This window comes from Juglans regia, chromosome 3 (genome assembly GCF_001411555.2).
Source record: "Juglans regia cultivar Chandler chromosome 3, Walnut 2.0, whole genome shotgun sequence".
Taxonomy (NCBI): domain Eukaryota; kingdom Viridiplantae; phylum Streptophyta; class Magnoliopsida; order Fagales; family Juglandaceae; genus Juglans; species Juglans regia.
In genome coordinates this window covers 10,835,272-10,944,767 of record NC_049903.1, presented here as the reverse complement: position 1 = coordinate 10,944,767, position 109,496 = coordinate 10,835,272, and the positions used below count along the sequence as shown (strand labels likewise).

At 35.5% G+C, this 109,496-nt stretch overlaps 4 protein-coding genes and 1 long non-coding RNA gene across 7 annotated transcripts; 3 read left to right on the top strand and 2 right to left on the bottom strand.

Moving 5' to 3' along the window:
- Positions 1–817: 817 nt before the first annotated feature.
- LOC108996527 (ABC transporter C family member 2-like) lies at positions 818–46,320 on the bottom strand. The gene is made up of 29 exons (XM_035688680.1): positions 46,131–46,320; positions 45,018–45,486; positions 44,390–44,568; positions 43,939–43,978; positions 37,514–37,670; positions 36,906–37,020; positions 36,743–36,823; positions 35,438–35,462; positions 35,225–35,281; positions 32,879–32,944; positions 31,774–31,848; positions 24,189–24,296; positions 23,658–23,792; positions 22,676–22,782; positions 22,486–22,579; positions 16,344–16,511; positions 14,769–14,909; positions 14,026–14,226; positions 13,663–13,761; positions 13,398–13,550; positions 7,254–7,642; positions 6,154–6,334; positions 5,614–5,937; positions 3,966–4,722; positions 2,832–2,953; positions 2,259–2,504; positions 1,622–2,046; positions 1,563–1,567; positions 818–933 (listed from the first exon to the last, which is right to left on the bottom strand). The coding sequence occupies exons 2-29, from the start codon at positions 45,348–45,350 to the stop codon at positions 818–820; spliced, it is 4,899 nt and encodes a 1,632-aa protein (XP_035544573.1). The 5' UTR covers positions 45,351–45,486; positions 46,131–46,320.
- Positions 30,659–31,080, bottom strand: LOC118347934. Its single transcript, XR_004801119.1, has 2 exons — positions 30,877–31,080; positions 30,659–30,711 (listed from the first exon to the last, which is right to left on the bottom strand). It is a non-coding gene; the product is annotated as an uncharacterized LOC118347934 (long non-coding RNA).
- A 24,371-nt stretch (positions 46,321–70,691) lies between the features above and the next one.
- LOC108996538 (BTB/POZ domain-containing protein At1g30440) lies at positions 70,692–75,725 on the top strand. Of its 2 annotated transcripts, XM_018972478.2 has the most exons (5): positions 70,692–71,380; positions 71,498–71,685; positions 72,368–72,437; positions 73,078–74,304; positions 74,995–75,725. In XM_018972478.2, the coding sequence occupies exons 2-5, from the start codon at positions 71,627–71,629 to the stop codon at positions 75,544–75,546; spliced, it is 1,908 nt and encodes a 635-aa protein (XP_018828023.1). In that variant the 5' UTR covers positions 70,692–71,380; positions 71,498–71,626; the 3' UTR covers positions 75,547–75,725. The 2 variants fall into 2 exon arrangements, with proteins under 2 accessions (XP_018828023.1, XP_018828022.1); XM_018972477.2 differs by having other exon boundaries at positions 70,692–71,685.
- A 2,820-nt stretch (positions 75,726–78,545) lies between these two features.
- LOC108996537 (cation-chloride cotransporter 1-like) lies at positions 78,546–95,742 on the top strand. Its single transcript, XM_018972475.2, has 13 exons — positions 78,546–78,946; positions 79,855–80,004; positions 80,092–80,170; positions 80,783–80,874; positions 84,218–84,332; positions 86,590–86,690; positions 86,860–86,921; positions 87,626–87,850; positions 89,955–90,069; positions 90,728–90,922; positions 92,908–93,308; positions 94,006–94,167; positions 94,356–95,742. Exons 1-13 carry the CDS (start codon positions 78,762–78,764, stop codon positions 95,444–95,446), a joined length of 2,973 nt encoding a protein of 990 aa, XP_018828020.1. The 5' UTR covers positions 78,546–78,761; the 3' UTR covers positions 95,447–95,742.
- Positions 95,743–101,693: 5,951 nt separating this feature from the next.
- LOC108996561 (cationic amino acid transporter 1-like) lies at positions 101,694–107,931 on the top strand. 2 transcript variants are annotated; one of them, XM_018972515.2, is made up of 3 exons: positions 101,694–101,856; positions 102,049–102,539; positions 106,283–107,931. In XM_018972515.2, exons 2-3 carry the CDS (start codon positions 102,143–102,145, stop codon positions 107,638–107,640), a joined length of 1,755 nt encoding a protein of 584 aa, XP_018828060.2. In that variant the 5' UTR covers positions 101,694–101,856; positions 102,049–102,142; the 3' UTR covers positions 107,641–107,931. The 2 variants fall into 2 exon arrangements, with proteins under 2 accessions (XP_018828060.2, XP_018828061.2); XM_018972516.2 differs by having other exon boundaries at positions 101,702–101,856; positions 102,138–102,539.
- The last annotated feature ends 1,565 nt before the right edge of the window (positions 107,932–109,496 follow it).

Here is a 109,496-nt window from a genome sequence, read left to right as displayed (position 1 = left end):
TGATAAAGATTCCGGAATTAGCAAATTGCTATTGCAAAGACATGCATGTGGACCTCGCTCGATATTCTTTTGAATTTACAACGCTTAAAGACGTAACAGAGAAATTGCTATTTGAGTATTGAATTTGAACCTTTCAGTCGATGCTTTCTTTCCATCAGGATTGTCCTTTCTCGTTGCTGAGATTTCGGCCTCAAAAACAAGTTAAGATATAAATTAAAAATTGAGATAAAATATTATTTTAGTTTTAGAATTTGAAAAAATTAAATTGTTTATTTTATTTTGTGTAAAAATTTAAGCAAATTATAATGATAAGATGAGATAATGTAAAAGTGAACGAGACGGTCCCATCACTCTTTCCGATTTATTTATTCATTTTTTGCTTTTTTTTTTTTTTCCCAGAAGCGAGAGGAACAATATATGTAGAAATTTACAAGCAAATGTATTAGCTGATAATATCCATATAGAAATTAATTAAGACAAATGATGGTGGACGTTGCGTGATGGCGGAAGGCCGACTGAGCGTTCGGGCGCGGCGGCGGAGACTGGTACCTGGCGTTCGGGCGAAGCTTTGAGGTTGACGTGACATTGCAGAGACAGGGCGTTTGGACGGTTTTGGGTTATTCATAGCAAGTACTGATATAATACATATTCATAAAGTCAACTTCGTTCAAAACAAAACTTACCTAAAGCAGCGTGTCTTATAATGCCAATCCTCACTGTTTGCCGTTAGAAAAGACAAGAATAATCACAAAAATAGTAAACTCAGTTTGTCGCGTGTACCCATCGTCGGTTTCTGTGACTCGCGAAAACCTGTTAGCTAAAACGTCATACCACATTTGAATGCTGGGTCCCAGATCCAGCCAGATCTGTCATCCCAGAAACTCATGCTCTGAATGTTGAGATCTGTTCGAGCTAGCTTACCACTCATCACAGCTTGGGGTCACGATAGAGGGTATATTAGATGGTGTTGAAATAAAGTAAAACATATTAACTGTGTAGACTGGGGGGGTGCGGGTAATCTGTTTTTTAAAACAAATCATATTCTAGATTAACACAATCCTTTAGTACAATATAAACAAAGTTTAAAGGATCCACATGTGACTTGTACCATTTATTTTATCACTATTACTAAGTAGCAATGGCATTGGCCAGATAAAGAAAAGTAAAGAAAGCGAGAAAAGGCGACAATTAAAAATGGGCAAAAATGGGAGTAAGCCTTGTAAGGAAGAACCTCAAGTCCATGGGCTGTAATGATTGTATTGTTGGTATAGGGGGTGGTTTCTAAGAAATTCTGATTTTTTCCCTTCTGGATGAGACTTGAGAAATTATAATTTCAGGTATTATTGGCCCCCCAGTTATGTAACCAACAGATTTTGCCTAGAAGTTTTAGATTTTTAAAAAAAAAAAAAAAAAAAACACCCAGTTAATATGCCATTCGTGCAGTACTCATGCCCTCCGACAAACAAAAAAAACGCCTAGAAACAAAAGGTGAAAAAGATAAGGATAATATCCAACTGTACAAAATTCACGGTTATTCAAAATTCATGCATGAATCCATCCACCAAGTTAGATGTGTGTAGCTCGTGTAAATTGATAATACAACCAGGGACTTTCAATTGTACCTTCAACCATCCTGTAAAGAGCTGACCACCATCCATCTCTTGAGATCTGGTATTGATCAAGCGACTCTTCAATTACTTTGTCATGATTTCCTTCCAAAACCCTCTGTAGAGTTATCACTGCGTCCTTTGTTTTCTTGAGGATACTGTTTTCATCTTCTATTTCCAGACGTTGAAGATCATTATGTGATGAGGTAAGGCTAACAGCAACTGCAAACTTGGTAGCAGCAGCCCATCGGGAAGAGGCAAGCCATCTCCTCTGTCTATCAACCTGGTTGTTCTCTCTTGCCAACTTGTTTTCTTCTTCTACCCTAAGTACCAAGCCGCGTAAGTATTGAGCATTTGCTGCCCCTGTACTTCGTACCATATTAGAGAAAGCACTTTCTTCATTTGACAGCAGTTTCTCTGGGGTATCATATTCTAAAACCTGAAAAACGCATGAATTTTATATCAACAAAGAAACTAGATGAAGCTAAAGACTGAAGGTCAAACAAAATCAGCTTAAAAAATGTCATGGATTCTCAAATTCGACTCATTCAAACTTTCAGCATTTCTCATCATCAAACACGGTTATTACAGCAGCAAAAAAAAACAATAACAAGAAGAAAGAAATGAGCTGGAAAAGCTCACAACACATACCTGACCAGCATCAAGCAGAAGGATCCGGTCACAGTCGATGATGGTATTCAGTCGATGAGCAATAATAAGCATTGTACATGATTTAAATTCCTCTCGAATAGTTTTCTGAATAAGGGCATCAGTTCTAACATCAACCGCTGCAGTAGCCTCATCAAGAACCAGTATCTTTGATCTCCGCAACAATGCCCGAGCAAGACTTAATAGTTGCCTCTGTCCAACACTGAAATTTTCCCCTGCTTCTGAAACCTTCACAGGATATACAACGTCACTCTCAGTTAACAGTTACATTTTTCTTTTAAATTTTAAAAATCACAAGGATATAAGCTACTTCTGGTGAAAATTATAAAAATGCCTCTTGACAGATTTAAGGCTAAAAATAAAGTGAAACCCTAAAGACAATCTATAGTTGAAGAGTAAGGAAGAAGGTAAATTAATCGAACAACAAAGTCATCCAGAATGGGTGAGGAGAAGGTCTATTCATCAAACAACAAAATCCTCCAGAATGGGTGACTTATGAGTTAGCGTTTTACATCCACAACCCAAATCATCTAGTTAAAAAGAATAAGCATTTACCTCAGCATCCAGACCAAAAGAATTCCTCCTGATTACGTCCTTCAAATGTGCCCTCTCTAATGCCTCCCAAAGGTCAGCATCATTGTGCTCATTGAAAGGATCAAGATTAAATCTCACAGATCCTGGGAAGTTATAAGGTCAATATTAGAATAAAAAAGGCTACTTCATTCATGTCTTTTAATTAATTAAAACAGTCAACTTGAAAAGCAAAGGCTCTCATCAGAAAAATAAAAATATAGCCTCCCATAATATTAGGGCCGTGTCATACATGTCCTAAACATGACATAGCTGAAAGTTGGATGAATCCATGACACAATGAGCAAACATTCATTAACACAAGTGAAACATAGTTGTACTGTACACTGAACAACCCAATAAGTATACTGATCGATAAGTTGGACATGAACCCATTAATGCCACATCTATAGAATTAGACTGGTTTTATATGAAGCTTCCATTTTTTAAGTCTAAGCCCAAAAAAAAAAAAAAAAACCAAGAAAGAAGTCCTTTCAGTCCAAGAATAAGCGATTGTCAGTAATAATTTTTCTTTTTTTGGTTTGCCAAGAATTATGAGTGTTTTTGTAATTCCTCAATTCCTGGTTGTGGGCCATTTTATGGGTTAATTTTACCAATAGCTTAGTTTTATTTAGAGAAAAGCCATTAGTAGAACATGGAATATTCACCCTGATTTGCAATTCAAAGTTGCATTTACCCCTTCCCTTCAGTTTTAGCGAATATATGCCTTCTGTAAGTACACAAATAATAATAGAAACAAGCAACCAGACACCTTTTTTGGACATTAAAAGTCATGACAGCGCACATATTGACCATTATTAGGTCATGGATCTGGACACTAGGGCATTCTTTAAAAACTGGGCCTCAAGTGCAACCGTTCTCAATGTTAATCTGGATAAAATGGTTCAGAATGGAAAAGAAAAAAAAAAAAATAAAATAAGGTCACTTTATGGGAGTAGTCATAGAACTGCAGTTTAAGAAAGTGGAGTAAATCTCTTGAATCCAATGAAACATTTCCATCAAGGAAAAGAAAAAACCAGGTTGAAGTCAAATAAACAAGGAGGAGCCAAGCGCACTCAGCTGTCATATGGATTTAAAGAGAGATTGTGGTCAGTGTACCTGAAAAGAGAACTGGGGACTGTGGTATGATTCCAAGAACTTTACGTAGATCTTCCAGTCCAAACTTAGCAACATCATAATCATCAATTAATATTCTTCCCCTTTCCAGTTCTACAATACGAAATAAAGCATTGAGCATGCTAGATTTCCCAGCCCCAGTCCTTCCAACAATTCCCACTTTGTCAGTTGGAGAAATTGTGAAAGACAATCCATGCAGGACAGGAGGAAGTTCAGGCCTATAACGTAGGACAACATCCTCAAACTTAATGGATCCTGAAGAAGGCCATCCAGGAGGGGGCCGGTTGCTCTCAATAATAAGAGGAGCCTCTGGAGGCAAATCTATATATGTGCCAACCCGCTCAACTGCATTTAGACTATTCTCAGCCAAACTTGCAAGTCTGAGTACACCAGTCAGCAAACCCGTAATGTTTAAAGCATAGCTAAGAAGAAGGCCCATGGTGGATGCAAATGCCTGCTGGTTTTCTGCTCTCCCATTCTGCATGACAGCAAAAGTAGCTGTAAACCAAATCATGAGGCCTCCCAATGTTTCCAAACGAATTGCTAGCCAGCGGTTTCCACTCATGTTCACAAGGGTAAATCTAATATTGTTGTCCACAGACTTCCCATTGATATCCGCCATCCGATCATAAGCTTTGTATGCACGAATAGTTGATAGACCATTCAGTGCTTCTCCAAATTGTGCATAAACAGGAGATCTGCTGATGGAGTCCAAGCGCTTTACTTCCCGTGCTGTGCTCTAAAGAAATAAAATGATGATCACATTAAATATCAACTACACTTCTTGAAAATAAAATGCTCACCGGTGGAAGTGTGTATGAACAGTAAAGGACTAAAAAAATTTATTTATTTATTGATAAGTGAAGGACTAAAAAATTTAATCCAGTTTATTGTGATCTGCGAGGGACTCCAAGTTACCACTAGCCTTTCTAGTCAAGTGGTACCTCTGCCCCAATATGAGGGGAAGGGGAGCAAGGAAAAGGAAGAATTATGCACTTTAAAAAGGAAGGATGGGGATATGGACAGCGGGATTGCTGCCCCATATTCTGCAGCCCACTCTCACAGTTTCATCAGGGAGAAGAGAGAGAGAGAGAGAGAGACTTTAACTTAGTATAACCTTTGGAAAGTTACAAAATCACAAAAATAACCGCCCATACCAACCGTGCATAGAAATCAAGAAGACAACATGAACACCAGATGAGATGGGTCAGTCATCCGCTACAGAGTGTCATTAGCTGGCGCCACCAAAACAAAGTGATTGCTACATGTTGGAGAACTTCAAAGACACGAGGAAGCTTGAAAAAGTTACAGGAGGGTAGAAGAAAATAAATATTGATTTGGAGATTTACTGGGCAGCACGTGAGAAAAGGATAAACTAAAGCCAAACATATTTGAGCAATAAGATGGTTGACTTCATCGGAATGTTTGCTTTCTGTTTAGATAACATCAAGGAAGCATCTGTGTTACCATTATATCTGCTGCCAATGAACTTGAACTTCTTCTGGACTCGTGCAACATTTACTTATATGCAACATGAATCTGATTTCACTCAATATATTGATAGAGTATAACTTATGAGTCCCATAAATGCAAAGAGCATGAAGAACTGAAATATAAGATTTTTCCATACCTGATAGTATAGGTAGGCCGCATAAAACAAAACCAAAAGTGGCATTATGGCCCATAAAGACATCGTGCTCACAATTCCTATCAAGATGAAAGTAGAAAGGAGCTGCGATACTTGGCCAAGAAACATGTTCATAAATGTAGCAACACTTCGATCTATGTCCCCTAAATCCTTTGCAAATCTATTGATGATCCGTCCAAGTGGATTGGTTTGAAAAAAGACCATCGGAGCTCTTAGTATGGATCCAAGCATGGCATCATGCAACCGTCTGGCAGCATAGAGACTTGATATAATCAACCAATAAGAGTTCGCCAATGTCACCAAAACCTGAACCAGAAAGTGTATGGGATACAAATACATTTAAAAGCCCAGATATTTCCAGCTGAAACCAGACATAAGTAAATGTAACCAGACATAAACACCCAACTTCTCAAAATAGCAGCAAATACTGAACTTAAGCCATACAAAAGAAGGGGGGCAGCATGTGTTCCAAGGAGTTTACTATAAAAATTTAAGCCAATTATCATTTAACTGTAATCATACCTGGCCAAATGATAAAGATGCATATATCAGATTGTAGAAACCAGGATTGTATCCCACAGAAGTGCCTTGATCAGTCCAATGGCTTAACCATGTGCTACTTGAAACTCGAAGAACTTCAGTAAAGACATAGCATGCAAATAGTATCATAACCACCCATAGGCCCCCTAATGCATCCTTATACCTGTACCCAAAAATTGGATCAACTCCTTCAAAATAAGGAAAAAGAAGCCATTACAAACAGGTTAACTGATAGGTCATCATATTTTAACTTGGGATTGAATAAACTGCTAATGTCTGAACAGCAAATCATTAAGCACAGACTTTATGGTATATGATCCCATATCAAGCATTCCGTGGAGATATCGTATCTTTCCATTCTCCCATCACCCCTATTTTTCTTCTATCATTCTTCTTCTGCTTTAATTTCTCTCTCTCCTACATTTTGCATATCTTTATACTCTCACTCTTTATTGTTCCAAAATCTTCTCTGTCTCTATCTCAATCATCTATGGCTTCCAATCCATGTTCAATTTACCTCACACGTGAATCTACAATCCCTTAAAAATTATGAGCTCTTCTTGAGGATTGCATTTTGAATTTATGGTTCTTGAAACACTGCTTCATAATCTATTGGATACTTTAGCATGGTAGTTGTTGAATGGTTTCATTTTAGGATTTGGAGTTTGATTCAATGTGGATGATGGAAGGAATATCCATATTGGAAAAGGAAATATGTGTGTTGTTCATATTTAGAAGGTTAAGGAATAAAGAAACACAATGCAACCAGTTTTTAGCATGAGACAAGCATCAAGGCCCCTGTTTGAATAAGAATCCCACTCTATAACCATTAAGAAATAATAAAATTTGATTTGCCAAAGTTTTTCAAGGTTTCAAGGGTGATGAAGAATAAAATCAAATATTTTTCTATAGCAATGCTTGAGGTCTAGAAGAACTGCATATCCTATTCAAAATGCAAAAATTTTGACCACTTATTTTTTAATCAATCATCGGTACTAATTTGAATTCTCATTTTCAATAAACTAAAAAATACAATTTCTACTTACAGAATTGCCACATAAATTAAGGTGCCATTTTGTTACCTTCTCAAGACATTCAAACTGACAACACCCGTTTCCCGCTCTTCCTTCTTGATAAGAACAGACTTGCCTTCCTTCGCTTTATTTGTAGGGTTTGCATTCTTTGAAAAATCGTTCACCGATCCATTTGCAACAGGTGTCAAAGAGGTCTTAGGATCAATGGTATCAACCTCTTCCTTTTCTTCCTCATATTCTTCCACCTTTCCCGCATTTTCCATTAGCTTTTGGAACAGTATGCCTGTATTAGAAAGCTCCTCAAATGTTCCCTCCTCTTTCACCACACCTTCATGGACCAGAATGATTCTATCGACCTGTGAGAGAAAATGTAGCTGATTTGTGACCAGGACTCTGGTCTTTCCTCTTAGTTCTCCCTTAATGCATTTATCAAAAACCTGAAGATCATTAGCAACACAAGTTAGAACACTAGAAGATAATCTTAAACAACAGTTCTATCAAAACTTTCAGAATTCTAATATGGTTGTATTATTAATTTTGCAAAAAAATAAATGGAAAAAATACATTTAAGAACACACAGCATAGTCAGAAATGTGCAAAGATATGTATACGCAAACAATTTTTTTATTGGCATTGGGTGTTCGAGAACAAAGTCCCAATCAATCCTGGGGGTGCATAGGCCCCTCAATAAGGAGTTCCCCTAGAAATTCGACCAGTCCGATGGCCCCTAAAAATTATTTTCTCCCAAGAAGATTTGAACCTTAGACCTGGAGGGACACACCATCAAGACCAAGGCCCATACCACTTGAGCCAACCTCTAGGGGCAAGATTTTAAAAGATACAAATACTTAGTTCATCCACTCGATTCAAACTTTATATTATTTTTTTTATCGATAAACAAAATTTTATTGAGCATAAAATAGACAAAGGCCCGAGTATACGGGACATATACAAGAGCATCGCCTATGCATGCTAGTTTAGCAATACAAGGAAGTCATGAAAATACATGCCATTAAAATCAATTACAATCGACCAATGGAGTAAAGTATTGAAAAATAAACTTTTAAGCTCATCCGTTGATCGCTCTCAATCTTCAAAGCTTCTTGCATTTCTCTCACTCCAAATACACCACCATAGGCAAATTGGGACCATCTTCCACACTGTTGCAATCTGAGGGTTGCCCTGGATACTTCACCAAGAAGCTAGGAGGTCAATTACCCTTTTCGGCATCTCCCAAGCTAATCCTATCCGAGCAAAGAAGTCATTCCACATGGTCGTAGCAATCTCACAATGTAGTAACCGATGATTTATGGATTCTCCACTCTTTTTACACATACAACACCAATCCATGACTATGATGTGGCATTTCCGTAGGTTGTCTATCTTTAGTATCTTCCCCAATGAGGTTGTCCATACAAAAAAAAATCCTTCAAAAGTGCTTTAGTCTTCCAAATACTCTTCCATGGAAATGAATTTATATTATGCGTGGTCATGACATGATAGTAGGAGCGGACTGTGAACTTCCCTTTCTTAGAAGGGCACCAAATGATCTTATCTTCAGCTCACCTCATTATACAGGTGGAGTACACTAGATCATAGAACTCAAAAAAGTGTCAACTTTCCAATCTTGTGCATCTCTAAAGAATGTAACATTTCATTGGGCAATACCATTAGATAGGATTAAGAGGTCCGCAATTGAGGCTTATTTCCTTCTTGCTATGCCATAGAATTCGGAATAAGCTTCCATGAGTGTCCTTTCACCACACCATACATCATGCCAAAATTTTATTTTGGATCCATCACCCACCTCAAAACGGATATTTCTTGAATATGCATCCCATCCTCTTCTTATGTGTTTCCATAGTCTCATCCCATATGGCCCACTTACCTCATTCGAACACCATCCTCCCCATGGTTCACCAAACTCCATAGCCATTTGCCAAGCAAAACTTTGTTAAAAGATTGCAAGTTGCGAATACCCAATCCTCCTTTTGAGATAGGGGAACACACTGTATCCCATTTTACCAAATGGAATTTAAACTCATCGTTCATCCCCAAAAAAAAAAAAAGAAAAGAAAAAGAAATCCCTTTGAAGTTTCTCCATGCAATGAGCCACCTTGGTGGGAAGCGGAAATAGTGATAGAAAGTAGTTTGGCAAGTTGGATAGGGTACTTTTGATTAAACACCTCTAGATGGGTATATCTTCTTCCAACTAGCCAGTTTCCGCTCCATTTTTTCTATTACATCCCAAATAGATTTCGATTTGAACGAGGCACCCAAAGGAAGACCCAAATATTTCATCGGCAGTTGGGATATCTTGCTTTCCAAAATGTGGGCCATGCTCTCCACATACGGAACATTCCCCACTGAGACTACTAATTTAGCCAAGTTCACCTTCAACCCCAAAATAGCTTTAAAGCATAAAAGGAGTGCCCTCAGAGCTCGAATTTGATCACGACTAGTGCCACAAAAGACTAGGGTATCATCAAAAAATAATAGGTGAGATATGTGAAGTGAGCTAGTATTTGCCTCCCCCACTATGAATTCGGATAAGAACCCGCCCTCCATGACCTCTAAAATCATCTTGCTAACAACGTCCATTACAAAAACGAAAAGTAGCAGAGATAGAGGGTCACATTGTCTCAAGCCTCGTGCGCTTTTAAAAAAGCCCTTTGGTGTGCCATTCACCAAGACAGAAAAACAAACAGTAGATACACTGGTTGATCCAAGAACACCATTTCAAGCCAAAGCCACATCTCTTGAGCATATAGAGCAAAAATCTCCAATTGATTCTGTAATAGGGCTTCTCCATATTAAGCTTACACAAGAGCCCCTACACTCCCGACTTGAGCCTACAAACCAAGATTTGAATAATCTAACAAATCTACAATAGAAAGAACCATAATACCCTAAATTGAGTATAAGAGGTGGCAAATGGGATCTCGCATTTCTTGGAAGAAAGTTATTGCCCAATGATTCCAAGGGACTCCAATTGTAACATTGACTAGTTTTTTTGTAGTAGAAGTCCATTTTTTTATACAAGTATAAGTCTAATTATGGGTTGAGCTTTCCTTAGGTCATTACAAAAGGTATCAAAGTCAATCCCAATTAGAAATGTGAAACTTGAACCGTGTTACCTACAACAAAATGACCCGACGAAAATGACAAGAATTCAAGGGAGAAGATTATAATACCTAAGATCGAGAAGATTGAGAGGAGGTTAGCAGGTTGGAAAAAGTTATATTTGCCTTAAGGGGTAAGAATTACTTTGATTAAGAGTACCTTGTCTAATCTTCCTACTTATTTCCTTTCTCTTTTCCCTATGCTGGCAGGGATGGCAAATAGAATTGAGAGGATTTTTCAGAATTTCTTGTGGGGAGGTAAAGGGAGGAAAGAAAGTTTCATTTGGTAAGTTGGAATAAGGTGTGTCAACCGATTTCGTGTGGAGGTTTGGAGGTGCGAAATTTGAGGCTCTTTAACAAAGCTCTTCGTGGGAAATGGCTATGGAAATATCATATTGAGAGGGATGCATTATGGAAAAATGTTGTTGATGTTAAATATGGGAGAATGTGGGGGAGTTGGTGTTCTAATGAAGTAAGAGGAGCATATGGGGTGGTGGAAGTCCATTCAGATGGGCTGGGGGGAGTTTGACAATCGTTTTAAATTTAAGGTGGGAGATGGGACTAGGATACATTTTTGTCATGATATTTGGTGTGGGGATTCAGCCCTCAAGAATGTTTTCCCTCCCCTTTTTAGAATTGTTAGAGACCAAGATGCTGCAGTGGCTGATTCCTTCTATTTTGAATAATAATCTTCAATGGAATGTTGAATTTGAGAGAGATGTGCATGATTGGGAAGTGAATGTAGTCTCAGATTTTTTTGGAAGATTATTTGATTTGAAGATTGTGCAGGGAAGGGAGGATAGCTTGTTGTGGGTTCATGCAGGAAATTCCAGATTGGAATGGGAGGTGTTTTGAAGACAGAGAACGCTTGATGGGAGAACTTAGGGGGTTTTTCTTTAATAATTGGAGTGTGTGGGCTAAGGCTTTTGTATTGAATGGAGATGATTTTCTTGACTTTCTTTAGTCTTTTTCAGTTTTTAGAGTGTATGTAGGTATTTCCTCTTGTATACTTCCTGTGTACTAGAGCTATGCCTATTCTTGGTAATAAAATCTCTTATTAAATATAAAAAAATAAAATAAAATAAAAATGTATAGGAAGTGGTAAATGGAATGCAAAATTTCATGGGAGGGTGAAGTTATTGCCCTTTATAATGATTTCAAAAGACTATAATTGTAACATTGACAAGCCCTTTCCAAGTACAAGTCCATATGTGACTTGACCTTTTTTTGGATTGCTCAAAAAATAGTTCCATAAGCACTAAATCACTCACATAAAAATCATAAGAACAAAATTTAAGCTCAAAAATAGACAGCTCACATTCTCATTCTAAATCATTCACACAAATCACAAACGGGCTGCATCCTAAATGAGATTGATCCAATGTCGTCCAAACAATCTTTTCCAAATCAAGTGCACATTAATCACCTTTTGAGGTATGATCCATTCAACCCCAAACACATAAAAATAGAAGTCCTAAACATCCTTTTACCACAAAAAAATGAACCAACAAATGGTCAACACACAACGCTGAATTTTCCCATAGCACTAGTCTAGGAAGAGTATTTCTTTTGACAAGATCATCTTGAATCAGAGCAATGTAATGAATAACAATATTTGAACTCTAAAATTGATTCAATGAGAATTAAATAGTATAACATAGGAAGATCTTTTATCAAACTGAATTCAAACTTAAATTTCAGATCCGATCAATAATTTATCTACTTTCTTTATCATTCTTTTCCATTCTTTCTTTTCTACAACCTATGCCCCCTTTGTGCAATCATCTGATGAAATATCATATCACCGTTATACTTGCTTACATCGGTTGTAAAGATAATTTCTTTCGAAACAAATATCCACAGTTGAAATGGCAAGAGAAAAGATTTTCTAGGGGCTTGGGTAAGCCATATACCCCTCTAAAGGAATTGGAAGTCACCTAAATCCTCTTTAAAGCCTCATAATAAGAAGAAATATTATGGTTATGACTGCAGTTCAACTTCCACTTCAATCCTTAGGGTGAGCTCTATTGGCATCTTAGAATAAAAGAGCCAAGCAAATCAACAAATTCTAATTTCTTTTTTATGGCAAGAAACCTCGGAGATTGATCAGACTTGTGACCGTGGCCTCTAGGGTCAAAGTGGTAGTGTAATACCCCATACTGACTAATAAGGGTAGGTGGTATATAGGATCCCACATTACTTGAGAAAGAGAAGTCATTTTAGAGTATAGGCCCAGATGTGGCTTGGGCCTCCCTGGGGATGTTACAGGTGGCCACACAATCACAGAGACCACGACTTGACCGTGAGTCTCTAGTCATGGATGAGGCCCACCGTCTTAGAGCCAAAGTCTCTAGAAGCCATCCTCCCAATATGAGACGCATGTTTATCTTCTACTAACCTGAATAAATCTGGAAACATGTCATTAATCGGAATGTACCCCCAAAATGCATCATGCCAAAAACAAAATGGACTATACTACCTCCTAGCATTAAGTTTATAAAGCTGAGAATCCTTACCCGACCTACTCCAACACTTCTCTGAAGACTAGATCCCCAAGTCCTCAACAACTCAGAAGTCCACTAACTAGACTACCCAATATTTAACTCCAATAACAGATCTCCAAAAATAACCCCATTCACACAATAGTGCTTGGTTATTACTGCTCAAGTCTGCATGACTGGAGAAGAAATATAACCTTACAAGTAAAATGGACCGCTGATAATTTTTACAGGCTTCTTAAAATAATTGAAAAAAATGCGCATAAATTAAATAACTGATTACATTTAATTGTACACTTGTGAGCGTGCTTATTCACTCTTATATTGCATGGCATGTTGAAATAGTCCAGTTCATTTTAAAATATAACCCAGCAGACTTTTTTTTACTAACCCAATCTATAACGATAGATTGAGACGAAACTGGCCTAAACCTTGGGAGAAGAAATTACTGGAGCCACACCTTTGTAACACAACCACAGATTATATAATCTATATACAGCTTGAAATAGAATGTAGAAGCAGCAAAGGCAAAATAAAAAGTGAATGAGTATTGTCTAACATGAAACGGTTACCTGTCGAGCCACATGGGCATCCAAAGCGCTTAAGGGATCATCAAAAATGTACACATCAGAATTAGAGTATACGGCTCTGGCCATAGAAACTCTTTGCTTTTGGCCGCCACTAATATTGACTCCTCTCTCACCAATCTCAGTAAGATCACCTCCCTAATTATTAAGCATGCAAGACATGTTAAATTGAGGCCTACAATAGTTGAATAATATGTTACTTCACGAAAAACATCCTTAACTTCATTACAAGACGTTGTGAAATACTTACAGGTAGTACGTCAAGGTCATGTCGCAATGCAGTCACATCAATTGCCATCTCGTATCTTGCTGATTGAAAAGCGGATCCAAATAAAATGTTATCACGCACCTGCAAAGTAAAAAGAAAATATGTAAATAAAAACCAAAGGTCACTAAATTCACATAATTAACAAAAAATGACCACTAGAGCTAGATTGATTTATTGAAGCTACCCTAACCATTTTTTTTGTTAAGTGACAAGCAGAATTGTCACTTAATCTGCATGTGTACAATAGCAAAGTTTGTAAGATTGTTGCAAAACAAATTAATTTTTTTAAATGATACATTTTTGTTTTAGACAATATACATAAGTACAAAATATAAGCTTTCTTACAGTAGCATTGAAGATCCATGAAACTTGTGGAACATAGGCAACTGTTCCTCTCATAACAACACTGGCATCTGAGATTGAAGGAAGTTCCCCTAGCATTGCAGAAATAAGTGATGTCTTCCCTTCTCCAGTACTGCCAACGATTGCAACTAAGCTACCGACAGATATATCCAAATTGATATTTGACAGTGTGGGCCTCTCTGCCTGGAAAGAAAAATTAAATTCAGGAACTGCTAGTTTCCCGACAAAGGATAAGCAAAACCTAGAAAGTTTACAGTATTCATAATGTCACCAAGTACAAGAGAACGCTCAAGCAATTTCTTTAAAAAGGAGAGCCCGTAAGATAAGGCTTTTCAGCCGTGGAGCTGTAATACAAGAAACTACCATGAGAACAGATGATATTAGAGAATAATGACATTACTCAGGATTCGCCTCAGTACCATAGTGCCATCAGAAAACATGATTTTTACCCAAATAAATTTACGTCATTATGTACTCTACTTGGGAATATATATTGTAACAACATAAAATAACTAAATATAATAATGAAAACAATATCAAGATTATTACATGCATTCATTGTAGAAGAATGAATTATTTCAAAAGTTATTTAAAATGAACAATTAACAACTGTAAGCAAGAAACAGGAATCAAGCCTAAAATAGTAATATGTCATGATAATACAAAAATGAATGTGATAATGTATGTACACATGTAACACAAAAGAATCTACATTAAAAATAGACCTTAGAGTCCCAAGAAAAGCATCCATTCTTGACTGAGATAGCTGGCTGTCGTGGATCAAGGGGTGGGTTTGGTAGAAGAATTCTCTCTTCAGCTAAGAGTAGTTCCTCCAGGCGTTTTAAGGATACATTTGCATTAACCGCCTGCCAAATTAAGGCAGCATTAGAAGGAAAGAAACAACAGTTTTTCACAAAACAAGGAAGCATCAAAGGCCAAGAAACAGACAACTAGTTTAAGTCGATGAAGAAGTAATTCACATTATCACTATTAAAAAAAATGTTCTGTTACATACAAGCCTGCATGTAAAAACACAACTTACTAAGGGACCCATTACTGTTTTAAAAAAGTCGAAAAACCAATAATTTTGGTAGCTAATGTGGAAGACTTCCAATCGACGGTATTTTGGGTGTGTCAATAAGGAGGCTCGCCAATAGATTTTTTATTTAAAAAGCAAGTTTTTGATCGAAAGTTTTACAAGCACCCAATGAGTGTCACCAGCAACCGTGCTTTCCACATTTCTAAGAGCGAGAAGAGGTGCCATTTGAGCTGGACCCACTTTGCCCAAGATTTTTCACTTGAAAATTGACATCAAGATAAGTTGGATGGAGTTTCTCATATAGAAGAACGTTGCTGGGTTTGTCAGACATTTCAAGATATTGAAAATTTTAATTTTATGCAGCATCTCTTTTCTTTTCCTTTCTTTATCTCTGAGTAATTACAGTAGTTTTAGTGACATTATATCTCTTTTCCTAAATATAATTACCTTTTGGCAGAAAAGACAAACAACCAAAAAGGAGTTAAAACCTTATGTGCAAAAAGTGAGCAGCCTAACAACAGAGATTCAAAAGATTTTAGGCCATTAAACCAGATAGCATACACAGAAACCTTATATGAGGAAGGCCAAGGACCTACAGGAGAGGGGCGAGAGAGAGAGAGGACAATGAATTAGATTTTCAAAAGCATGAGAAATGATATAAGGGAAGATGGTATGACATTTGTGTACACCTGATTACATAACACAATAGAGCGAATTTTCTGTAAATACGCAATTGCTTAAAAGAATGGTGATCATTTTAATCAAGTATACTGTTACCTTCTAATTCTCTTAGAAAAGAAATGGACCCATTTGAACTAACCACTCCCGCAAACCAAGCCACTAATTCAAGATGACATTTATATTATCCAGAGAAGATACTCAAAGTCTAAATATGCAGAGAAATTTCATAATCCAATAGACAATATGTTTTTTTTTTATATAAGTTAGACAATAAGTTTTTTTATTAGTTCATATTCCAATAGAAAATAAGTATAAGCATTTCTTTAGATTTATATTATTAGCATGATTAAGAAACACAACATAAGAACAGTCTTATACAGTTACATTTAATAATTTCCTAAGGATCAGCAATTTCAATGTCCCTGAGCGATACACTACTACTCAGATTAAGTAACATAGAGCAGAATAAGTAAGCAGTCAAACCACTAACATAATTATCTATCCTGTCTACATGCAAAAGCATTGCACAGATTAATCCAGCAGTAAATGAGATTTTTTATGAAGGTAAAGAAGAAAAAACCTGAGTTATTATATTGGGAAGCATGAACAGGGGAAAGCGAAGCACTGCAAACAGAGAAAGGGAAGTAAATGCTCTTGCAGGTGTCAGATCCCCACCGAGCAAAGTGAACATTCCAAATGAAATCACAGTCACCACAACCGGAATGCTATTTAGTAGAAACCCATTCAACTGCAAAACAAGGTGGAGAGTCAAGAAGAAGAAGATGGCATTTGCATGGTCCCCATGCTTAACATCTATTCTCATGGAGAAGGTAGAACCCTATAATTAATAGCTCATGTCAAAATATAACCTGCAAATCACATGCCCAAATATCATGGTGTAAGTTGTAACATCCCGACCCAAATTTTGTTCGGCTCTATTATTTGAGGATCTAGTATTGAGGAGATAGGATTGGATATGAAATTATGAACCTAGATTCAAAATGGAGTAGGTTCAGCCCATTAGGCCAATATATAAATGGATAAGCCCAAATATTTTCTAGCTAAAGCTCATTTGATTTTTGGCTGTTAAATTCATGATAATTGGAAACCAGTCCCATTTATGACTCCTAAATGGATCCAAAGAATAGCAACATGTTTACCCTAGAACTACTAGCCATTAGGATTCCTAGAGGCCCTTTTCAAAACAAACTGCAAAAAAATCATGCAGCCCTATTATTAGGTTTTTCAGGTCTCATTAAAAGGATTGTATGGCCTGAAAACTAGAAAAAGCAGAGGCTGTTGTGAGTCTTGAAAGTTTTTATAGCAATCCCATGTGTTGTTCTTCAAGAAAACCAATCCCTAACCCTAGATAACAGTTGCAATTTTAGGAGATTGAAAAAAGAACCAGCCTCACCCTATCAAGTCCAACCCTTTTACAACAACTTCAAGTAGGTGATTATTGACGCATTTGCTGTCGATAGAAGCAAAAAGGTAAGCAGCATAGTCATACCCTTAAATGTATGGTTAGGGGTGTAAATCAGACTCGAAATTTTCGGTCCATCATTTTCCCATACCGGACCCTGTCCAGTCGGGCCCAATTATTTTGTTTCATCTTTTTTTTTCAAATAAATTAATAAAAAAATTATTTAAATTACTAAAATTAAAATTAAGTGAATTATTAATGTGGATTATGTAACTAATTCATTAAAAAAATATTTAACTATAATTATATTTAGAGTAATCTTATACACCACATTCGTCCTACTTTCATCTTACTAAGTAAGATTTGGTACATTCATCACCATTAAATGATAAATAAGCATCCAATAAATGATCATTCAATGATGATAACTATGTCACATCTTACTTAGTGAGATGGTAGTATAGTGTATAGAATTTTCTTTATATTTATGATGTTGATAATTACTACTTATTAACTTAGACTTTACTCCATAGTATGCATAATTATTAATAATTTCATACATTTTATATATAGTTAATGAATATCAAATAATTTCATTGTACATAGATTATTCATGCTTGCTTGCAACTTAGGTATTTAAAATAAAAATTATCTAATTAATTTAATAAGTGTAAATAGTAGAGTATGTATGATGTATTAACTATTTATATATATAATGACATAAATTATCACATGATTTATGATTATTATTAATTGATAGCATATATTATTTTATATGGTCAATAATAATAAATTAGATGAAAATTACATCATTAACTTATATAATTACTATATATATAAACTTGAGATTACAGCAGCGAGATTTAATTTTCCTCTCCGTACGAAGCCGTAACCCATGTGTGAACAGTGAGTTGAGAGAAACCCTAACCCTACTTCCCACCGCCACCCCCACCCACCATCGATCGGAGAGGGACACCGCAGTCACAGACGAGGCCGACGTGCCCCGGCGTCCTCGCTGAGGGCCGTCGGCGTCGGTTCCTCGCCGGCGAACTCTTTCTTTGTTCTTCTTTGACGGCGTCGGCTGCCGAGCACTTTGATTCCATCACAGATCTGATCGACTGACCCAGACGACTCCGTTGTGGGTCTCCGACGTCGGTCCTTCTCCGGCGACTGGGATTTTTCTGCTACTCTTTCGTTACCTCCTCCGACAAACTGTGATTTGAGCCTTTCCACTAGCCACCGATACAGACTGCTTCGACGGACTCAGGCGACCATTTTGTGTGCCTTCGACGTTGGTCATCCTATGGTGACTGGTAGTTTTCTCCGTTAACTCAGGGATTTTTGGCAAAAAATCCGTTAACTCAGGGCCTCCTTCGGATCTGTGTTTTTTTACCTTAAGAGGATGAAGCGAGAACAATAGGGAGAAGTGGGAACAGATTTGCAGTGGGTTTGACAATGACGACGAAGCACAATGCGGTTTCGTCCCAATTGGAAGGAGAGAGGTGGTTGAAAGTTGAATAAAAAACTTTCGTTTTTATGAAAGAGGGAGGTAATATTTTTCGTATTTCTGAATGTAGCAAAATTATAGCTAAGTTCATGAATCTAGGGGGGACGACAGCTTCGTGGGTGGCTAAGGGGATTGAGGATTGTTTAGAACTTAACTACCATGAAGGTTTCTTCAGAGAGTTAAGGATGGGTAATAGAGTTTTTAGCATTCAACGTCATGTTAATGGAAGGGGCAGTTTTCTACAGCTCTCTGAATTCCGAAATGAAAGGAGGAAAGGTTTGTTGGTGATTCCGAAGGGCGCAAATGGCATTGGATGGAAAGGCTTTTTGCAATCCATTCTAAGTGTCACTGAATCCAAAGTCACTACTACAAGTGGGGAGTTTGTTGATGGAAAAACAGTGGGAAGGCCTTCTCAATCAAAGGTGCTTCGTACGTAGCGGTGTTGAGGTCAATGGCGGGTAGTCAGGCCGAGATCAGCTCAGCAGTAGAAGGAAAGGGCAATGCTCTTGTAGGAGACAAAAGATCTCAGGTGACATTAGGAGAGTTGGAGGGAGTCTTGTGGGATGTCAAATCCCAATTGAAGGGAGTTATGGATTATGCAAGAGATCTAATGATTAAAGTGGATAAGGGACTGGACCTAGTTGTGGGTACAAGTGTGCTACCAAGTGTGCAGGCAAAGGGCGTGTCGACGATAGGGTCATTGGACGCTGGCATCTTTGTTCATGCCAGTGTCACTATGCCTTCTGAGGGAGCTGTAGGGTCTCAGGCACCAGTTGCAAATGAAGTTGGTCCTTCTGTCCAGGGTTCATTTGTAGTTGAAGACAAGGGTCCCTCCAAGGGCTCGAGTAATTTGGAAGATACAATTGAGCCACTTTTAGAAGATGCAAAAGGGGCAACAAAAGGTAATGCTTCCCCTCTTGAGGAAGCAGCACAGCAAGGATCGTCAAGGGGTGGAGCAAATACACACAATGTTGATGGAGGAGAGGAATCTGCAAGGGTAACAAATGGAGGGGACAACAACCATATAGATGTCGAGCAACCGTTGGGCGGGAAGGATTTGTCATTGGTGCCTCGTGTGGGGGAAGGTTTAGAATTGGCGTTGGTGCCCCGTGTGGGGGAAGGTTTAGAGTCGGGAGCGCAGCCGGGTACTGTGGCTGGGGATAATGTCGTTCCCCTGGTTTCTCTTCCTCCGATCAACGATATATCGGGTTCAACATCGGATTGGATTCTGAATAAAGATAACGGGTTTCTACAAACCTTGGGACTTTCATATGGAGAACAGGGAGAATATAAAGACCAATTTAAAACACTACTCACTGCAATCAAGGCGAGCCACTTGAAACAAAATCTAAGTTTAAGAAAAGCAGGGAGTTGAAGAATCTTTCATGGGCAATCAACTACGATACTAAGGGAGGTAACTCAAGTCGAGGGAAGGGTAGAGGGAGGGCTTTGTGATGCTCGGGTTGAAGATTAGTTTTAAGGAATCTAGGGGATGGGGTCGGGGAGGTGTAATGATAGTTTTCCAATTCGGGTTTGGTGTATTTTGGGTAGGTTTTCATGGGCTTTTGGGTCATTATGGGCTTTCTTGTATGGGCTAGGTGTTTTTCTTGTATACGTCTAGTGTACTTGGTTACTCCTATTGATATATATATATAATATTATTACTTATCAAAAAAAATAATTACTATACAAAAAATAATATATTAAATTATTAAAAATATTTTTAAAATATATATATAGGGGTTCGGTCCGGTCCGGTCCAAAATTTATAGACCCCGGGACCAGCCTGAATTTCTTCAGTCCACAATTTGTGGGACCGAGACCGGGTCCGGTCAGTTTTTCCAATCTAGACCGAACTCCTTACACCCCTATGTATGGTAAACAATGTTTTTAAAGTATTATGTGTGTATGGCCCTTTATTGAAATTTGATTTTTACATAACAATTTATTATATGATAAAAGTGAGTTTCAATGTCATGTTATCATATGTTTTACATGCGTCATGATATGTTTTCATTTATAATTACAATCAGCTATGTCATTATGTGTTCTACATGCATCATGGTAAGAAAGATAAAAGAATGTTATGAAAGAAGCTTTAAGAATGGCCATAAGAGATGCATGCTACCAAGGCAATTATTAGAGGATGTGCAAGTCACAGACTTAAGCGTGGCCCATCATAGTAGGTTATGATAAGTTAAACGGTTCCCCTTGTGGGCATAAGTAGTGGAACCGGTGCACAACCCTGCACACGGAGGTTAAGGTGTGCTGTCCATTATGGAAAGCAAAAGACAAGTTTAATAAGCTATGCATAGTACATGTTACATGTTTATGTTACATGTTTATGTTAGTATAAGTATTAAATATGCACGCTTTAAAGAAAATCCTATGTTTATTATATTTACTTATTCGACTCATTTTAGTTATTTATTTGTTTTTTTATATTTTTAAAATGTCCAAGTAAAGAAGATAGTGTTGACGAGCTGATGGCCAGGCATAAATCATGTGTCTTGGGATTTTCAGACTTAGTTAATATGTGTCTTTCCTTTTCATTAAAAGATCATTTTTAAATTTTCTTGCTATGAGACTATATTTTTGTTATTCTTTTTGGGAATTTCTTTTCGATAAATTAGGTATTTTTATCATGCTGTTACCAGGAACAATTATGAAAGTACGTAACACTCCTAACCTATGGGAAGGAGATGTTACACATGGGTATATATTACATGGACCATCCTCGTTGAACATAACTAAATATTTATATCTCTGGAAAGACATGGCAAATCCAAAAAAAAGGCTACATCTAGTAACTAGATATTCTTAGAAATGTAAGCACTACACAATATTATTAACTCTGGCTAGAAACAAGGATGACCCAGTAGATTAATTTTCGTTTTCTTTTCCAGCCATACAAACAGTCACAAATGCATGATAAGACTCCATTTTTATCGCCAATACATGCCAACTTATTAGTCTGATTTCAAGCTTATATTTGAAGCCCATCATATTGATGTCAAATGCTGACCTCTGTGTATCTCCATCCACGTTATAGTTTGATGCAGGACAGGGTGTGGAAAATAGTCAAAATAATACTATTTTTTCCCACAGGATTTGGAAAATGATAAATTTTTATTGGGAAAAAATAGTATTATTTTGACTATTTTCCACACCCTGTTCTGCATCAAGCTATAATGTGGATGGAGATACGCAAGCTGTCAGTGTTTGATATCAACATGATGGACATCAAATCTGACTAATACTATTCATATCATCATTAATACTGTGAACATTGCCACTCCTACACTAATGCTAACACATAACGGCCCAGAGAAAGCTAAAGCCACATCTGGATTTGTTCTCCAACATAACTGATTTTTTTATAAGTTCGCCAAAATAACTAGTTAGTGTTATAATTAAAGCTCCTTAGAACCAATGCACCTTTATCATACTCATTCATGTCTATCACACTACTCCCACCCAATGTGGAACTTACTGGGGCATTACATAACGCCTATGACGAGTACTGTTTTTCTTTTTTCAAATCTTGTCCGGAACTAAAATTGCTGGAGAAGAAATCCAGGGGACCATGAAATCATGAATGTGTTTTTTTTTCCTCTTTTTTGGGCTGGTTAGCATGCACGTAACTTTATATGCAACAAAAAATATGACTTTAAGTAATACAACTACATAACATGTATTGAAATAACACTGGAGAGCAGAACATAATAGTAATTTTCAAATTCTTCTAATATTAAGAAACAAAAAGTAATTTTTGAATGTGACATGACATACCGCTCCTAGTCGTGATGCTTTACGGAACCAAGACAGTTCTTCCGTCCGTACACTTTCTACTTTAGATTGGAAACTACTCTCCCATGCATAACATCTGTGAATCATATTAAGCATATACAGCCAACTCACCATTATGCACATATATCTCACAAAAAACCAAAAATATAACTGTATGCAAAATAAACCATACTTCACAGTGTCCATGGCCGCCAAAATTTCATTCATGAGACCGATTCTCTTGTCTGTACATTGTAACCCCTCCTTAGACAATTTCTGCATTCTGCTTATCAGAAACGCCTGGTCCCACAATATTTTACAAAGATTAGAAACAATCTATTTCAACAAATAATTAAGGTAATATGCACAGATGAAAGACAAAATAGAGCCATAATAAGATCTAACCAACTTGCAAAAACAAACAAAAACAAATTTGATTCACTGAGTACACGGTCAGATCGATCGACTTCAGGTTACCTATAAACAAAATTCATTGATCCAAAAAGCAACATAATTAACCTCAAATTTTTTGGCAAGTAACAATTAACATTATTGAATCGTAAAGTTAAAGTTTCACGAATACCATGATTAGATATCATAGAAGTTGTAAAATGCAGAAATATGTGAGATACTGCATTGTTTTTCATCTTGTTCCCATAAAAGCCATGTCAAACTCACACACAGGCATTTACTTCAAATTTTAATTTTCACATCTTGTTCAGATATCTTTGACAACATATTGATACAGTTCAAGTCAAGCTTGAAAACATATAGCTTGAATGTGACCTACAAAGTGCAAATCATGAAAAATGTCCTCATTTCCTGAAAGTCTTTGTTCCTATTATATCACAGTGGTAGTGCTATGTACCAAAATCGGAAATTACTCCACTTCATACAGCATTTCAATTTTCCCTACCACAAGAGTAAGCCAAGTTAAACAAACACAAAGCCACGCTACACATGAAAACAAACCACATAGAATATGATTCATTTCTCACTCGTAAGTAATACACACATCCAGCAAGTTTGAAACCCACAACTCAAACTCCATCTTATTCTCACAAGGAGAGGAAGTGTCATTTTAGCTAAAACTCATTTGCTAAATCCCAGTCAATATGGTACTGATACTTTACTTAAAAAAATAATGACAAAGTGAAGTGAGGTAACTCTTGAACCTGTATAGGGAACAAAAGAACAAGCAGTGATGCACCAAGAAGTGAAGCAACACCCAATTGCTGGTAAAGAAGAACCATAGAAATGATGATGCGAAATGGAGCTGACCATAAGGTATGAAGTGCTTGACATATTTGCTGTACAAGGAAAACAACAAATTAGTCACACAATCAAACAAGTTAGTTTTTACAAACAGAAAAAACAATAAGAATATTTTTAATAGTACTCCTAAATGATCTGTAATATGGCGTTTTCTACTTTGTTGTAACTGGATTGAATCTACTTGAAGTAGATTGTTAACATGCACAATTATATTTACATTACATGAAGATTTATGTACACTAACAGTTTTTCTGTATCTAAGTATTTTTAAAGAGTATTATTTATGTGAATATCCACTAATAAAAGACATTAATTGGACATCCAAAATGGCTACAAAAATAGAGTGATTTCACAAATATAAATAACCTGGATTTTCTAAAGCATCAGCTATGAAGTAAACTACATATACAAATTGAGAATAGAAAGCAAACCTGAAGCGCCTCAGCATCAGTTGTCATCAAGTTGGTTATTTTCCCAGAGGCAAATTTCTTGCGAGCTTCATGAGTTAGCCTTAAATATTTACGAAATACAGCGGCAATCTACAAAAAGTAATAAACATAAATATATATATATAGAATCTTGAGAATGAGAAGATTTTCTAAGTGGGAATATTATTCAAATATTTTTTCTCCGTACATTCAAATATTTCTCTCCATACATTCATCATTCGATGAGGATTGTTGGGTGTTCTGAGGTAGATTAGAACGTGTAGGATATTATTTGTTGATCATGGGGGGGTCCGATAAGATTAGTCATTGAATCAAAAGCCTTTGTTCTCATGAAGGAGGGAGGCTTGGTGCTCATCACAGAGAGGAGTTGGAGGGTGATGAAGGAGCTAAGACTTGGGAAAGCTGTGGTGCAATGGTTCATCAGAACCTTGGAGGAAATCCTGAGGAATGGGATGAAGGATCTGTATAAAAGGGAGGGTGACAGAAGCTTTATAGCACAGAAGTGCTCAAATGCTCGAGGAAGATTTATGGCATTGATGTAATATGGTGGAGATCGAAGACGTAATTTCATCTTCATCCCTAAAGATGTGGAGGGGAGGAGTCGGAGGAAAATGGCTGCTGCGCTGGGAGAGATTTCCCGGGAAGAAAAAACTGTGATTTACAGGGGAGGAGGATGCTTGCAGAGGCTACTAGAGGTGAGGTCTAGTGCAGCTATAGGGAGGCGCTGGTGCAATTGAAGGTGCCGGCACAGCCTAGGGAACAAATCAGAGGTGGAGCTACAGGCAATAGGACAGTTAGTAGCAATGGCCAGAAAACAAACGCAGTGCCTCAGCTTGCTGGTACAGCACGTATGCAGAGGGAAGGAGGTGGTGGTAGGTCCTTAATTGGCTTGTCACAGTTTGGCATGCATAGAACCTTACAAGAAATGCAAGACAGTTGAAGGTACTGCAAGAGCCCAAGTGCTATTTTGAGAGGCAGAAAGTGATGGGGGGGAAGATGTGAGGTCTTCTCGGCTGCTAGTTGTCGCAAATGACCCCCTCAGAGGGGGATGGAAGCTTTATTTGCCCTGTGGAAGATCTTGCTATGTCAAAGATGAGATGGACTTGGGGGGGATCCGATACCACTAAAATACCTGCTGCCAGACCAGGCTAATGTCTCTGATTGGGTGCTACATAAAGTAAAGGAGGTACAGCACTGTGTTGGAATCGAGTGTAAGGGTTTTGAGGAACAATTCATGGCTTTACTAACAGCCATTGAAGTTGGACATGGTCAGTCGAAGAAGTCAGATTCTAAAAAACAAAGGGAGCTAAAGAGGCTAACATGGTCTCTAAACGCCTTCGGGTGAAAAACATGCTTTGTGAGTGGAAGGCGGACATAGTGTGTTTACAGGAAACTAAGGTGAAATTTATTCCCATGAGAGTTGTCAAGAGTTTATGGAGTTGTACTTAGGTGGATTTGGTTTATCTTGCTTCTGATGAGGCCTCAAGAGGTGTTTTGGTGATGTGGGATAGAAGAGTGGTGGAAAAAATGGAGGAATTTATTGGGGAGTATATTGTGGCATGTTCCTTTAGGAATGTTGATGATAATTATTTATGGGCTTTTGCTGGAATTTACGGGCCGAATATGGACAGCAGTAGAAGGATGTTACAGGAAGAACTTGCTGGAATTCATAGCTGGTGGAATTTATCATGGTGCATAGGTGGTGAATTTAATGTTACAGGATTTCCTAGTGAACGTTCCGGTGACAGCAGATTACAACCAGCGATGACGGAATTTTCAGTGTATTTTCGACTTGGGTTTGATAATTATTCCTCTCATGGGTGGTGCTTATACCTGGTCCAATAATCATACATGGTCTAGATTGGACAGATTTTTACTATCATCGGAGTGGGAACTCATTATCTAGAGCTTTGTCGAAAGAGGTTACCTCGTCTATGATCGAATCATTTCCCCTTATTACTTTTTTATTTTTATTTTTTATAAGTAAGAATATATTTTATTGATACAAGGATAGGCATGGTCCAAGTAAACAGAAGGTATACATGTGATTACACCTATTTAGGAACTAGAAACTGTTACAAGGAAATCATGGAAGCTAAGACCATTTAAATCTATAGCAATGGCCCATATAAATAAAGTCTTCCAGAAAAAGCTCTTAAACTCTTCCAATGAGCGTTCACGATCCTCAAAATGTCTATCATTTCTTTCGCTCCAGATGCACCTAAATATACAAATGGGAGCCATCTTCCACACAGCTGCAATCTATGGTATCCCTATGATCCCTCTCCAACTTGCTAATAGTTCAACACCCTCCCCGATATTGCCCATTCTAATCCCACATTGCTCAAAAAGTAATTCCATATGGCCCGAGAAAACTCACAATGTAGGAAAAAAAGATCCACTATTTCACCACTATTTCTGCACATACAACACCAATCTATGATTATAAGCCCACGTTTTCTTAGATTATCAATGGTAATAATTTCCCCTTATTACTAGATTGTGGAGGTATTCAAGGTGGGCATCGGTATTTTAAGTTTGAAAATATGTGGCTAAAAACTGAAAGTTCTGTGGAAAGGGTTAGGCAATGGTAGGATTCTTATCAAATTAATGGCACTCCTAGCTTCATTTTTGCAGGTAAATTGAAAGCCTTCAAAATGATTTAAAGCTATGGAATATTCAATCTATTGGTGATGTAGGTGATCGTAAAAAGGTTATGCCAAAGGAGCTTCAAGAGGTAAAGAGGACACAAGAGGGGCAGGTCCTTTCTATGGAGGAAGCATCTCGGAAGGCTGAGTTAAAGGCAAAATTAGAAATGGCGGTGTTGTTGGAAGAGATCTCTTGGCGTCAAAAATCAAGAGCTTTACGGTTGAAAGAAAAAGACCGCAGCACAAAGTTCTTTCACAGCGTGGCCAACTCTCATAGGAGAACTAATACCATTGATATGCTGAAAATAGATGGAGTGGAATGTATGGAGGTTCTTGTGATTAGGGAGCATGTTGTGGAATTTTTTGAACACTTACTTTCTGAACAGGTGGGATGGCAACCAAAACTCGATGGACTAGCCTTTGAGTTCATTGATCCACAGCAGGTTTTGTGGTTGGAGCAGCCTTTTGAGGAGTTAGAGGTCCACACCGTGATAAGGAGAATGGTCAAAGATAAAGCGTCTGGCCTCGACGACTTTTCCATGGGATTTTTTAAACTTGTTGGGATGTGTGAGGGGGGATTTAATGAAAGTGATCCAAGAATTCTTTTTAGTCGGAAAATTTGAGAAAAGCCTCAACGCCACATTTATAACACTCATTCCGAAGAAGATTGGGTTTTCGAAGGTGAAGGATTACCAACCCATCAGCCTTGTGAATGGGATATATAAGATTATTTCTAAGGTGCTTGCCAATCGTCTAGGAGAGGTTTTGGGGAGGATCATTACAAAACCCCAAAATGCTTTTGTTAAAGATAGGCAAATTCTGAATTCAGTCCTCATTGCTAATGAATGCCTAAACAATAGGCTAAAATCTGGCTAGCTGGGAATCCTATGCAAGTTAGATATGAAGAAGGCGTATGATCATGTTAACTGGGAGTTCTTACTACATGTGCTTGGGAGGTGCGATTTTGGGGAGAAATGGTGCTCGTGGATTAGATGCTGTATTTCAATGGTGAGGTTTTCAGTATTAGTGAATGGCAGCCCAAATGGCTTCTTTAATAGCTCTCGGGGCCTGTCCCCACTCATATTTGTTCTTGTCATGAAGGCACTTAGCAAAATGATTCTAGCCTTGGTGAACAGTGGCTTTATTGAGGGATTCTCGATGGGTGATCTTAATAGAGGCACTATTAACCTATCTCATTTATTGTTTGTGAGGCAAAACAAAACCAAGTTCGAACATTGAGGGCATTATTACTTTGTTTTAAAGCGGCATCCGGCTTGAAAGTGAACTTTGATAAATCAGAATTAGTGCCAGTGGGCAATGTTCGTAACATCAGGCAACTAGTTAGCATCCTTGGATGTAAGGTTTCCTCTCTTACCATGAACTACCTTGGTCGTCCTTTCGGGGCAGTTGCAAAATCTATATCGATTTGGGATACAATGGTGGAGAAGATTGAACGCAGATTGGCAGGTTGGAAGACATTATATCTCTCAAATGGTGGTAGGATCACCCTCTTATCAAAAGTACTATTTCTAATCTACCAACGTATTTTTTATTTGTATTCCCAATTCCAGCAAGTGTGGCGAACTGTATTGAGAAGTTGTATCGTGATTTTATTTGGAGTGGGATAGGAGAAGGAGTGGGATAGGAGAAGAATTCAAGTATCATCTAATCAAATGGGATAAGGTATGTTCTCCAGTCTCTTCGGGTGGGTTGGGCATTAGAAATTTGAGGATCTTCAATCGAGCCTTGCTTGGGAAGTGGTTGTGGAGATATAATATGGAACCAGAAGCCCTGTGGAAGTCAGTGATCGATTGCAAATATGGGGGGATGGTGCACTAGGGAGGTTCATGAGGTTTATGGAGTGGGTGTTTGGAAACAGATTCAAAGAGGGTGGAGGATCTTTAATCGGCATACTAGACTGGTGTTGGGTGATGGATCTAGAATAAAATTATAGACTGGCCTATGGTGTGGAGACCAAGCCTTAATTCATTCCCATCAGTCTTTAGGATTGCAGGTGAGAAAGATGCATCAATGGCTAATTGCATGGAGTTATCTAGGGATCTCGTCCAGTGGAACGTGAATTTCACTAGAGTTGCCCAAGATTGGGAAATTGGCAGCATTGAGGAATTGTTTGGTCTTCTATACACCATGATGCCAAGAATCCAAGGAGCATACAAGATGTGGTGGATTCCCATTGGTAAAAGTACATTCTTGGTCCGCTCTTTCTATAAGTCTCTTACACAACTACAAAATACGAAATTCCCATGGAGAAAGATATGGAGAAACAAGGCACCTCCCAAAGCGGCATTTTTGTATGGACAGCAGCATTAGGTAAGATCTTGACGACGGATAATCTATGGAGACGTAAGATAATCATAGTAGATTGGTGTTGCGTGTAGAAAAAATGGTGAAACTATGGATCATTTACTGTTGCATTGTGAGGTGGCTGGATCGTTATGGAATGAAGTGTTTAATAGAATGGACTTGGCTTGGGTTCTGTCTACCACAGTGACAGAGCTCATGGCCAGCTGGATAAAACTACGAGGTCTCTGACAAATCTCAATGGTGTGGAAAATGGACCCGACTTGTATCATGTGGTGCCTATGGAATGAACGAAATGACCGGAAATTTGAAGACAATGAGCGCTCACTAGAAGAACTTAGATTTTTTTTGTTAGCACTCTTTTTCTTTGGGCCACAACTATATATTTTCGTAGCCTCGATTTTCATGATTTTCTTGTTTCTATTGCTTCTCTCTAAATAGGTGTGGCCTTCACACACAATTCTTGTCTTTAAGAAGTTAAACCCCATAACCATACTTTAAATTCACAAAAACAATTACCAATCATGACCCAGCCCAAACCAACAAAATCTGTTGCCAAATTTAGGCATAGCTAAGCACAAGAACTAACCCAAACACTTTGTTTCAGCTCAAGAAATTATAAAGGGAATGATATTTGACAACAACAGATGATTGTTAAAAGAAATGCTGAGACAAAGAATGAGTATGTTTTCATCGATGGAAAAAAATGCAGGCTCTAATAATGTCAAATCCAATATTCACAAATGCCGAAGTACCAAGAAAGACATATTTGAAAAAATCATACATAATAAATATCTGTGCATTTTCTCAAAAAATTGAAAATAATTTCACAAATTGACAAATCCAGACAATAGAGATTCAAAGTGCAAAGTTGTAGATAGCATGCAATCATCCAATAATCAGATTGGCTGGTGAAATTGATTTATACTACCTATTCCAAGAAAAAACAATACTCAGTATTTATAAATGTTCATTTGCATCTTTTTTGGTTTAATTGAATCTATTGACATGGGAAGTACTATATGACAAGAATCCGGTTACTCGACAGTATCTATCATTGGATAGTTTGATATGCAGTCTGTGGAAACATCTGTTGCACCCAATAAAGAGAGCAATCATAAGACACTGTGAGATAAACATTTTAAAAGCTCCGGCAGGTTTGGGGGGTGGGATGAGATACAAAATCTTCATCTCATCTCATCTCATCATTACACTTTTTTCAAATCCCCATACAAAATATAATAAACAATTCAACTTTTTCAAATCTCAATTCTACTTTTTCAAATCCTAAAACAATAATAATATTAAACCATAATATTTTAAACTTTCAAACAAAACACAAAATTCTCATCTCATCCCCCAAACCACTGAACTCTCAACAGAATATAAAAGAGGCTTTTATTCATGTGTAGACACCTTAATGAACTCATGTGGACACTCCTCAGCCTGTGGAAACTCTCTCAAATACACATTAAGATGCTGACCCGTTTTTCTTTTCTTTGTTGATTCCTCTCAATTAAATTTGCCATGTTGCACTAAGGTCTCGTTTGTATTCACAGTCCATCTCAATTCATCTCAACTCATCTCACTACTATTCACTACTATTCAGCAACTTTAACTCACAAATCTCACTACTATTCACAACTCATCTCACTACTATTCACAACCCATCTCAACTCATCTTCGAATCCAAACGACACCTAAGTTACTTACAGATGTATACATGCAGTATGGGGACACTTTGGGGTGAAGATCCATCCGAACAAGTAGGTCAATAGTACAGCATTTAGGCTGTAACATTTTGCAACAAAAAAGTCTTTAACCCAACAAGTGCTCTCCGAACCAAGCTAGATGGTCTCCTATCACTAGGTTCACCAACCAAGCTGGATTTTGATTCTTATTATTCCTACTAGATATCAAAACCATAAGAATTTTTTCCAGCCATGCATTCCCATATCGTTCCCATATGACATAAGAACTCTTGGGTGGGCTAGGCCATTCCATCAAATCTTAAAGAAGGTGCCCCATCTCGTATTTCATGGTCGGCATGGTGATAGGCTTCACTTCTACAGCTGCCTATGCCACCAAGCCCATGCTATAAATCTCCAATTTGCCAGCCAAATCCAAAAGCAGAATTTCAAGTTTTATACAACATCATCAACTGTAACATCTCAAGGATGGCACAAGCCACATCTGGGCCCATAGCCCAAAAGGATTAATCAAAGTTATAATTTGAGCTCTTTAAAATCATTACAAAAGGCAAAAACTTCTCTATCCCAACAATTTAGCATCTCATTCACCTCCTTTCTACACTCAATCTACTATACAAGGTATTACATCAACTACTCCCTCTTCCCAACGCCCAACTCTATCCCACGATTCCCCCATATACCCTTTCTCACCTGGTAGAAAGGTGAAGAAGCTACAGCCTCATAAAGTAGTGTTTGCCACTAGTTGTTAACATCATGGGACTAATGCAATAGAATAATCTTGAAAGGCATTCCAAAAGATAGGCAAATCAACATAAGAAATATCTAAATAAGCACCAAAAGCATTTCAGGAATCAGGGTAAGAAAAAAACAAGGTTAAAAAAATACCAAGGTTGATTTCAGTCGAAAACCAACACGCATCACATTCTGAAAATACTGAGCTTCAAATAAGACACCAAAAGCCTGGAACAAATTATATAATTCAGAAATTGTATGAGCTTCTTGATGAGTCAAATTTCAGCTTAATAACAACGATGCAGGCAGAAAGAGGAGGGTTTCAATAGGATTAAAATGTAAATTAATCTCCTTCAAAATAAAATAAATGATTAGTAATCATAAGGTGAAAGTATAAGATTTAATTGATGACTCAACATATTAGTCATAAGGAAGGTAACATTAAAATAAGAGAAAAAGGAACATAAGACGAGCACTCTATAGGCACTTCTTCCAAGACAACTGTAGGAGATGCCAAAAATATTCTCCAAACAATTACAAGGATGAAAAGTATCACAAGAGCCTACACAATCTCCAAAACCCATAACATATAGCCTCAATAAATTGAAAGCCCAAAATCGCAAAATACAGATTCCATAAAGCTAAGGATAGCATAGTCAAATGGAGTTGGATAGACCCCATGGAGAGGCCCAGAGGGTAAAGGAGTAGCTAAAGATTGATTTGCAACTTCAGTTTCTATCAGCAGAATTGAAAGTTCAAACAAGTATTTCCATAGATGAAAGACATCAACAAAATAGCTCTCTGAAAAACATAAAAGTGACCTCAAAAGTCAAAAGGCAGTACGAAGCTGACTATTTTAGTTTACCATAGTCCAAAGTTACGAGAAGAACCAATTCTAAGCTTCAACATCTACATGTTCAAATTCTTTAAAGTGAGTTCAATGGTAACTGGATGCAGTGAACTACAAAGAAGTTGAATTTTGGTCCATCAAGTTTTAATCCATATCAAACTGCCTTGGAAGCTTTTGATTTAGTTTGTTATCACATGTTAACATGTCACTGCAAGAATGAGAAAAGGAAAGCTAGAAACAAAATCATTACAATGGCTCGTGTCAATATACAAGGAATGGGATCCGCACCGCACATATATTGATTAAAGCATTAATACTTTCATGAGCATGCATCATAGCTAAAGGCAGGCATACATAGATAATCCAGAAAATTAAAATTTAAAAAAATAGGGAAGATTAATGCCATACCACTCCAGCAAATATTGAGAAGGCATAGATGTAACCGATCCATGCCGGATCCCCCCGTTGCATTGACTGCAGAAAATTCATCATGTAAATTAAGTTGCATACTTCGAGGATGACTAAGGTTTAAATGGTTATAGTGTTTCCTAAATCATTCAACAATGCTGTTGCATATAACTACATTTGTTTACTAATTTAAATTTATGAAGAAATTGTTTATCATTGTACCATTACTGCTGAAAAAGCATAGATCTGACCATCAAGTACCATCTTAAATGTAAACTTGATCAAATAACACCTTAAGCATAATAAGCCCTCTAATTTCCCTAATAGCAATGCTCATATTCACATTGCCATGGACTTGAGTGAGTGGGCAATGCCTAGGAGGGTGGTGGATCTCCTTGCTAGTTGGAGAGGCCTTCCCGATAATCCCCAAAATGCTGCAGTGTGGAATATGATTTGCTTATGTCTCAGAGTTTTGAAGATTGAGAGCGCTAGTTGGATGATCCTAGATTATTCTAGCTCTGTCATTGTTCTCAATGGGACTAGTTCCAATGATTTTCTTGTATCCATTTCTAGATCCTAACTCATAACTAGGTGTTCTCCATATACACTTCTTCAGTACTCGGGCTTTGCCTATTTACTTGATTAAGCAAAATCTTATTTTACCTATAAAAAAGACAATCCTCTAGCTTTTTCAAATTAAAAAAATAAAAAATAAAAAAACAACAACAACTAGGAATACCATGACCATAGATTAGATTTTCAATTGCAAAGTGAGATAACGGTTTTCTAAAATGAGAAAGAAAAAAACCTACATTTTCACCCTTATGACTTATTAGCCAACCATCTACGCTTAATCCTTCATTCCCTTTGACTTCTTTATACAGGGGCAAGTACAGGAATTGGTTTGGATTAGCATGTGCAATGTCCTAAAAGCTTCACACTTATGTGTATACAGAAGCTCAAATCTGTGTGCCTATAGTAAAAATTATATTCAACTGGAAATGATTTTAAACCAACAAGAAGTTGGAAGACCAGACAAGAGATAGACAACTTGCTGAAAACAGCACACAACATGGCAACTTTCCAAAATAGTAAAAAAAACATCAAATTAAGATGGGATACCAACTCAATGTAACTTACCCCCTAAACTACCATTGACTTTGAAAAAAATATAAAACAACAAAGCCACCCTTCATTTCATTGAAAGGCTTTATTTTAATATTAAGAGCGATTATGTCTTTATATGAATATTTCCATTAAAGTTTAGGACCAGTTTTCATACATGGCCAAGTTCTCCGCTTAAACCCAAAACATCAACTCCTAACTCCTATATAAATGGGTGAAAAAAGAGAATGGAATTAGGGTTGGAAAGGGCCCGAAAATCCCTAGGCAAAGCAGGTCAGCTTCCAGCTTGAGTCAAGTAGATTAAAGGCCAAGCAGTTGGTTTTGGGTATTGGAACGTTTCCAACTTAAACCCCCCCCCCCCCCGGGGAGATTGTCATCAATGTAAATAATTTTATTTTTTCAAGGGTTTGCAGATGCAAACCAGCTGCCTCCCACTCTTACAGTCTTCGTCTCCCTAGCTTTATCTCTCACTCCCCTAAACTTATCATCCAATTGCACCCTCATTTCCACCTCCAACACCATCTCTTTAAATCTGATTATGTTGCCCACAAGATTTCCCAGACCACAACTATTGCCATCCAAAGACCTTCCTCTCCCTCTCCAACTCTCTTCATAATGATAAGAGATTTTACGCCCTACATGAGCTCTCTGAAATATTCCTTGTTTTATTTTCTGATAAAAGTTCAAGTTGTATCCATCCAAACACATTTTTTATACCAAAAAAATAGAAAACAGATTTCTACTATGATTTTTGAAACCATGTTTCCAGGAATAGCTTTCAGAAAACCGATTCAAGCGGCCTAAAGAGGGTCATATTCCAAATAACATGAGTTAATCATAATATCAGCATCATCGATAATGATGAATGGTATTTAGTACTTAACCAATTTCAATGAAAATCTATCTATATTCATATACTCTATTGGACATATCATGTTGAGAATAGCAATTAAGTGCTTCCTAGGGTTTGATGTCAAATAGAGAACTTAAAAATGATTGATTTCTTTTATGGGTAAAGTTAAAATTTTAGTACTGAGAAGAAGGCATAGGACCAAGTACACAAAAAGTATACGAAGAATACACCTAACAACAACTAGGAACTAGAAATGGATACAGGTAAAATATGAAAACTAGACCCATTACAATCAGTGACAGATGCCCAAGACAATAGCCTACTGAAAAGGATTGATTTATCCATAGCATTGAACAAAACAAAATTACCTGTAAGAGACGATTTAAGATGAGAGGCCCCACAAATTGGGATGCATCATTGCCAACCTACAGAATTGATAAATATGTTTAAAGAAATGTATTTTAAATGGTGATAGATCATTTTGCATGTCCATGTACTGTTGTGCATGTCCATGTCAGACGTGTATGGGGATGTGTAGAAAATTGAAGAATAGAATTTTACAAAAAGCATAAGCTTGTTACCTTCCAAAACCCTCCAAACCAAAACCTACAGGAAGCAAAAAGAGGACACTCGTGAGATGCTCAGACATAATAATGATATAGGAAGCAGATCACCATACACAAAGTAAAGTTATGAAAGGTTTCTATCAGTTTTATGTGAAAAGTAAAAGGGAGAAGTGCAGTTTTGACCACAGCATTTTTCTTCCAGATTTCGTTACTTCTCAAAAAAGAAAATACGTATAGATTTCTTCCATGTTAGCACTCCAACTCCCACAATATCAATTTCTAGATTATTTGTACAGCCATTCTTCAATTTGACTAACACCATTAGAATTAGAACATGGAAAGGAAAACATTTACATGAGCATTTAAGACCAGCTATTGCAACGACCCAAGAAAACCCAAGTCACATATGGACTTATACTCCAAAAAGTCTAGTCAATCTTACAATTTGGTCCTTCGGAATCATTATAAACAACAAAAACTTCTCCCTCCTAAGCAATGTGGTATCCCATAATCCATTCACCACATCCCTATACTCAATCCAAGATATTACAATCTCTCCCCTAAAATAATAACAAAAAGGTAAGGTACTTAAAGTGTAAGTGATGGTAATTAGGAAAATGCAGAAGTGGCTTGATAAGAGTAAAGGAAATGATTCAATTATATAGGTAGTAGATGTTACAATGGGAGTCCCTTAGAATCATTATAAAAGATAAGAACTTTTCTCAACCAACGAATGTGAGATCTATTCATCACTGAAGACTCAATTCGAGGTATTATAGCTATGATTTATGATATTCAGAGTTGGCAAGCTTGATTGCATCCATGACATGTTTGAATAACTTGAGTAATTCAGGCCTCGTTTGTTTTTAGAGATGAGATGAGATGAGTTGAGTTGAGATTAAAGTTAAACAGTTGAATAAAATATTGTTAGAATATATTTTTTAATATTATTTTTGTTTTGGGATTTGAAAAAGTTAAATTGTTTATTTTATGTTATGTGGGAATTTGGGAAAGTTGTAATGATGAAATGAGAAGTTTTCAAAGTTTTAGGTTTTAGTCTTGAAAACAAACCAGGAACTCAAGCTTCAATTTATTAACCAATATTAGCAACGATGAAGAAAAAAATCACTTGGGTAATAAGAGATCCAATCAGCACTAATCTAGTTGGGTCTCATTAGGTCCAATTCAAATCTTCCAATAAAGTGCCAGTAACCATTCCTTGCCAAAGAAATAAGTAAAACGTTATCCAAGACAACAGCAAGTACCAGCTGCTCTTACTCCATTATAACCATATCATCAGTTGTATATCTTAGTATTTACCTTCCACCAAGGCTGCTATTTAAAGCTCTTAAAAGCCATGGCTTAGGCTTTTGAGATTCCTCAGCCCAACATCTCTGGAACCTACAAAGTTAAATAAAAAACCATAATAAACTAGACAAGAAGTCGTGAAGAAAGCCAAAATCAAAAGAAAAGAACCACATACTTATTGTTCAATGTTTCAGTCCGATCCCAAGTATCTAATTTCCACACATCTTTCTCTGTGATAGGTCTTTCATACCCTAGCTTCATTATAGGATTCATCCATGAAAAAAACATTTCTGACAGAAAAACAAGAAACCAGAATTAGTTTGCAAAGCAGCTCAACCATACCAAGATCAATTCACACCCAGACCAAATTCAAGAAAAATTGTGTGTCATCACACCATGATACACTAAGCATGCAGGGGAAAAAAACAAGGTAGGGAAAAGACAACTGGAAAGATCAAAATACTACACTCCAATATCTACCTTTTAAGAAAATTAGGTATGAAATTTTTTTTTTTTTTGGATCGGTAATTAAAGTATAAGTAACTAAAACAGGTTTTTTAGGTAATCATCAACTAAAACAATAAAAAAGCATTCAGTATGATGATTACTGTTAAATAGAATAGTCTAGTGAAGCAATTTGAACAGACAAAATGTGCTGGTTTGTGCCGGGTTCTAATTCTAAGAATAATGATTTCTGTATCCATTCAACGCTTCATAACATTTGAGATTTTCTAAACGAAAGTCATTCATGTCATATCAATTGACAATGTGACATATACATACTTGAAAATACACTGCAATGCCTCTCAGGACATTCGTACTCTCCTCCAGGTAGTTCAGAATATGCAGCATCATCAACTGATTCAGTCCGAATTGGTGTATAACCAGGATAGGGATCCAAATGAGGAACATATCCAAGTAAAAGTATTCCAAACAAAACCTGCATTAAAAATAATAATATTGGTTGGTACTCATTTTTAATTTGATAAGTGAATTTTATCCTGAAGAAAAGGAAATGCCAGAATCAAAGGACGCACAAAGTAGAGAGAAACAATAGACATATCAAAATGACTTGGAATGCTTTGTAATGTAACTGAGCATACATTATGCACGGAATACTACTTGTTCTTATTCTTTCCTAGGCCTTGTACTAAGGCCGTTTTTCACCATCTTTGAGTATATATGATACATAGACATTTAAATGTCAGTGTGTCATGCATGACATATAATGGTATAGTGGATTATATTTATTTGAATTAATTCCTATGTTATCTATGTATTTCGGGTATAGATATATTTGTACAGCTATATGGGATTTATATGATTTGTAAGTTGAATATTTAGATTAAGTAGATAAGTATGGGAAACATATCTTATCCAAGATTTGAATCCCTATAGGATAGGAAGTCAGATTTCGAATGGCTAATGGGGTGTAATCTATTTTGACTACTTAATGAATGAGAAGGGATAGGAGGAATTATTCAGTCAAAGAAAGAAATCTGTTATGGTATCGAGAGCAGGTTAATAATTTTTTTTTCTCTCTGTTTCTACGAATTTTGTTTCCTTTCTCGGGGGCTTCTTTGTGGGTTCTTCATTCTCAACACTGGCTGAGTTCGTGTTTGGCCTTCCGTGTGCTTCTCGGTGCCTTCATTGTTTGTTCTTGGCCTCTCGTGTGACTATCGGCGTTGTCTAAGTTGAAGGCTGGGGTTCCTTATGACTTTCGGCAACCTCTTGAGTGTTTCTTGTGCATTATCGGCGCTGTTTGAGTCGATTTTTGGCCTCTGTTTTGAAAAAAAAAAAATTTCATCTGTAGCGGTGATTATCGGCACTTTGTTTCAGAGAGTGTATTGTGGATTTCTGAGGTTGTCGGCATATTCTGTGAGTGCTTTTTGGGCTGCGATATGTTATTTTGCGTGTGGGTGATAACTTCTCAGACTATCGGCGTTATCTGGAGCAGTTTGGTGCTTCTCGGCGAGGTTTGTTGCAGATAGGGTTTCTTATCTATCATGTCTTCTGAAATTAGAGATTCTCTTCTGGTTCGATTCAATGGAAAGAATTATGCTGCGTGGTCTTTTCAGTTTCAACTTTTGGTGAAAGGAAATGAACTTTGGGGTCATATTGATAGGAGTAGTGTGGCACCAGAAGACAAAGATCAGCGGGCTTCTTGGGAAAGCAAGGCTGCCCGAGTCATGTCTTGGATTCTTAGATCTGTTGATCCCTATATTATCTTGAATTTACGCTCATTCAAGAATGCTCGTGATATGTGGAATCATCCCAAGCGGCTGTATACTCAGAATAATGAGCTAGGAGATTTCAACTCGAACTAGAGACATCGAATTTCTCTCAAGGAGCACTCTCTGTGGAGGAGTTTTATTCTGGTTTTTGTAACTTGTGGGCTGAGTATACAGATATTGTATACACTTCAATTCCAGCAACAAGTTTGGCCGATATTCAAGTTGTTCATGAAGCAAGTATGCGGGCACAGTTTCTTATGAAACTAAGGCCGGAATTTGAATTTATTCGTGCTAATCTGATGAACCGAGATCTTGTGCCTCCACTTGATATGTGTTTGGGAGAGATATTTCGAGAGGAGCAAAGATTGATGACTCAAACAGCCATGGAACAAGCTACTTCAGCTCCTGTGGCATATGCAGCTCAAGGAAAAACCAAAGGGAGGGATTTGAGCACTACTCAATGCTATAGTTGCAAAGGTATGTTCCAGCTTCCACTTCTTAAAATTCCACTCCTATTACACCAGAAATGGTTCAACAAATGATAATCTCAGCTCTTTCAGCTTTTGGTATTTCAGGTAAAACCAAATCTGCCTCTAAACCTTGGTATTTTGATTCCAGTGCCACCAATCATATGACAAGTACCTCTAACTCTCTTGTTAATGTCTCACAGTATGCTGGTCCACTTAAAATTCACATGGCAGATGGTAGTTCCCTACCTATCACTGTCGTAGGTGACATTTCCCTTCCTTAAATAATGTTTTGGTGTCTCCTTCATTAAATACCAATCTGATTTCTATTGGACAATTAGTTGACAGCAATTGCAGAGTGTCATTCACTTCTTCTGGTTGTCTTGTACAAGATCAGGTGACCGGGAAGATGATCGCGAAGGGTCCTAAAGAGGGTCGACTATTTCCTTTATGTTTAGATTCCAAATCTATTGAGTCAAAGTCTTTATCTTCGTTTTCTTGTAATGTTGGTACTTTGAGTGTGAAGGATTGGCATAGGCGGTTGGGCCATCCCAATTCTCACATACTTCATCAGTTGTCATCTCCTGGTTTAATAGGCAATAAAGATTTCTATTCTCTTGATCAATTAAATTTTGATTGTGATACATGCAAGTTAGCTAAAAGTAAAGTTTTGCCTTTTCCTTCAAAAAGATCTCATGCCACTCGTGCCTTTGATGTTATTCATAGTGATGTGTGGGGTATTGCCCCGATAGAATCTCATGATCGTTATAAATATTTTGTGACGTTTATTGATGATTATACTCGTTTTACGCGGATTTACTTTCTTTGCACTAAGAATGAAGTATTTCCGGTATTCAAGCGTTTCTTGGCTTATTTCACTAATCAATTCTCTACCTCTATTAAGGTTCTTCGCTCCGATTCAGGAGGAGAATATATATCTACTGAGTTTCAAATGTTCTTTCAAGATCAAAGAATTATTTCTCAACGTTCTTGTCCACATACTCCACAACAAAATGGAGTAGCTGAAAGAAAGAATCGTCATCTTCTTGATATGGTCCGGGCTCTCCTAATTGATTCGGGTGTGCCCTCTCATTTTTTGTGTGAAACTGTCTACTGCTGTGTATTTAATTAATAGATTACCTACTCCAGTATTAGACAATGTTTCTCCTTATTCTTTGCTATTTGAGCACTTCCCAAACTATTCTCAATTGCACTCATTTGGTTGTATTTGTTTTGTGCATCTTCCATCTCACGAAAGACACAAACTTTCTGCTCAATCAGTCAAATGTGCCTTTTTAGGGTATAATTCTTTTCAGAAGAGTTTTGTTTGTTATGATCCTCAGCCTAAAAGCATTCGAGTTTCTCGCAATGTGGTGTTCTTTAACAAACAACAATTTTTTCATACTCATCTAGACCCTATTCCTCCTAGTTTCTATGTTTTGCCAAATTTTTCAAATGAAGATACAACTTCTACACCAGCTTCCGCTCGGTTTAAGCCTGGTTGTGTTTACACAAGGCGTAAACCATCTCATCCAGAAGATCTGACTGCTCTTTCTGCCCCTCCTGAGCATCCGCCCGTGCCTCCTGATCAATCCTTTGACACATCTTATGATCCACCACCACGTTGGCATACTTCTAGAGTCTCCAAACCTCCGAATCGGTATGGTTTTTCATCTCATTCTTCTATGTCTGCTACACTTTCTTCTATTGTTATTCCCTCCTCTTATAAGCAGGCTATGGAACATGAGTGTTGGAGGGATGCCATGCAAGTAGAAATGGATGCACTAGCGGTCAATGACACTTGGGATATTGTGTCTTGTCCTTCTTCTGTGACACCTATTGGTAGTAAGTGGGTGTATTCTATCAAGCTTAGATCAGATGGGTCCCTTGAGAGATATAAAGCTTGTTTGGTAGCTTTGGGAAATAGACAAGAATATGGGATTGATTATGACAAGACGTTTGCTCCTGTTGCTATGATGACGATTGTTTGTCTCCTTCTTGCTATTGCCGCTTCTCAATCTTGGCAATTGCATCAGATGGATGTGAAGAATGCTTTTCTTCATGGTGATTTAAAAGACGATATTTACATGAAACTCCCTACTGGTATGCCCCTTTCCTCAGCTAATGATGTTTGTATGCTGAAAAGGTCATTGTATGGTCTAAAACAAGCTGCTAGAGCTTGGTTTGAGAAGTTCCGCAATACCTTATTTGAGTTTCAATTCACTCAGAGTGCGTATGATGCTTCTTTATTCCTTCATAAGAGTGATTCTGGTTTTGTTTTTCTGTTGGTCTATGTGGACGATATCATTATTACTGGATCCGATATTGAATTTATTCAAAGGGTTCAGATGCATCTTCATAGGGTCTTTCATATGAAAGATTTGGGACCATTGACTTATTTCTTAGGACTGGAAGTTCACAATCAGCCACATGGGTTATTTATTAATCAACATAAATACACCCAGGACCTTGTTCAGTTGGCTAGGTTGGGGGAGACTACTTCAATTGATACTCCTATGGAAGTCAATGTGAAGTATCGGAAGGATGAGGGTGATTTAATTTCTAATCCTACATTATATAGGAAGCTTGTTGGGAGTCTAATCTACCTCACTATCACACTTCCGAATATCTCATATGTTGTCCATATTGTCAATAAATTTATGGACACTCATAGGTACTTGCATTTAGTGGTTGTTCGTCGTATTATCAGATACTTGATTGGGACCTCTAACCGTGGGTTATTTTTTCCTGCTGGCACTTCTCTACAACTTATGGCTTATAGTGATGCCAATTGGGTTGGTTGCCTAGATTCTAGGTGTTCTACAACTTGGTGGTGCATTTTTCTTGGAGATTCACTCATCTCCTGGAAATGCAAGAAGCAAGAGTGTGTTTCTAAATCCTCTACTGAAGCTGAATATAGAGCTATGTTAGCAGCATGCTCTGAGGTGATGTGGTTGCGGGCATTCTTCAAGAGATTGGTTTTTCGCAAGACAAGCCAACTCCTCTTCATGGTGACAACACTAGTGCCATTCAAATTGCTGCCAATCCAGTATTTCACGAGCGTACCAAACATATTGAAGTAGATTGTCACTATATTCGTCAAGCCTATGAGGCTATGTCTATTATTCTTCCTCATATCTCTATGGATCTTCAAGTAGCTGATATATTCACAAAAGTGATGACAAGACAGTGGCATCAATTCCTAGTTAGCAAATTGATGCTAGTAGATACACCGGTATCAATTTGAGGGGGAATATTAGTAGATTATATTTATTTGAATTAATTCCTATGTTATCTATGTATTTCGGGTATAGACATATTTGTACAGTTGTATAGGATTTATATGATTTGTAAGTTGAATATTTAGATTAAGTAGATAAGTATGGGAAACATATCTTATCCAAGATTTGAATCCCTATAGGATAGGAAGTCAGATTTCGAATGGCTAATGGGGTGTAATCTATTTTGACTACTTAATGAATGAGAAGGGATAGGAGGAATTATTCAGTCAAAGAAAGAAATCTGTTAAATGGAAGATTACATGACAATCCTAGACCGTCAAGAATAACATAGGACTGATTTTTCTAATTGTATTTTCAGTTTTTATTATAACTATAATCCCAAATGGAGCTGATTTTGTTTTATTTTTTAATTTCATTTCTTATTCTAGTCATGGGTGTTTTGAATACTCTCTTTTCAGGCGTGGGTCTTTCAGTCATTTATTCATTAAGATTTACTTCTGATTTTCTATAAACTCATAATATTGTAGCCATCAGGGAGATTTGGAGTTTGAGCAAGAAATTTGAGATCATTTTTTTCTCTTCACCAATTCTTTAGCATTTTTCAGAATCAACAAAGATTTGATACTCTAGTTCCTAGAATTCTAGGTGAATCAACAACTTTGAAGAAGCTTCGATTCTACTGATTCATGTACAAATCTACAGGATTAAATGAGGTTGCTGCAAATTTTTTCTGGTATCTACCCTTCCCAACCCATGCTTGAAAATATATGTGACATTTGCCTTGAAGCGTGCTAGTGTGTCTGTGTGTGTCTGCTTCATATTTCATTGAACAAAACTAGCTTGACATTATTTAACTCCAAAAACTAACAAAGTGGTAGAGCTAATTACCAGACTCAGTCCAAATACTTTTTTGGAGATGAGGAACCAAGAGACCTTGCAAACACAATATGTCTTTTACCCAGTTAAGCCCCAGACCCATGTAGCGCACCCAAATCACGCGGATCAGGTAAACCATTGAGTTTTCACCAATGGGGCATGACCCCTATAAATGTTTTGCACTCAAGAGTTTGAACCTTAGAATTTGGGAAATCATACCTCCAAGGCCAAGGCCAAGGCCCTTACCACTTGAGCCAACCCCTAGGCCCTAGGGGTGGCTACAGACTCAATCCAAATACTTGCAACCTCTTTAACACAAGTAAGGTTTGAAAATTTAAAAAAAAAAAAAAATAGTGTAAAGGGTAGGTAAGAACTCAAGAGCAACCAACCTGGACTACAACCTCACTGATATATAAATACAGAATGGACCTGCACAGAGAACAAACACTTTCAATTGTCTTTCCACCACCAACCTTTGCAAAACATACTGAAGAAGATAATGCTTTGGTCTTCTTCAATCCAATGATTTAATCCAAGCGAACTACCATTGCACTAACACATTCATATGAACCCAGGCCAATTTTGAGTAACTCATACAGAATATTTTTTTAACAAGAATGAAAGTTAGAAACATAAGTAAGAACTCTTTTTTTTATATTTAAGTAGAAACATAAAAACGAACTCAAAGTCCATACTTCAATAAATACGGATATTTTCATGTGTGTTTATGCCAGAAAGAGAGAGAAGAGAAATGGAGAGAGAGAGAGAGAATATTAAAATGAAGTTGTATTATCACTGGCCAAGGAGGTATCCAATTCAAGTAACCAGAGAAACGCAAACCTATCATAAAACTCCTGTGCTGAAAGAACAAGATTGAGCATTACAGCATCCCCAACTAGAGCATAAATGACTCCAAATCTGACAAACCATCGAACCTCACGGATGTAGGCCTTAGTTTCTACACCAATCAAGACCAGCATAGAGCACCACGCAAGAGCCTCAATGAGTAGAGAAACAATCTGCGAACAAAGGATCAATATAAAGATTTTGAAGTAGACTAAAGAAATAATGGCAGAAGTTAAGAAACGCCAAATGTGCTTGAAATATCCCTAGTTTCTTGAACTAATCTAAGTTTCAATGTACAAAACATCCAAATTAAACTAATAAAGTAACCAAAATCAAATGTATTCAATATACGGTGAGCAATTGAGATAATGAAATTTTCAAAACAACAAAAAAACATCAGATATAATGATTTAAACTCCCACAAACAATTTGATTTGTCTTCTCTCGAAAACAAATTAGATTGAACACCACATGCATATGGTTAGGTCTATGCCTACACGTACCAAAATTTGAATTCCGTATGCTTTGTGTGCGCCAAATAGAAGAGGCAGGTGAAACCAGGAAAAAATTTTGCAAAAAAAAAAAAGCACAAGGCACTAAACAATCAAAAGAATGAGCTCACCTCGAATGGTGCAAGGCCAGTCTGCCCATCCAAATTTAAGACTGAAATTCCCATAATTAATCTAAACAAAGGCTCGGCAGTACCATAAGCAGCCAATAAACCCAAAACATAATTATAAAACTTCGACCTCAGACAGAACCTCTGGACTTTGAAATCCTTCTTGATCCTCCATACCCGGTAGCAGCACAGACCCAGAACAACCAAATGAGAAATGCAGACTACCAGAGAGTCAACTGCACACGGTGTGTACTGCCCAAATGCATTCTCCACAGCCCTTGCCCACACCCCATTTTTCACCGGCCGACAATACCAAACCAATGGCTCAAAAGCCATTTCTGAATTACTCCTCCACAAGAACAAGGTATTCGCTTACAAGTACATAATCAGAAATACTCTCCTTTTCTCCTGCCGAAATAGTCTTTCCCAACTGATATGAGTCCGATGCTTCTAAGTCTACACTGAGCTATTCCTGCAATAAGATTCAACCAAGTTCAGCCTCAAAGGAGAGACTAACAGCCAACGAGACCACTCCCAATCCCAGAGAAAAAAGTAAACGGGAGAAAAACAGACTTTTGACTCAAAACTGAACCTAGTACATGCGTTGGTTTAGTTGGACTGATTTACATGCTACGTTTCCTTAGCTCTGTCAAGAAGTTTTGACGGTTTGGAAAATTCCTAGTCCAGGAAAAGGGAGCAAGACTCTTGCGAAAGCAAACTATACTTTCCGTAAAATTTAAACAACCCTGAGTCTAATTCATGAGCGTCAGAATTTCAATTCGAACAAAATAAAACTATCCTAAATTCTATTGACGTAATAATCTGGAGAACTGCTTAGAAATAACAGAACTACCTCTTCCCTTGTATTAATCGTTTATAAAAGTCTCAAGTCAACAAAAAATTATCTTCCAGTTCCCAAGATGTAATTAATCTCATTTAAATCTACAATTGCTTTTCATTCATGCTCATTTTCTCAGTGACCGAATTAAGCATTAAACCAGCAGTTTGGGGTGAAAAGAAAAAGAAAAACAGAACAAAATATCATTTATGTTCGAGTGAATAAAACACGGAACAGAATTCAAACTAAAACAACACACAAAAATAAACCCGGCGTACCTCTCAACCCTTGCTTCGCGTTTACACTAAAACTGTGGCATAAATCAAACAAGAAAACAAAATCCCAGAACCCAAAAATAACAAAAAAGGAACTCTATACTTCGTCGCTGTCCACGATTTTCTCAGATCAAAAAAAAGAAAGAAAATAAGAAGCGTATGAACAAAAAGGTCTTTTCAGCGAAAAATTCCCGGAAAAAGGTTTGAGAAAAAGAATGGCGGACCTGTCGGCGCTGGAATCGAGGGAATGTGATACAGAGTGAGAGGCAGACAGACCGGGAACGGAATAGATTCGCAACCAACCAAATGCTAGTGGGTGGACTCGGACAGCTTGTAGGAGCCCAGCGTCGTCACCGCTTACGATAAAAAAACAAAATAAATAAATGGACTATTTTCTTTATTTATGAGTTTATTAAGATTAGATTCATCTCTATTTATTTTATTTAATTATTATAATGTTATTAAATATTTATATAATAAATAATTCAAATTTTTTTAATTAAAAATAAAAACATATTTTATTTAATTTTAAAATTTCGTCTCAAACTAAATCTTCAAACCGACCGAACAATAATTTATTTATGGGCCCTTGAATTTTGGGAGATTTTCAGATCTTTGAGTTTGTCACGCTGTAAATAATGTAAAAACTATGCTTGGCTTGTGCGGGGGAACGTGTGTGGTCAGGACTCATGCCATTGGCTGCTCAGATTGCTCAGAAAAGGTCGGGAATTCCAATGAACGTGTGGAATGGATCTTTCACTGCTGATATTGTTCAATCATTTGCTCCTATTCTTAATAGAGTAACAACGATATTCATAACACGTTAATTTGTTTATTTATTTTACCCACTCATTTTAATTATTTATATATATATTTTTTACTTTTTTATTAAATAATTAAAAAAGTAATTTTTAATTTATTGATGAATTTTTTTGTTTTTTTAAAAATATTAAAAAATATAAAAAAAATAAAAACACACGTTTAAACTATCAATCAAGTTGAACGGACTATTCTAATAGAATAACCCGAGTCTTCACAATACATGTGATAAAATAAAAGTATTTTAATAAAATGATATTATTTTTATAAGTTAATTTATAAAATTAACTTTTTTTTAAAATATTATTATATAAAATACTATAAAAAGTAATATGTGTTTATTATTTTTCTTCATAATATGACCTGAGAAATGTTGCAAATTCTCTCTTGCACTACACAATAATATATAATTTGTTATTTTTATTATTTTATTTAAATATATATATAAGATGATAAATAAAATTTTCATTCATTTCATTCAAACTATACGCATTATGTTATTGGTGAAAAAAAAAAGTAACTTCATTTATTACCGAATATTAAATAAAATGCGGAATTAAATTATTAAAATAGAAAGATGATAAAGTATTAAAAGATTATGTTAATATTTTAAATCATGAAAAGATGATACTTTATAAAAAATTTACAACCAATTAAAAATATCCAAATATAGAAACAAAAAGCTAATTAGATGTTAAATACTTTACCCATAATTAAATATAATTCTTTGAGGGATATGATAAAGATTCAAGACAATATTCATGAACATTGATTAAGCTTCTTTCTAAAGTTTTTAGACTTCTAGGAATAATCGAGTACGAGGACTTTGTATCAAAAAGTTAAATAAATTATATGTCTCCTTCTTTTGTTTTTTACAGTAATAAAGGGACTGGACAGTCGATTGAATGAGATTCCCACACATTTGGGCAACTTCATGTACTTTACGCACATACTAATTCTTAAAGCGACTTAGATATATATTCGATTGTCGACTCATTTTAAATTAATTATTAATAGAATTTATTAGTTTTTTTAATTTGTTATAAATAAATTAAACTTGTCTCAATTTAAAAAAGTTAAAATCATCCAATGAGATTCATAAAATATTATCATTCATTATTCAATTTAACTCATTTCAATATCTAAACACAGATTTAGATATAAGGCTATATACTTTCATGCACATATAATTGAGTACTACCTGAGTATGTGGACCACTCCTTGAGTTGCTGTATGTTTGTGTTCTAGTATAGAAAGCATACATATATATATATATATACAAGCTGTCCCTCCCATCCTCGTGCAAATCTGGAAATGCACACTTTTCATGGGGATGTCCTTTGCACTCTCCTAGCACTTAGGAAGTAAAATACAATTGCCATCAATGCTCAAATCATGTGGATGTTAGCCACTATTTGGTATCTTTGAACAACTTTTTTTTACCTCCCTTTTCTTATGAGTAATGTTAAAGAGAAGTCATTATAGTAGAGTACACTTTACATTCACTGCGTGGCTGCTTCTAGTTAATTGTTCTCAATACTTACTTGAAGAGATGTGTGATCTAGATGATGCCACATCATGTGTGCAAAATGAATACCTCCAATAATAACTTTTATCTATATTTATTCTTTTTTTATTAAACTTTCGACATTACCTCGAAAAATAAAGGGAGCAATTCATATATATAAATATATATATTATTTTTATTATTTTTTATTTATTGTTTTGTATAGTAAAGAAGTTCACTTTAAAAATTTATTTAAAAATAATGTCAGTCTTAGAATATATAAATTTTGCGTATTTTTTTTAAATAATTCATTATTAAAAAAATAAATTTTTTTATATTTATTTTAAATTTATTTACAGATAAGTGATGAAAAGTATTGAAAGATAAAGTCAGAATTGTTTTAGCTTTTTGACCAAGTCGCTGGGCTGCCGAATCCCACAACCACTACGGCACTACTACTACTAGAATATAATTTTCAGAGCATTATTCAATCTGTATTATTAGTCGAAATTTGGCGCAGAAGAAACAGCAATGAAGAATCGAGCGCAGTCGCTGTTCCTGAAAAAACAATAATATTGGAATTAAGTCCATTTGATCGGAGTGTCTTGTGGCACAAGTAATCGTTTCGCACGTGCCCAAATCTCAGGAAAATTATTTATTTAAAGGAATAAATTAAAAAAAAATACAAAAGTAAAAGAAAAATGTTGACTGTGAGTTGAAGGTTTGGTTAGACGGTTAGGAATGACCGTTAGGAAAGAGTTTCTCTCAACGGGCCTCAACAATTAAGTGCTTCAAAGTCTACTTTCTGATCTGAAAATGAACCGACAACAATAATAATAAACAAAGAAAATTGATTCAAAACTTTATAAATTTACATAAAATAAAAGATATTTTTGAAATTTTAAAATTTATTTTTAATGTAGTAGTATGATTGTATTGATTAATAAAAAATAAATTATAAATACATCATTATTATAAAAAGAAAAATAAAAGCAACAATAAACCCAATCAGACCCTACAACTCCTGCTTAGTTATTAAAAGGGAAATGCTTCGAGTTATTGATGGTGGGTTTCTTTTATTTAATGATTAAAAAAATATTTTTAAATTAATTTGTGAATTTATTTTTTTTTAAATGTTTACAAAATTTTAAAATACATAAAAAAAAATACACAAAATTAAAAAAAAAAAGCATTTTTCACTTATAAAAATTGTCAGAACCCCTCTCAATGGCCCCTTATTAAAAAGTATTATCAATTGCTTAGAAGTTTTCCTCAAATTACATCGTACAATCGTTTTTTAAAAAAAAAAAATCACTATTATTGAATGTGCATAAAATACAATCCTTATAGTTTAAGCTCCATTTAGGTGTTAAAAATATTTTAAATCATACTTAAATAATAATAATAAAATAATTTATCCCAAACAAAGCACAAATGTAAGAAATTTAACAATGTCTCATCTGCATAACTTATGATTTCCCTGTTTTTCATCGAACAATGATCGCGCAATCTTTTCAAAGCTACAACCCAATATTTTCGGATCCAAAGCCAGAGCTTAGGGTGTGTCTATTATATCATCAAGAGAGTGCTGCATATGCTTCAAAAAAAAAATAATAATAAAGAGTGCTAAATAGACGGGAAAGCATGGGATGCAAAAGAATCTCTTATTTTAAATTAAATAGATAATATATATAATTCGAGTGCATGTAAAAGTAGAATTAATAATTGCCGATATTAATATTGGTAGGCCACTCGAGATAATCTGTCCACGTACTTATGTTTCTAGGATTGGCTCGGCGGTATGAAAAAGAGTAGACGTCGAATTTGGGTTCATGAGCACTAAAAGGGATGTTTGCATCCTCTCTGATTGGGATGTAACATACCTCCCGAGCCGGGTTGACTTTATTAGCAATAGAGTTGTCCCGTGAATTGCGTAAGGAAGAAAAATCGTCTAAACCAATATTCGACAAGGGAAAAGCGGAACTCTAGGAGGGCAATCTTGTATATCGAACGAGAGCGAAAGTTTCACAAATTACTGCCCAAACGTAGCACTCTATGCGTGAACAAGAATTCTTTGGCAGTCAGGTATGGTTTACCTTCGTCAATGGATCCCAAGACCATGTGCCAAATGAGGCATCATGATAGCAAAATCCTTTACGCATTAAGGTGAAGTTGTAATGGAGCAAGGCAGAGAAAGTTCAAGATTTATTGAACCGGGCGATAGAAAGGAAGTCATAGTCCATTGGTGAACATCGAGGGGTACAATGCCACCTTTGTGGCAAAGCCCTTTAAGTCGATAGCCCCTTAGCAAGTCGTTGGAGCCTCAAAGTTGGTGGAGTCAGGTGCTCCAAAAGATGATCTGAACGACCTCAAGTCTGCAAAAGTGACAACTGAGGCCCAACAATACCCCTCGAAGAACTGAGACTCATCGCGGACCTTGGGGGATCTAGACTCCCATGAATCTTAGAAGGTCCCTCCGAATAGGTTGAATGAGAACCCCGGGAAGCAAAACGGAAGGTGTTCTTAGGCGTGTAACGCCCCAATGGAAGGCCCAAATCACATGGCATATACTCTAAAAGGACTAGTTAATGACACAATTGGAGTCTCACTGAAACCTTAAAAAAAGCAAAAACTTCTCCTAAAAGCAATGTGGGATCATATACATCACCTACCTTTATCCTTATCATAGGAGGTAGCTTTGATACCATTTGTAACCCCACAATGGAAGAACTAAATCACATGATCTATACCCCAAAATAACTAATCAATAATACAGCAATAACTTCTTCTTCCCAAGCAATGAAGGATTTCATACACAGCCTACATTTATCCTTATCATATGGGGTAGCTCTAATACTATTTGTAACGCACCAATGGAAGGCCCAATCCACAAGAGCTATACTCCAAAAGGACTAGTCAGTGATACAATTTGAGCCTTATCTGAAACCTTATAAAGAGCAAGAACTTTTCCTTCTCAAGCAATGTGGGATCCCATACATCATCTACCATTATCATTATCATATGGGGTATCACAATCTACCCCCCTTAAATTCCCGACGTCCTAGTCAAGCTAGTCCGTTGTAAGTGGCATAGCTAAAGACCCACATTTCTGGTTGGGATAAGTTCTGATACCATTTGCAACGCCTCAATGGAAGGCCCAAACCACATGGTCTATACTCCAAAAGGATTAGTCAATGATATAATTGGAGCCACATTGGGACTTATATAGACTAAGAACTTCTCATTCTCAATCAATGTGGGATCTCATACATCACCTACATTTATCCTTATCATCTAAGGTATCACACACATTAGAATCTTATAAAGAGTAAGAACTTCTCCTTACTAAACAATGTGAGATCTCATACACCACCTACCCTTATCCTTATTATATGGAGTATCACAGGGCACCATTGAAGGAAGAATGCGAGGGAGAAGGAAAGGATTTGAATGCGAATGAGAAGAAAGTGAATAGAGAAGAACTAAAACAAGAGGAAACAAATGCGGGACACAACAAGAGCGAGCGAATAAGAAAGCATAAAGGTAAAAGCAGTAGGGGCTTGGGTTTAAATAGGCAACTGCGGCGATCGAGCTGCCCAAGCAGGAGAGTGATATGTGTCATTAGGAACGAAACGACGGAGTGACAGGTCTCGTGATTTCTGCTACACGAGTGAGCATGGGATCAAGTTGTCAAACGCAACCCCCGACATAGCAAAACGGACAAATGTGCATGATAGGCAGCCCACACGTCAAATGTCATAATTTGTATAGCACAAAAAAATTTAAAAAAAAGGGGGGCAGAGGAAGTAAGAAAATAAGACAAAACTCTCAACCGTACACGTACAGTAGGAATTGACAGGATAACTGAAATGAATATTTGCATCCCCTATCGAGCTAGGCCTAACTAGGAGGGATATTTACATCCTTCCCGGGCCAGACTGAGTTTATCTTAAAGGTCCAGTGATCAACAGTACAGTTGGCCCATGAATTGCATAAGGAAGAAAAAGACCCAAGACTTGCACAGGAAACTGGTTGATGTGGAAAGATATGACGCCACCTACCCTAAAACTACACTGCAGATGCACAAAACCACGCCGCATTTAGGGATCATATATGTGACATAGAAAAAGATCCAACAAAACCTCTTGTCCCTGACAGAGAGCAAGAAAAGTAGTTATACCCACCCACCTGCCACTGAGCCGTGGCCTGGGGAGGCCATGCTACATTAAAGATGACAACATGGTATCCTATATGGGAGACAAAGGCCTCTGACATGGGGTACATAGCACCATCTCGAGAAACAGTCTAAAATCCATGCGCCATGCTTGAATTCAGGACTTATGCTCTCTTGCTTACTGGATTTCTCTTCAAAAAACACAAAACTAACTTAGGCATCGGATGTAACCCTTCAATCTTGAGCCTCTCATCTTCTTTGTGCTATAGGTAATTAAGCCTAGTACCCTGTGTGCGAAACACGTCAACAACATGCATTAATAAAGTTATTGATTTTATAATCTCTACATTTTTATATAACATAATTTGATTTAAAAAATAAATATTGAATTTCAAGTTTTATAAATTAAATCTTATTATTTAAATAATGTGGATAGTCTACGCAGCTATTTGAGAATAGAATAATTCAAATACATTACATCACATGTGCTCTTATTAATCAAATATAAAAATGTAAGATTTTTTTATTTATATATAAATATATTATATAACAACAACTGAACCACGATGACAAGTAGCATAACAAATGAAACTCCCAGAGCCTCGTTAAAAGACAGGAAAAGGGTTCATCAGTACTATAAAAACTTTATAAAAAGAATTATGGTCTAGGACTCTTTTCAAATATGGGTGTGGCTAATAGCCGGATTGGTGTAAAATGAAGTTTTACACCCACTAATAATACTAAGACACGTAGAAACTCAAGCAAGATGAAAAATAGATGTGCATGCAGTGTATCCGTCGGCCCCCTCCCCCCTTAAGAACCCTAATATTCACTGTGACATCGATCGTCGTCCCCACAACCCAACTCCACCTATCGTCGCCTCCCCCCCCAAAAAAAAAAAAAAACCAAAAAAAACAAATTTGTTCCCTCTCTCTCCTCCTCCCCACGGTCGATCTCACTAAATCTCTCTCTCTCTCTCTCTCTCTCTCTCTCTCTCTCTCTCTCTCTCTCTCTCTCTCCCCTTCAAACGTCTCACCACTCAATCGCTCTCCCGCAATCGTTTTCCAAATAATCTGTAAAGCTTGGTATCCAAATAATCTCTAAGGTCATTGTAAAACTATGATTTTGCATCCATTTGTGCAAGATGGACAACCATAGACCAACCAAAAAAAAAAATCAGATACAACCAAAACCAACTCACTCTCCATTGTCATACAAAAATATCATACTGCCAATTTCTCCCATTAATACCATAAGATTATTCAATACATACCAAGTTTTACATATATGCTAAATAATACAAACCCAGACAAAATATCATATCTACGAGTGGATTCAAGTTCGAGTGGTTCCAGAGATGGGATGGGTTCGACAGAAAGGGGAGACATTTTTGACAATGGGAAGAAGGGAGAGGAGAGAGAGGTTTTCGACGATACTGGATAGGAGAGACGGAGAAGATATTGGGTTTCAAAGAGAGAAGAGGGAGAATTTCGGGTTAGAAGAGTGAGAGCTTCGGGAGAGAAGAGCAAAGAGGGAAGAGAGGAAGAGATACTAGAGTAAGGTAAATGGGAGGCTGGACTCGCACCAACGGTAACTCCCATAAGACTATTACGTGTCGCAATTGAATTGGATGGCGTAAAAGGGGGAAGGACACCCGACCTGTTTGAAGCTTTTCCCTTTAAATATTTCTCTAAGTTATTTTGATTTATAAGATTTATAAAAAAAAATAGAAAATGATTTACACATAATTTTTTAAACAAGTCTATGTTAAATGATGAATATTTTAAAATAACTTATAAAAATAATATTATTCTACAGAAATACTTTCTATTTAAAATATAATAGTGTAAATAATTCTAAAATATTTGTACAATTATTTGATTTTTACGAGATTGAGAACAAAAATATGATATGAGTTGCATAAGAATTATAGTGTTTATTTACAGTATGCTAACATAGGCAAAGATTAAAGTCGAATTATCTGGAAACAATAATGAGTGAATCCTCGTAATAAGATTTATGAGAATCTAAGAAAAAATGTTCTAAATATATTATATGAAAGTAAATTAATAGAGTGACATGATTTAACGTAAGATATTAAGAAATAAGTTATTCATACTGAGAGTGGGTTCTATTTTTTTCTATTTAATAATTAAGAAAGTATTTTTTTAATGAGTTTATGATTTTTTTTAAATAATAAAAGTGACTAAAAATGCTTTAAAAAAAATACACAAAAAGAGTACAAAATGCACCTATCAGTGTAGGGACACCTCTTGGTGACCCTAGCAGTGCCCATTCTCCTAAAGGAAATGATATTCCCATCGAGACTCTTCACTAATTGACTTTTTTTTTTTCTTCCTTAATGGTTGATAAAATATTTTTTAATAAGTTTATGATTTTTTTAAAATGTTTAAGGAGTTTCCAAAAAATATTTAAAAAAAAATATTTGGCAATTCCGAGAAGAGTGACTAGCAAGTGTTACCGAACATTGCATTCCTTTTTTCTTTTTTAATATTTAAAAAAAAAATACACAAAAATGTCTTATCGTAACAATTGTCAATCACTCATATCAGTCATTATAATTTTTTTAAATTCTTAAATAAAATATAATAAATAATTCAATTTTTATTTTATTATTTATAAATAATCTCAACCCATCTCTAAATCTAAACGATTAATTTTATATTAAATTATAAAATTATTTTTACTATAACATAAATTTAATATATCAGACAAAGATATATTAGTTTAGAAATTTATTTTTATAAAAAAATAATAATAATAACACTTATCTAAGTAAAAACATGTCACTTTTACCTCTATATTACGGCATCATTTGAAGAGAGGTAAAAATAGAGAGACAAACACGCAGGACTTGTCTTGACAAAATTTATAAAGATGAGACAGAATAGTGATAGGTAATGATCTGTCACTTTTTCTCGATATCACTCCATCCATGATTTGCATATTTCTCCATCATAGTTTGCCAAAAAGGCAGGCTTCTCAGTTCTCAATTACCACTCCTTTTTTTGTATCCTTTATCCATGCAATTTCTAAACTTTGTAATCTGTGCAGCTCTTAATATTTCACACACTTTCTCTCTCTCTTAACATTTTTTGTGCCCTTTACCACTCAAGTTTTTTGGGTAAGGGAGAAGGCTTCTTATCCTTTTACTTTTTTCTTTTTTCCCATAGTCTTTTCCTCTCTTGCTATCCTCTCCTGCTATATTAAGAGAAAAGCTCAGAGCAGGTTGGGTGTAGTCTCCTTTTTTACACCAACCAATAACATCTCAACAAATGTGAGATTTATGTGATTTATAATATGTGATAGTGTATTGAATCAACCTTTTTAATTTTTCTCCCCTCTCCCCCGCGCACTCTCCCCAATCCTCATATAGATGATTGGAAAGTATTGATTCATGATAAAGTTTCGCAAAAAGAAGAAGCTTTTGAGCTTTTCTGCCTTTTGGCTTGAAAGGGTCATTGTCTATGGAGTGGTAGAGTATCAAGCCATTGGAGGAATCAACAATATAGTATCAAGCCGTTGGATGGGCTGTACGCTGTGCTTTCACATAGAAGGAATATAAGGAGGAAAGATTCTTGGTGTCATAATCTCGAATGAAATCATCTGAAGATATAATTTCAAGCAATTGTTTCGAGATAACCTTAATCTAAGTAAACAATTTTTGAACGTAAAACATAGCTCTCAACGATGGCCACAGATCTCTCAACAACCTTAAAGATATGATCTCTCGGCATCCACAGATATCTCGACAATGTCCTCCTTGAGGTTGAGGAGGGGCAACAATCGGATGAGAGGGATGAGGGGTTTCGAATGTGAGATTATTTTATGAGAGAGAGAGAGAGAGAGAGAGAGAGAGAGAGAGAGAGAGCATAAAGAAAAAAAATGTAATCACATACATGCGAGTGTAAAGTTTATTTTGCTGCATCTCTTATGTGGCAGTTTCTCATTTGCAGGTGTAAAAGAGAGCTACACACCCGATCAGCTAGGAGCATAACCCATCTTACAAATGTTCAATGTATCAGTTTCCGACTATCAGATTTATGCACACCCCACACCATCACAATCTCTAAATATTGATTTACAAGATAAAAGATCGTTGGCTGACCAACATACGTCATTCTATAAAAATAAATTTATATAATTTAATATGGTATATTAAATATATTTTATAATAAAAGAGTAATATTATATACATTCTTGAGTTGTGTAAGCATCGCACACTCTTAAGAGTATGATTCATTATTACAAAATTAATTTTTTATGTAAATTTTATATTTATTCATTTTTCTTAAATGAGTGCGCGACGCTTTGCATACTCTATAATTATAAATATAATTTATCATAATAAAAATATATAATTTTATAATCTAATATACTACGTTAAACTACGTTAAATATTTATAAATTTATTTTTATATAATCTCTTTATTGTTAAAGTATTTTGGATTTGATTGGTAGATATAACATTCAAAGTTCTAAAATGATTTTGTCGTTTTTATCGTACTGATGAGTGAACTTTTTCCTAGTGGAGCTGATTCATTAGAAGCTAGCTAGATTCCACTTGTTCGTTACAATGTTATTCACACCTTTCCAAGGGACAAACTTATCATCAATTCTCTCCTTTCGTTTTCACGGCGTGCATTTTGTCAGCAATGGAAGACAATTTGGTTTACGGACGTAATGAAAGTTTACATGCACGACGTACATTGCTACAAAATATACCGTACATGCATTTGTCCGCGGCATTGGAATTGTTATTTATGGTTTAAGTATCGGATGGAATATACGTACCGATTTGAAAGTTAACGTTTGGATAGTAAAGATGATATGAGGTGATCTGTAGATAGTATAAAATTATTTGAATTTTAATATGTTTTATGGAATTTTAGAAAAGTAAAATGAAAAATGTGAATAAAAATATTATTAGAATATAATTTTTGTTTCGAATTTAAAAAGTTTAATTATTTTTTATTTTTTATTTAAAAGTTTGAAAAAATTATAATGATTAAATAATAAATTTGAAATTAAAAAGAGTTGTCGACTTTAAAATCCCAATAAAAACTTTAAAAATATTCAATCCATCAATGATTTCTCCAATATTGCTTTTATAAATTTAAAAAAAAATACTCCTAATATTAAAAAATCTTGACATTACGTCTTTTTTCTTTCATTTGAATTTGGACAAGTAGGAGTTGAGGGAAAAACCCCCGGCTTGTTGATTAGACAATGGCACCATCTGCTCCGTCCAACAAGATAAGCCCACAACTGTGTCGCAAAATGGGCTCCAAATACTTCCCAAAAGGATTAAAAAAATATATTTAAAGCCCATATCAAAGTTAGAATATGTACATATGTACAATATTACACTTATTTCTACTACCGTTTACTTATGAGGGGTGGAGGTGTTATGTTGTCACTAAACCCAGCATCATTTTCTGTTGGACTAGGGCATCAGAGGATAATTAGATATCAAGATCTTAAAGATTGTGTTTGGATACCGAGATAATCTCAAATGATCTGAATTGATTTGTGAATGGTAATATACCCAACAAAAATAAAATATCCACGACTTTGTCATTTTATGGGCTTTTTTTATTTATTTTTTATTTAAAAAAGACGAGGAATGGTTTGTTGGAGTATAGCATCCAAGATAGAAAATATGAAATTAAAGTCAAAGTATGAAAAGGGCAAATTAGAGAATGAACAATGACAGTTATTAGTTCATTGACAGTTATTTATATTAATAAGTCTTTTCTGTTATTCACTTCTAATATCTGTATAAATACATGTAAAGAACTATGATCAACTTCACTTTTATTCTCTCAATCAATTCAGAAGTTTAATGCAATATTCAATAGTCTTCATTTTCTTTCCTCTGTTTCCCTAGCCTTTGTCAAGTTCTCAACATGGTATCAGATTATAACATTCCACAAATCTTTCTTTTCTGGAACTTGATTTTTCTATTTTCTGCACTACAATATTTTCTCAAAATCTTGTAGTGACTCTTGATACGATCTCCAATTTCTCTCAAGATTTGTTTTTCAAGATCTGCAAATCTGTGTATTCTTTATTATTCTTGAAATGGCCTCTGAAAATTCTACGAATTCTGTGATCATTAATCCATCAGATGACTCTTCCAGTCCTTACTATCTTCATCCTAGTGATAATCCAGGTGCTCTTCTAGTTTCTGAGATATTCAATGGAGACAATTATGTTGCTTGGAGTAGATCGATTGTTATAGCATTGACAGTCAAGAATAAAGTTGCATTTGTTGATGGTTCTATCAACCCACCTTCCACCACACAGATCATTGCACACACAGCCTGGTTGCGTGCAAACAATTTAGTGCTTTCTTGGTTGATCAATTCTATTTCCAAGGAAATTAGAAACAGTCTGTTGTATGTTGCTTTAGCCTTGGATCTTTGGAATGAATTAAAGACTCGGTATTTGAGAAGTGATGGACCAAGAGTATTTCATCTTGAAAAGTCTTTAAGTTGCATTGATCAAGGTTCTTCCTCGATCACAGAATATTTCAGTGCTTTCAAAACACTTTGGGATGAGCATGTGAGTTATCGTCCATTTCCTACCTGCACATGTGGAAAAATGTCATCTTGTACATGTGATCTTTTTACTTTCTTGATGCAAAGACAACAATCTGATTATGTTTTGAAGTTTCTTGTTGGCTTGAATGATTTGTATGCTTCTGTCAGAAGTCAATTACTTCTTATTGTTCCCTTACCAACTATGGCCAAAGTGTTTTCTCTATTAATTCAAGAAGAGTCTCAAAGACAACTTAGCAATTCAGTTTCTAGTGAAACTCATGCACTGATGGTAAAACAGTTGAACCCAGCAACTTCTTCATATTGATTCTCAAAAGAAAGATCCAAGAAAGCTTCACTTCATTGCACACATTGTGGATACAATGGACATACCATTGAAAAATGCTTTAAGCTTCATGGTTATCCCCCTGGGTGGACTGGACCAAAAGGGAAACGAAATTACTATGCTCATAATGCCATTTCAGCTGAGGTTTGCAATCAAACCAACAATGAGGAACCAAAGTTTTCTTTAACTGTTGAAGAAATTAATAAACTCATAGCTCTTGCCAACAATTCTCAGTCTTCTACAACTATTCAGCCTTCAACTTGCAATCTTGTTACATCCTCAAATTTCTCTGGTAATGTCTCTAAATGTCCTACTTCCTTGACTCAAAAATCCAATTACCATTGGATTCTAGACACTGGTGCAACAGATCATATGATCTGTTCACCACTTTTATATTGCTTTCCTCCCAAAGATATCAATACTTCAATAAATCTACCTAATGGCCAAACAGTTCCAGCCACTCATATTGGCACAATTTGCCTTTCCAATCAAAATTTCTTATCAAATGTACTATGTGTACCTTCATTTTCTGTTAATCTCTTATCTGTCTCAAAACTCACTAAATGTTCTAACCTTTGCTTATCTTTTGTTCATTCTCACTGCCTTTTACAGGACCAATCCATGAAGAAGATGATTGGGATTGCATTTGAAAAACAAGGGCTCTACATTTTACAACAAGATGATCCTAAGGCTTCTTCTTGCAACTCTCCTAAGTCTAACTCAGCCTCTTTTGCTTCTGTTGTATCACAAAATCCTCCAGATATCTGGCATTACAGATTAGGTCATGCATCCTACTCTAGATTACTTCTTCTCAAGAAGTTAGATCCTTCAATTTCTATCAACTGTCAAAGTGTTTGTGATGTATGTCCATTAGCAAAACAAAGAAAGCTTCCCTTTGCTGTATCTCATACCAGTTCTAATATAATTTTCGATTTGATACATTGTGATATATGGGGTCCATTTGCAACAGTTTCTTACTCAGGTTATAAATTCTTTTTAACAATTGTTGATGATTTTACAAGATGTACTTGGGTTTATATGCTTAAAACCAAGTATGAAGTTTCTTTTACACTCAAGAATTTCTGCAATATGATAAAAACTCAGTTTAACACAACTGTTAAAACAGTAAGGTCTGATAATGGACCAGAATTTTTCATCAATGATTTTTATCATGAAAATAGAATTTTACACCAAAGAAGTTGTGTAGAAACTCCACAACAAAATGGAGTAGTTGAAATGAAGCATCAACACTTAATTAGTACAGCTAGAGCTTTAATGTTTCAAGCTAATATTCCCTTATCCTTTTGGACTGATTGTGTGTTAGTTGTTGCCCATATAATAAATAGAATTCCTACCCCACTTCTCAATAATAAAACACCTTTATGAAATGTTGTTTAACAAAATACCAAAGTTTTCTCATTTAAAGGTTTTTGGCTGCCTTTGTTTTGCATCTACATTACAACATCACAGACACAAATTCGATCCAAGAGCTACAAAATGTGTCTTCCTTGGATATCCATCTGATATCAAAGGCTACAAAGCCATGGATTTCAATAGCAATAAAATTTTCATTTCAAGGAATGTCATATTCCATGAAAATGTTTTCCCATTCAAAGCAGTCCCCACAAATTCTCATACTCATTCTTTTTTGTTTCCTGCCTCAGAGAATTCATATAGTACAGATTACTCTCCAAAAATTCCAGTTGTCAGTTCTAATCATAGTGAATTACAAAATCTATCCATGAATGACTCTATGCCAAACCTTGATCCAAATATTTTCATACCTCATGATCAGTCTAATAACAGTCCAAACAGAAGAAAATCCTCTCGAGTTAGATAGAAACCAAGTTTCTTGCAAGATTACTATTGCATCAATGTTTCTTCCAATGCAACTCCTCTCACTTCTTCTAATGATGGTTCTAAAGGTAATTCATATCCTATCTCATCCTTCTTATCTTCTAGTAGACTATCTAATTCCCATAGAGCTTTTCTTGCTTCAATTTCAAATTGTTCAGAACCTAAATCCTATAAACAAGCTGCACAATTTCCTGAATGGCAAAAAGCTATGAAAAATGAACTTGAGGCTTTAGAGTTAAACAAAACTTGGAACCTTGTTACTCTACCTAAAAATAAACAAACTATTGGCTGTAAATGGGTATTTAGAGTCAAATATAAAGCTGATGGAAGCATAGAAAGACATAAGGCCAGATTAGTGGCAAAGGGCTATAATCAACAAGAGGGTTTGGATTTCTTTGATACATTCTCTCCTGTGGCAAAAGTGACTTCCATTAGACTATTACTTGCTGTGGCTGTAATTAAAAACTGGCATCTTCATCAATTGGATGTAAACAATGTATTCTTGCATGGTGATTTACAAGAAGAAGTCTACATGGAGCTGCCCCCTGGAATGCCTAATGCAGAAAATAAGGTTTGTAGACTTTTGAAAAACCTTTATGGTCTCAAGCAGGCATCTCGAAAATGGTTTGAGAAATTGTCAACTGCCCTCATTAGCTATGGTTTTACTCAAGGGAATTCTGATTGCTTTCTTTTTATAAAGAAATCCATAACATCCTTTATGGCATTACTAGTATATGTTGATGATGTGCTGCTGGCCAGTGATAGCCTACAGGAAATTCAACTCTTAAAAGAGTTTTTACATGATCAATTTACTATAAAAGATTTGGGGCCACTAAAATATTTTCTTGGCTTGGAAATAGCAAGATCCAAAGCAGGTATTTTCCTCTGCTAAAGGAAATATACATTGGATATTCTTCAAGACACGGGAACAATTGATGCAAAGCCTACTGCCTTTCCAATGGAAACCAATTTGAAGTTGACAGCCATTGATTCTATTTTATATGAAGATCCATCTGCCTACAGAAGACTTCTTGGTAGACTATTATACTTAACACTTACAAGACCAGACCTTGCATTCAATTCAAGTCCTAAGCCAATTCCTTGCTAAGCCTGCTGTGAGTCATTATCAAGCAGCAGTTAGAGTATTAAGATACTTGAAAGCCACTCCAGGTCAGGGATTGTTCTTCTCGGCATCCTCAGAATTGCAACTCAAGGTATTCTCAGATAGTGATTGGGCAGGGTGCATTGATACAAGAAGAAGTGTTACAGGGTTTGCAGTATTTTTGGAAAACTCATTGATCTCATGGAAATCCAAAAAGCAAGTAACTATCAGTCGATCTTCTGCTGAAGCAGAATATCGAGCCCTTGCAGCCACAACATGTGAAGTCCAATGGTTGGCTTATGCACTACAGGACTTACAAATTCACCATTCTCAGCCAACATTGATGTATATTGAGAGCAAGTCTGCAATGTCCATAGCCTCCAATCCAGTACAACATGAAAAAACTAAACACATCCAAATTGATTGTCATCTAGTTCGTGAAAAGCTACAGCAAAACCTCATCAAGTTATTCTACATTCCATCTCGGCTACAGTTGGCAGACATCCTTACAAAACCACTTGGTTCTCTACCTTTTCATCATACTCTCCGCAAGATGAACATCCTCAATATTCATATTCATCTTGAGGGGAGGTGTTAGAGTATAGCATCCAAGATAGAAAATATGGAATTAAAGTCAAAGTATGAAAAGGGCAAATTAAAGAATGAACAATGACAGTTATTTCTGTTATTAGTTCATTGACAGTTATTTCTGTTAATAAGTCTTTTCTGTTATTCATTTCTAATATCTGTATAAATACATGTAAAGAACTATGATCAACTTCACTTTTATTCTCTCAATCAATTCAGAAGTTTAATGCAATATTCAATAGTCTTCATTTTCTTTCCTCTGTTTCTCTAGCCTTTGTCAAGTTCTCAACATGGTTGACGTTAAGTAGAGGTAAGAAGAGATTTTATGAGTTTTTGTTGTGTGAAAGTTATCTAAATTTTGGCCAATCTTCAACTTTGCTCAAACCAGTACTAGTACTCTAAAAATGTGTAAAAAAAACTAATATTTACTAATATGATCTATGTTTTATAAAGAACTTATACGAAATTTGTCTATTTAAGATCTGTATCTAATATTATTCTTTTGTATATGTTGTGTATATTTTCTACTTTTTGTTATGTTATTTGAAAATGTGAAAAAACAAATGTTGAGATGAGAAGTGAGAAATTGTTTAACAACATATTTTTGTGTTTATTTCGTTTGAGAACGAATGACATGGCAAATGTTAAAAAAAAAAAACTGAAAAAATCTCAAAATATATTTATTGGCTTATGGTGATGAATGAGTAAGAAATAGGACCAAAATAGTCATTAACTAACGGACAAGGACAATTGAGCTTTTAGAGATGATCTGTACAATAATACATCAAATTGTGTTCCAAATGCCAGACAATATTAATAAAAATATATTATTGGCATATGTATTTTTTATCGTAAATTTTATCATTCTTAAAAATATATATTAATGTAATATATTTAATATTTATAATGGTTACATTTGTTGATTATTTAAATAGACAATCACATAAAATGTATCCATGTTAATAACTGTGATTAGAAAATACAAAATGAAAATAATATTCTATCTTTCTTATGCTTTTTCTTTTTCCTTGAGAGATAACGAATGAGAGATTTTGAAAAGAAATTGGGATCAATATTTTGAATACAGTACCGGACGTCGTACTGGTTGAAATACTAGAATGAAATATTTCAATATCGATATTATTTTGTGTATCCTTTCGAAATAATTGATATATGAATAAATTATATATAAATACATATATATAAATTATAAACAGTATAGTCTAAATTGGGAGTTAAAAAATAAACTTATAATTTGAAAAAATAAAAAACAATAAGAAGAAAAGTTTAAAAGCCGAAATATCAACATGTACGGACCGAAATACAAGCTGAAATATCGATCGATATTTGGGTCGGTATAAAATATATGCAATACTTATATTAGATCAGTGGCTAATACAGTAAATATTGACCGTATCAACCGGTACAGTACGATATTTAAAACACTGATTGGGATGTTAAAATGACAGATAGACCGTAAAAAATGTAGTTCAATAATTCCAAAATCCAAATCACTCTAACGTCTAAAAGCGTTCGGCTACAAAGATAATACGAGATAAAATAAAATAAAAATAGAAAGTCAAATAAAATATTATTAAAATATAATTTTTTAATATAATTTTATTTAAAAATTTAAAAAAATTATAATAATTATATGAGAATAATAACATGCCTAAACTGTTATTCGAATAATCCTGAGAATTAATACCTCCCAATCTTGGTGTACCTGACCACTGAGAGGGGGACAGCTAAGGGTGGACACAAGCCCGACCCATTAGAAAGCTCGAGACCCACGGCAGGGAACGGCCCATCCAATGATCCACCCTCCATTCCATTTTCCATTTCCCAGTTTCCGTTATACTATACGACTGTCTCTTCGTCGTTTTAAATTTTAATTCCACCTTGAATAGTGAGATATTTCGTGGATGAGTGGCAGAGATATAACTAACTATTTCACAACTTTTTTATAGCTCCTTTTTAAATTAGTGGTCTTTTTTTGGTAAAATAATAATATTTCTACAATTCTATTTTATAAAAATACTCTCTATTTAAAAATATTTGTTAAAAAGTTGTACAAAAATTTTGTATTTTTATCATTACTCTTTTGCATGCAAGGCATTTTTGCCCCTGCAACCAACATTATACCACAATGATTTCGATTAAATTCACATTTTAATAAGTGTCAATGACAATGCTACCCTAGATGGTTTTCCTTTATAATTTAGAATATATATATATATATATTTTTAATGCTATTTAATTTTTGAGCCATTCAATAATTAAGAAATAATTAAATCTATATAGTGTGGTGGGTATTTTCCGAATCTCATACATCAATCTCTCACATCAATATCCTATTACAATAAGTATAATGCAACAATAAAAAATAGATCAGTTTTTGAAACAAAAAATTGGTCCCCACCCATTCCTTATAAGGAGAGCATCATTTTAAATGACGATTTATTTTTGTAGTTGTTGTACAAACCGTGGGACCGCCACTAGAGTCGGTCATTGTTGGTGGTGCACTGCATTTTATTGGCCTGAAATGTTCACGTTAGAGATCGATGTCCGTAACCTCAAAATCTTCGATTATGAAACACGGAAATATAGTGGGATAAAGAACATTGACTAGCCCAAGTTGCCAGTGGCCAAATTTATTCAGACGCTCGCCTGTGATGTCGCATGGAGTCCACACGCTAATGATGGTGAGATGGGGTAGGTCAAATCTAATAAATCTTAGGATTACAAAACTAATAGTATAGCACATGTAGCCGACCCGTCATTGGCGTTTCAACACAATGACATGTCATGGCCATGCGCAAGTAGGGCTATAATCGAGCGGATATTTGCTTTCAAAAATAATTTTTTGTTTTCTCGCAAGTCTAGTTTGATTCGAGTTTAGCCGAGTGAGTATCAAACAAACTATCGAATGTAATGATTCATTTACAGTCCTAAAAGTGTGAGCCAAGCTGCATGTGAGAGTCCTGCACCGAAATTCTTCTGCATTGTACCAATAGATCAGCTGCATAAGGAGTTGTGTGGTAAGACTCGCGTAAACAATCAATTGCCAAAAGCAATAGATCAGACCTAAATCGAACCAATGAAGATAATAATAATAATAATAATAATATATTAAAAAAAGAAGAAGAAGAAGAAGAAGAAGATGAGAAAATCCTATAAATAAGGTGGTGCCAGAAATGGAACGAGAGGATGTCATCCTCTTCTTTACTCTAGTGGAACATGAAAATGGAGAGGATGAAGGAATTTTGCTTTTAGAGAAAGAGAAGTGGTATTTTAAACATGACAATTGAGTTGCTTTAGAATATGTTATATATCGATCCCCACATTGCAGCTCCCCCGTCCTATGCGTTTGGCGCTTGCTCGACAAAGCTCTAATGATAATGCATGGAAAAAAAACTCCCATGATTATGATTCATGAAACGGATGGGGACTCCAAAAGAGGGAAAGCGAAAAAAAGTAGAAAGCGTAAAAGTAACAAGTCCTCGTGAAAATTGCAACCAAACCATCATTATTATGCCTCTCTCTGGTAATTGCCTGCCCATAGTTGAGCCACAAAAAACTGCACATATATCGATTTGACCCAGAAAATAAAGCCAATGATTTTATCTTCAAAGCGAAGAAAGCTTATGTATAGTCGAATTAAAGCCATCCTTTTTATGCCAAAGGCTGCTGACGTTTCCTGCCTTTTTGTCTAGTTTGCCGAATCATGTCTCGAGTGCCCCACGTTAAAAAATTACTTTGCCTCCTAAATTTACTGTTCAAGTTGATTGCTTAATAATTTTTTTTTATTTAAGAGTGGTTTGGATTCATAGATGAATTGAGATAGGTTAAGATAGTTTGTAAATAGTAGAATAAAAGTTCAATTATTTATTATATTTTATGTAGAAATTTAAAAAAGTTATTTTGAAATTTAAAAAAGTTGAATTGTTTATTATATTTTGTGTGAGAATTTGAAAAAGTTGTAATGATGAGATGAGATGAGTTGAGGTGGGTTGTGATGGGTTGTGATGGGTTACGAATACAAATGAGGCCTAGTGATTAAAGAAGTGATTTTAAGTACATTGAAATATTTTTTAAAAATATTAAAATATATTAAAAAATGTAAAAACTAAAAACAACGGGTGATCAACTTGAGCGGATTACTCTGGACGACAGAGTAGCCTTACTCTAAGAACATTGGCATTCCTCCTGCAAAAATCAAATTTAAAATTTGGCTACAAATTAAGATTTTGGCTAAAATCAAAGTTATTGAAAAAATTAATCAATATTGATTAGTCATTCTAAAGTCAATATAATAATATTATATTATATATTTTAATAATATTTTTTTATTCTCTAATGTTTATTGTATTTTACAGTGCAAAAGGAAAACAGAATTCTTAACAAATTCACAACACAACAGATACACACAACAAATACATAATTTCTAATTTTTATTGTTGATTATTTAGAAATAAAACATGTGTTGAGGGATGAACAATGCCTCTCCAAATTTGAAGAAGACTTTAGAATTATTGTACTCAAAACTTAAACTATATATTTTTTATGAGTCCAATGCCGGTCATTTTGACAAAAGTTATCTATATTTTGAACTTCACTGATATTTAACTAGTCTAATACCAGTGTTCTTGGTCTGCATTTTGTTTTTGCATACTTCTTTTACAAACTTACTGATATTGAGCACTATTGGAACAATCAACATGTTGCATTGATTACCAATTTGCGTTGCTACAACTCAGGATGAACAAAACACTTCTTTAATCTTTTAATAATTGATGGAGCTAAGTTGTCTGAGAAAAAACATCTTAAAAAATTAATAACGATAGAGATATAACTATTTTTGTAATTTGCTTACGACTCATCTTAAATGCATGGCCGCGCCTTCCACGTAAAGAAATTCTTTTTAATGCTTTAAAATGATGGTATTTTTATATAATGATGTTATTTTTACAAATTATTTTATAAATTATGTAAGATATGATGTGTTTAGAGTAATGATTTATATAAGGCCCCGAGAATAAAAACTTCGCTTATGCATTTTATAAAATTTATATAAAAAAGTGAGCTCAACTATAAAAAATATAAAAAGAAAAATAGTTTTTTTTTTTTTTTATGAATAATATTACATACAAATTTCCGTACATTTTAAAAAAATAGAATTCAATATTAAAAAAATAATTTTTTTCATATAATAGCATATTTATTATTTTTTTCAAAATAGAGTACGATGTGCAAACAATAGCGTTTGGCTCCTAAATCCATCTAAACTTATCTCAATTCATTATTATAACTTTTTTAAATTTCAAATTTCAATATAAAATATAATAAACAATTCGAATTTTTCAAATTTTAAAATAATAATAATATTAAAAAATAATATTCTAACAATATTTTATCATCTCAACTCAACTTAGTTTAATATAGAGTAATATTATATACAATCATGAATTGTGTAAACGACGTATACTCTTTTTAAAATATAGTAAGATCTATTATTAAAAAATTAATTTTTTTTATATGGATTATATATTGAGAAATTATATTTACAGTTCTCAAATGGAAACTGTATGTACAAACTCTTTATTAAATGAAAAAAAAACTATTTTGAGAAATATATTATTATAATTTTAAAAAACTTAAAAAAAATAATTGACTAGCTCCATATTTATTCAATTTTTTTGAAAGGCAGTACATACTCACTAGTCACCATGATTCTAAATATTATTTCACTTTGAGATAACGTAATGCTATCCTTAAAAAAAAATCTAAAAATGTATGAAATTTTGCAAAGAAACGACTGCAGGAATAGTAATCATTATTCTCTTACTAATTAATAAGGTATAACGAAATGAAGAAATGGGTGGACTACAAGTACTGCCTTATTATTGCTTGCCCAAATACTCTCAACCTCATTAATCTGTAATATTTAATGCTCTGTTCTCAGGTTTTTAATGCTCTTAAATACGAAAGGGCCATTTCTGGTCACGAGTTTCCTTCCAGCTGTAGATAATGTTAAGGTAGCCCGCAGTCCCACCCCAACAAAAGCGATCAATATAAATGGAAATATTTATTTACCAAATAATGGCCTTTCTAATTTCTATATACCTCAACGTATTTATACATGAATGCTATCAATGTTTTGCAGATACCCACTGCCCAACGGTCAAAATTCTTAAAAGAAAATTGTTAAATCTAGTTAAAAAAAATTTATAAAAAATGTAATTATTTATGTGTCAATTATTAATATGTTACTTTTTTAAAAAAATTAGAAGATAAATTTTATACATTTTTTATAAATAAAATTATAAGTACATGTAGCATTATTCTTCATAAAAAGTCACAAAATGTTATGCGGCTAATTTAGCGTGTTACGAAATATAAGTAATTTATTATTATTTTACGTAATATCTGAAATCACCTCACTACCCAAACATAACTTTAATATCTGTTTAAGAGATCAAAGTGAGCAAAACAAGCATATTAATTATAATTGAAATCCTTTTTAGGAGATTGATTAAATATCTAATGCTGATATGAGATTTACAGTGTTTGAAAATTTTATACGACAGATATTAAAAGTAATAGAATCCACCTTATGTGTATGTATTTTTAAAAAAAATTAAATTATTAAGTTTTATGAAGTACTTAGAGAAAATCCTTATTTAATAAGCGATTCTTATACAACCTGTCAAGAGTAGCATCAACCTGGCCCGTTTGTTTTCAGAGATGAGATGAGATGAAATGAGATGAGTTGAGATTAAAGTTAAAAAATTGAATAAAATATTGTTAAAATATATTTTTTAATATTATTGTTGTTTTGAGATTTGAAAAAGTTGAATTGTTTATTTTATTTTATGTAAAGATTTAAAAAAGTTATAATGATGAGGTGAGATGAGATGAGATGAAATGTTTTTAGAAAACAAACAAGGTTATTTACTCTGTAAAATTTAAATCGACCTAATAGCCAATTAAAATATGTAATAAACAATTAGGGAGATGTACCGGTGGCTAGCTTTCGGATCTTCATATATGTCTTTTCTCACTGGGATTCTTCCGTCCTCGCTCGTTTCTTAATCCTGACACCTATCAGGGCCTTCGATACTCCCAAAATACCCTTCAAATCTCTTAAAAATGCCTCTGGTCCCCGTAACGCATACCTCCGTCATCATCACTGTGGAGAACAGTCCCCACTCAGACTCTTGCATGCATGGCATGGGACAATGCAGTACGTAAAAATACAAAATTAGCCTCTCAACATCTCAAAACTTTTTTTGTTTTTTTATTTTAGGGACAAAAATTCTATAAAAAATAAGTTTTTTTTAATAAATATTATGTAAAATCATGTTAATTAATAAAATTATTTCTGTAAAATTCTTTATCATTCTTTTAATTGTTATGGTCTCCATCATATTTATTAATACAGCCTACCAAAATTTTTCCTGTACTTTAATTTTTTTAATCGAGTAATGATTTTCTACGCAACCAAAGCAACCCATGCTCAACAGTCACATGGCCTTAGCTGGACAAAGATTGTAGATGTTTCTTCTTCAAAGCTTGTCATTAATCTAAATATTCTCCCTAATAAATACAAGAAAATTTGGGGTTGGTCAAATCTTTCAGATTAATGCATTTTTCTTTCGCTTAAAGATGCTCTGAAACCAAGTTCTAGCAAAGCAATGAGTGTGTTCCAAGGCAAAGGACCCCACATGGGTGCGTGCGTGAGGATGGATTCCAGACTGAGCTCTAATAAAAATGCATCCACTGCTGCTCTTGCATGAATCATGGCCTTGGGGGACTTTCTTTTTGCACAGTGGCTCAGTTGTACTTTTTCTTTAATGGGTTTGAGTGGTTTGGGTCCCTTTTGTTCCCTGTGGGTTTGAATTCTTGGGATTTTCTTGGTCGGTTTGAGAGTAGAAAAAATAGTAACTTTGGGTTTCATTTGTTTCTGAATGGCTGGGTGTTTTCGGGAGGGCAGAACATTGGAGGGGTTGACCTAATTTAGGTGTGTCTGGTTAGGGTCGTCTTTTGGGGCTGTGGTGAGTGTGGGATCAGATTAAGGTTATTTGCTGAAAGTGGGGGGTACGCAATAATAACGGAGTTGTTTTCCGATTTGTGCTGGTTTTGGACAGGGTTTCTAAAAAGATATGCTTTGTTCTTTTCAGTCTGGAGGTAGATTTCGGGCAATTTTACCGGAAAATTTAGTGGGATTCTGCAATTTTTGTGCTGTTTTTGGCAGGTGAATCAGAGAAGACACCACATTGCAGTTCTGTTTCAAGGTTCTGAGAGACTTGGCTTGGGAATTTTGGGCTTGCTTGTTCGTTTTCTAGTTGATTTTGGTTTGTTAGTGTTGCTGAAGGGAAAATATCAACTGGGTTTCTATTTCTGCTCGGCAGATTGCTCTATTTGATGCAAAACGTTTACTGGGCGTGAAAACGGATTTTAGGGTGAGATAAGAGGCCGAGGAGGTTTTCGTTCGGTTTCCCATTAGCTTATCCCTTTCCTGAAGTTTTTATTTTGAGAAAATGGCTTGCATGAAACTGGGATCCAAAACTGACGCATTCCAACGGCAAGGGCAGGCCTGGTATGTTGTGTTTGGTCTTTCTGATATTGTCCTCTGTATGATTTTTTATATGAAATTGACTGCTGGACCTGACTTTTCTGTTGAATCCTTTACTTCTTTACTTATGTTTCGCGGATTTTTGAGTCTCATTATTCATGCGACAAAAATAAGAACACGAAGTCTACGCTTTCCTGTCACTTGGAAAATCTCTCTTGGTTAAATTTAGGGATGTTTCATACGACAAAACTACATGATGCACCATTGCTATCTGAACCGAGTAGTAAATTCTTCTTGGCAAAGGAAGCTTGCTCGTTCATCTTAGGCATATGATTCGCAATCTTGTGTCTCCTACTTTATTTTTTAGCTCACTTCCTGCACTAGGGAAACTTTTCTGTGTAGTGTGTGAGTTGAAAAATTTGAAATTAAGTTTTTAAATATTTGCTTGGGAATATGTACATGCATTACTGAAATATGTTGTCCCTAAATTAATTTTGATGAAGTGGTAATAGGTGAATGGTATCAATTTAGCTATATGGGAATATCATGAGTTGAGTAACGGTTCGACTACTTGAAGTTGACGATCCTTCTAACTGCATAACAAACAGTTTTTACTGCTCCCTAAAGCCGATGGACTTTTGAACTGCTTTATCACAGCTTGTTTTTCACCTAATTTAATGCACTCTCATCAACTGTGATGTTATAGGTTCTGCACAACTGGGCTTCCTAGTGATTTTGTTGTTGAAGTTGGGGAGATGTCCTTTCATCTTCACAAGGTACTCTGAATTCACTCTATTTATGTTTTCTTTTGAGATGTAGTTAGTTCTCACTGAACTTTAGTCTGAGTATGCACGATTATTTGAAAAACTTGCTTCACCTTTCCAAAAATATTATGTTGTTTCCTTTACTTTATGCCAATGTGGGCAACTCATTGGCTAAATGATCATTTAGATTTCTCATATACCCCTGCTTCTAGTTGCTAGGACTATAAACTGCGAACATTCTTTAAATACCCTTTAAATAGACTCTTATCGTAGGTTTAGTCGTTGCAAAACTCTACTTAGAAAAAAAAAGTTCTTGGAAAATTCTTATGCCCCCCATCATTTTGAAACCTCAAATCTCAGTTTCTGTGATTAATTTACTTGTTATCATCTTGTCATTAATTGTCTTCTCGTATTTCTTGTTATAATACAAACGTGCTGGCCAAACCAACCCAGAGATCAGCGTATGAGCTTAATTGAATGCAACTGATGAACTGCACTTTACTACCTTGTCCAGTAAATTATGTAGTGATTGCTGAAAATTTTTTTGTCACTTTCATATCAACTGTGCGGTATAATTCTTACATGTTAGGGAAATGTGAAACAGACGATGCCATATATAGTTTCTAATGCTTGTTAATAATTAATAATGCAGTTCCCTTTGCTCTCTAGAAGCGGGGCTGTGGAAAGATTGTATGCAGAAACATCTGAACAAGGAGAAGAAGGATGCGTCATAAACCTTCCTGACATTCCTGGTGGGGCCAAAACATTTGAACTTGTGGCCAAGTTCTGCTATGGGGTGAAACTTGAACTTACATCCTCAAATGTTGTGTACCTTCGCTGTGCTGCTGAGCAGCTTCAAATGACAGAGGAATATGGTGAAGGAAATTTGATTGCCCAGTGTGAGACCTTCCTTAATCAAGTAGTTCTTCGAAGTTGGAAAGACTCACTAAAGGCACTGCAAACCTGCGATGATGTTCTACTCTATGCTGAAGAACTTAACATTACAAAAAGGTGCATTGAGTCACTGGCTAGTAAGGCATGTACTGACCCAAATCTATTTGGGTGGCCTGTCATGGAGCATAGTGGCCCCATGCAGAGCCCTGGGGGAAGTGTGTTGTGGAATGGGATAAGTACGGGAGCTAGACCAAAGAATTCAAGTTCAGATTGGTGGTATGATGATGTATGTACTTTAAGTTTGCCCCTCTATAAGAGGTTGATTTCAGTCATGGAAGCTCGTGGAATCAAACAGGATATTATTGCTGGGTCCCTCACTTGCTATGCAAAAAAGTACCTTCCAGGCTTGAATCGGCGTCAGGGAGCCGGTGAGTCCAGTAACCGTCTGGCACCAGCAGCAATGGGGGCTCCACCATCAGAAGAAGACCAGAAGCTTTTCCTAGAAGAAATTGATAGGCTACTTCCAATGCAGAAGGGACTGGCGCCAACCAAGTTCCTATTTGGTCTACTTCGAACAGCCATGATTCTACGAGTGAGCCCCTCTAGCATATCAAGTTTGGAAAAAAGGATTGGGATGCAGCTTGATCAAGCGACACTGGAAGATCTGTTGATGCCCAATTTCTCTTATTCCATGGAGACACTATACAATGTTGACTGTGTGCAACGGATTCTTGAGCATTTTCTTGCCATGGATCAGGTTTCAGGTGGGGCCTCCCCATGTGCAGTTGATGATGGCCAATTGATCGGGTCACCTTCGTTGACACCAGTCACAATGGTAGCGAAGCTAATCGATGGATACCTTGCAGAGGTTGCCCCTGATGTTAATTTGAAGCTCCCCAAATTTCAGGCTCTAGCTGCTGCAGTTCCTGACTATGCCAGGCCCTTGGATGATGGCCTTTATCGTGCGATAGACATTTATCTGAAGGTACTGATTATTTCATTGTCATGTAGAAATCCAGAGCTTGAGTAGTTAATAATTCATTCTGGAATCTAACGTATCCAAAATTGTGTGCAAGGACATAACACCTGTTGGCATAGACTCACTACTCTCAATGCCTATGCAATTTCAGCTCTTGACTGCATCCAACCTGATTTCCTCTCTCTTGATTCAAATTTAGTTGGGTCAGGTTACAGTTTTTTACCAGATTTGGTTTCTTTTGAAAGATAGTATTTTCTTTTTCTTTTATTCTTATTTCTTCTGTTAAAATGTGCTGTGTCTGCGTAATTGGTTTTTGACTTACGAAAGTTTGGCTTATCCTCAGCACTGCATCATCAAGTTACTTCACTGTGTGAAACTGAAATGAACTATGACACCAAATCAGGGTCAGTCTCACTTGGTCTTGGTTTTATCTGAAAGTTTTGAGCCAGGGGGCTACCTTCAGTCAAGTCCACTTTTCATAACACTTACAGATAGCAATAAGTTTCAAAGTTGGTTGTTTCTGTTGGGCATTGCGTTTACCAATACTTGAAATCATATTATTAGGCCCTTACTCAAATGCAAAGATGAAAAAAGAAAAGGAAACAAAAAGAGAAGAAAGAAGACAAACATACTAGATAGGGAACATTTCATTAAGTTTGGGCTTATCTGGTTTCCCTGTGGTTTTCAAAAATGCAGTCACACCCATGGTTGGCAGAGTCTGAAAGAGAACAACTCTGCAGGCTGATGGACTGCCAGAAGCTCTCGTTAGAAGCCTGCACCCATGCTGCACAAAATGAGAGGCTTCCTCTTAGAATAGTAGTTCAAGTTCTCTTCTTTGAGCAGCTTCAGCTTAGGACCTCCATTGCTGGCTGCTTTTTGGTTTCAGATAATCTTGATGGATCAAGACAGTTGAGAAGTGGGCTTGCTGGATCTAATGAGGGAGGGTGGGCCACAGCTGTGAGGGAGAATCAGGTTTTGAAGGTGGGGATGGATAACATGAGGATGCGAGTATCCGAGCTCGAGAAGGAATGTTCAAACATGAGGCAGGAGATTGAGAAGTTGGGTGGTCGCACAAAGGGTTCTAGCACGTGGGGAAATGTGTCGAAGAAATTCGGGTTTAAGCTAAAGTCTCAAATGTGCAGTGCTCAAGCTGAATCAGTTAGCAACCAGAATAATGGTAATGTGAAGGTTGAGAAGTCGAAGGACAGGCATGGAAAACACAAGAAAAACTCATCTCATAATGACTAAACCCTTTCAAAATTGTTTATTATTTTGTACTGTTTCCTTTATAAGTTTCTTTTCATTTGTAGTTCCGCTTTTGTTTTTTCAAGTTAGAAAGCATAGATCCATCTCTGTGGTTTCAAAACTGTACCAAATATAATGCCAGACGGATGGAAGAAAGTGTAATTTGTGTCATTGTAACTCTACCAAGGGTCTCTCTCTCTCTCTCTCTCTGGGTCAGTTTATGCAGCTTTAGGTTCTAAGGTAAAGAGGTCTTAGTTAAAAAATAAAATCTTATATTTGAGCATTGCTATTCACAAGCTTACACATCACATACCATATTTTTTTTTTTTTTTTAATTTTTTTTTTTAAATTTTTTTTAGTTTTATTATTTTTAAACAATTGAATTCTATTCATCATTCATATATCACACATTTGATAAGAGAAAAAAATTAAAAAAATATAAAAAATATGATGTGTGGTGTATGAGGCTTATGAATATAATTTTTTATAAATATAATGGACTTTACAACACAATGCAATGATAAAGTTTTATGTCTCGTTTTTGAGATGAGATGAGTTGAGATTAAAATTAAAAATTAAATAATATTGTTAGAATATATCTTATTAATATTATTTTTGCCTTGGAATTAGAAAAAATTAAATTATTTATTTTATTAATTATTTTATGTGAAAATTTAAAAAAATTATAATAATTATATGAGATTAATTGAAAAAATTTATGAAAACAAAGGAGAACTTAACCTTTAATATTTATTTTGCTTTCTGTGGCAAATCAAAAAGAAAAGAAAGGCATCAACGTGTTGGCAATAAAGACAAAAACCATTCATCTTCTGTTTATCTGCTTGTTTTTGGGTGCGTGGAATTTATTTAACGACAAACCAAAAAAAGGATGAGGATGAAAGTTTTCATGATTCTTGGTCAATAATCAAACTTGAACGCTGCTTTTTTCAAAGTTCTGGAAACTCAAGAAGTCTATCATGATTACAAAAAACATTTTTCATATTGTAATTATTTTCCTTCAAAACCAAACAAGAATTTCTATCATGATTCTGGAACTCCAATTGACTTTGTGGGATTAGAAGGAAAAATAACGAACAAGACAGAGAGGTTGGAAGATGATCTTGAATGGCTATTGAAAGCATAATTGACTCATTCAACATGCATATATGCCATGAATCTCCACAACCAATTTTGTTGAATTTTTTTTTTTATATATATATATATATATATATATATACATATAGATTTTTCGTCACTGATAATGGCTCTACGCAATCTTTTCTATTTTCCCCAGAAAGTGAAGATTATGAAAAACACGCAAAGCTTACATGACTTGTTCTGCAAGCACTTGACATTCCTTTCCATTCACGATTAATGCTAAATAAGTTTTTTTTTTTTTTAAAAAAAAGGGAAAGAAGCTGATAATTTATTATCTCTGGAATTAATAATGAGAAAAATATTAGTGGATAAATAAATTTTCAAGACAAGTTAACTAATTATAGACTTAGGTTTCGTTTGGTTGATGAACTTCTCTCAACTCATCTCAATTCATCATTACAACTTTTTCAAATTCCAACACAAAATATAATAAACAATTTAACTTTTTCAAATCTCAAAATAATAATAATATTAAAAAATAATATTCTAACAATATTTTATCATCTCAACTCAACTCACTTCAACATCCAAACACAACCTTATAGTGTAGATCAAGAGTTAAAAAGTCTTCATCTCTTAACAATCAACCGAAAAGTACAGTTTCTGATAACTAATCATTTAATTTTTTTTTAAAAAAAAATTAACATTTAATATTTTTTAAATCTAAATGAAAAATCCAAAGATCTATGGCTAAATAAAAAGAAAGATTTTATTTTTAAGTCGGTAGAGCATATCATTAAAATTCTTACATGATATATTTTGATTTAAAATTTGAATCTTACAAATCAAATCTTATCATTTCGTCAAGATCATTTAGATCAATTGACAGCACCTTAATTTTTTATTAAGAAAATTAAGGATCGAATCTCCCTCTCCATGTATAAAAAAATCTTACTATTTTTTTTAAACAAAAATCTTACCATTTAAATAATGTTGATGATACGCTTTATATATCGATTTGATAATAGAATAATCAAACTAAAATGAATAAGGAAAACATTACTCCTATCGAGATGTCCATCGACATTTTGTATCGATCTTATTTTTATTTTTTTACTTAATAATTAATGAAATATTTTTTAATTAATTTATATTTAAAAAAAATATTTAAAGGAGTTTTAAAATGTTTATAAAGAAAATGTTTACAAGTAGACGTAGCATCATCCAAGATTCCAAAGAATAATGCACTAAATGATTTATAGATGAATAAAAAATATAAAAATGATGAAAAATAAAAAAATCTTACTCATTATCTTAGACACTATACAAGATTATTTATTTATTTTTATTTTTTTCTTAATAAATATGTGATATAGTGATGATGAGTAGAAGAAATCAATTACTTTAACAAAAAAAAAAAAAAAATCTGTGATACGTAATGTGAGATGATAAGTAATAAAATAAAATAAAAAAATAATACTATATACAATTGTGTAGTGTATAAAAATTTCAAAATTATTTTGAAAAAAAACAGAAATTATTATTAAAAAATTATTATTATTTTTATAAATTTCATATTTATTCAATTTTTTTAAAAAAAAATTATGCAGTGTCTGTTAATATCCTTACTTAAAAAAAAATAAATTTCATATTTATTCAATTTTTTTTTAAAAAAATTATGCAGTGTCTGTTAATATCCTTACTTAAAAAAAAATAAATTTCATATTTATTCAATTTTTTTTAAAAAAAATTATGCAGTGTCTGTTAATATCCTTACTTAAAAAAAAAAAAAAAAGGAAAAGAAAATGGAGTGAGACAGAGCACATCCTATTCCCTATTACATCCTTCGATTTCGCGTCAACGTCCTTTTCAGTTAAATAAAGGAGGTGCGAATTAAATTCAGATTTTCTCCTCTACCTCCCACCCCTTTCAATTCCATTACGTCTCTCTCTCTCTCTCTCACACATACACACAAATCAAGATTGTAAAACTCGTATATCAAATGCCTTGTCTTAGATCTATCTCTTGTCTTTGTTGAATCTATCGTATAGAATTGGCACTTTTTAGATCTAAATAAGAAAGAAGACGAATAATCAGAAGCCGAAGCAGAGGAGGAGGAAATGGACAATGGGGATATTGAGAGCGCCGATGAAGAGTTCCCGGGTCGAATAAGCGGGCGCAAGTACCGGCCTGTTGTGGCCAATGATCGCGCCGTGCTCCAGATGTCTTCCATGGATCCTGGGTCCTCCTCCTCCTCCTCCGCCACCGCCCCCGCCACCTTCTCAAATCACCAAGCTTCCCTCAAGTACATCCCCCCCTCTCTCCCCATGTATACATTTTCTATAAATGTTTTTCTTGATTTCATTGGTGTTAGAATTCTGAGTGAAAAGAAGTTGCAATGCACTTGTCTCCCTAATGTTTTATGAAGTTCAAGCAACTGTGTAGGATGGGACTGTTGTCTTTCATTTTATTTCTTCATGCTTTGAGTCTTAATCACTGCTTAGATTACTTCCTTTGTATTATTATCTCTTTCAATGCTCTCGTGAAGTAAGTGAATCTTTTGGTTCCGCTTGAAATAAAAAGATTGTATTGGCCTTAAGATAGGTGGTATAAACACGTTATTGCGCGGGCCTTACTGATTATATTTATTTATATGAAGTTTATAAGAAAACCTAACTTGTTAGAAGGACTTTAGATTTTGGTATGAACTCACATTTTTATTAGGAATATTCTGATTAGATTTCCGCTGTTCATGGAATCTAACAATAGTTCATGTCTATGTTATAATAATGATTTATACAACATTCCCTTGTTTTGTTTAGAAGATCTTCTTCCCCTCCTACGCATTGCCCCCAAGAGTGAGCCGAATGCTTCATTCCCTTTGTTATAGTATGTGAAAGTCCATTTTTCCACTTCCTGTAAACGCAGAAAAAGTTAAATGGTCAAGTCATGAATTTATTTTCTTTCCATTCATTCATGTTTTTGACAAGTCTTTACATTTCGTTCCATCTTTATTTAGTCATTCCTTTGCATTGTTTTCTCTGTACTTAGAAAAGGTAATTGAATCTTTTTACACATTTTGTTATTGATCTAGATGTATTAAAAAATAAACTGTGTATTTTTATCTACATTTGACACAAGAGAGCTCAAAGAACCTAAAGTACCAAATTTTGCCTAGAGTCTTGCTCAATCTCTTTGATCTGTTTGTGGCAGAAAAATTAAAGCGGGCACGCAGGCAACTGTGGATACCGATTTGAAAGAAGGGTCTTTGCCGACACATGAGCAAGCTAATGGACCACAGGGAGACTCGAAACTGGAATTGTTTGGTTTTGATTCTCTTGTCAATATTCTTGGTCTCAGGAGGTCTATTGCTGTGATTTTTCGTTAGTGTTACTGAATTTACTCCATCTCTTCGTTGAAAAATGTTACGATCCACTTTATATATTCCAGTATGACAGGGGAGCAGATTCCAGCACCTTCAAGTCCTAGAGATGGTGAGGATGTCGCTATTACCATTGGGCAGCCTAAGGTATATGATGGTTTGTTTAACATTCTGCTGTTTGCTTGCATAAGTTATTCTTCCATTTGTTGTGGTATACTTTTATTTTATTTTATTTGTTGATAGAAATGGTTTGTTCGTTCAATGATTTGAAATAAAAGCATCATGGTTGACAAAACGACAATCTCAAGAAGACTTGTGCTTTTAAATATCTTTTAACCCATGAAAGTTATGAATATCCTTCAAGGTTCTTACTGTGGTGTTAAATAAGAAAGTATGATATTGTCTTTTGTGTAATGTAAAAGACTGGTCACTTTTCCTTGAAATAGCCCACTTGTTTTTCGAGAAGAGATGGGAAACATGCACAATAGGTTAAATGCCAATAGAGACCTTTTCTTGGATGCTCGGTGCCAATAAAATAAAAAAATGCCAATAGAGACTCGTTTGGTGTAAGCTCAGAATTTTCATAAAGATTCAGTTTTGAGGCGTGGACCAGATGGGTATTGTTGTTGTCAAATGTTGTTGTTCTTTTGCTTGGAAATTGACTTTGGTTGTTAATGTTGTATCACATTGACCTTGGGCACTGCACTGTACCATATTTCTGATGCTTTTTTTTTTTTCTTCTGATGCAATTGTATGCAGCCTGCTGATCTCAAACTGGGTACTCTGATGGGTGTATTTGTCCCTTGCTTACAAAGCATACTGGGAATTATCTACTACATCCGATTTTCATGGTAATTCTTGTATTAGATGATATATCTTTTGTGCAATCATCACATTGTAATTTTAGTCATGTAAAGGGCATGCATGCAGTTATAAATCGAGAAAAAAATCCTTCTCAGTTGCTGATGCCGTTTCTAAAATTTGTACGATTTGATTGGTGTACGGTTTCCCAAGTGAAATGATCTTTTTTGACTCAAAATGTTTCATTGTTAATTGATTTAGTAAGTCAAAAGTTTAACTAAAAGCTGATAGTATGGAGCAATGTGGAGGTTTATCATGGCATGATTACTGTTTGTATGGACAGCAACAAACTTACTATTAAGGTCTAAGAGAATGAGGCGATGAAGATAATACAATAATAGGTAAAATGGCCTACACATTCAATTGAAAAGGTTCTTCGAGTTGTGTGCATTTCTCTATGTGATTGGTATCAAAACCTTTTGAAGTCATAATCAATGCTTCTCGTTGTTCTCCTGCTTCCTCATGTTACCGCCTTTTAATTCTCTGCCAAAGGTCAATATCATTAAACATTTCGAAAGCTTGAAGTTAAGTCCTTGTTTGGGTAACGAGATATTCTCAGATATTCTCAAAACTTCTCATAATTTCCTTCCCAAACATCACTTTGTCTAAAGCAATCAAGATGCAGATTTAAAGTAGTAGGGGCAAGGGCTTCAAAGGAGAAATAAATAGTACTTTAGAATTTAGAGTACTTTAAAATAAAACACTTCTATAGCCTTTTTTGATAATCTATGCATTTTATTTTATTTTTGATAAATATAATCAATGCATTTTATTAAGAGTGCAAATGAGTGTGACCCAAGTACACAAGTATACAGAAGGAAACACCAAATTAACAATAAGAAGAAAAGGATCTCAAGTCTTTAAAGTCTAGAAGTAAAGCTCAAAGAGGCCCTTTTTCCCAGTAACATGAGCCTTTCTCTCTCAGACACACACACACATGCACGCACACACCTAATTCAGTCTTTGTTAAGCCATTTATTTTGATGAAATAGCTTAATTTTCTCTCTGGATTGTTTTTTTGCCTCACAAATTGATAGTAACACCTTGAAGCTAAGTATTTGGAATTAACTGCAGTTGATGGGGGGTAATGGTGCTGCACATAGTTGAGAGAAGCTATGGTAGGGTCTGAGATGTTTCTTTAGTTTTATTTCTTATCTCAATTTCCTATACTGGCAAGTGTGGCGGGCCGTATCGAGAAGTTACAATGTGATTTTTTGTGGGGAGGCTTGGGGGAGGAGTTTAAGTTCCATTTAGTCAAGTGGGAGATGGTGTGTCATCCTATCTCTAGTGGCAGGTTGGGTATTAGAAATTTGAGGATGTTTAATCGGGCGTTACTTGGTAAATGGCTGTGGAGATATAACAAGGAACTAGAAGCCCTATGGAAAATGATGATCGAAAACAATTATGGTGGTTTAGAGGGGGGTTGGTGTACTAGAGAAGTTAGAGGAGCTTATGGAGTGGGGCTGTGGAAGCACATAAGAAGAGGGTGGGAGGTCTTCCATCGACACACTAGGCTTTAGTTGGGTGCAGGTTCCAGGATTAGATTCTGGAAGGATGCTTGGTGTGGTAACAATGCCCTACAAGTTTTGTTTCCATTACTTTTTCCAGATTGCAAATGCCAAAGATGTCACAGTGGCGGAGGTTATGAGGATCTTGGGAGGGCGTATTCATTGGAATATCAATTTCATAAGGGCGGCACAGGTTTGGGAGATGAGTAGTTTTGTAGATTTTTATAGTCGCATATATTCCATACAACTGAACATCCATCATGAAGATGGTTTGTGGTGGACACCTATAGGGAGAGGGGTGTATATTGTTTGTTCCTTTTATAAGGCTCTCACACAAGAACCTGATACATAGTTTCCTTGAAGAAGGCTTTGGCGGCACAAGGCACCCCCCAAAGCTTCATTTTTTGTGTGGACAGCTTACTTAGGCAAGATTCTCACTACGGATAATTTGAGAAAAAAGAGGGTAATCATTGCAGATTGGTGTTGCATGTGTAGAAGAGGGGGTGAGTCGGTGAATCATCTATTTTTACATTGTGAGTTAGCCAAGGTACTCTGGAATGAGGTGTTTAGTAGAATGGACCTAGCGTGGGTTATGCCGGAGACAATGGTGAAAACATTGGCGTGCTGGACTTCTATTCGAGGCATGCAACAGATCAAAGCGGTTTGGAAGATGATCCCTACCTGTATTATGTGGTGCTTGTGGCAGGAGTGCAACGAGCGGATGTTTGAAGACAAGGAGAGATTGATGGAGGAGCTAAAAGTTTTCTTTTTTAGAACTCTTTGTACTTGGGTCATTGCCGTGGACTTTAATGGCATGGACCTTCATGATTTCCTTGTTTCTAATGCGCCTACTTAGATAGGGCATATGAATTTTGTAATTGGCATTTTTGCCCATTATTTGATCAATAATACTTGTTTACTTAAAAAAAAAAAAAGATGTTTCTTTAGGTCAAATTAGCGTGGAGTGGCTGGTGGTGACTCTGGAAGCTTTGGTCCAGGCACAGGGTTTGATGGTGAGGACTTCCGGGGTTGGGAACACAGCAATCTTACCTTAGTGTTGTTCCATTTGTAGGGGAAGAACTACATACATGTATCTTTAGTTTTGTGATTGGTGTGCTACCTCCCTTTGAGCCAAATTTGGAAATTGCCAAATTAAAGTATAAGCTGTTACTCTACCAATATACGAACTTAGCTAACTGCAGATTAGGGCCAGAGTTTCCTTGCTTTTTTAGTGGTTTGACTATTAATGAAGGAAAATATTGAGAATCATGTGACTGTCATGCAAAGTCTACTATGATCCTGCAATCAAGCAGATCATGTGTGAGGTATAATTGTCTGAATTGCATATAGACCCTTTAAGGCCACTTGTAAATTCCCTAGGGGGTTGTATCAGAGATATATTTCTCATTCATTAGGACAAAAAATTTGTAAGCGAACAGAGGGCAACTCTCTTGGTTGTTTTCAGACACTTCTTTGAGAAGAAAGGGAAAAAAAGATAGAAACAGAAGTTAGACATTGTCTGTTACAGTGTCTTTGCAGCTCTCTCTCTCTCTCTCATCCCATCCCCCTTTCCCCTTTCTTCTTCCCTGCCTCACCCCTTTTAAAGAACTCATCATATGTTCATTATGGGTAATCTACCAGGTACATAAAATGTAACCTGCAATACTGAGTATTGATTTATTTTTGACTGGATGCTGATCGTTGTAACTTGTTTAGCTGTATCTTTACTGTAGCTTTTCGTAAGTGCCTGAATTTAATTTGTTGCCTTTTTCTTGTTAGATAAACTATATTGTAGTGATTTCTTTTTTCAAATTATGAGTTGCAGGATCGTTGGTATGGCTGGCATAGGCGAGTCTCTGTTGCTGGTATCTTTCTGTGGCTTGTGCACTTTTCTGACTGGAATATCACTGAGTGCTATTGCAACTAATGGTGCGATGAAGGTAGACGTTGTTTGCAAGCCACTTACTAGCTTTGGTTGTCTCTTATTGCTGTTGGGGTGATGACTATAAAGAAAAAAATTGTTAGCTCTTTTTTCTTACAAGCAAATGTGTTCATTAATCATGCTTTAGAAAAGCAAAGATTATCTCTTGGATGCCAGTAGATAGTTCATGACTAACATGTTATTATGCATATCAGGAATAAGTTGGGTAGTTTGTTATTCTTTGCTACACATTTACGAGGGAATTGGGATCTTGTCTTGATTGCCATTACATACAACTCACTCACTGATATGGGATTAAACTTGTGACTTGACCCTCCATCTCTCATTTATGGGAGATGGGATGCCATTTGGTCCTAGGATCATTACGACATTTTGGAAGAAGGAAAACACATTTATTCATTTTGTTGTAAGTATTTCAACTTTATTTTTTTTTTTTTTGATCGGTAAACAAATTTTTATTGATCAAAAGGGAGACATAGAGTGTCCAAGTACACGGGACATATACATGAACACGTTCACAATGTCTAGCTTAGAGATAAGTATTTCAACTTTATTAAAAAGCAGAAAGGGTAACGACCCAAGTACATGGGGTGTATACAAGAGATAGAGCCCAACTAGGAGGAATAGGGAGGATAAAGAGGCATAAGATTAAGATAAATAGAAAGGCAAGGACTTTTCCAGGCTGACATTTATCAAAATAGGCTTTGACATGAATTTAACTTTGTCCACCATTTTCTCGCAATCTTTGAGATTTCGAGCATTACATTCATTCCACATGCACCATGTCAAACATGATGGGACAATCCGCCAAGCTTCCATATTGCAATGATCAACATTTTGACTTCTCCAACACGTCAAACAACTCCACAACCCTTTGTGGAATCACCTAATCAACATCAAAGATGGAATACCGAGGCCGAAGCTGTTTGAACAACTTTTCAGTGCAGCTGCAAATAATCAACTGTTTCCTCGCTCTGTTTGCACATGCAGTGCCAATCCATCACCAAAATTATCCTTCTGATATCATCCATATTAAGGATCTCCCAATGAAACAGTCCATGCAAAGAATTCCACCCTCAATGGAGTTTTGTTCTGCCAGATACTTTCTAAGGAAAAGGGGTATTCACGGGGCGCAATGGCTGGTAAAAGGATCTTACCTCAAAACTTTTTTCTTCTAGATGGGACCCACCACATCTGATCCTCTCTACCACCTCTAAACCTAGTAGAGTATAAAAGGTTGAAGAATGAGGAAAAAACTACTGTTCCCAATGATGTGAATTTATGTTCCATTTGTCTTGTGTTGTTTGAAACTTGTCAGGAATTTTCTACTGATGCTTTATTATCCAGAAACCAGCTTTTAGAGGCTAATTGCGGCGCCATACGTAATGCCAAAATTTTATCTTAGCCCTATCTCCCACCTTAAATTTGATATAGCTAGAGAAAATCCCCCAGCCCTTCCTTATACCTTTCCACGCACTAACGCCACAAGGCCGAAGGCCCACTGATCTCATTAAAGCACCACCTGCCCCACATACTGCCATACTTGTCCGCCACCAATCGCCATGCTGCCTCCCTCTATGTGGCAAATCATCAGAGCTATTCTTCTATCAAAGCACAACACTAACAAATTTATGACTCGCAGCCCCCTCCTGAAGAAACCAGAGTATAAATATTATATCAATCGACTAGAATAAACTTTTAACTCTTCATCAATTCCACCCCATAAGGAATCCATTTGAAACATTTTTATAGGATTGGGCTCCCCATCTGGGTTGATTGGATAAAAGTATTTTGATGAAAGTTAGCTTGCCTTCTTTTGACAAATAGTCGCTTCCACCATACCAATCAACATTCCATCTTTTCAAGAATGTTATCCAAATAGATCTGGCCTTGAATGAAACCCTCAAAGGAAGTCGCAATTACTAATAGATAAAGCTGTCACCCCACAACCAAGAATTCTAGCCAATCTATTGATATATGCAATGGCTCCCACAAACACTGATTCTGATGTAGCCAGTTTAATTTTCAGACTTGAAACAGCTTCAAAACATAAGAAAAAATGCAGAGTATGATGGAAATGATCATGGTAATGCTTCATTATAGTGTTTATTGCACGTCGCATTTGGTAATGTGCCCATGGAATGAGAATTCACTTGCATTAAATTTTTTTTGTCGTGTCCTGTAAGTTATTTTGCCAAAATAGGTCACATTGGAAGTAATGTAAAGTGATCTTAGTTTGTTTGCTTTGCTTCTAGGGTGGGGGACCATACTATCTCATCGGTCGTGCCCTTGGTCCAGAAGTTGGAGTTAGCATTGGACTCTGTTTTTTCCTTGGGAATGCAGTTGCTGGAGCCCTGTGAGTGTATTATATGTAAATGCTATAACAGCATGATATATATGGTTGATGTCCTTTAGAACAATGTAGTTTAGACATGCCATAGATGGTTTATGCTGTTGATTGCTTTTGTATTATATGAGTGCAGTTCATTTGTTAACTTTTCCATTTCATGTACTTGTGGTTCCAGGTATGTGTTAGGAGCTGTTGAAACCTTTATGAAAGCTGTGCCAGCTGCTGGGATTTTTAGAGGTCACCATTGAGATTTTCCTCAGTTCTTAGTGTTTTTTGTAGATAATATTCTTGAGCCTGTTTGTTATTTCAAACCAATTGTTGAAAGGTGACGGTTTTGAGTAAGTTGGTTTTATATTCATTTCAGCAACTACAACTTCGGTAATAGTACCGTCATTGCAAACTCTGACCTTCTGGCCTGATGCCAGCATTGTTTTACACCAGCATGCATAGGTCCAGCATTTGCTCAGTAGCAGATGTGGTAAAAAGTTATATTGTTGGTATAGTGATAATTATGAGTCCTCTGTCTCCTCTCATTGACAGATGGAAAGATTGTTTACCATGTAACGGTTGTGCAATTCAGGTTGTTACAGAATTTTGACCTTGTGGAATTATGACCCAATATGTTTCATACTAAAGTTCTTCCTTCTATTCTGCACTGGTTAACCCTGTTGGCCAGAACAGAAAGTCTACTGTTTTGAAAAAAAATGAAACAAAAAACAAATGCAAAAGAACACATCTTCCACATTTTTTACCCCCTTGTGTGCGGAACAGCTTTGTGGAGTGTATTCTCCAGAACTATGCGCGTGTTTCCTTCCTATGAGATTCATTTCTGTTCGGTTGAATTGCTGACAGTTGTTTTTGGTAGTTTCTACTGATAAGCGAAGCATGCAAAGATATAAAAAAATTGTATATTGTACTAATTTTTCGTGTTGTCAATGCAGAGACCATCACAAATGTTAATGTCACAGCAGTTGAGCGAGTAGAAAGTCCAAGTTTACATGACTTGCAAATTTATGGGATTGTTGTGACTATTGTTCTATGCTTTATTGTATTTGGTGGTGTGAGGATGATCAATCGGGTAGCACCTGCTTTCCTTGTACCTGTTCTATTCTCGCTGTTCTGCATATTCATAGGGATCTTTTTGGCAAGGAAGGACAAACCTGCACGTGAGTGTATTTTATATTTTCATGTTTTATATATGACCTCTCTCTTTCATGTACATTTGATTTAACATTAAACTTTGTGCGACTTATTGCAAGAAGAATTTCAAACATGATGTGTAATGCTGTCAATTTCTTGTGGTCAAGAGCATCAATAGATGTGCCAAAGTACCTTTTGGTTGAATGCATTACGTGTCCTCTCCTGTTAGTCCTTTTTGGATCCACATCAATGTATAGAAATATTGAAGATGACCGATATGATGTACAGCTTGTGTGTGTGTCACCATGGATTTATCATGATATGTAGCACACTAGATACAAATTGGGAGCAATCCATTGTCATGTGGATGGTGCTCGAATGCGGTTAATGGGCCACTCAGAGTTGGGGTATGGAAAAACTTCATAGAGGATGGGGGAAATTCTCTAGGTCAACTACATACAAGTTGGGGGGGGGGGGGGTTTCAAGAATTAGTTTTTGGCATGATGTATAGTGCGGAGATCAAGCCATGAAGGAAATATATCCAGAACTATTCAAAATATCTGTTTGTAGGGAGACCTTAATAGCTGATATGTACCGAATCAATAGTGGTAGTCAACATTGGAGCATAACCTTTTTATCGGTAACATTGGAGTATAACCTTTATTAGACCAGTGCAGATTGGGAAGTGGAATCATTCTCTTCGATTCTCTACATCCCATATTTTTCTGAGAAAAGGAAGGCTGCTAGCATCAATTGGTGTGGATTCATTTAAAAACAGAAAGTTTGGGGTTCGATCTTTCTATCAAATAGTGCATCCCATGGCTGAACATTCTTTCCTTGGAAAAGCAGTTAGCTGAATAAGTATCGAGAGAGTGCTACTGGAGCTAAAAAATGTGGTCTATATGGATACAATTATGTATGGAATGGTTCTGATGTGCTTAAGTTAATTTTGAACACCCACAACTTTAAAAGAATGGTCAACCACCCACAGCACTACTAGATTTTTTACTCTCTTGTTCTCTTTCCTCTTCTTAGATAGGCATCCTTTTGCACTTTAATGAAATTCAATATTATTAATTTCAAAAAAAAAAAAGAAAAAAAAAAGAAAAGAAAAAGATATCCATCATCGTGCCTCTGTTTGAGTCAGTTTTAACTATTTGGATTTGAGAGATTAGATGTCGGTGTGTTCTCACACTGATACTCTTCATTTGAGAGATTCGAGATACTTGATGTCTCATCTTATGGTAGTATTGTGTGCCCTTTTGGGTTGAGATCTTCTGCATTGATTTTCCTGGTTTTTTTAAAGTATAGTATCTTTTGATTGAAAAAGTAACTGTGGGCGGTTTCTGTACCGCAATGATTGTATTGCAAGTTGCCTCTTCATTCTTGGTTCTATTTGGCCATATCGGCTTTAATGTGGAAGTTTCTATGGCATTTGGTTATCCACTTGGTTCACTCTAGGCCCTCACATAAGTACCCTACTGAGCCGAACCAACTCCTTTAGGGTCATCAAGCCAAGCTGGGGAGGAAGTCAGCTCAGAAGCTCGAGTTGGCCCTGTACTTTTTCCTTTCCTCCTTGATTCCTGGCTGTCACACATTATAAATCAAAAGGTTATTCCGACTATTGGATGGGGTACTTTTTTGACACTAACTCACCCAACCATCCAGCGCTTTTGATGGCATTTTATGAATTTTACTCATTCAATTTGTTCACATTGGTGGTTATATTACATTTCGACTTTGCAAATCTGGTTACTTTATAGGCAGATGTTCTGCTGATCAGGTCAGGTGAACTTTGGCCTTAGGTTAAACAAAGAATGGGTCTGTACTTTTAGTCTTAGACCATTTTGACATTTGTAAGCTTCACTATTACCGTTTATTATATACTTATTCTGTTAGTGCTGTATGTTGCCAATAGTGATCTGGAGTTGAGATTATAGCATTGCCTCTTTTTTTTTTTTTTTTCAAACAAGGCTCGTTCATTCAGATACTCTACATGAGTTTAACATTTATGTTTATACTTACAAAAAACTATGTACCTCTGCTCATCCTTGTATCCTTTTCTGCTTGTTCTGGAATCTTTTTGGTGGAGGTATCAAATAAAATTTTTTCTCTGGAAATTTGGTACAGTTGGAGTCACGGGCTTGAGTTTGGAAACCTTCAAAGAAAATTGGAGTCCAGGTTATCAGAATACTAATGATGCTGGTGTTCCTGATCCAGAAGGAAGTGTATACTGGAATTTCAAGTAAGCCTTGGCACTTTTATTTTTTGATGCCATTATAGCTTAGTCTGGAGTCATTGTTATGAGATATAGTCCTGGTGTGTAATACATCATTTATTGGTCTCATGCTATTATAACAAGAACAATTTCAGATTTTCTCTGCTCTAGGCTTTGGTAAATTGCAGGGCCTCCAGAATACAGATCCTTAGTCATAGGTTGATGGTTCAATGGCTCATCTCTGTTAGAAATTTATCTACATGTCACATGATTAGCCTAAGCAAGGTTGGACTTCTCATTGATGTATTGTTTCATCAAGATTGAGTTCAAATTAGGACTGTTCATCCAGGCCGGGTTTTTTCTTGGCCCGGTCTGGAACCCTGATAACCGGGTTCTGGCCCGGAACAGACCCGGGCTGGTACCTGCATAGAAAAACCCGGGTACACCCAGTCCGGGTACCGGGTTTAAAACCCGGTACTTTTTTTTTTTTTTCACTCTTGGTTTGAATGTTTTGATGTTTTTTACTAGGTGTATTCTCTTGTATACTTACTGTGTACTTGGGCTATACCTATTTCAATATTAATGAAATATCTTCTTACTTATAAAAAAATTAGATTTTATTGTCCATTAAGTAGCTTGGCTAGTTGTTGATTTTTCTAACGTATATTTTTCTTACTTTTTTCAGTGCATTGGTTGGTCTTTTTTTCCCTGCTGTAACGGGAATTATGGCAGGTTCAAATCGATCAGCTTCACTGAAAGATACTCAGCGTTCAATTCCCGTAGGGACATTGGCTGCCACACTAACAACTACCGTGTTGTATCTAGTTTCTGTATTGTTATTTGGAGCCCTTGCTACCAGAAAGAAGCTATTGGCGGACAGGTATATTATTTGTTTTAACCTTTTGCTTTAAGTTACATATATATATTTTTTTTCTTTCTTTTCATTTTTTCTCCCTCCTGCGAAGCTTTAGATTTTTAGGAATCTCATTTAGGTTGTTACATATTTTGCATATTTTCTTGTTTTCTGCCAGTTTTATTGAGTAATGGGTCTAAGTTATAAGGCTCGTACCTTCTGAGACCATCTGCTTTTATATTTTTCATGTACTAAGAAATGGGTAGGAATGAAGCTAATGGTCTTTGGACCAGTTGACATCTTGTTCCCCTATGCACCAAGAGATGGAGGGTGAGGTCATGGGTGCAATTCTATATGTGTGCTTGAATTTTTGTCTGTGAGGAAAGAAGAAACTTTAACGAAACTATAAAGAAACTTTGAAGTTCTCTATTGCTAATTAGTAGTTCTTCAAATGTTGCAATGCATTATTGTCTTTTTTGCCCATAAGTTTGGCCTCGGATTGAAATCCTTTTACTTCATAACTCCATGAGAAATATGTAACCAACTGTTGTGGAGTATGTTTTATGGGATTTCTTTAAACCAATAATGGTAATGATATTTTATTGTGCTCTGGCATGTGGGGGGATAATTTGTACAAAGAATTGACGGTCTTGCATGCACCAGTGTGCAGTGGATAACCATTTTGGTTGTGAAAAGAGAGTGATCGCTCCATTCTCAAAGGGATTCATGACTGCATCCAAATTTAAAGTCCTGAAATTTTTGAAAAGATTGATGAAAAGCACAGAAAAAAGGTAATAGGAAAATAAAAAATGAGAAGTGAAGTAGATGAACTAGACTGCTAGAATTTGAAGAGGATCACTTGCTTTATTCTTAATGCCATGTCAGAGTTTGACATCCACGAGAAGAACTGAAGTCTTATGATAGAATTGAATGAAAACGAGAAAGTGGAAGATTTACTACTTAAAAGCCCCTCATTACTTATTTTTTCTATAAAAAGAGCTCTTGTGAGTTTTCCTTCCTTTTCTTCATCATTGTTTGCAAAGTCCTTTGAGTTAATAGAAGCTGTCAGGTTCAATTTTTTTAAATTAGAAAAAACTAAGTACTTGGATCTCTTGTATACGTCCTATGTACATAGACAATGCCTTATTCTTTTAATATTAATAGAACTTTTACTATAAAAAAATTAGTTGGAATAACTACGAAGAGTATATGAACTAACTGGAGGATTTTTTATGGAAAGTTTTTTTTTTTTTTTGAAGATAGGCTTCTGCTATTGTATTCAATGGGATGAGTATTCATGATTTTCTATCATCCATTTTTAGCTCCTAACTTGTAACTAGGTGTTCTCTATTGTATACATCTATTACTAGTTCTAATAAAATTTATTTTTATCTATCAACAAATTTTTTTCATGGAATAATCTTTGGAACATTGTAGAATAAACTGTCTTCAATAGGGATATCACAAAGACTAACATTCAACCTGAAATACTTCAAGAATTATACGTAACTACAGTAAGTTAAAAGATAATCAAAAGCCCAAGTTAGGTTGAAGACATTTTGATTAGTTAATGTATTTAAAAATAGTTGGAATAGCTTCAGATGGCGTCTTGTTGTTTCTAAACTGTAGTCTGAAACACTTACAAAAAAACTGTAGTCTGAAATTAGTAATTGTCAGTCTGGAATAGCTGTTATTCATTGATGTAGGGGTCTAGGGGTTTAAGCTGCTTAATTAGTAATTGTCAGTCCTGTTATACATAAATTTTTTTTGATAAGTAGTCCTGTTATACATAAATTGATGTATAAGTGATTTCTTGGTCAATAAATTTATTTTGGTATCTGTCTTGCATCGGTTTTGATTTGATTGTAGCCAGTATCTATCCAGGTTCTAATTTCTTTCTTTCTTTCTTTTTTTTACCCAATGGGTATGCTCAAAGAAAATGTTTTCATGAATATTGGTTTAGTAATAGACTCCTTTAATTGCATGAAAGCTGAAATGAAATTTTTACGCAGGCTTCTTACGGCTACAGTTGCTTGGCCTTTCCCAGCCATCATTTACATTGGAATCATTCTTTCAACGTTAGGAGCTGCTCTTCAGAGCCTGACAGGTGCCCCACGCCTTCTTGCAGCAATAGCCAATGATGACATCCTGCCTATTCTTAACTACTTCAAGGTTGCAGATGGCAGTGAGCCTCACATTGCTACCCTTTTTACCGCGTTCATCTGTATTGGGTGTGTCGTAATTGGGAACCTGGATCTTATCACACCAACTGTAACTATGTTTTTCCTTCTGTGTTATGCGGGTGTGAACTTATCTTGCTTCCTTCTGGATCTTCTGGACGCTCCCAGCTGGCGTCCTCGATGGAAATTTCACCACTGGAGCCTCTCACTTCTTGGAGCATCACTTTCTATCGGCATGTTTCCTTGTCACGTATCTCATTCCTAATTTGTTTTCAATTATTGTTTGTTCTGTTCTTAAATGAAGTTTTGGCAAAACAAAATCCAGTGAAATCATTGGCAAGAGAGGACCTAGGTGGTGGCTTTCAAGCCTATTACGTTCTAATTGTAACTTATGTTATTGAGGTGCACGCACAGGGAGGGATCTTCTTCACTTTAATATGCCTATTTGCCGAATATGTTCAGATATGTTCCCATATTTGCAACAGATGATATCAGAAACATGATCTCATGTCCATTTATTTAAGGGCTTGGATGAAGTGTAGTGTAGGAATTTCTAGGGGATTTGCAAGCATATGAAACGAAATGATGTTCAAGACTGAGTAAATCATTGGGAGTGATTAAATGATGGGTCTTATGTCTTTAGAAATGACGAAAATCTTGGACTTGTCTTTTGAGTGATGGATGTTAGTGGGTGGATTGGATGAATTTTCATGGCTGAGCAATATGATTTTTAAAAATGCCACAAAATGTTTAAACTCATTTATCATTTGTTGGATAACTTTGATGCATCTGTGGGGTTTCTTCTCTGGGGAATGCTAGTTATGCTTGGGTGCCCTGGTCATGCCCACATTTCTGTGCATGTGTGTAGCAAGTGCCAATATAATATCCTCTGATCATCATGTTAATGTGCTGTTTTTGTTTTGCATGCAGTGATAATGTTCTTAATCTCTTGGTCATTCACCATAGTGTCCCTAGCCCTCGCAAGCCTTATATATTACTATGTGAGCATTAAAGGAAAGGCTGGGGACTGGGGTGATGGTTTCAAGAGTGCATATTTCCAGCTAGCTCTTCGCAGTCTTCGATCATTAGGAGGTGCGTATACTTCCAAAATGATTCTACCTAGACTTATTATTCCTGATCTATTGTTTCCTCATCTGATTGAATTGTGAAGATACTGTGTGCCGTTTGCTTTGAAATTGCACGGGGCCTTCACTGCTTGGTCCAAGTATGTTTGTATCATGGATGTACACGTGTATATTGAAATTTTGTAATAATTGCAGCAAACCAAGTGCACCCAAAGAATTGGTATCCAATCCCCCTGGTGTTCTGCAGGCCGTGGGGGAAACTGCCAGAAAACGTACCCTGCCATCCAAAACTTGCTGACTTTGCAAACTGCATGAAGAAAAAGGGTCGTGGAATGTCTATCTTTTTCTCCATACTTGATGGAGACTATCATGAACTTGCTGAAGATGCCAAGGCCGCCTGCAAGCAGCTAGGTGCCTACATTGACTATAAGCGTTGTGAAGGTGTAGCAGAGATAGTTGTAGCACCTAATATGTCAGAGGGCTTCCGTGGTATTGTCCAAACCATGGGCCTTGGTAATCTCAAGCCAAACATTGTGGTGATGCGTTACCCAGAAATATGGCGTCGTGAAAACTTAACTGAAATACCTGCCACCTTTGTTGGAATAATAAATGATTGTATTGTTGCAAACAAGGCAGTTGTTATTGTTAAAGGTCTTGACGAGTGGCCCAACGAGTATCAGAGACAGTATGGTACGATAGATTTGTATTGGATCGTGAGAGATGGCGGTCTCATGCTTCTCCTCTCTCAGCTCCTTCTTACCAAGGAGACCTTTGAGAGTTGTAAAATTCAAGTCTTTTGCATTGCAGAGGAGGATTCTGATGCAGAGGGGCTCAAGGCTGACGTGAAGAAGTTTCTGTATGATCTTCGGATGCAAGCTGAGGTGATTGTTGTAACGATGAAATCATGGGATGCACAAGTAGAGAGTGGGTCGCAGCAAGATGAATCATTAGATGCATTTACTGCTGCGCAGCATCGAATTACTCGATACTTATCTGAGATGAAGGAGGCATCCGAGAGAGAAGGAACTTCACTGATGGCAGATGGAAAGGCCGTTGTTGTGAATGAGCAGCAGGTGGAGAAGTTTCTTTACACCACTCTGAAGTTGAATTCAACAATACTGAGATACTCGAGAATGGCTGCAGTTGTGCTTGTGAGCCTACCACCACCTCCAGTGAACCACCCGGCATATTTCTACATGGAGTACATGGATTTGTTGGTGGAGAATGTCCAGAGGCTTTTGATGGTAAGAGGATACCGCAAAGATGTTGTAACTCTGTTCACATAGTTGTCAATGGGGTGGTGCATTCCTGGATGGTAATCACTTATTGTTTATATTTTTTCTTCTTTACCCACCCTTTCTTCTTTAATTTTTGTAGTTTCAACGTTACATTCATTCTTTCTAACGTCTTGGTGCTAATACCGGCGTTTCGTTCTTTTCACTAATGTAGAGTTTCTGGAATCACATGGTCCTTTTGGGGGAGTCCATAAGTTCAGTATACATAGTTTAGACTCTAGAATCAAACTTGTATTTTTTTTTATTTTTTGGGTCAGTGAAATGAGATCGGAGCTTCTTTTTGTTTATTTTCCTAGGCGGGTCTCACGCTTACACTTCTTTTGATACAAAGATGTTTCTCTTAACATGGAGACAATTTTAATGGAGAACGGTTGGTTCACTCTCTCTTGACATAAATACAAATATCCAGCTTTGGCGTTTATAATACCGACGGAATCTTGTTCATTTTCGCCAGCTTTGGCGTTTATCTATTTGATAGGAACCACTGCATAAATAATATTTACAATTATAGAGATTCATGTAAAAAAATGTCGCACACTCATTTTTAAAAAAATGAGTAAATATGAGATTCATGTAAAAAAATTAATTTTTTAATAATAAATTTTATTTTTTTAAAAGAAGTGCGTGAGACTTGTATAAGATGTGACTGTATTAAGAATTAGTTGAATAAATAATCCCAATTTATTATAATATATAATTTTGGAGGAAGTATGAAGTTTCGTTCCTATTATCCAGGGCATCCCCAAGCCTGCCATTAGGGGTGTTCAACCGGATCTAGATTCGGATATCCGGCCATATTCGGATCTGGATGCTAAAATTTGGGTGGTTAATTCGGGTGGATAATCGGATTCAATCCAGATATTTAAAAAAATTATAATATGCTTAAATGAAACACATCGTTTCCCTCTAACTAAACAAATTGTTTCGTTCAAGACGACACACGAAGAGTACTGCCTCTCCCCCATCTCTTTCTCCCCTTCGTTCTCTTCCCTCCTCCACACAGACTGCCCTTCATGTTCCCCTTCTAGACCATAAAATTCAATTAGAGCTTGATAAAAAAGGAGAGGCCTGAACAATCACCCAAGAATAATATGCCAGATTTTTCTGGTCTAATTATTAGGAAATTCATTGTACATTCACTTCCTGATATAGTTTCTGAGTTTTCCTGGAAATTAGAGTTGGTAAAGTGAGTATTTGGTTCAAAGATTGGTCGAGTGTGGGCTTTCTAAGTTTTTAAAAGTCAAGGTTCTTTTATATTTCAGCCTCAATATGAAGTAAAGAAAATTGTAACCCTACCGAACCCATTATGCACAAATATGTTCTTTGGTTTTTCCTGGCTTCAGTGCAACAACCCACTGACGACAAGCATCGAATCTCTGCTAAAGCCAGTATGAAGACAGTGAAAGCTCAGCCGGGTAATACAGCGAAGAAAAACTCAGCCTAATACGACAATGAAGATAGCTTAGTCAAATACCCACGAAGATCCAATTGAGATTAGTATTTGATTGAGAAAAGAAAAGCAAAGATCTTACCAATGTCTGATGAAGCTCCAGTTCTTCCACCCACGAAGACAAAGAGCTCTGTCTTTCTTCATCGTCGTGTTCACTGTTTTCTATTTCTTCAATTTTCGTCCATTTTTTTTTTAATAAATCGGCTGACATGGCAAGCGGATTGCCCCTCGGTAACGCACAACGACTGTACGTAGACGAACTGAAATAATAATACATCACAACTAATTAATTAAAACATAAATTTACAAAGAACAAGAGAAGTTATTACAACTAATTAAACTAAAACATAAATTTACAAGAAATAAAATAAAAAATAATACATCACAACTAATTAACTAAAACATAAATTTACAAAGGACAAAAAAAAAAATAATACATCACAACTAATTAAACTAAAACATAAATTTACAAAGATAAAAATGTATTAGTCTTCACATCTTGAATCTGGAATTGGGGGGAAACATTGATTTCTTTCACCTTGATCTGGTGATGCCATTTTGAAAAATTTTCTACTGGACTGAGTCTCCATAAGCTACCAACAACATCAATTACAACGGATAAAACCTCACAAAGACACTATCTAGAACAGATATAAAAAATGGAAAATCATAACACTAGAAAAACATGCAAGGAGGTACTAGCTTCTGTTCCAAAACGCCAAACTTCTGAGTTTGTCTTGCATTAAAAGCCTTCAGCTCTTGCACCTCTCGAATTAACTACATGAACACCTAAGAATATATCATAAACGTGGTATACAAAACCAGACTCAACAACAACAGAGATGCCATGATCAGAATTTATAAATGTAGACAATTGACATCCTCGAGTACCTGGGTTATGGTGGACTGACACTCAGATGATGAATGAGGATTACCTTCTTTCTTCTCTTCTACACAAGATGATCATGGATGGGGGTTCTCTTCATTTTTCTCATGCACACCAAATGACGAGTGAGGATTATCCTATTATTCTCTTCTACACCTTTTGGCTTCCCATGAAAGCCTTTGTCTTTCAATTGAATACCATTCGTGAAGGCAACATCTTCCATATAACCCGACACAGGCAAGTCTTGATGTTCATGGCAAAGAGTTAATTCTTTCAGTTTAGTTAATATAACTTTGACTAAACTGAAATGCACAAAGCACAAAGCAGTTTTATATATGTGAAAATTCTTAACCACAATATCAATTCCAATGAATTATTACAAAAATAAAGGGAACCTTTAGAAATAGAGGGTTAAGTTGAAGTTGAAGTTGCTTAAGTTGCTGAAGTTGAAGAAAGAAGATTACCTTAAGCTTGGAAAGACTTGCTATGGGTGATAAGGGAGAAGACACATGGGATTAGTATAATTAATGGGTTTGACACAACTGGAAAGAGTTTGTTAATGATTAGTGACATTGAAAAAGCTTCCCAACCCCTTCTTTTCCTTCAACTCTTATGTGTCTATTTTCTCTTGAAACAAACAAAAGCTATACATACCTAAAAGCAGTGTCTGGATGCACTTTGTTTGACAACTAACATAAATAAAGCAGAAAGTATTCCATAAAACATTATATATATTGAAATTCTAGCAGTTTTCATTTTATGTGTTGAAAATATGTTTAACTTGGTTCCTGACCTAAAAGCCAAAAGGGTTAGTTTAGCTTAAGAAGCCATAGCATAAGCAAGGCCATGTGTATGAATTGCTGCTTGGCTTTAATAATGTTGACAAAACTGGGCACATTTTGGATCTTAGTTTGCAATCCAAAAGGTTGCTTTATTTTAATTTATTCTCATTGTTTCCATTTATTTTTCTTTTTTTATGTTGACTCCTGCTATTTTGTGACATGATACCTTTGAAAAACATTAAAACTAATACATAATTAAACTTTAAGCTGATCATGTCTTTTTTTTATATACGAAATGAATTAAGAAAATACGTGACAATTAATTAATGCATAATTATAATGACCCAATTGAAGTAGTTTCCTTTTATCACATCCATAAATATTCAATATATGGCACCAAAAATATATTGTTGTGGAGCAGAAATTGCTGCCAATATAGGGACTGTAATAGGTATTTGTTGGGTCTGAATTTTATGTGATAACGTCGCATAAAACGGTGATTAAAACTAAATCCCATGTGAAAAACAGAGTAAAGGAAAAAATCTACTAATAAGATATCGAAATAAACTTACAGAGCAAATGAAAAATAATACAAACCAAACAAATCTGAGCTTTTTCTGAAAAAAATCTCTAAGTACAAAGAAAGGTACCTTAAGAGCTTAGAGAGAGAGCCTTCGGTGGTAGCCTCCGCTTGTCTTACCTAGATGCGCAAAGCACTTCGAAATTTCTGTTTCTGTGTTTTGGTGAGGTTGAAAGATTTGAGAAAGAACAAAACCTTGAGAGAGAAGGCCAGAAGGGATTGGAGAAGACGAGAAAGCTGCAAACCCTAAGCGAGAGAGAAGGCGGATTCAAGATCGAGAGAGACGACGGATTCAAGAAGACGAGAAAGCAAACCCGAAGACAATTTCGACTGAAGACGAGAAAGGGGTGGGTTTTTTCATTTTAGAGGATCCGGTTACGGATAACTGGGTCACATAACCAGATCCGTAACCTGATCTTGAATCATTTTAACCCCCCGGGTGTAATCCGGGCATAGGCGGATAATCTCCCGGATGCACCCGGATTTTTGAGTTTCAGACCGGATTAAAAAAAAAACCGGTCCGGTTGAACACCCATACCTTCCATCCATATGCTCCTCACGATATTCCTCGAGAACATGATCCGTGCCACGTTTGGGAATGAAAGGGACCCATATAAGAGGGAGCCCCATTGGACTGCATTTTAATGTCACATTAAGAAAACAATGTCTTGTCTACAGGCCCCGCTGTTTTTGTCTCTTAGCTTGCATCCTCAATGGCACCTCAGCTGACAGCAGCATTCCTCTCTAATATTTTTGTTAGCAAGTCGTTTTAATACTTAATATATACATTTTATATATTATGTACACACACACAAACATTTAGCTTGTTTTAATTTTTAATTTATTGTTCTGGTCCATTCTAGAAAGGACTTGTTTGCTAGAGTTCAAACTCTTAAAGACAACATACATATTTAATATTTTTGACGTTGATTAAAAAAAAACTATATATTATTCAGAGTACACACCAACGAAGTCTTTAATTTCCACTCAATACAGTAGAAAGTATATCAAAATTGGTGGATTAACATGAAAAGTCAGTCATTCACATACCTCATACCCTGGAAAAGTATATCAAAACTCAGTGCGCTATTTAGCAATATCAACGAGGAACCCCCCAGGTCAAAGGTGTCCACTAAACTACACCGACTAGGACGTTGTCACTCTCAACTCCCTAGGCCTGCATATAATTAACCAAAAATCACTCAACTTCTTACTATTCATACAACCTCCACTCTCCACATTATTTTTAATTTTTATTATTTTTTTCTTTTATTAAATATTTATTATATAAATAATGAATAAAAAATTTAAAATAATTTAAAAAGAATAAACTCAAAAAAAAATTTTAAAAAAATATTAAAAATTTAAAAAATTTAAAAAAATGTGGAGTGTGGAGTGTGGTGAAGGTTGTGTAGCAAAACTCATTAATTAATATTGTTGGATCTTTCTCGGATCGATCTGGTCCCCACTCCCAGCTGCCTTTGCTTCCGCCATTTTAGAAAGCCAGCCAAGGATAAAGAGAGGCGTGCATGGATCTTTATACAAATTATGAGTAAATCTGTAATTCGATGATTTAAATCAAAGATGAAAGGTAAAAAAAAAAAATGTTAGAATATTATTATTATTTTAGTATTTAAAAAAGTTGAATTATTTATTATATTTTATATAAAAATTAAAAAAATTTGTAATTATGATTATATGAGATGAAATACTTTCTGAATCTAAACGGGACCTTAAGATTAAAAAGACAAACAATCATGCATGGTTTCCATCCCATGTCCTTCATATATACTGTTAATGTATTGATTCAAAGTATGAACCAGAGAGTCAACAAACTAACCATATCTGTGCTGTGATATAGTTTATCTCAGAAGACAAGAAAAATAAAGAAGAAACCCGTACGTATAAGATTCAGCGATCGGCGCCGAAGTCCGCGCCAACAATGAAGACCAGACCGTGTGAAGTAGTAGTAGTAGTAGTAGTGGGCAGTATGAGATGTTAATTTCATCAAAGAACCCTCCAACCTCTTTTTAGTGGGCAGGGCCCTCTCTCACGATGATCTGATCTGATCTCAGTGCTCTAACGTTGACAAAAAGTCAAAGTCAATCTCGTGGTTTTGACGAAACCTCATGCTGGCCCAATCTGAACGCACACTGTCTAACCTTTACTCCAATGACTGTCCTGATTCCTGATCCTGATCCCCCGGTGGGTCCATACTGCCGTTGTTTTTGGAATGGTATCAATCCCATTTTACTTGGTTCAGATTATCTGAAAATGTTTTCACATTATCGGCGAGATTCGAATATCCCCAAATGACCGATAGTTCAAGCATCCTAACAGTACTACTAATAACTATAAGAAAAATGATCATTAAAAATGAGTTATTTATAATATAAATAGATTAATGTTGACAAATAAATAATTTTTTTACTGTGTCTTTTTTATTTTTTAAATTCCAATGTTCGTAAGAAGAATTTAGATCAGCTTGCCATGTGTCACTCGGCCTTCCTTTAAGTCAACTGAAAGAACGTGCTAGGCCGACGTTATTATTACCATCTCCCATCGTTGCATGTTTCGCCCTCTCCCAGTCCCTTCTTAAAAAGAGAGATTTCCAACGACATTCTCCTCTCCCGGCAGTCACCGAAGAAACTCTCAGATCAGCTCTCTTTAATCTTTTACGATTTGATTTCCTTATAAATTTGAGTAAGTATTATTTACTTATAATTTTCAAAGATTTTCATCTGGCAGTACCTAACATCATGATCAATCGCTTTCCCTGATGAGATTGCGTGAGCGAGCAGATCATATATTTTCAACTGGTTTAGATCTTGCATGGGTTTCCAAACTCTCGTCTTCAAGTAGCCTCTAACAAGAGTTGGATTTGTGTGGCTTCAGATTTCCGCTCTGCTTCACGAAAGCCTCATTTCCGCGCGCTCTCTTTGTTTTCTTTCTGGATCTCAAACTTTCTATTTTTGGTGGTGAAGACAGAATGGTCGACGGAGGGGTCAGGAAGAGGGGGTGTTCGTGCACAAAAGACGATTTTCTCCCCGAGAAATCGTTTCAGAGCTGGGGAAACTATGGGAGGGCGCTCATGGAGACTCCGTTGAGGTTGAGGGACCGGGTCCTGACCCGGTCCATGGACCAGACGGAGCTTGTGGAGGTGAAGGCTCGAAGCCAGCACGAGATGAAGAAGACACTCACGTGGTGGGACCTCATGTGGTTCGGCATCGGCGCCGTCATCGGCGCCGGTGTATTCGTTCTTACAGGGTTTGAGGCCAAGGAAAACGCGGGCCCTGCCGTCGTCTTGTCGTTCGTTGTCTCCGGCGTCTCCGCTATGCTGTCTGTTTTCTGCTACACCGAGTTCGCGGTGGAGATCCCCGTCGCTGGTACGTACCCCTATGCTTAATTTTCTAATCATTCTTTAAAATCTTCGGATAATTCGTAATTTTTGTGTGAATAGAATCTCTCTTATTTTATTTGAAAAATTAGTCAATTTTGCATGATTTTTTAAGTAATGAAAACTTGTATCCTCACATTACACATTACATATAAATTTTTATTTTTTTAAAATTTTTTTTCTTTTCTGAATATGTGGTAAATAAATAATAAATTAATTAATTTAATTAATTTAAAAAATAAAACTAATAAAAAAAAATATAATATGTGATGTATGAGATAATAAATAATAAATCTATTAGATAATTTAGCTTGTATTTTTTTTTAGTATATATATAAAAAAAGGAAGAAAAGAAAGACGATTTTCTGAAACGGGAGAGTTGTTTGTCGTGGAGTATCTTTGTGAATAGTACGTAACCCAAAAGGTCAAAGCTGATGTTTGAAATGCGAAAAATGATACTATTCTGTCTTTAGTGTATAAATGTGTATAATTAATTTAAAAAATATAAATAAATATTAGATTCATATAAAAAAAAATTATTTTTAATAATAAATTTTATTTTTTTTAAAAATAATTATATGATATTTACAAACTTTATAATTATACATAACATTATTCTTAAAATACTGTATGTCTTTTTGTTATAAGTGAAGTGTGTTTGGAAATGTCACATTAATCTGTCCACGAAGGAATATTCATTACTCACATGCATTAGAATCTTTTGTCTCAAATATTATTATTTTTTTATCAGTAGGAGAAGGTGAATTACTACAAATACAAAAGATCAATTCACAAGCTGATATTTTCATGTATCTATTTAATAAATTTTATAATAAAAATAAATTTTATAATCTAACTAATTTTATAAATTTATTTTTACATAATACTATAACATTTGTACGCAAAGAAAATGTTGAATTTTACAATATTATCACCGTTATCGGATTAAAAAGTATTATTTTTATTATTATTTAATATGGCTGAGTTTTCACGAAATCATGTTGTAAGTTGACATTTGGTTTGAGTCCAGCTAGGTTTGATATTTGATTTATTGTCCGTACATAATTCGTTCCCGTGTATACATTTACAATTTTAATATTTTTGTTGTTTCCCAGCCCATCGTTTTATAAGGGGTAGGGGTGATAATCGGGCGGTCCGGACCGGGAAAACCGACCGGACCGGCTAATTCGGTCCGGACCGGACCAGACCGAGAGTTGTTCCGGTCCGGTCCGGTCCAAAAATAAGAGGACCGAATTAATTCGGTCCGGTCCACGGTCCGGCTGGTTTTCGGACCGGACCGGACTGAATTAAATATATATATAATTTAATAATTTATATATATTAAGTATATAATTTTCATTTGACTAATTAACCTAATCCTATCACTAATTCATCATTAAGTAATTATTAACTAATACACATTTATAAGTTTATACTAATAGTAATATTTATAATTTTATAGTAATACTAAATTATTAATATTTATACTAATACAAGTATTATATTAATAGTCTAGAGTCTACTTCTAGACTCTAAAGTCTAATATGGTATTAATAAAAATATATACTAATAGTATATTAGTAAATTAGTAATAGTCTAACATAGAGTAAGAGTCTAAGACAATAGTTAATAGTTATAGACTTATAGACTTATAGTTATAGTAATATAGTTATAACTTATACTAAATCACTATAACTAATATTAGTATATTACTAACATATAGCTATAGCCTATACTATATTACTAATAGTCCAATACTAATACTATTAATCTATTATATAGTTATAAGTTATAACTTATATTGATCATGATTGATAATAACTAATCACTATAAGTTTATAGTATTAATGTATTATTATATAATATATAGTATAATAGTATTAGTATAGTAATAGACTCTAATATGGTATTAGAAAAAAATATACTAATAGTCTACTTCTAGTACTAAATTACTAATGTATTATTATATAATATATACTATTAGTATAGTAATAGACTCTAATATGGTATTAGAAAAAAATATACTAATAGTCTAGTACTAAATTACTAATGTATTATTATATAATATATAGTATTAGTATAGTAATAGACTCTAATATGGTATTAGAAAAAAATATACTAATAGTCTACTTCTAGTACTAAATTACTAATGTATTATTATATAATATATACTATTAGTATAGTAATAGACTCTAATATGGTATTAGAAAAAAATATACTAATAGTCTAGTACTAAATTACTAATGTATTATTATATAATATATAGTATTAGTATAGTAATCCTTGGCAAAATCTGTATTATTATTATTTTTTGTTGATACTCCATATATATTAACATACAAAATCAGTGGGTAGCAATCCTTGGCAAAATCTGTATTATTATTTTTTTTTTTTTTGGGTTTTTTTTATTTTATATAGATTAGTTTTAACTTTTAACTTTTTTTTTATCATTGTATTTTTCAAAATCAAGTTTTTTAAATAGTTTTAGTTAAAAAAATATACCAAATTTGAAATGGGCCGAAAATAATTGAAATTGGAAAAAAAAAATCACATTTAGATGGGCTGAATGGCCTATTTTAGGCATGTCCAGACCGACTGGACCGACCCTGGACCGGACCGGACCGGACCGAAATGGACCGGACCGGACCAGACCTATATGTGAGTCGGTCCGGTCTAGGGTGGAGAAAATGTAGACCGAATAGGTCCGGTCCGGTCCACATTATGGCCCAAGTCCGGACCGGACCGGACCGATATCAGCCCTAATAAGGGGGCAAATTAAAATTGAAACATGTTTTTGCTGAAGTATTAAAGAAAATTTTTATTTTTCTTTTTAAATTATGATTTTTATATGAACTCTAAACTATATGTATATAGAAGTTATCAATTTTTAATGTTAAACTTGATTTTTCTTATAAATTATTGAAACAAATGATGAATTTGGAATAGTTTCTAATTGTACAACTTTCTTAAAGAGTTCTATTATTGAAAAACTTCTTATTGTTTTTTAAGCATATGGCTAAAAGCTAAAAAGTCTTTTTAAAAGTTGTTACGATGGTTTTAAACATTTTCTGCAAGCTAGTATATGTTAATTAGAAAAGTTTTAATTTAATACATTTTTAAAAAGTAGTTTATGAAGTGCTTCAAGAACTTTTTATAAATAAAAAAAAAAAAGTTATATATATTACATTATATCATCCCACATTTATCCTTTTACAATGAAGTGGCACAGTAACACAGTTCATCAATTTTTAAAACTTTTTAAAAAAATTAAGAGATGATCGAAATGTGATGAAAAGTACCACATTGTAAACTTTGATAATAGTTTAATATATAGCATTATCTTTTTATAAAATTTATCAAAGAGACATTTTATTTATTTATTTAAAAGAGCTACACTGTTAAAAGTATTTTTTAAGTTATCAAACTCAAAAATAAACAAGCACTTTAGATTTGGCTCAAGAAACTTACTCTTCATAATTATTTTAACTATTAGGGAAGATTTATACAGTGAATTGAAATGAGTTGATGTAAAAATTAAAATTTAAATAAAATATTATTTTTTAATATTATTATTATTTTAAAATTTAAAAAAATTGAAGTGTCTATATTTTATAAAAATTTTAAAAAAATTATAATGATTTGATTTAAAATATCGAGAAGGTGAGAGGGAGAAGAGTAAAATTGGCTGGAATCTCAAGCTCCTAAGAAATCTTATATTTATTTTCGTTTCAGGTGGATCATTTGCGTACCTAAGGGTAGAGCTCGGCGACTTCATGGCCTTCATTGCCGCCGGGAACATCTTACTCGAATATGTGATTGGCGGAGCGGCCGTTGCCCGCTCATGGACATCCTACTTCGCCACACTCTGCAACCACGAGCCAAACGATTTCCGCATCGTAGCCCACGGTCTCGATCCCGACTACAGATATCTCGACCCCATTGCCGTCGTCGTCATCGCTATCATCTGTGTCCTGGCGGTCCTCAGCACCAAGGGCTCCTCACGTTTCAATTACATCGCCTCCGTCATTCATATTATTGTCATTATCTTCATCATCGTTGCTGGCCTTATCAAAGCTGATACCAAGAATTACTCCGACTTTGCTCCAAATGGCGCTCGTGGCATCTTTAAGTCGTCAGCTGTGCTTTTTTTTGCTTATGTTGGGTTTGATGCAGTCTCGACCATGGCCGAGGAAACAAAGGACCCTGGTCGGGACATCCCTATTGGGCTTGTTGGCTCAATGGCCATTACTACTCTGGCATATTGTTTGCTGGCCGTGACACTCTGCCTTATGCAGCCATACGGACAGATCGATGCAGATGCTCCATTTTCGGTCGCCTTCGAAGCCGTCGGTTGGGGATGGGCTAAGTATATAGTGGCAGCCGGTGCGCTAAAGGGCATGACGACGGTTCTGCTTGTTGGAGCAGTGGGTCAGGCTCGATATCTCACTCACATTGCACGTACCCACATGATGCCCCCATGGCTCGCCCATGTCAATGAGAGGACCGGCACTCCCGTCAATGCCACAGTCGTCATGCTTGCAGCCACTGCAATCATCGCCTTCTTCACGAAACTAGAGATTCTCGCCAATCTACTCTCTATCTCCACGCTATTCATCTTCATGCTCGTGGCTCTTGCCCTGATCGTGCGCCGGTACTACTCTAGTGGGGTGACAACACCGGCAAATCGTAACAAGCTCATTGTGTTTCTGCTGCTTATACTTGGGTCTTCGATTGCCACCGCTACCTATTGGGGTACAACAACTGATGATGCTTGGATTGGGTACGTAATAACTGGGCCAATTTGGCTCGTTGGAACCGTGGGACTTTGGCTTTTTGTTCCTCAAGCAAGGGAACCAAAGATTTGGGGAGTGCCGTTGGTTCCATGGCTACCGTCGTTGTCCATCGCCATCAACATTTTCCTTCTTGGGTCGATTGATAAAGCATCGTTCGCGAGGTTCGGGATATGGACTCTGGTAATCTTGGTTTACTATTTCCTTTTTGGATTGCATGCGTCCTATGACACAGCCAAGGAAGCTAGCAGTGATAATTCGGAGTTGAAGAATGTTGAAGATGGTGCTGTGCCTTCGTGACCGTGGGTTCAGGGTTAAAGGTGTTAGCCAATTCGTCTTGGGTAAGTTCTATTAAATGTGTAATTGCTTGTGCGCAGCTGTATATGCTCATATAATGGTGATCTGATCTGGGGTGTTTCATTTTTTCTTTTCCTAAAACAACTATTTGTGTTCTGTTGAGGAAGGAAATTCAATTCTCTTTCCCAAATTAGCTGACACGAGTGGTCTACCAGTGACCACTTCCCTCAGTTTGTCTTGTCCATGCTGCCTCTTGCTCGCTCTTAATACAACTAATCTGTCTTATTTGAGAGAGAGAGAGAGTACTACTTTAACATTTTGTCAAGTAGATCACGGAATTTGATCGTTGGACGAGGGACACGTGTAATACATTTATAAAGAGATCTTATAAAAGAAAAAATTTAATTTACAATCTGTGATAACTTCATAAAAGATATTAAATTTATTTTACAATCTAATATATTATATTAAGTTATGTTATGAGTTTATAAATTTATTTTTATGAAATATTTGTTAAACCATTTTTCTCTGGTTGTTATTATTCCCTGGATTAGTTTTCAATAACACACGAGAGATTTTTTATTCTCTTGGAGCATACACTCTGATTTTTCGGGACTCTTGAACTTGAGCTTAGGCCTGGTATCCCTTACTGGATTCCAAGTAATTACTTTTCTGTAAAAATTATATATATATATATATATATATATAAGATAACTTGTACGTGCTGAATTTTTAATGAGGGTGCCCCAACAATCGAAGTATGACGTTTTTATCTAAGCAAACAAATTCAAACATGCAGAAAAGATTGACGGGAAAAACATTTATAGAAGAAAGGTTTAACTAACAGGGCCGGCTCAATAGATTTTGAGGCCTAAGGCCGTATTACGGAACATTTTTCTTGTATCAAATTAATTAGGTTATATTTAAATATATTTTTATTTAAATTTTTATTTTTATTTTTTGAGATACAAAATTACTAATTAAATTTTTATATTCAAGTTTTTCAAATATTTCATTCTCAATTGATAATATGGCTAGTCCATTTAATCTATCATGTGACATTATTGATTTTAGATAAGATTTTATCAATTTTAATTTTGACAAACTTCTTTATGCAGAAGCAACAATAATAGGTATTGTCAATAAAATTCTGTAAGCAATACATGCATTTGGAAAAGAATCAAGTCTTTTTATATAATTTAATATATCAATAGGAGTGCTTTCTACTATTGATAAAATTTCTTTTAAAACTTTTAGTTCAGAAAATAAATTTAAACCATTAATATCATATTTCATAAAGCTTTCAAGAGTAAGAATATTTTTTTGCAAATCATCATCGTCAAGTGACTTCAATTTCTTGATATTAAATAGAAAACCAAAAATATTTTCATATATTTGAAATTGTTCAAACCTGTTTTGAATTGAAGAAAGTGCTTATCTACTATAAATAAGAAATAATTAATTCTAAAAGATTTTTTAGCAGATTGTGTTGTCTCTTCATTGAAATTTCCATGAAACTGTTTTTTTCTATGAATTATTCGTTTTGCTCTAAATACAAGTTCTATTTCTATACTAATTACAATCTATTGTGATGAAATCATAACAGATTTAAATCAATTTTCTCTATAATCTAGAAAAAAAGCAATAAGACCTTTTAGCTGATCAATGGCAACATCTATATGCATATCTTTGGATTGCAGACTTTTACTTACAGTATTGACCACAAATAATATATCATACCATATGGTCATGCCTAATATGAATTCAAAGTTCTCAATTTCATATACTACTAAACAACCAGCTTCACTTTTTGTTTTAGGATCTTAAGTTATTTTTGCTAGTTGCAATACAATTTCTTT

What these genes read in the sequence shown, in the direction of transcription:
- LOC108996527 (XM_035688680.1), bottom strand. Translation starts at nt 45,350, where the DNA reads ATGGCTTTTGAGCCATTGGTTTGGTATTGTCGGCCGGTGAAAAATGGG. An exon ending in ATGACCTTGACGTACTACCT is followed by an intron (nt 13,551 to 13,662) that starts GTAAGTATTTCA and finishes CTTAATAATTAG; the next exon opens with GGAGGTGATCTTACTGAGAT. An exon ending in GTCCCCAGTTCTCTTTTCAG is followed by an intron (nt 2,954 to 3,965) that starts GTACACTGACCA and finishes ATAACTTCCCAG; the next exon opens with GATCTGTGAGATTTAATCTT.
- LOC108996538 (XM_018972478.2), top strand. Translation starts at nt 71,627, where the DNA reads ATGGCTTGCATGAAACTGGGATCCAAAACTGACGCATTCCAACGGCAA. An exon ending in CAACGGCAAGGGCAGGCCTG is followed by an intron (nt 71,686 to 72,367) that starts GTATGTTGTGTT and finishes GTGATGTTATAG; the next exon opens with GTTCTGCACAACTGGGCTTC. An exon ending in CGATAGACATTTATCTGAAG is followed by an intron (nt 74,305 to 74,994) that starts GTACTGATTATT and finishes TCAAAAATGCAG; the next exon opens with TCACACCCATGGTTGGCAGA.
- LOC108996537 (XM_018972475.2), top strand. Translation starts at nt 78,762, where the DNA reads ATGGACAATGGGGATATTGAGAGCGCCGATGAAGAGTTCCCGGGTCGA. An exon ending in AATATTCTTGGTCTCAGGAG is followed by an intron (nt 80,005 to 80,091) that starts GTCTATTGCTGT and finishes TATATATTCCAG; the next exon opens with TATGACAGGGGAGCAGATTC. An exon ending in AAGGAAGGACAAACCTGCAC is followed by an intron (nt 87,851 to 89,954) that starts GTGAGTGTATTT and finishes AATTTGGTACAG; the next exon opens with TTGGAGTCACGGGCTTGAGT.
- LOC108996561 (XM_018972515.2), top strand. Translation starts at nt 102,143, where the DNA reads ATGGTCGACGGAGGGGTCAGGAAGAGGGGGTGTTCGTGCACAAAAGAC. An exon ending in GGTGGAGATCCCCGTCGCTG is followed by an intron (nt 102,540 to 106,282) that starts GTACGTACCCCT and finishes TTTTCGTTTCAG; the next exon opens with GTGGATCATTTGCGTACCTA.